General features: G+C 35.9%; 7 protein-coding genes and 2 long non-coding RNA genes across 12 annotated transcripts; 4 read left to right on the top strand and 5 right to left on the bottom strand.

Moving 5' to 3' along the window:
- The first annotated feature begins 1,643 nt into the window (after positions 1 to 1,643).
- Positions 1,644 to 18,024, top strand: LOC123552184 (neuroligin-4, X-linked-like). Of its 2 annotated transcripts, none has more exons than XM_045341635.2 (3): positions 1,644 to 1,923; positions 2,866 to 4,827; positions 17,055 to 18,024. In XM_045341635.2, exons 2-3 carry the CDS (start codon positions 3,251 to 3,253, stop codon positions 17,362 to 17,364), a joined length of 1,887 nt encoding a protein of 628 aa, XP_045197570.2. In that variant the 5' UTR covers positions 1,644 to 1,923; positions 2,866 to 3,250; the 3' UTR covers positions 17,365 to 18,024. The 2 variants fall into 2 exon arrangements, with proteins under 2 accessions (XP_045197570.2, XP_053397692.1); XM_053541717.1 differs by lacking the exon at positions 1,644 to 1,923 and adding an exon at positions 2,198 to 2,339.
- On the bottom strand, positions 5,008 to 8,904 carry LOC128556468 (uncharacterized). The gene is made up of 2 exons (XR_008370696.1): positions 8,020 to 8,904; positions 5,008 to 5,624 (listed from the first exon to the last, which is right to left on the bottom strand). It is a non-coding gene; the product is annotated as an uncharacterized LOC128556468 (long non-coding RNA).
- A 3,174-nt stretch (positions 18,025 to 21,198) lies between the features above and the next one.
- LOC123552182 (bifunctional 3'-5' exonuclease/ATP-dependent helicase WRN-like) lies at positions 21,199 to 27,170 on the top strand. Its single transcript, XM_053541718.1, has 3 exons — positions 21,199 to 21,218; positions 24,627 to 24,750; positions 25,592 to 27,170. Exons 1-3 carry the CDS (start codon positions 21,216 to 21,218, stop codon positions 26,377 to 26,379), a joined length of 915 nt encoding a protein of 304 aa, XP_053397693.1. The 5' UTR covers positions 21,199 to 21,215; the 3' UTR covers positions 26,380 to 27,170.
- An 8,665-nt stretch (positions 27,171 to 35,835) lies between these two features.
- LOC123552180 (probable methyltransferase-like protein 25) lies at positions 35,836 to 50,333 on the bottom strand. Its single transcript, XM_045341631.2, has 7 exons — positions 50,253 to 50,333; positions 48,014 to 48,700; positions 45,184 to 46,126; positions 42,330 to 42,454; positions 40,585 to 40,749; positions 39,126 to 39,272; positions 35,836 to 37,993 (listed from the first exon to the last, which is right to left on the bottom strand). Exons 2-7 carry the CDS (start codon positions 48,683 to 48,685, stop codon positions 37,883 to 37,885), a joined length of 2,163 nt encoding a protein of 720 aa, XP_045197566.2. The 5' UTR covers positions 48,686 to 48,700; positions 50,253 to 50,333; the 3' UTR covers positions 35,836 to 37,882.
- On the top strand, positions 50,332 to 73,735 carry LOC123552181 (exostosin-2-like). The gene is made up of 12 exons (XM_045341632.2): positions 50,332 to 50,525; positions 56,549 to 56,885; positions 57,421 to 57,617; positions 59,325 to 59,531; positions 61,505 to 61,691; positions 64,112 to 64,251; positions 64,684 to 64,909; positions 65,231 to 65,414; positions 65,622 to 65,691; positions 66,253 to 66,349; positions 66,703 to 66,846; positions 67,557 to 73,735. The coding sequence occupies exons 2-12, from the start codon at positions 56,580 to 56,582 to the stop codon at positions 67,905 to 67,907; spliced, it is 2,109 nt and encodes a 702-aa protein (XP_045197567.2). The 5' UTR covers positions 50,332 to 50,525; positions 56,549 to 56,579; the 3' UTR covers positions 67,908 to 73,735.
- Positions 73,736 to 75,916: 2,181 nt separating this feature from the next.
- On the bottom strand, positions 75,917 to 76,625 carry LOC128556467 (uncharacterized). Its single transcript, XR_008370695.1, has 2 exons — positions 76,527 to 76,625; positions 75,917 to 76,021 (listed from the first exon to the last, which is right to left on the bottom strand). It is a non-coding gene; the product is annotated as an uncharacterized LOC128556467 (long non-coding RNA).
- Positions 76,626 to 78,946: 2,321 nt separating this feature from the next.
- LOC123553505 (deoxyribonuclease-1-like) lies at positions 78,947 to 84,231 on the bottom strand. Its single transcript, XM_053541716.1, has 5 exons — positions 84,084 to 84,231; positions 83,598 to 83,834; positions 80,257 to 80,345; positions 79,465 to 79,539; positions 78,947 to 79,133 (listed from the first exon to the last, which is right to left on the bottom strand). The coding sequence occupies exons 2-5, from the start codon at positions 83,823 to 83,825 to the stop codon at positions 78,962 to 78,964; spliced, it is 564 nt and encodes a 187-aa protein (XP_053397691.1). The 5' UTR covers positions 83,826 to 83,834; positions 84,084 to 84,231; the 3' UTR covers positions 78,947 to 78,961.
- A 2,481-nt stretch (positions 84,232 to 86,712) lies between these two features.
- On the bottom strand, positions 86,713 to 128,730 carry LOC123552179 (protein CIP2A homolog). Of its 3 annotated transcripts, none has more exons than XM_045341628.2 (22): positions 128,604 to 128,730; positions 122,699 to 122,835; positions 120,089 to 120,248; positions 118,466 to 118,578; positions 117,969 to 118,063; positions 117,123 to 117,219; positions 116,518 to 116,640; positions 114,158 to 114,303; positions 112,498 to 112,573; positions 110,919 to 111,312; positions 108,655 to 108,796; positions 107,362 to 107,455; positions 101,994 to 102,112; positions 100,872 to 101,106; positions 100,439 to 100,501; positions 98,902 to 99,012; positions 97,892 to 98,025; positions 97,351 to 97,413; positions 94,241 to 94,354; positions 93,623 to 93,705; positions 90,809 to 90,948; positions 86,713 to 90,403 (listed from the first exon to the last, which is right to left on the bottom strand). In XM_045341628.2, exons 2-22 carry the CDS (start codon positions 122,801 to 122,803, stop codon positions 90,230 to 90,232), a joined length of 2,781 nt encoding a protein of 926 aa, XP_045197563.2. In that variant the 5' UTR covers positions 122,804 to 122,835; positions 128,604 to 128,730; the 3' UTR covers positions 86,713 to 90,229. The 3 variants fall into 3 exon arrangements, with proteins under 3 accessions (XP_045197563.2, XP_045197564.2, XP_045197565.2); XM_045341629.2 differs by having other exon boundaries at positions 128,530 to 128,660; XM_045341630.2 differs by lacking the exon at positions 128,604 to 128,730 and adding an exon at positions 124,472 to 124,587.
- Positions 128,731 to 136,818: 8,088 nt separating this feature from the next.
- LOC123552178 (integumentary mucin C.1-like) lies at positions 136,819 to 139,485 on the top strand. The gene is made up of 2 exons (XM_045341627.2): positions 136,819 to 136,975; positions 137,174 to 139,485. Exon 2 carries the CDS (start codon positions 137,200 to 137,202, stop codon positions 137,959 to 137,961), a length of 762 nt encoding a protein of 253 aa, XP_045197562.2. The 5' UTR covers positions 136,819 to 136,975; positions 137,174 to 137,199; the 3' UTR covers positions 137,962 to 139,485.
- Positions 139,486 to 144,179: the final 4,694 nt, after the last annotated feature.

Genomic DNA, 144,179 nt, shown 5'->3' with positions numbered 1-144,179 from the left:
TCAAGGCACTAACGAGACCAAGGATGGAGGAAGATGCTTTTCATCTCCTTGATCGGTCTGAACAAGTGAGGATGGTCAGGCTCCGCTCAGGGCACAACAAGCTTAATGCTCACATGTACATGAAATACAGACTGACATCATCGCCAACTTGTCCATGCGGTGAAGAAGATCAGACTGCGGAGCATATACTTCAGAGATGTAAAAGGCATGACCAGGAGCGAGTTGCGACTTGGCCGATAGATACCTCAATCCACCAGAAACTGTATGGAGGCATTGAGGATCTTCGGCAAACCACAAGTTTCATCGAGGCTACTGGTCTGACAGTGTAGATGCGAACGACAAGAAGAAGAAGATGAACAGGCGTTGTAATACATGACAAGCAGGATTAGTAATTGCTTAGTATTACCTATACCTAAATGTATGATATATTTTAACCATTGCTCTGCTAAATTTCTAAAATGCACTGGTCCGTCTTTCAGTTTGGGAAAACAAGTCAGTAACTGAATGTGTCCACTCGAGGCTAGACTTACAAAGTCTGTTGAGATCAAATAGTCTGTAATAATATTAATTTCTTCACACTGACACTAAATTATTTTCTCAGAAAAACATTTTCTCTCTAGAGACAGAGGCAAGAGATATTGTAAATTTTTTTAGAAAGTGGTATCAGAGAGGATTGAATGAGGATTGATTTTATGGCCAGGTGCTTTACATTCAATGAACGACTGATGCCAGTCTAACTCGAGGCCATAACAATTAAATTCAGGCGTTACACTACAGGGTGCAACACATAAGCTGTTTAGTGTTGCACTTGAAGCCATTTTATATAAATTCAGGCGTTGCTAGGCCGCAACACATAAATATAGACGTTTCACAAGAATTTTTACCGTATTTTTGTTGTACATAAAAATGCTACTTTAAAAACCTGTCGAGTACATCATTTTACGGTCTGCTGAAAAAATGACGTTAGTGGTCATGTTTGAAGATTTATTCTGCAAAATGGAGAAAAACAGAGAATTGGAAAAAATACTAGTCGGTCGGAAATATCGTCAACTTTAATTTGGGAAAATTTCATATCAGTCCGTTGAAAATCAGTAGGTGGCGCATATTACCTTAAGCTTACACATTGCACTAGAGGCCGCATCACGTAAGTTTAGGCGTTGCACCCGAGGCTACAATACGTAAGTTTAGGCGTAACACTCGAGGCCGCAACACTCGAATTTGTACCGACACAAGCTGCTAAAGTTTAGATCATGTTGTTGTTGTTTTTTTTGCCTATTAACAATGCTTTTCACAATTGAGCTAGCTTCATCTAATTAAATTCACCTCCTAAAAACTTCATCCTTATCGCCAATGCTTGAGTAGGTTTTGTTTATATGTCATGGATCATCAAAACAGATATAGAAAAGAACGAAACATAATCGTCGTATTTTGAGGTTGCCTCACGGTTTCTCAGGATAATCTGAATATTGAGAAGAAGCACGAGCGATCTGAATGTTTTCCTGAAATTTAAAATTACGTCAATAAGAGCAAGCGATTAGTCCTGTACTGAATTCCCAGCCTCGTGATGTTTTGGTATCAGCCAATATTATTATTCACGTGCACGATACTTTCCGCCAAAGCATCGCCTTCCTAATAGATTACTGTCAGAATAATCTATCAAAAGTGCAACTTTAGACCAATTTGTGTATAAATGACGAAATATCATATTGTGGTATAACACGAATGTAACATCCGTATTGTTTTGATCAATTTGACTTTACATTCTCTGATGCATGACGTGACTTAGATGATAATACGCGAAGGATACCGAAAAAAAGTTTAGAAAAATGTGCCCTGTTTTCATGACTGTATAAGTGAATTGACCGTAAATTAGATATAGCGGAAATTTTTCTTTACAAGGAGATTTATAATTTGTTCAGTAAGGTAAGAAAAATATCGATACAATTTATTGTTCTAATTTGATAAATATTAATACGATTGTGATTTAATCGTGTACACCAAAGTTATGATTTTCATATCCGTATCAAAATTTAACAAATCAGTATACGCAGCGGAAAGATAACTGTATGGGAAACACAAACACTTCAGATTGGTAAATGGCTTTATATGACAACAAAGCAGAAAATAAGTGATTTATTTCTAAATGAATGTGTTCGAATCAGTTGTAAAAAATTATAAAATATTTAAAACGAAATTTGGTTTTGAAAAATATTTGATCAGTACACAAGCAAAATATCTTAAGTATATAATTAAATTCAGAACGGGAAATCACAGACTGCCTATAAAAACCGGTTGTTGGAATAGAATCCCTTTCGAGTTAAGAAAAATGTACATTACCGGTATGTAATCAAAATATTGGTGATGAGTTTCATTATCTCTTAGAATGTTCAACATTTAATATTGCAAGAAAAAAATCATTAAACCACAACATATAAGTAACCCTAATATTATTTCATTTGAAAAAAATTAATGACAACCAATTTTAATTATCACGTTCAACATAGAAAGCTATATATGTTCATTAAGGAAATTATTAAAATATTTGAATGGTGTTATTAATACAGTGATTTACGAAAGCGGTGATATATAAATACTTTTTGTCAGGCATTATTATCATTATTATGGATGTATTTTTATGGCTATATATACTATATTGCAAGGAACATCTCCCTTTGTATAACAATGTTAAATGTATAATATTTAGCCTCACTGACATGTCCGTATTCTTTTTGCCTTGTATTATTATGTGTATCATGAAATGAGAGTAATAAAGAATCGATTGATTGATTGATTGATTGAATTGTAATAAGAAAGTGTTTCCAACTTACCTTACATTCCTAACTGCGTAACTTTATTTATTTTTAGGGAGGTTTTCAGACTGAATGTAATCTATTCTTGCTACAAACTACAACAAAAACACAGAAAAACTGAAGTGTGCCCTTTTAAAGAAGTATTCCAAAGTTCTAAATTGCAAGAAAAGATAAACTATAAGACCAGAACTTAGATTTGCACCTTTAACCGTTTCTGCTTCAGAAAGAACTCCCACTGTGATGATTCGCAATTTTTTTCATACGGATGAGCAAAGGAAACAACACACCATAGGTTAATTACACCCACAAGTGATATTCTGACTCAGTGCCAAGTTCATTACAAACAGAACAAACTATATGCTAGTACTACACGTGGATGCTACTAATTATAGATCATTTTTCATAAGCTTCAAAGCAGGAAAAAGTACGATACGCATGCTATGCTAAATGAATGTAAATTGAAGCCTTCAAAATTTCATATTAAAATGGAATGGCTCGAGTTCTTGTATTTTCTCGTAGCAACGGTGATATTGATACCGGGAGTTGAATGTTCAGAAATTAACTTAACTTTCAAACTGGGTAGCATTACTGGAATAAGTGAAACTGTGGAATTTAATGGTGGAATGAAGAATGTGACACGTTTTCTTGGAATTCCGTATGCGAAACCGCCTACCGGAGAGAAGAGGTTCCAGAGACCGGAGCCGTACGGCGATTATTCGCTGCCTTACAACGCAACATTTTTCAGACCACACTGCATGCAAAGTGAGACTGCAAACCCGTCGGTAAAATACTTTAAAATGAGCGAAGATTGCCTGCATCTGAACGTTTTCATTCCTGGTAATATATTGCCTACTGAAAAGAAATATGCAGTGATGATTTTTCTTCACGGCGGAGCGTTTTTTTACAGCGGTGCGGAAGCGTTTTCTGGAGACCAACTTAGTGCTTTTAACGAAGTCGTGTTAGTTACAGTGAACTATCGTCTAAATACATTTGGATTTTTAAGCAATGGGACTATAGCTTCTGGAAATATGGGTCTATGGGATCAGAAACTTGCAATTAATTGGGTTCATGAAAATATTGCAGAATTTGCCGGTGACCCTGGAAATGTGACATTATTTGGTAATTCTGCAGGGGCGGCAAGTGTCTTGTATCAAACCTTAAATCCTACCAACAAAGGACTGTTTCAACGTATAATCACCCAAAGCGGAAACGTGCTTGCCCAGTGGGCACAGCAGTATAACCCAAAAGAAATGTTTGCAGAATTTGTATCCGAAGTAAAATGTAACACGCAACAGTATGACGACATTCTTAAGTGCCTTCAGTCAAAGACCGCGGAAGAATTGGTTACAACCCGTTTCAGTCCTGTTGTAGACGGCGACTTCATCACGGAAGATCCTTCTGTCACATTTTCCAAAGTTAGTGTTGACAGTTCATCTTCTTTGAGTTTGTTAACCGAAGTTGACTTTTTATCCGGTGTACAGAGTAAAGAAGGCGCCACCACTGTGGATAGGCTGGCGGAATCTTTTAAAGCTTTCGGCGTGGATATTGCTAATGGTGTGTCGAGAAATATCTTTGAAAACCAGTTTCTTTCGTCAATGTTGCTTCAAATGTACGGTGGAGTAGTTCCACGTGCATTAGTTCAGTCAGTTATCCAGCAATACATTGACTGGTCAAGACCTGAGGATACTAAAATGATCAGAGATAACATGATAGATTTTTGGTCAGATGTTGCATTCTTCGTACCAGCTATAAACACTATCAAGAAACACCAAGCTTTGGGAAAACCTGGAAAAACATCGTATTTTTACGTGTTTGACCATAAGCCGCCTTTTGATCGGACCCCACTTTGGTTAGAAGGCGCAAAGCATGCCATGGAGCTTCCGTATGTGTTTGGGATGCCAGATTCACTGAAGATTGCTGCAGGGTTTCCCCCGAATTTTCCACTGGCAATCCCTCCATTTGACTTGACGCTCTCAAGCAACATAATGAAAATGTGGACGAACTTTGCCAAGACAGGGTAATGTATACTTAATAATTCAGTATATTAACATCCCGAAATCGAGAAAAAATTACTTTTGACAAAATCAAAGAAAAAATATTTTCATAGCCATATTGCCACCTCATAGTGTTTTTAAAGACTGCACAAAGTTCTTTTTCAAGAATAGGTAGTATATTAATAATAATAGGCCATCAAACAGCGGGTACAAAACCTTTATTGTATTTACTTGAGTAGAATTTGGCATCCATTTGTTTCTCAGTAAATATATAGTCAGAGTCAACGCGTGCTCAAAGATGCAATGAGTGCAAAGTTTTATTATTTACTTTAAGCTTGCGCTAAGATTGAAACCGTTATCTGCATGGCAACAGCGCCTGGCAACGAAAAATCCAACCATTTTCCTTGTTGCTCTACAGCCACAAACCTTCAATACAGACTGTCGTACACATTTCACACATTTTGATTTAATATACTGGATCACACGTGATAAAATATTCAAGTCATGGCCCTTTGAATGATTTGACTTATAATGAATTTTCTCCATCTAGGACATTGTTACGATATACGAGTAAGTTGAAACATTAATGTTGTAATGAAACCTTTATTACATAATTTCAGGAATTATGTCTTCCCCGTAGATGGGAGACATATTGTTTTTGCCTTCGCCGTCCGTCTGTCCGTCCGCAATAAGCTTGTCGCTTTCGCAGGTCAAACTGCTGGCTGCATTTCGACGAAACTTTACAGGAGTGATCAGTACCAGGTCTAGTTGTGCATATCGCCGGCACGTTCCGCTTCGCTTCACAAAGTGGCCGCCAGAGCTAAAAATGGAAAAAAATTCAAACTGCTGGCTGCATTTCGGCGAAACTTTACACAGTATGTTCTTTTTGCCCAGTTTTCCTAGTAGAAACTACTAGGCCCTCCCTGCTTACTTGTGAAGCAATTAACCTTATCATTATATAGCAGTAAAATTCTGGTCCCTATAGAGTTATGGGACAACAGGTCATCACAATAGTGATTTATTGTGGTGTATTTGTATCTGGATCATTTTGATCTGTACATGTATTGTTATAGCTTGAATCTATTACAAAAGGAGCTCTGTGTTATTTATAATTCAATATTGTGAAATTTATTTCAAAAAGATGTGTTTGTTTACAATTGTGGCAAATGAAAACGTCAAGTAAAATTATTATATACCTTAAGTATTTTGTATTTTCTAATTAAGCCCCGAGTTTGATATTCTATATCATCTAAAAATAATATTATAAAGACACGGCTACTAAACGCTAGCGCCACCACCAAATTGTGGTGATAAGGAAATGAGCTATCGACATTTCCGTGGTGCAGCTATCGCCCGTTTCTATTTGTAAACAGGTGAGTAAAATTTATATTTTATCTTATGTTTTTATTGATAGAACTTTTTTCGAAAATCGGAGAATGTAGTTCCGTGTAACAACACTTTTACTGCAGGTTGGCTGTTATTTCATTAAAATATTATGCAAATTGTGGTGTCAGGAGCTTTTCTCCCGAATCTGACTGTGGCACATTTTCATATCGGTCAGTATTCGAACACCATTCCGATGAATAGACACACTGTAAGAACATACCTGCGCATGCAAATGGTGCAGAAATGATAAATAATCATATACGCACACACCATGAATAATAGAATCTCGGGTTAGAAGAAATATACCAGGATTTTTAAAAGTGGTGGCGCTATAACTCTAGTGATGGCGCTGTTACGACATTCAATAATACGAACTGCTGACGCGTCCGGAACAAAACAAACACAATATTTTTTCTAACTGATAATTTTCCTGCAAATAATTATGTTATTAAAGAAAGAAAAACACGATCATAGTTTATTTACCTTTATGAAACATTCTCTATCCAAGAAAAAAAAAAAACAAAATACTCACAGACCCTTGGGACTCGTGTAGTCAAAGTAAATATTTTCCTTTGTTTAAAATGTTAATGTAGAATTATTTCTAACCTTTAAATATTGTACTTAAATACAAACGTAAGTGTACTTTAAATTCGGGTAAAGAAAAATAGTAGCAATACCTTTATTTCAAACGAAGATTTGTGTCCAGGCAATAATTTGAAGATAGTGTAGAATTTATTTTTATATTAATATTCTGAAAGTTACTTTCCTTTGTTTTTATACGTCTTTTGCATGTCATTGTAAACAAAAGACCTTACTTTCACAATTCTTTCTGAAAAGTAAATACAGTACATTTTCAATTCCAATCGGTTAAATATGATTAATCAATAGAGCTTAGTTGTACAATCTGAATCCATATATATGTTGATTATTTTATGTATGTATTTTGTTGAGTAACGTAATTTTATTGTAGTGTGGGATAGGTTGATATCATCGATTATTGTAGAAATTTCCGTGGCTTGCAGACAGACATTTTCATATATTAAAATTGAATATATTAGCCACTAATCATATACAACATCGCCACCACTACAGTATAGCGCCACCACTTGAGTGATAACGCCACCACTTTCGAAAATAGTCGTGTTTTAACTTTTTACAGTGTTTTTCGTAATTCTTTGATGTATGGGAATACGTGTAATTCATTTCTACACCATTTGCATGCGCAGGTATGTTCTTACAGTGTGTCTAGTCATCTGAATGGTGTTCGAATACTGACCGATATGAAAATATGCCACTGTCAGATTCAGGAGAAAAGTTCCTGGCACCACAATTTGCATAATATTTTAATGAAATAACAGCCAACCTGTAGTAAAAGTGTTGTTACACGGAACTACATTCTCCGATTTTCGAAAAAAGTTCTATCAATAAAAATATAAGATAAAATATAAGTTTTACTCACGTGTTTACAAATAGAAACGGGCGATAGCTGCACCACGGAAATGTCGATAGCTCATTTCCTTATCACCACAATTTGGTGGTGGCGCTAGCGTTTAGTAGCCGTGAAAGAGTACTATTTACATGAATTTCCATATTCTATTTCCTAATTAAACTGCATGACCAAGATCAAATGCATAGAGCATCATGTGGATGTTTAAAAAAATGGAAATAAACATTCATGTTATATATAAAAGTCGTAATATGACTAAACCTTCAGTTTTAAAAGAAAATCATTTTTTAGCTAAAATCTGGAGTCCAGTCCCTTTGAGAAAGCGATTAAGTTTTAACTGTGTTTCAGGCTCATTTATTGTAAAAGTATTAAAGGCACTAACCTGCAGATCTAACCATTTATGATCTAACGTGTCATACAGAATTTAGGTGAAACAGTCAAAGTCAGATGAGCGAACTCTGTTAAAAATAAGAAAAAATACCCTTATGATTCACATCATTTACGTAGTTTACATGATTTTGAAGAAAAAACATGTATCTTTAATTTAGATGTTGCTGTTTTGAAAGTTTTGATACTGAAATGTACCAATAAATATTTATATATAACTTAATGGTTGTTCAGCGAAATATAGTACAGTCCAACTTTGTTCAAGTGCTCCAACTTGCTCGGCCATGTACCAGGCTGGACACGATTAATTCTGCCTTTGCGACCAGTGTAGATCATGCTCAGCCTGCATATTCGTGCTGTCTAATCATGATCTGCACTGTTCGCCATTCAGCCAGTATATTTTTGGTAAACATCCCTTTTAACAGTTAATGGTACTGTTCTAATTGAAAGATGGACATGCAAGTTCATTATAGAAATATAGCAGTGTAAGGGTTAAAAGATTTGCTTTGATAGATGATGTAATAATGTCTTATAAGTGCTTCAAAACAGTTCTATTAGCTTGAACATGCTTGGCATCCGCGTAAAATATGACGGTATATCCTGCTGTGTCAAAAGTGTAAATGCGTCACAAACCAGCACTAAATGATATTCGTGTTAAAAAATTATTTATCTTTTTTATATATATTGTAGACTTTTATTTAAACTCATTAAACATTTTATACTTGTTGGATTTTTGAAGCAACCTATCTGTAATATTTTTTCCGTAACAGTTTCTATATGTTGTGGGCTTACTTTGCAAATGCGTGGCTTTGAGGCTGTGTTTGTGGTGCTGTGCTTCCAAGAAATCTACCCTTACCTATTATCTTTTATAATTCATTGCTAAAAACATGTTGAACAATTCTCCTCTTTGGCGATCTTATCAGTACATCTACGGCACATATTCTGATAAGCCACCAGACAGCGCAACTGATAAATCCTATTCCTAAACTTACATTGATTTATATAGGAAAATGATACATTTACCATAGAAAATGTCATAAATTACACATTTCTTTTTATTCTATTATACCATCCCTGATATTTCCTTAAAAAAACAATTCAATACCTTTACGATGGTATATTTTTCTTCAAAATAAGTCAATATTTGGTTGCTTCTAAATTCGTTTGAAAAAAAAGTCTCTCAAATTCAATATACTCCCTATATATATTTGGCAGAATTACACGATAACCCTGTTTTTACTGATAATTTTTGATGGAAATATTAAAGTTAAATTTCCATCCCTGATATATTTGGAAAGTTCCTGCCATGCACATTCTAGACATATATTTTATTATAAAATAAGTTATTTCTTTCTTGCTTCTAAATTAGTTTAAAAACAGAGTTTCAACGCCTTCTGGATATTGACAACAACGTGCTAAGTTTTACGGTAAGATAGAGCCGTATCGGAATAGGAATACATGATTGTATAATTATTTAACAGAGTTTAGCATGATTTTTAGGTGCCTTCCGTCTGACAAATGTTCATTTAAAAGTTGTTGTTTCTTTTTAAAGTTTTCGTGGCATTTTCCTTTGAAAATACTGAGATTTGTTTTTAAAAAATTCGAAAATAAAAGTGAAAGCAGCTTTGTAGTTGCATTACTGTAATAACCAAAATAATAATACAATATTTTTATTATGACTTAGTTTTACAAAATGACTGGGTGTTTCAGTAAATTAGTTTTTTTAAACTTTATTTAATTAACTTATTTATTAAATTATAAATTTAAAGTGTCATTTTGGTCAGGTTGCATTCTGTTTCTTGTATACATGTATATCATCGTGGCACGGGACAGCGTATTGTATTGACAAAATATTAGCATTATAAATTTTATGGTCATATGCCTTAAATCAGTGTACGCAGAAATTAAATTATGTTAATTATATTCTAAAGGGACACGTATGTTGCCATCCGAATCACGGCATGTATGAATGAAAGGTAACATCGTGACACGTGCCGATGTATGACATAAGTATTTGAATTTAAATGCGTGATTTGTGTCAAAGTAGCGGATTGTATCAGTGAATTAGAACTAAAAGAAAATTGACAAGATAGTGGCTATGATTTGTAGGTTTTTTTATACGCACCTTATAAAATGTTCCAATAATTAAATGGGATAACCAATTGTAAAAAAATCTCGCAAAGAAAGAATTGAAATGTTCCTACATTTTTCGAAATCTAAATGGCTATAATTTTTGACAATGTAGTACTAAACTTAAATGCCTTTCAAAAAATTAATATGAGATTACAAAATTGATAGCAGTTTTCTAGTGCGTGCCGTTTTACGCCAAAAAGATGTTTATCTCTTAATTAGATGTAATTAACAGTGGACAGATGCACATGTGTTTCATAATGAATGGGGAATCGACAACTAATAATTACCACCTGTGTTCATTTGGGCCAACATTTTAGGTTTTTTTTTATGCCCCCGAAGGGAGGCATATAGTTTTTGAACCGTCTGTCCGTCTGTCGGTCTGTCCGCAATTTTCGTGTCCGGTCCATATCTTTGTCATCCATGGATGGATTTTCAAATAACTTGGCATGAATGTGTACCACAGTAAGACGACGTGTCGCGCGCAAGACCCAGGTCCGTAGCTCAAAAGTCAAGGTCACACTTAGACGTTAAAGTTCATATTTCATGATAGTGCAATGATGGGCATGTCCGGTCCATATCTTTGTCATTCATGCATGGATTTTAAAATAACTACGCGTGAATGTGTGGCACAGTAAGACGACGTGGCGCGCGCAAGACCCAGGTCCGTAGGTCAAAGGCCAAGGACCCACTTGGACTTTAAAGGTCATATTTCATGAAAGTGCATTGATGGGCGTGACCTGTCCATATGTTTGTCATTCATTCACAATCACTCTAACATCGGCCATAACTATTCATTCAAAGTGTCATCGGGGGCATGTGTCATCATGTGGAGACAGCTCTTGTTTTTTCATGTTTTACCCTTTATTAAAAATAATAAGTAACAAGGAAAGAAAATAATTCTCAAATTAAACTATATAATATAATTACGTATTGTCCGTAAGTATTGACCTGACACTCATGAATATTCCGTATGTTTTCGTAAATAAATTTTCGGTGTCCGAACCTAAACAACGATATAACTATTGAAATGCTAATTATATACCACCATGTATCATGCGGACAAAGCGTTTTGCCACTAACCGCAGGGTAGTGTGTTCGAGTCATCTGTCTGACAATTTTTTAATATATATATTTTTTTTCTGTAAAAGACGGAAAACGTGTCACACTTATCATGATTTATCAACGAAAAACTCTACTATGGTGACCATTCTTCTACGTACTTAAAACCGTTCTACGAAATGTCGTTTAAAATCTTCAGGACCGGGTAAACATTCATAAAATAATTTAACTATAGATACAAAAATACAAGCACAAGGAATTATATTTTATATTTCATCGTAAAAAGCATTAAAACAGCAAATTCTAATGTGTGTCCATAACATAAAGTTTGTAAGTATTTAAGTTTTAAAGCAATTTGAAAAAGAAAATGAAAAACCCGCCAGTGAAATGACCACGAAAGAACTTAAAACAAGACTGAAATCACTAGGAATCACTACAAAAGTTACTCCGCAAAGCTACTGATGCTTATTGATAAGTGTGTGTTAAGATGATGCAAAGATAAGGACTCTGAAAATAAGGGGAATGGTGTTGGAGATGATATATTATAAACAGATGTGCAGATATTGTATATAATGTACCTAATTCAATATCATCAAATTTCATAAGAACTCTATGTTTTATCATAGCTGCATGCGTACATTTAAAACAGGGTATAGCCATTCATCCATACATCATACACATGTATATTTTCTTAAATACCAATACATGATAGTATTAAAAGATGTGCAATGAAATTATTGAATAGATTTGGTAAACTTGATAGATCTATCCGCTTGTCATTCAGTCTGAAGAATACATCAATTATTCAAAAAAAAATCTGATTTCTGATCTGATAATAAATACTATCACAAAACATATCACTATCTTGTATTGAAATGTTTTCCTCTCGTACAGTTTAAATACTTTTGTTGGATTAAAATTTCAGATCAGAAATCTATAAATCTATAAAACGAATAAATTTCTAATGAAACACTTGCGTATTAGGTGCGAAAAAGTATCCACTGTTTCGTTGCAAAGCACAGAAAATAAATTGCTAAAATATTTTGTTTAAAGAAAAACATCAGCCACAACATTCACATTCCGAATAAAGAATGCTATTATTTATATTAATTGAATGTATATAGACAATCAAGCATGTAAGAGATGATGTCGTGTTACTTGATCACTGTTTGAGATAAGAGTTATCAAAGCGCTAAGGGGAGAAAACGCTAACAGCGAAACTGACTTAATCGTAGTATTTGCACACTTCCTTCCCCTGATAAGTGAGGAAAATTTCTCAGTATGGTATTATAAATGAACATGGCGTATCTGTCGTGTTCTAACCAACATACAAAATATCCACAAATACACAAATGCAACAGAACATAAAAAAGAGAGAAATAACAGAAAAATCTGAGGTCTAACTGGATTTAGAACGCATACCACGTCAAACTATGTATTTCAGGCCGTACCATTTCATTTCAAACCACAGTTTGTGGTTCCCATATTCCCTTAACTCACTTTTTTAACTCGAAACTCACTTTTTTGACTCGAAACTCACTTTTTAAAATTTAACTCGAAATTCACTTTTTTTAAACTCGAAACTCACTTTTTTAACTCGAAACTCACTTTTTTAACTCGAAACTCACTACTCGAAAAACAGAAATCCTCAATAGCGATATAGCGTCATCATTACCCTCTTGTTTACAAAAGGATGTCCCTCTTTTAACACTGCAATTTTTGGTTAAGTTGGCTTATCAGTACTTGCTAATGGGAATGGATTGAAACTTCACACACTTGTTCACTGTGATGATCTGACATGCAATTCATAGATTTCATACTTCTACTTTGCATTTTTATATAAATTAAGCCCCTTTTTCGACTTTTATATTTATTCAATTGACAAGGCTGTAGAATGAAGCGTTGATCAATGTCCTCTGGCGGCTCTTGTTATTGATACATAGTTAACAGAATGATCGTAACACTAAGTAAATGCCATCCAAATTAATTGCCTTATTTTTTCAGTTCACTTAAGGATAATCATCTTTAAGATACGTAAGTGCTTTTTTGCATTGTTTTAATTCATCACTGAACTTAACGCAGTATCTGTTAAAAACCAATAATTACCGGTATGTTGTTAGTACCAGGTAGATAAATGGTTTATAGCAGTGGAAGAACAATTCATCAGATAATAGTTTGTACTGTTTTTCAATGTTTGTTTTTAAGAGTTTTACTTCAATTTTGACCACAATTACTGTATGTGCTTGTGAACATGTAGAAAATATTCTAAGTATTCTTATAAAACAATGCATTAGATAAGGGGTTTGACATTCTTAGTACATTTTCATATGTTTTTATTGAAAAAGGGAAAATATGGGTGAATTCGTCAATTTCACAATAGATACACTACTTATTTGGCAGATGTGAAATAAGTACATGCGCACTTGTCAAAGGACGCGGCTTGAAGAAGCTGCATAAAAGTTTTTGGTATTTGATCTTTTCAAGGAAAAATAAGTTTTCTAATACCACTTGCATTTGGTCTCCATTAAATGTTCATTAACATTAAGTCACTGTTAAATTTTCATTGTTAGGTAGGTGCATTTTCTTACGGGTGGTGATCAAATATTCATGCATCAAGGTTTTCATTGGACAGTTACATATTTTGTGTGTGTTTTGTTTAACATAACACTGACACGAAAATGTGTCATTTGATGATTTTCCAGCCTTTCTGGTACTAGAGGAAGAATCCAGGTGCCCCTCCATGCATGGTACAAGAGGAAAACACCAGGTGCCCATCCATGCATGGTACTAGAGAAAGACCTCAGGTGCCCCTCCATTCATGGTACCAGAGGAAGACCCCAGGTGCCCCTCCATGCATGGTACTGAAGGAAGACACCAGGTGCCCCACCATGCATGGTACTAAAGGAAGACCCCAAGTGCCCCTCCATGCATGGTACTAAAGGAAGACCCAAGGTGTCCCTCCATGCATGGTATTTCCATGCATGGTATTAGAGGAAGACCCCAGGTGCCCTTCCATGCATGGTACTAGAGGAAGACCCTAGGTGCCTCTCCATGCATGGTACTAAAGGAAGAACCCAGGTGCCCCTCCATGCATGGTACTAAAGGAAGACCCCAGGTGCCGCTCCATGCATGGTACTAAAGGAAGACTCTAGGTGCCCCTCCATGCATGGTACTAATGGAAGACCCTAGGTGCTCCTCCATGCATGGTACCAGAGGAAGACCCCAGGTGCCCCTCCATGCATGTTACTAAAGGAAGAATCCAGGTGCGCCTCCATGCATGGTACTAAAGGAAGATCCTAGGTGCCCCTCCATGCATGGTACCAGAGGAAGACCCCAGGTGCCCCTCCATGCATGGTACCAGAGGAAGACCCCAGGTGTCCCTCCATGTATGGTACTAAAGGAAGACTCCAGGTGCCCCAACATGCATGGTACTAAAGGAAGACCCCAGGTACCCCTCCATGCATGGTACTAAAGGAAGAATCCAGGTGCGCCTCCATGCATGGTACTAAAGGAAGATCCTAGGTGCCCCTCCATGCATGGTACCAGAGGAAGACCCCAGGTGTCCCTCCATGTATGGTACTAAAGGAAGACTCCAGGTGCCCCAACATGCATGGTACTAAAGGAAGATCCCAGGTACCCCTCCATGCATGGTACTAAAGGAAGACCCTAGGTGCCCCTCCATACATGTTACTAAAGGAAGACCCTAGGTTCCCCTCCATGCATGGTACCAGAGAAAGACCTTAGGTGCCCCTCCATTCATGGTACCAGAGGAAGACCCCAGGTGCCCCTCCATGCATGGTAATAAAGGAAGACTCCAGGTGCGCCTCCATGCATGGTACTAAAGGAAGACCCTAGGTGCGTCTCCATGCATGGTACCAGAGGAAGACCCCAGGTGCCCCTCCATGCATTGTTTCTAAAGGAAGACCCCAGGTGTCCCGCCATGTATGGTACTAAAGAAAGATTCCAGGTGCCCAAACATACATGGTACTAAAGGAAGACCCCAGATGCCCCTCCATGCATGGTACTAAAGGAAGACCCTAGGTACCTCTCCATACATTGTTCTAAAGGAAGATCCTAGGTGCCCCTCCATACATGGTTCTAAAGGAAGATCCCAGGTGCCGCTCCATGCATTGTTTCAAGCACAACCATCCAGCTAGATGGCTTCCTCACCCGAGAGTTCTGCACCACAACCAAGGTTTCCAACCCACAGGAGTGAGTTTAAAATTTAACTCGAAACTCACTTTTACAACTCGAAACTCACTTTTCTAACTCGAAACTCACTTTTTTAACTCGAAACTCACTACTCGAAAAAAAAAAAGAAATCCTCAAATTTATTCGAGCCATAGGTAGTTCGAACCAACTGAATTTCAAATATAATTAGGTGAGAGGTTGGAGGGGCACCTAGATTTGCCCTTGCCCGTATGGCTGTTTGTCTGTACGTACGTACATCCGAAATTGTGTCGTGCATATCTAAAAGAGTATTTTGATTTAGGATCACCTAAACTTACAGGATTACTATTCAGTATCAGCATGTGAAGTTGGGTACTTGGGTTTCGTTTTAGGTTTCACTTAGACAGACCAGCAATTGCCCATGAATTAGTCAAAATATGCTACGTGTATAAAATTTGGTGTAGCACGCACCTCAAAATATATTTGATCTAAAGACATTAAACCTTACAGAAATCATTATTCAGTATGTGAAGTTGTGCACCTAGTGTTATGTAGAGGATTTCACTCAACCAGACTAGTGTTAAGACCTTTATCTTATTCAGAAATATTAATACAATTTAAGGACCAAGAAAATTGTGTCGCACCTACCTCGGAAAGATCTAGAGTCACGACGTTAGTGGATATATACTCAACATGCAAAGTTGTGCACCTGGTTTTGTGTTTGGGATTTCTCAACCAGACTAAAATTATGGAGTCATGAAGCTATGCAGGAATGTTGTGCACCTGGGGTTTATTTTAGAAATAATGCCTCCTACATTCATCCCTCACCCCCTCTCCATCACACGCACACTCCATGCTTCCAAAACATGAAGATTTTACTCTTTCTTTCTTTTATCTTGCGTTTCTTTATGAAGCTTTTGGTATCTATAAATCCGCCCCTTCCCTCCCCCCGCCATTCCGTCATCCCCGGATGACTCGTTACCCCTACCAACTTGAATATAAAAATTTACTTGATCTTGCATTTCCAACAAGTAACATATAACCGTATAGTGACAGGATTTGCGGGCACCTGTGTCTTGCGGGCACACATGAGTTTAAAATGGCACCAGTACGTACCGTGCGCGAACATTAATTATTTTCCTCAAAATTAGTAAGCTTTCAATTTGCATAGTGCGTACAAGATTGCTAACTAGACAATATTTTAGAGATGACATTTGTTTTTCTAAGGTTTCAATTAATGTAATAGAAATGATGCTGTGCGAGGGAAACAAACAGAACATGCGTTATACGTTATGTTCCTTTCGCCTTAACACTTTAAAGGAGGATGTGCTAACGAAAAGATCCATTCATATGAATATCGCACTCCGTTTTGTTAAAAATAATTACTAATGATGTACGATCGAAGCGAGCAGAAAATTCTCATGAATTAAGCTTTTACTGCATAGAATTAGATGTTAGGAGGTGCTTGACGTGGCTCTCCCCTACCACTGTGAATCCGATAGAGTGTACTATTCGTTTCAGATATCGAGGGTTCAATGCAATAAGGGCGTATCTACATATGATTATTATATGTAGATACGCCCTTATTGCGTTGAACCCTCGATATGATAGATTTGTATTCTTAACCCCGTTTTTATTAAGTTTTACATAATGTTTGTGTATTTTTAGGAACCCAAACTCACCAGTTCAGATAGATGCAGGTGTTCCTCAATGGCCACAGTATGATATCGATTCTCAGACATATCTGGAATTTTCTTCAAATACGACGTCTGTAAAGAACCACTTCGCGGCGTCGAAAGTGGAATTCTGGACAAACCTTGTCCCTTTGCTAGAGAAATGCGAGACATGCGTGGACCAGAACTGCACTGAAAACCAAAAGACGTCACTGGCACATTCCATATCAAAGAACATCTCTTTGAATTTTATATACTTATTGTTTATTGAACTAATGTTAACACATGTGCGAATTTTCGTGTAAGCCTTGTGTCAAATTACCGTACCAGTACAGACATTGATTAGCGGCAACATCACTAACAAGAACATTTATAAGGTAAAAATAGAAAAAGCTAGCGAACAGAAAAATCATACGTTTAGAAATAATAGTAGTGATACATAACACATGATCTAATTTAGTCACAACTTGTGTCATGTTATTAGTGGACCTTAAACAGAATATGTATTATTAGTCAAGGACTGTCAAAATTAACTTTCCTATCCTCTACTTTATAGTTTCTAATACGTCTCCAGTTATTTGCAAAACGCAGGAATAACTTTTTCTTTTCTTTTCTTTTTGTTTTTTGTTTCTTTTCTTATCGCCTATTGTTTGAATATAGCTTCCTCAGAACTACTATTAGAATAAACTTTAAACAACTACTTCTTATTGAGGTTTTTATTATATCGTTCACGATACAGCGGTTTTCGACATGTAGTCAAGAATAAGTGAGCGACTTAGAACCACCATTGCTCTCTTATTTTATTGGGATTCTATAAGATTCGTTGCTAACTGAAATTTTCGTGGTTAGACACATCTGTTTGCAGACTCCAAAATCGCAGATCCATTATATAGTTTGTAGTACCACATTTGTGCTATGTGACTGATATAATTTTCAAGTAATAAAAATAAAACTGTGAAACTGAATGTCTGGTGTCGAGTAATAAAACATCCGGACCTTGAGCAATAGTTTTAACTATTGATTGGCAAGCCATTCTGTACGTCTGTGCGGTATGATCGGCCTATACATTTGTCGTAGGACTGCAGTTAACACTTCAAAACATATCTGTTAAACTTTATATCTGACATTTAATAAAAGACATATCGAATGACTGTTTTCGGTCAATAAGTGTACTGGTATCAAATGAAACGAACAATCTGATCAATGTTTATGGTTGTTTCTTTTTTCTTTTATAACAGTCAAGATGTTGTTTTCCTTTATCATGGCCGCCATACGGCTGCACGGTTATATTGCGGTACTCGGCGCTAATTCCTCACAGCCAGGTAGTCCGAATAACTCGGTCGGCTTACCTTTGATATGTACATAGACACACCAGCTAGTCCAGCGCACCAAGGACTTCTTCAGTCTATATAAAAAAATATGAGGTTGCACACTTGTGATTAACTCTTTCCTATTTTTACATACCGCAAATAGATGTAGATAGTCATACAATTTAGATTTAAACTGCGCAGTTCATAAAGAAGGAAGATTATAAACACTTTTGAAAAAAAGAACACAATGACAAACTTTGTAAACGTATTATGATCTACCACTGCTGCAAAAGAATTTCGTGAGCTGTCAACTTGAACTTAGTGAATCTTCCGGGTTTTCATTTTATCTGTAAACAAGAATTTAAACTGAATCCAGTAGGTATCGTCTAATTAGATTCAAACAGGTTCAATTGAATTGAATTGTATGTAAGGGTTTAGGCACTATTTAAACATCCTCTTTTAACTTGCATAATACTGACATTGAAATTCTAATAATAGTTGCTGGATGAAACCGTTTTTTTTTCCAGTAAAAATATCGTACATGTAGATCTAAAGAAATGGATAGGTTCGATTCTGTCTAACTGACAATCGACGCGACAAGAACGTCCCGAAGATACAAGATGATCGATTAACAGAACAGGACAGACATTTTTAAAGACTTGAACATTATGCTCCTCAGCCACATAACATGATACAATCAAATACAAGGTTCTGAATATCAATAACAAAAATAGTATGTGCACAATCTATATCATAATAAAGAAGGTATAGGTATGTAAAAGTAGTTCAAATATAAGGGTGGTAACATAACTCGTATTATATCCGAGGTTTGTTTATATAAGTCATATTTGACATATACATGTACATTGACATTTCGCACAAAACTGGTACATATTGCGTTGCGTCAAAACGACGCTGATTTCGACACTTTCTTGACATGATATTTACAAAAACGGATTGTGGTCTTTATAACCTTAATTGATTACATGTACTTCATAAATTTATGAAGCTGATTTTAGACATCTTTTAATGCCTGTACATTTAGCGATATTGAGATTTCCTTTTCCTAATGCAACCCGCAATTTTATTCTCTTATCATTATACGGTCTGGCCCAGTTTGGTAGATAATTTAAGAAGTTACATGCGTTTCCAACATATATTTTTAAAACATATGTTGGGTATACTGAATCCAAAAATATATGTTGGCCATCTGGCAAATGCCTCTGAAAGGGGAAAATGTGGGCAAATATGGCCACTAGATTTTCTTTTATATATTTTTTCCTTTTATATATCTTTATAATAAAATGTTTAACTTTACAAATGTTTTCAAATTCTGTTCATATTTAGAGCATAACTGAGCAAATAACAGTCTATAAATTATATTAGTGTACCCTCTATTGTTCAAAAAGGAAAATTTTAAGACACTGTAAAAATGAAAGAAGATGTTGAATGAAGTCATTCATAATAGAGAAGTGACACTGAAGAATTAGATTGAAAATTTATGTTGCATTATTTTCTCGGGTTTTTATGAAATTATTATTATTACAGTCTTAAAATAATCTTTTTTTGTCGACAAAAACAACGGATTATGTCTATATGAAAGCGTCGTGCTGCCAGGACAGTGCGTACGACTTACTAGACTACAGTCAAAACTTCAAAACAAATTTGTGAAAAATTTTATCTGAAGCCATGCAATAAACATACTGAATGCATCTTCGGTCAATAAGTGTGTACTGGAATCAAATGAACGAATTATCTGGGCAATATATGTTGTGTTCCTTCATGAAGGCCGCACGGTTAGCTACTCGCGCTTTTGTATATCTTTGTAGTGATCAGCAGTACACAGGTCATCTAGCAGACTTTCCAGACCTGGCCCCGGGCTAGCTTCTAGACAATGATTAATTTTCAGATATAGGCCCTATCTTCTTTTATATTTTGAGTTTTTGTGACTGGGCCAGTACGGGGAGACTTTTTACAGACACCACACGGCAACTTAATTAATAAAGACTGCTGCTGTGGTAAAACTTCAGAATATACCATGAAAATTTGGCAAATAAAAAAGATAGGGTCGTGTGTATGATATTTTGCTAGAGGTTAATTTGAAAAATTTGGACCTCGTTCAAATGTTTTCATAATGGGCGTCCATAGGAAAATTTCCCTAAACCAAGTCCAAAGATATCCTGAAAGAAGCCATTACGAAATAGATAAACAGCTAAAATTCAAAATTAATTAAGGTATTATAAAAACTGAAAAAAATCCTGACCTATACTAAATGAAAGAAATATAACAACAACAGATGCGACTCACCTATTGCATGGTTGTCTCCCTTTATACGAGAAACGTCATTTGCTGTGGCGAAATGTTGATAAACAGGTAAGTTTATTTTTAGTGAATAATAATAAATATATTTCACTTTGTAGTTTATAAATTGCTTAGAAAAATTTGGTTTTGTACCTCACATACATGTGCCAGTATTAAATTCTTTAGGGGAGATGTCTCCATGAGTTCTACCCGAATATGAGTCATGTCCTAGAAGGCTAGATTTTGACACGTTCATGGTTAATAAAAAAGTAATTCATGTATATACAGTATGGGTTAGTCAAAATAATTCGACGGTCAGATTGTTTTATATTTGTGACGGGCAATCTATATCTTTGAGATATTGCCCATTGATCAGGTCGGCGTGACGTCACATCCGGAGCAATCGATTATGCAAATTACCTTGGAGGTGAAAGCAGGACCTCGCAATTCGTAGCGAATTAACTAGCGGTGTGGGTTGTGATGTTTTAATTCTCAAATGAAACAAATCAAGAGTCATCTTTTATATCATCTGCAGTCCTTACGCTATGGTACAATCTATATATTTTTCAAAAAAAGTAGGGTTTTTGTGATAATTGATTTTGTGGCATTTTAAAACGGTCTGGAAAAAGTGACAGATTACGTATTGTCTGCTCTTCGGCGCTACGGATCAGATATAATTAAAACAAGTTCCCAAGCTTATTCAACATTTTCTCAGTTTGCTATATATATATTAATCTAAACTAAATATCTGAGAACAAAACATTTTTTTATTCAACTTCTTTGCTTGAAATCGTAGCAGTTGTTTCTTTCATCTCTTTCAAGTGTCTTGAATTTTTTTTTCTTTTTAAGAAAGAACAGATCAAATAAATAGTAAATTAATTTTCTGATATTTTTATGTCTTTTTTAAATAAGCTGATTTTCTAAATGTTTTAATGCTCTGCAATAATTATATTGTTGCCATTTTCTGAAATGTACTTTGTGCGATATATTTTATTTAGTTAATGTAAAATGCTATAATGTCGAAGTACATTAAGTATGAAAGTCATTTAAATAAAGTTGAAAACTTATACATTATTCTATATGTAATCTTATTGCAGACATTTTTTTTTTTTTTTTTTTTTTGAAGAAATGTCCTTCCAGCCAAAAAATAGTTTGGTGAATTAATTTTAAAGTTTCAAATGAACTAAAAGTTCGGGCATGTGTATTGGTTAAAGTTTTTTTATGTAGTAGCTCTATTAATCCCTTTGTTAATTGACACGCAAATAACAATAATGTGCATCTTCCAAATATCATAAGACCCTGAAGGCATACATCAAACGGATAAGACAGGAAATTACCATAAGGCCACGAAGGGGTACATCAGAGGGATAAAACAAACAGGAAATCAATCTATTAAAAAGTGATAGTCATTAGGAACTGGTCAAAACTGATTTTCATCAATATACCACATACTGATTGGTTTCCATAGTGATTTATGACTGGAATGAATGCTTTAATTTTGTGGTATGTGGAAGCAGTCAATTGTGACAGTCTAACAATTAACAAACAAAAAAATGGATATTGAAAACTACAAGATATGACTAACATTATTCTAGACAAAGCGTGCAAATTATCGTTCTCAGTTTTAAATAATTGACAAAACAGAGATCAGTATTTTTTTTAGTATTTTCGTAATTGGAAGTCATCAATTTATTGATACGTCCTGGCTTTTAGTAAAAAAGAAACTAGCATGCAGTTATTATACTATATCATTTTATCTCCGCGTGTAACACAGTAGCTCTAGATATCATATTACATTTAAAACAAATTGTAACATATAAAAAACCGCTTTGTGTTATAAATGCTTTTGTGATCCTGATACCCTTCGAGCTGGAACAACTGATACGTATTAGACCTTCCTGCTTCGAGGGAGAAAAAAATCCCTTCTCCAGTATTTACGCATAATGTGCTATTAAGCTTTAAATTATGACACCTCTCATTAAATTTCATACGAATGAGAATTTAGGTAAGAGGTGTTGATTTGATTAAATTTGGAGTGACTGAATCACTTTTGACACCACATTATAAGCTATCTGGCTTTCAGAACTATTTTAATGGCAGGCTACTAAATAGAACGAGAAAAGTGAAACGAATGGAGAAACCTAATTAGATGAAATAGATTTTCTGTTTTATTTACTTTAAAAAGACCTCCGATTTTTTAAATTATAATTTTCATCCAGTCCGTCACAAATATGAGACCTTGCAGCTTACACGGATCAATGATGAATATCACGTCTGAAACCTAAAAAAGAAAGGTTTCTTTCTCGGGAGTGATTTCTGGAACATCATGCTACATTATAAATTCACTAACTTATTAATATTGCCCAAAATTTTACTTTAAGCAAAGAAAAACAACCAGCACTAGTGAAACATGAAACGCTTTTCAATTACAGTTTAGCGTTTGCTGTCACCTCCGCTTGTTGCTACGCAACGCGATACGCTGAAGTGCCCGGATATCCGACCTGATCAATTAGAAAAATAACTAATACTTCCTAAGATCAGATAAAATTAGTTGGGCTACAGTACTCCTACAGTCTACTGTATGGGTATGGTTATGATATGACATCTTATCAGAAGAAAAAGTTTGCCAAAGTTCTTTAAAGAGATATAACACTAAAGATGTAAGTGCATTCACTTAATTGTTTTTCAAAAGTTTGTACACCACCATTTTATTATATTTTGAAGTTTAAAAACCTCTACCTGTACCATACTGGTACTGATGATAAACCCGGACAGATGATAAAGTCGACCACCTTGGCAATATTTTATTGCAATCGGTTATTTAAAAAATTGAACACACCATCTAATAGTTTCCATTTACAACACCAACTGGTGTAAATAAAAACAAAATTGGTAATTATTCTGTATAAATAAATGACTTACATTTATCTTTATAAAAATATTTATCCAAAATTACTGGGGAAGAGGGTGTTTTTTTGCACATGCTGTCGCCACATGAAGGCCTGACATTTGGTAACTTTTCATTACTTGATCAGGAATGACTGTTGCAGCTTTTTGGGGAAAGTTTCAATATAATACTACAAAGAAAATTTTGTAAATGACAAAGTGTTCGAATTTATCATCAGTCAACCTGCTTTCAGTCCCCATTTTACTAACCCCTTTCAGGGCCTCACTTTGTGTGAGTTTGCTAACTAAATATAAATTTAAATTATGCAAAGTTTTCAGCAAATGTTAAGCTTTATTTTGATATCAACAATTGATTACAAATTGCAGAAATAAAAAAGTTACAGGTAAAAAACCTCATTTTCTGTTCGGGTTTATCATCAGTACCAGTAGCCTTACTTATTTGGCTTATCGGGATGACTTATTTCAAAACTCCTGAAAAAGTGGTGTAAGTTTAATCTATGTGTCTGTTCAGGAGAGGTAATAAAATGTGCAACACCTCTCATGCATAATAGCACCCAATTAAGTGAAAATCTGTTGTACAGAATATTGAAAAGAGTCCCGTGTTCCCAGAGAACCAGAAAATAAAACAACACTCAGTGTCCAAGTCAGGGGAGAGACTTTACAGCTGCTCCACAACACTTCAAAATTATTTCAAACTAAAACATTAAATCTCCGAGCTTATTGACTAAAAATGACAGGCACTTTATATATTAGCCCTTACCATGCTGGACACGACTGAATGCCTTTGCAACCAGTGTAGATTATGATCAGCCTGCACATCCATGCAGTCTGATGAAGATCTGCACTGTTTGCCATTCAGTCAGTATCTTTTTGGTAAGCACCCTTTTTAACAGTTAATGGTACTGTCCAAATTGAAAGATGGACAGGTTCATTATTATATAGAAATTTAGCAGGGTAAGGGTTAAAGGATCAATAACTTCATTTGTTATTTTGAATAAGTTTTTCTTGATGTGCCTGCAAAGAATTATGCTGTTTGATTTTTCTTGTAGGTGACCATGTCGTCAAGAAGGAAGAGAGCATTACCTCCATGGCTACAAGGTGTCACAGTGAAGAAAGGTGTTCCTGTGAAAAAGTCTTCATTAGCCACAGCTGCAGAATCTACTGATCAAAAAGGTGAAACAAAACTTACCATTTTATAAGTGAAGGTGTATGGTCAAGGGCCCATGTCAGTCATCCGGCATCCCATCTCCATAGTCCTGCGTCAACATTCTCTATTTAAAACTTCTCCTCTTAAACAGCTGGTCAGAATTACTTCAGACTGTCTGCAACGTGATGGCATTGACCTCTAAATTTTATTCAAAAGAATACACCTCATTAAATTTTAGGGATTGCCAGAGATAATTATAGAAAAAACGTAAAAAAACTTCTTCTCATGAACTACCAGATGAACCTCCACCAGACTTGGTCTTTAGCATCCTTTTATATACTTCTGTCAGATGTTTTCAAATGATTCTGCTTGGCCTCTTTTAAGGGCCCCAGAGTTGAAAATAGAAAAAAAACAACCTTTTAACAACTTCTTTTGATGACTCACTTGATGGACTGTCGCCAAAGTAGGTATGTATTATTTTTGTATAGTAGTTCTGTCAATTTATTTCAGATGGTTCTGCATGAAGCAGGAGCTATAAACATTTAAATGGGCATTGCATTTATATTAGAGTTGTTCCGATAATCTACACAGTTTATAAAAAGTAATGTTTTTATATTTGAGCCGTGCCATGAGAAAACCAACATAGTGGGTTTGCGACCAGCATGGATCCAGACCAGCCTGCACATCCGCACAGTCTGGTCAGGATCCATGCTGTTCGCTAACAGTTTCTCCAATTTCATTAGGCTTTAAAAGCGAACAGCATGGATTCTGACCAGACTGCGCGGATGCGCAGGCTGGTCTGGATCCATGCTGGTCGCAAACCCACTATGTTGGTTTTCCCATGGCACGGCTCATTTCATCAAACAGATGCTGCTGAAACAAAGGGTACAGAAAGCCATCTGCCGATAGATGCTAAAGGAAAGCCATATGAGCAATTTACAGTTAGACGGGAAGAAAAAAGACAGGAATTTAAGAAGAATCAGCCAAATCCATTGGAAAAAGAAGATATAAAACAGCAGACAGACCATGTGGAAGAAAAATGGTCTGTAGAAAAAGCTGTAGAAATGTCTTACAAAGAGTTTATATTCCAAGGAACTATCATATACTCCCACAATATAGATGACTGTAACCTGTTATGTGATGATATTATATCTAACTTAGATTCAAGCTCAGACACAGTTATAGGATTTGATACAGAATGGCCAGTAACATATGAAAAAGGAAAACAAGGAAAGACATCATTAATTCAGATTTGTCTTTCTACCTCAAAATGCTACCTCTTCCATGTGTCATGTATGCCCAAATTCCCCATTATGCTCAGGAAACTGCTAGAAAACCATGCTGTTAAAAAAGTAGGGCTTAACATCGAAAATGACTTTTGGAAGCTTGACGTGGATTATGACCTCAAAGCAAAAGATATCGTACAAAAGAGTGCAATGGAATTACGAACACTGGGGAACAAAAAGTTGAGGTCAGCGGAAAACTGGAGTTTAGAGGGACTGGCAAAGAATGTACTTCGGGTCAGGATTAGCAAAGATCCAAGTGTGAGGAAGTGTGATTGGAGGCAGTTTCCACTTCCAGAAGCTCAGCAGAGATATACAGCTACTGATGCAATTGTATCACTCTTACTTTATCAGGAATTAATCGCCAAATGAAATAAGTTATGATATTTGTATACCATTTATTTATTTATTGGTAGTTAAAACTTAGCTTATTATTTTCTGAGGTAAAAAATATGTAGTTTTATCTAATCTGTTTTTTTAGATACAGTAAAATGTAATAATACTGTTAGTTGTGACTGGAATGGAATATATTAAGTTAGTGAAATCTGTATTATGTCAGATTGAAGCTCCTGGACCTGTATTCATCTACGTTTAAGTCTGAAGCAAGACTTTTAGACTTCAAGATGTTAAATTTTCATTTTTATTTGTCACCACTAGATTAGGACATAATGTAATTAAACTTTGTGTGAGTGTGTCGTCTTCAGTAACAAACAGCTAAGCAAAGTTTGTGGTATAAGTAAATGAAAAACAAAGTTATGACAAATTGAATATTTGCCATTCTTAAATCCATGTTTCAGACTTTAACATTGATGAATACTTGCCCTTTTTACTGATTTTCCAGACAGTATATCCCATAGCTGGTTGACAAACCATGTAACTATTTAATCTTGCCAAATCAGGTCGTCATTGGCACTTGTAGAAATGCTGGAAAATTGTAGAAGAATAGATAAATCATAACTCTGCTCAGCTCAGAAAGAAGAAATTATATATGTATTTGCCTTCAAATAGCTGAAACAGTGCTGAATCCCTTAGTTTAAATAATTTAAATTTCATTCTTAGAAGTTTGATTAACTTCGTTCAAATTCTTTTAGTGTTAACTGTTAACAATATTATTTATTGAATGAATGGATTTCTTATACAAATTAAATTTATAGTAAAGTGAATTTTTCTATCGTATTTTATATTTTATGTACAAACTTGCCTTTCTAGCCTCCTACATTATTTTATTATACCAGAGTTACAAAGCATCCTTTCCAAGATGAACATGCACAAAGGGGCTTTAGAAACACAACCGCAGCTACTCTGGGTGTCAATTCATTCTCTACAAGTACAGATCTGACGAGAGGGAAAACACAAACCTAGCTCTTTTTGAAGGGACAACCCGGTCCTCAGGCATGTCTGTTGTATAGCACTAATGCATGTGTAGCCCTTTTGCTTGGGCTCAAAGTTGGGTGGGAAACACTCCAGAGTATCTCAAAAATTTCTAATGCCAGTATCTGCATTAAACTAGTTCCTTGTGTTTGAAAAACAGGATGTGCTGGTGTAATGTCATTCATGTATAAAATATAGAATTGTATAATTCTGTTGCATTCATTTCTCTGGTTGCAAACATTGTTGAATAGTTGAGTATGTTATCCTTTCGACAGCTTCTGTAACAATCATGGCCTCACATCTAAAGTGGGAAGAATGATATACATGCATTTTCAATTTTTAGCTCACCTGAGCCAAAGGCTCAAGGTGAGCTTTTGTGACCGTGCAATGTCCGTCGTCCATCTTGAGTCAACAATTTCTAAAAAAAATCTTCTTCTTCAAAACCACTAGGCAGATTTACACCAAACTTCACAGGAATGATCCTTGGGTGGCCCCCTTTCAAAATTACCCGAAGAATGGAAATCCATGCAGAACTCCAACCGAAAGGAAAAACTTTAAAAATCTTCTTGTCCAAAACTGCAAGGCGTAGAGCCTTGATCTTTGGCATGTGACATCATCTAATTGTCCTCTATAAAAAATTGCTCAGATTATGCCCCTGGGGTGAAGAGGCCCCGCGCCAGGGGTCCCAAGTTTTACATACTTATATAGGAAAAAACTTTTAAAATCTTCTTGCCTGAAACTGCAAGGCCTAGGCTTTTGATATTTGGTATGTAGCATTGCCTAGTGGTCTTCTACCGAAATTGTTCAAATTATGCCCCTGTGGTGAAAAGAGGACCTGCCCTGGGGGTCCCAAGTTTTACATAGACTTTTATAGGAAAAATCATTAAAAATCTTCTTGACTGAAAGTTCAAAGCCTAGGCATTTGATATTTGGTATGTAGCATTGTGTAGTGGACCTCTAACAAGATTTTCAAATTATGCCTCTGGGGTGAAAAGAGGCCCCCCCCCAGGGGTCACTTGTTATGTAATATGAGTTATACAGGAAAAAATACTTCAAAAATTATCAGATCATATTTCCTAGACTGTTTAATTATAATTACCTGATGACCCAAAGTGATTAGGGGTTACCTAACTGTGACCTTAACCTACTGACCTACTTTCTTGTTAGCTCACCTGTCACAAAGTGACAAGGTGAGCTTTTGTGATCGCGCAGTGTCCGTCGTCCGTCCGTCCGTCCGTCCGTCCGTAAACTTTTTGCTTGTGACCACTCTAGAGGTCACATTTTTCATGGGATCTTTATGAAAATTGGTCAGAATGTTCATCTTGATGATATCTAGGTCAAGTTCGAAACTGGGTCATGTGCGGTCAAAAACTAGGTCAGTAGGTCTAAAAATAGAAAAACCTTGTGACCACTCTAGAGGTCACATTTTTCATGGATCTTCATGAAAGTTGGTCAGAATGTTCATCTTGATGATATCTAGGTCAAGTTCGAAACTGGTCACGTGCGGTCAAAAACTAGGTCAGTAGGTCTAAAAATAGAAAAACCTTGTGACCACTCTAGAGGTCACATTTTTCATGGGATCTTCATGAAAATTGGTCAGAATGTTCATCTTGATGATATCGAGGTCAAGTTCGAAACTGGGTCACGTGGGGTCAAAAACTAGGTCAGTAGGTCTAAAAATAGAAAAACCTTGTGACCACTCTAGAGGTCACATTTTTCATGGGATCTTCATGAAAGTTGGTCAGAATGTTCATCTTGATAATATCTAGGTCAAGTTCGAAACTGGGTCACGTGCGGTCAAAAACTAGGTCAGTAGGTCTAAAAATAGAAAAACCTTGTGACCACTCTAGAGGTCACATTTTTCATGGGATCTTCATGAAAGTTGGTCAGAATGTTCATCTTGATGATATCTAGGTCAAGTTCGAAACTGGGTCATGTGCGGTCAAAAACTAGGTCAGTAGGTCTAACAAGAGGACCATGATGGTCCTGAATCGCTCACCTATCCCCACATGACCCAGTGTTGAACTGAGTATGACGTCATTATTTCTATTATTTGACATAGTGACCTAGTTTTTGAGCACATGTGACCTAGATATCATCAAGATAAAAAATTCTGACCAATTTTCATGAAGATCCATTGAAAAATATGGCCTCTAGAGAGGTCACAAGGTTTTTCTATTATTTGACCTAATGGCCTAGTTTTTGAAGGCACGTGACCCACTTTTAAACTTGATCTAGATATCATCAAGGTGAACATTCTCACCAATTTTCATGAAGATCTCGTGAAAAATATGGCCTCTAGAGAGGTCACAAGGTTTTTCTATTTTTAGAACTACTGACCTAGTTTTTAACCCCACATGACCCAGTTTCGAACTTGATCTAGATATCATCAAGGTGAACATTCTGACCAATATTCATGAAGATCTCATGAAAAATATGGCCTCTAGAGAGGTCACAAGGTTTTTCTATTTTTAGATCTACTGACCTAGTTTTTAACCCCACGTGACCCAGTTTCGAACTTGACCTAGATATCATCAAGGTGAACATTCTGACCAATTTTTCATGAAGATCCATTGAGAAATATGGCCTCTAGAGAGGTCACAAGGTTTTTCTATTTTAGACCTAATGACCTAGTTTTTGACCCTACGTGACCCAGTTTCGAACTTGACCTAGATATCATCAAGGTAAACATTCTGACCAATATTCATGAAGATCTCATGAAAAATATGGCCTCTAGAGAGGTCACAAGGTTTTTCATTTTTAGACCTACTGACCTAGTTTTTGAACCCACGTGACCCAGTTTCGAACTTGACCTAGATATCATCAAGGTGAACATTCTGACCAATTTCATGAAGATCTTATGAAATATATGGCCTCTAGAGAGGTCACAAGGTTTTTCTATTTTTAGATCTACTGACCTAGTTTTAACCCCACGTGACCCAGTTCGAACTTGACCTAGATATCTTCAAGGTAAACACTCTGACCAATTTTCATGAAGATCCATTGAAAAATATCGCCTCTAGAGAGGTCACAAGGTTTTCCTATTTTAGATCTACTGACCTATTTTTTTGACCGCACGTGACCCAGTTTTCAAACTTGACCTAGATATCATCAAGGTGAACATTCTCACCAATTTTCATGAAGATCCATTGATAAATATGGCCTCTAGAGAGGTCACAAGGTTTTTCTATTTTAGACCTACTGACCTAGTTTTGACCCCACATGACCCAGTTTCGAACTTGACCTAGATATCATCAAGGTGAACTTTCTGACCAATATTCATGAAGATCTCATGAAAAATATGGCCTCTAGAGAGGTCACAAGGTTTTTCTATTTTTAGATCTACTGACCTAGTTTTTAACCCCATGTGACCCAGTTTCGAACTTGACCTAGATATCATCAAGGTGAACATTCTGACCAATTTTCATGAAGATCCATTGAGAAATATGGCCTCTAGAGAGGTCAAAAGGGTTTTTCTATTTTAGACCTAATGACCTAGTTTTTGACCCTACGTGACCCAGTTTCGAACTTGACCTAGATATCATCAAGGTAAACATTCTGACCAATATTCATGAAGATCTCATGAAAAATATGGCCTCTAGAGAGGTCACAAGGTTTTTCTATTTTTAGACCTACTGACCTAGTTTTTGAACCCACGTGACCCAGTTTTCGAACTTGACCTAGATATCATCAAGGTGAACATTCTGACCAATTTTCATGAAGATCTATGAAATATATGGCCTCTAGAGAGGTCACAAGGTTTTCTATTTTTAGACCTACTGACCTAGTTTTTGATGGCACGTGACCCAGTTTCGAACTTGACCTAGATATCATCAAGATGAACATTCTGACCAACTTTCATAAAGATCCCATGAAAAATGTGACCTCTAGAGTGGTCACAAGCAAAAGTTTACGGACGCACGGACGCACGGACGGACGACGGACACCGCGCGATCACAAAAGCTCACCTTGTCACTTTGTGACAGGTGAGCTAAAAATAGAAAAACCTTGTGACCACTCTAGAGGTCACATTTTTCATGGGATCTTCATGAAAGTTGGTCAGAATGTTCATCTTGATGATATCTAGGTCAAGTTCGGAACTGGGTCACGTGCAGTCAAAAACTAGGTCAGTAGGTCTAAAAATAGAAAAACCTTGTGACCACTTTAGAGGTCACATTTTTCATGGGATCTTTATGAAAGTTGGTCAGAATGTTCATCTTGATGATATCTAGGTCAGGTTCGAAACTGGGTCACGTGCGGTCAAAAACTAGGTCAGTAGGTCTAAAAATAGAAAAACCTTGTGACCGCTCTAGAGGTCACATTTTTCATGGGATCTTCATGAAAGTTGGTCAGAAATGTTCATCTTGAGATATCTAGGTCAAGTTTGAAACTGGTCACGTGCAGTCAAAAACTAGTCAGTAGGTCAAAAATAGAAAAACCTTGTGACCGCTCTAGAGGTCACATTTTTCATGGGATCTTTATGAAAGTTGGTCAGAATGTTCATCTTGATGATATCTAGGTCAAGTTCGAAACTGGGTCACGTGCCTTCAAAAACTAGTCAGTAGGTCTAAAAATAGAAAAACCTTGTGACCACTCTAGAGGTCACATTTTTCATGGATCTTCATGAAAGTTGGTCAGAATGTTCATCTTGATGATATCTAGGTCAAGTTCGAAACTGGGTCACGTGCCTTCAAAAACTAGGTCAGTAGGTCTAAAAATAGAAAAACCTTGTGACCACTCTAGAGGTCACATTTTTCATGGATCTTCATGAAAGTTGGTCAGAATGTTCATCTTGATGATTTCTAGGTCAAGTTCGAAACGGGGTTACGTGCGGTCAAAAACTAGGTCAGAGGTCTAAAAATAGAAAAACCTTGTGACCACTCTAGAGGTCACATTTTTCATGGGATCTTTATGAAAGTTGGTCAGAATGTTCATCTTGATAATATCTAGGTCAAGTTCGAAACTGGGTCACGTGCCTTCAAAAACTAGGTCAGTAGGTCTAAAAATAGAAAAACCTTGTGACCTCTCTAGAGGCCATATATTTCAAAAGATCTTCATGAAAATTGGTCAGAACATTCACCTTGATGATATCTAGGTCAAGTTCGAAACTCGGTCATGTGCCATCAAAAACTAGGTCAGTAGGTCAAATAATAGAAAAACCTTGTGACCTCTCTAAAGGCCATATTTTTCATGGGATCTGTATGAAAGTTGGTCTGAATGTTCATCTTGATGATATCTAGGTCAAGTTCGAAACTGGGTCACGTGCTGTCAAAAACTAGGTCAGTAGGTCTAAAAATAGAAAAAAAAACGATGTCATACTTAAAACTGGGTCATGTGGAAAGAGGTGAGCGATTCAGGATCATCATGGTCCTCTTGTTTTTAAGATACAGCCTTGAAATTTGGATGACATGTACAGTTTTGCACACCGATCTTAAAACTGACTTTCAGTGACCATACTTTCTTAATATTTTATCATCAGTTTGACATTTGAAACATGTTCACACCATGGGACTTGATGCCATCACTTAGTTTTATAACCCCGAAGACAAATAAAGTATCAATTTAGTATCTGCATTAGTTCTGGAGATAGTAACTTGCATGCAAAACTTTAACCAGGATTGTCTATGTCCAAAAGGGGGCATAATTTGGCTAAAATACATGTCAGAGTTATAGGACTTGCTCCAATGAGGTTTGTAATTGACCAAAAAAAGAAAAAATAAGTTTCAAAGCTATATGCCTTTAAATGACAGCTATACATACTTGCATACAAAACTTTAACCAAGGTGCAATGCGGACGCTAGGGTGAGTACAACAGCTCAGACTATTCTTTGAATAGTCAAGCTAAAAATGAATCATACTAAATGCTCTGCTCAAAAGCGAATATCGGGAAAATATCTTTAAATTTTTATACTAAGTATGATAGTTGTTGATACTATATAAATATATGTAGAAAGGGAAGCAAGAAAATATCACGGTATATGTACATCGCAGCAAATTACTTCTTTTAAAACAAGAGGACCATGATGGTCCTGAATCGCTCACCTATCCCCACATGACTCAGTGTTGAACTGAGTATGACGTCGTTATTTCTATTATTTGACATAATGACCTAGTTTTTGAGCACGTGACCTAGATATCATCAAGATAAAAAATTCTGACCAATTTTCATGAAAATCCATTGAAAAATATGGCCTCTAGAGAGGTCACAAGGTTTTTCTATTATTTGACCTAATGACCTAGTTTTTGAAGGCACGTGACCCACTTTTAAACTTGACCTAGATATCATCAAGATGCACATTCTCACAAATTTTCATGAAGATCTTGTAAAAATATGGCCTCTAGAGAGGTCACAAGGTTTTTCTATTTTTCGATCTACTGACCTAGTTTTTGACCGCACATGACCCAGTTATGAACCTGACCTAGATATCATCAAACTGAACATTCTCAACAATTTTCATGAAGATCCATTGAGAAATATGGCCTCTAGAGAGGTCACAAGGTTTTTTCTATTTTTTGACCTACTGACCTAGTTTTTGACCCCACGTGACCCAGTTTCGAACCTGACCTAGATATCATCAAGGTGAACATTCTGACCAACATTCATGAAGACCTCATGAAAAATATGGCCTCTAGAGAGGTCACAAGGTTTTTCTATTTTTAGATCTACTGACCTAGTTTTTGACCCCACGTGACTCAGTTTCGAACCTGACCTAGATATCATCAAGATGAACATTCTGACCAACATTCATGTAAATCTCATGAAAAATATGGCCTCTAGAGAGGTCACAAGGTTTTTCTATTTTCAGATCTACTGACCTAGTTTTTAACCCCACGTGACCCAGTTTCGAAATTAACCTAGATATCATCAAGGTAAACATTCTGACCAATTTTCATGAAGATCCATTGAAAAATATGATCTCTATAGAGGTCACAAGGTTTTTCTATTTTTAGACCTACTGACCTAGTTTTTGACCCCACGTGACCCAGTTTCGAACTTGACCTAGATATCATCAAGGTGAACATTCTGACCAATTTTCATGTAGATCCATTGAGAAATATGGCCTCTAGAGAGGTCACAAAGTTTTTCTATTTTTAGACCTACTGACCTAGTTTTTAATCCCACATGACCCAGTTTCAAACTTGACCTAGATATCATCAAGGTGAACATTCTGACCAATATTCATGAAGATCACATGAAAAATATGGCCTCTAGAGAGGGCACAAGGTTTTTCTATTTTTAGACCTACTGACCTAGTTTTTGACCCCACGTGACCCAGTTTCGAACTTGACCTAGATATCATCAAGGTGAACATTCTGACCAATATATATGAAGATCTCATGAAAAATATGGCCTTTAGAGAGGTCACAAGGTTTTTCTATTTTTAGATCTACTGACCTAGTTTTTAACCCCACGTGACCCAGTTTCGAACTTGACCTAGATATCATCGATGTGAACATTCTGAACAATTTTCATGAAGATCCATTGAGAAATATGGCCTCTAGAGAGGTCACAAGGTTTTACTATCTTTAGACCTAATGACCTAGTTTTTGACCCCACGTGACCCAGTTTCGAACTTGACCTAGATATCATCAAGGTGAACATTCTGACCGATATTCATGAAGATCTCATGAAAAATTTGGCCTCTAGAGAGGTCACAAGGTTTTTCTATTTTTAGATCTACTGACCTAGTTTTTGATCCCACGTGACCCAGTTTCGAACTTGACCTAGATATCATCAAGGTGAACATTCTGACCAATTTTCATGAAGATCTTGTGATATATATGGCCTCTAGAGAGGTCACAAGGTTTTTCTATTTTTAGACCTACTGACCTAGTTTTTGAAGGCACGTGACCCAGTTTCGAACTTGACCTAGATATCATCAAGATGAACATTCTGACCAACTTTCATAAAGATCCCATGAAAAATGTGACCTCTAGAGTGGTCACAAGCAAAAGTTTACGGACGGACGCACGGACGGACGACGGACACAGCGCGATCACAAAAGCTCACCTTGTCACTTTGTGACAGGTGAGCTAATAACACTTCTTACTGAGCAGACAAGTTGACATTTTCTCAATTTAGACTAATTCAAAGGCCAAAAACCCGGAGACTTAAGTGACTGGTTATTAAACTTGGCCAAGGTAATCTGCCCAAAAACAGTCCAAGTCTGGTGAACGTTGGATAAGAATTGCTTTACTAATTAAGCAGACACCATTGGCTTTAGCCATTTTAAGTCAATCAAGGGTCATAACTCAAAAGTGGGACTATCTGACTGGTTATTGAACTTGCCAGAGATATCATACCCATAAACATTTTGACCAAGTTAGGTGAATATGGGATAAGGACTACTCAAGTTAGTGAGTGAACAACTTTAGTAGACGCCACCTGCTGGCTGCTGCAGGTGATCCCACACAACGTCCCATTTCATGGGCATATAAAAATAAATATGCATACAATAAATGTAAACAATTTTATTAAAGACAATTTATGTGTTACAATTCAACTGAATCGGTCAACCGTAAAGACAGTTCATGTCTCCTGTCTTCATTATTGCTTGTACTATAATGCAATGTTCAGCTCTCTGCACACCAAAACAAAACTTTTATTAAAATAATCTGGTTACATTCATGTATCTTTTTAACAACAGGCAGTAATAAGAGCTGTCACAGGAGACAGCACGCTCGACTATTTCGATGCTGGATAGTGAAACTGGGCACATCTGAGGAAGCTGGAGCTATCACTGGAGTGTTTAATGACTCCAATGGTGGATGAAGATATTGCACAACAGCTTGAGTCTGTGTCAAAAATATTAAGTTTCAAGAGAGATAAAGGTTAAGTGTATCAAAACACTAAATAAGTATAATTCTAAGCCAAAAGGGGGCATAATTCATAAAATATTGGTGCAAGAGTTATGCACCCTGTGTCATATGATGTGGGTGATGACGTGGAACAACTATTTTAAGTTTGAATCAAATCCATTTAGTAATAACTGAGATAGAGTGCAAGTGCACCAAAACTTTAACCTGAAATTCTAAGTAAAAAGGGGTGATAATTCATGAAATATTGGCTCAAGCGTTCTCAAGTTATCGTCCAGAAATTGTTTAACTGTTCCTGGCCAATCTGACCTTGAACCAAATGACCTCAAAATCAATAGGGGTAATCTGCTGGTCATGATCAATCTCCCTATCAATTTTCCTGATCCTAGGCCCAAGCGTTCTTGAGTTATCGCCCGGAAACCATTTAACTGTTCCTGGTCATTGTGACCTTGGCCTTTGACCTACTGACCTCAAAATCAATAGGGGTCATTTGCTGGTCATGACCAACCTCCCTATCAACTTTCACGAACTTAGACACAAGCAATCTTGAGTTATCATCCGGAAACCGTTTAACTGTTCCGGGTCACTGTGACCTTGAACTTTGACATACTGACCTCAAAATAAATAGGGGTCATCTGCTGGTCATGACCAACCTCCTTATCAACTTTCATGATCCTAGGCCCAAGCGTTCTTGAGTTATCATCCGGAAACCGTTTAACTGTTCAGGGTCACTGTGACCTTGACCTTTGACATACAGATCTCAAAATCAACAGGGGTTATCTGCAGGTGATGACCAACCTTCCTATCAACTTTGATGATCCTAGGCCCAAGCTTTCTTGAGTTATCATCCGTAAACGGATTGGTCTACATACAGATCGACCCATAGACCGACCGACATCTGCAAAATAATATACCCCTCCTTCTTCGAAGGGGGGCATAATAACTGAGATAGAGTGAAAGTGCATTAAAACTTTAACTTGAAATTCTAAGTAAAAGTGGGGGATAATTCATTAAATATTGGTATCAGAGTTATGGACCTTGTGTCATATGATGTGGGAGATGATGTGGAACAACTACTTTCAGTTTGAATCAAATCCATTTAGTAATAATTAAGATAGAGTGAAAGTGCATCAAAACTTTAACCTGAAATTCTAAGTAAAAAGGGGGGATAATTCATGAAATAGTGGTGTGAGAGTTATGGCCCTTGTGCCATATGATGTGGGTGATGATGAGGAATAACTATTTTAAGTTTGAAACAAATCCATCAAGTAATTACAGAGACAAGGAGAAAAAAGAGAAAGTGTAAAAAAACTAACCAAGGTGGGGACGCAGAAGGACGCCGACACCTGGTTGAGTAGGATAGCTCTCCATATACTTCGTATAGTCAAGCTAAAAAAATGAAAGGCATCAGCTCATTTCATTCTGCCCTTGTGTCTGCATATCACAGGAAGTGAGTTATCACAGTAGTTGAAAAACCTCTAGTAGGTAAGGCATCAAAATGTATTGATCTAAAACAAATTGTTATCAATGTCAAATGAATGTGTAAATCACATCACAAATTTTTTTTCTACACACGTTACTTTTGCTTCAGATAAAAACATTTAGGATGACATAATGGTCAGTTAATACTGTAAGGTTGATGCATATCACTTTAAATGTAACAAAACAGTGCCTCCTAAAGTTTCAATCAGTTTGAAGCATCTCGAAGAGTAGTTTTCTTCATGGCCACTATTCCATAGCATCTTGGAGATTTTACTGGATCAAACATCTTTACAAGGAATACATCCTTCACTTGGTCCTAGAAAATTACAAAGTGGGCATTACTCAAATATTAGAAAAGCACTAGTTGAAAATCAGTTCCTCATCATTGCTCTTATAAAAGAAAAGTACTTACTAGTAATACCAATTTTCACATATTTCTATATTTTAACATATTTGAATATTTCACCCTACCAAAGGATGAGCAGCAGTAATACATTTTTGACTTTTAATACAACTTAACAAAGCTGTGAACAAATACATCATAAAAGAGACTTTATAAACACAGCTCTTTGGCGATGTATTTTTTACAGCTACTTGGTCTCTTCACAACATTACAGGATCTTGCATTATTCAGCATGATATCTGCACACAGTGAGTATTGAAATTAAAATACTTGATCTACAGACTGGACAATGTGTGTTGATTTTAGTTTTCCTGATACAGTCAAAACATTGTTCGCTAAAACATGACAAAACTGAGTTATCAGTAGTTTGAGCCATCAAACAATTTACATTATGTAAGAATTTTGCCAGGGCCTGACGATGAGTTCGAGCGAAGGGCGGTGTTCAAATTATCCGAATTTGAGCAAACCAAGTTTGACTGTATTTGTGAATAATGCCGCTCGAAAATTTAAAAACCTCCAAGAATATTAACCTCCATTATGTCCAAATATACAAACCCTCACATTTTTCTGAAATTCTTAAGGTATCACTTCAAGTAAGGTTGCTAACCATGAAATCACTGAATGAAATAACTGAATAAAGCCTATATAAGCCATTGGACGACAGCAGCGCTTGACTATTCAACAGCCTTGTCAATTGAATGAAAATAAAAGTCAAATAAAGGGGCACAATTTTGTAAAACTGCAAAACCGAGTTATGGAACTTGTACAATGCAAGTCTGCTCATCACAGTGGAAGTGTGTGAAGTTTCAATCCATTCCCATCAGTTGGTACAAAGATATCAGCTTACATACAAAAATTTAAATAAATCAGGACGTGGATGCCGATGAAGGGTCATGTCCAATAGTTCTGCTTACTCTTCAAATAGTTGAGCTAAAAACTCTCCAATCTGCAGTAGTTACCTTGCCTTATATTTACAATTTTCAGTTTTCATGTTAAAGACACCAGAGCTCAAAATATAGTTATAAGACAGACAAGCCAATCTTACCTGCTCAAGGAGGAAGCAGACTCTATCTAGAATAATTAGGGCTTCTATACATGGAGCAAGGACAGCCTTGAGTTGAAAGAAAGCTGCAAGTCTGTGCTCATCATCGCTGTATTTCCTTATGTAACTCTCTATCATCTCATCAGATACCTGTACACACATTTAGAAAATAGCACTAAAGAAAATGTGAACACTGAAACAACAACTCTAACAGTTATACTGAATAGATGCAGCAGAGATATTCATGTCCAAACTTAAGTAAATAACATTGTAAAACCTCTTTGAAGCTAACAACATTATTCAAATCCTGATTTATTGAAGGTCTTTTATGTTCAACAAGAAAACAAGTTACAAAACATGTAAGACTTTGACCTAATGACCCCTAAAACATTACAGGTCATCTGCTGAGCAGAGAAAATTATCCTATAAAGTTTGAACATTATGAGACCAACCATCTCTAGTTTTTGAAAAATATATACCCAAGAGTCAGGCAAGTGTTAGTATGAATGTGACTAAGAATTTCAAAGTTAGTGAGTTAGAGCAATTTAAGACAAGAGCTGTCGGAGGACAGCAACGCTCGACTATTTAACAGCCTTGTCGCTTGAATGAATAAGAAAGTCGAAAAAGGGGCATAATTTAGTAAAAGAGTAAAATAGGGTTATGGAACCTGCATAGTGCTTATCAGCTCATGACAGTGAACTAGTGTGTGAAGTTTCAATCCTTTCCCATTAGTGGATACTGAGATACCAGCTTACATACAAAAACTTAACCAAAAATTTCTATGTTGAAAAAGGGGCATTATTTTGTAAAAAAGCAAAATAAAGTTATGGGACCTGCTTTGGGCATGTCAGATCATGACAGTGAACAAGTGTGTGAAGTTTCAATCCATTCCCATTAGTGAGTACTGAGATACCAGCTTACATACAAAACCTTAACCAAAAAATTCTAAGTCGAAAAAGGGGCATAATTTTGTAAAAAAGCAAAATAGAGTTATGGAACCTGTGCAATGTAAGTCAGTTTATCACAGTAAATAAGTGTGTGAAGTTTCAATCCATTCCCACAAGTGGTTACTGAGATACCAGCTTACATACAAAACCTTAACCAAAAATTTCTAAGTCAAAAAAGGGGCATAATTTTGTAAAAAAGCAAAACAGAGTTATGGAACCTGTGCAATGTAAGTCAGTTTATCACAGTGAATAAGTGTGTGAAGTTTCAATCCATTCCCACAAGTGGTTGCTGAGATACCAGCTTACATACAAAAACTTAACCAAATCGGGACGCGGACGCGGACGCCGACGCATGGGCGAGTCCAATAGCTCTACTATTCTATGAATAGTCGAGCTAAAAATGCTTTTTTGCCAGAAAGTCTAAAGTTCCAACAGGAGAAACTGTTTTCAGTTATTTATTCATTCCCAAGTAGTCTCCTGAGCAGAAAAGAAAAGATAAGAGAAGAAAAACATACCTTGTCAGATATAGCAAGTTTATCACATGCTCTCCCTAGGTATTCACGAGTAGATTTACACTTCTGCTCAATCCTTCTCAGACCCTTCACTTCAACATTTTCTCCACAAACAGTGTGTATTAGTACCTCTAACAAAGCTCTAGGGTAAAATCGCTCTCCTTGCAGCTAAAACATAATCATTCCAGATTTCACAAAATTTAAATTATAAGGACATATTGTAGAAAGGATCTATATGTGATTACCAATACTGCAGTTTTACTCCCATAGTGATGTCAAACTCTTTTGGGTCAAGAAGCTGGAAATCATGAAGTACTTAACAAGTGGTTATGTTTCAATTATTACTATCAACAAACTGATATATGTACATTAGTATATGTATTAAGCTTTACTTCAACTTCTGATAAACTGATAGGCACTACTCAAATATCTTGTACAAATACAATCACTTTTTAGGTCAGCAGTGCAATTGCCAACAGGTGTCTTCAAATGTTTGTTACAACAATTACACAGCATATCAATTCTCTGTGTGTGTGTGTGTGTGTGTTCGGGTTTAACGTCTTTCTCAACAATTTTTCAGTCATATGAACGACGGTGTCTACTTGTAGCAGTGAGCACAATGCCCAACTTTATAGTGCTGCCTCACTGGAATATCACGCCGTAGACACATGACATGATACCCCACCCAGTCACATTATACTGACACCGGGCTGACCAGTCCTAGTACTATTCTCTTAATGCTGAGCGCCAAGCGAGGAAGCTACTAGTACCATTTTTTATGTCTTTGGTATGACGCGGCCAGGGATCGAACCCACGACCTCCCGCACTCGAAGCGGACGCTCTACCACTAGGCTACCGAGGCGGTATTATATCTGTCAGAGTTTACCCATTTATAGGTTTGGTCTAGTATTTGAACTTGACTGCTAACACAACAGACATTAGACTTTAGTTCAACATCAGTATAATGGCATGTATAATGTTAAGTAATAAGAGCTATTGGAAGGTAAACCTGCTAAACTATCTGAAAGTGATTGTTATTTACCTATATGTGTTGTGTGGGGGTTGCATGATGCTGAGGAGGAGGTGTACTAGTAACAGTATGGAAAAACACAAGCATGTGAGTAAAATGGCTTAGTATTCTCATTGTATCCAGAAACTGATCTCTACTAGGTGGAGAGTAAAAAGCTGGTGGAGCTTAAGTATTCCCTGTTGCGTCTTATGTCTGTGTATTTTTTAATGAAATCAAACTATGGTAGGAGATATACAGTCAAGAAACAGTAGGAAAAAATTACTTTTCTGGGGAGGAGGGAGAGGATTCGTAATGGGGGAGATGTAGAAGTAAGCGATCGAGTGCCAGGAGGTATGCTAAGAAACAATATAAGATACAGAAATGGACAAGAATGCCGCAAACTTTAATGATGCAAAATCCTTGTACGAGGTTGAACAATTATAGAACAAATAGTGAAATTGAGAATTTTGTCGTAAAACAAACACAATTACAACATCTGACCTTTGTAACCTTGACCTTTAGAGTACCCTGACATCTGTCCCTTACCTAGACTATTCCTAAAGTGATTTCTGATGATAATAGTGGCAGAAGTTAAGAAGATATAGTAAAAACTGAAAAGCTTGCCATAAAACTTTAACCTGAAAACAATGTGACTGACGACAACCCTGGGGCAAGTTCAACAGCCCTCCTTATTATTCATATAGTCAAGCTAAAATTCTATTAAAATATTGTTGCTAACCTTGTCAAAGTCAGAAATTCTGTGTAGTGACTGTGAAGCAAGGTTTCTTGCTGTATTTCCAAGTTTAAACTGTTTCTGATTCAGAAATCTACTCAGTGGAAAGCCATTTAGACAAGCATCAGTACCTGAAATGTAAACACACAACAGAATGTTTAGACAGTCCAATATCACACTGGATGATGAATGGGGGAATGAATTTGATAACAAAAGGCAATGTAGGACAGCAACCCTCGACTATTCAAAATATTTATTTCTAAGAGATTGAATATGGTACAAAAGGGATCAACAACTTTGCTTAAACATAAGTACCAGTCAAAGAATTTTCTCCTCCTATGATGCTAAATGTGACACCAGCTTAGACACAAAGTTTTTAAGGAAAATTTGCTAATTTGAAAAAAAAGGATAACTTTGTGAAAAAAAACCATACTTATGGAACCTGCACAATGCAAGACAGACCACCAAAGTGAAAATGTGTTTGAAGTTTCAAATAATTCCCACAGAGATACCACCATAAAGAAAAACAAGAAACGCGGCAATGCCACGAAACCAGGTTTTCAACACTTTTCATAAGAATAAACAAGAGTGCCAGAATGTCACAATATACGCCCGTCACAGCAAATTTCTTTACTCTAGCACCTGTATTTGCAGATGTAATTTTAATTTTGTGGTTGTTTAGTAATCATTGTAATTCTTTTGTTTTTCTAAGTCCACAAAAAAACTCCTTACCAGGTAGAGATACCTTAAAATACACCTAAAGTTAGAAAGTAACAACTATGTTGTACCACAGAAAAGTGGTCTTGGTTTTTCCCTACGGTCAATTATAAAAAAAGTTACAATATAAGTTATTTATAGTAACAACTAAGGGAAGTTAATCTTAAAAAAAAAAAAAAAAAAAAAAAAAAAAAATACAATTTTTTTTTTTTTAAGTCCACACAGAAGTCCTTACCAGGTAGAGATTGGTCAAAATACACCTCAAAATTGGATGTAACATGCATGTTGTACTACAGAAAAGTGGTCTCAATTTTTCCCTACGTCTAGTAATGAAAAAGTTACAATATAAGCTATTTATAGTAACAACAAAGGGAAGTAATTCTAAAGAAGGGAACTGCGCAAGACACTTCGTCTCATGATGGTGTATAATTGTGCCAAGTTACATCAAAATCCCTCTATGCATGAAGAAGATATGCTCCGGACAAAGTTTTCATGCTTGTATCCTTTGACCTCTAAGTGTGACCTTGACCTTAGACCTAGGGACCTGGTTCTTGCACATGACACTCCGTCTCATGATGGTGAACAATTGTGCTAACTTTCATCAAAATCCCTCCATGCATGTAGAAGATATGCTAACCCTAACCCTAACCCTATTTTTAGTAACAATGACCTTGACCTTGATCCCAGAAACCCCAAAATCAATCCCAAGCTACAACTTTATATAAGTTTTCTATACACCAAGTTTCATCATGATAGCTCATTCCTAAGTTAAGTTATTGACCGGAAACCCTTTTTCTATTTTAAGTAACAGTGACCTTGACCTCGACCCCAGAAACCCCAAAATCAATCCAAGCCTTTGTCTTGATATAAGCTACATACATACCAAGTTTTATTCAAATATCTTTACCGAAACAAAAGTTATTGACCGGAAACCCTTTTTCTATTTAAAGTAACAGTGACCTTGACCTTGACCCCAGAAACCCCAAAATCAATCCCAGCCTTTGTCTTGATATAAGCTACATACATACCAAGTTTTATTCAAATATCTTAACCGAAACAAAAGTTATTGACCGGAAACACCAGTTTGACGCCGCCGCCGCCGCCGCCACCGCCACCCGCCCGCCCGCCCGACCGACATCTACCCCAGTCTAATAACTCAGGTTTTCGTTGAAAACCTGGTTAAAAACTAGAAATTGTGTCCATAGGTCAATGGGCCACAACTGCAGCAAAATATCTACAGAAAAAAATCATTCCTTTATGGTCATCTGCACATCAAGGTTGTTCATCTGTGAAAGTCTGAAGCAAATCAAGCTGATAGGGCGGGAGGAGTTGCACACACAAGGTTTTGGAATACAGACAGCAGCAACGCTATATACCCTCCACATAAATATATGGGGGCATAACAACAAAGAATTGTCCACTCCAAAAATGGGGAATAACTTTGTTTAAAGGCAAAACAGAGTTATGGCTTTTTTGCAATGCATGTAAATTTACCACAGAGAGTAAGTGTGTAAAGTTTCAATCCATTACAACAAGTGATGACTAAGACATCAGATTAACCAATCCAGACACCAGTGCTGCTGGCTGAGTGCAATAGCTCCAACTATTCTGCAAATCATCAAGCTAACATGCGCTACTCAAGGAGACAGCACTTGATTATTTTAATACAAAGTGGTGAAAAAGGCCAGAATTATAAGCCTTGTGTCAAAGGATATGGGTGATTATGAGTAACAAGTGTTTTAAGTTTGGATCGCATCTATTTAGTTATCACACAGATAGAATGAAAGTGATAGAGTGGAAGTGCATCAAAACTTTCACCAAAAAGCTTAAGTGCAAAGGGCGCATAATTCTTGAAAATTCATGTCCGAGTTCTGGCACTTGTGTCATAAGATATGTGTGCTAATAAGGAACACTTTTAAAGCAAATTCATTGATTAATTACTGAGATAGAGTGAAAGTAAATCAAAATATTAACCAAATTTGGATGTGGACAATGTTGCAACAGTGAGTATGATAGCTCTCCATGTATTTTCTACAGTAAAGCTAAAACCGAAAGAAACTGTAGATGTCATGAACCAAATGTCACACTCTTGCTTTTGAAATGGGAAACTTAAAATGAATATCAAAGGACCATGTTTTCTTACCATCAGTTTGTGTCTTATCAAGGTACTTTTCGTCAATCAAATGGTAGCAACAACCAATATTACAAAGAACTTTCAACTGATCACTGTGAACAAACACCTCCATTGATGTACTAGCTAGATTACCACATGTATGTAGACCAGCCAACATCATGCTGAACTGTTTACTGACATCAGCACATACTGTTCTTTTAGATTTACAACTGTTATCAATATCAAAACTATCTGTAGCTTTGTTGAAACATGAACAAACACTTGCATTATTAGTGTCTGCACAAGTTACCTGGCCTTTTCCTACTAAAGATGATACATTACTACATTGATTCTTCACAACTGAAAAGTCCTCTCCAAAATCCAGTTCTAACATTTTTGCTGAGTCACATTTTTCCTTAATAGATAAACTTTGTTTATGGTCGTTTACATACTTATGTTCTAGAAAGAGTCCTGGAAAATGAAGTTTGGCAAGGTGTAGAAAGTTAGTCTTTTTATCAATAAATGTAGTACATGGAACAAATTTTGTTTCATTTAAAACTGTTTTGCTTAGTTTAATACTTGCTGTATAAATTGCTACATTTATTTCAAAAGTTTCATCAGATTTAGTTTTAATCATAGATTCTATTTCTGAACCATTTTCTACTACTTTGTTTGTTTTAACAACGTTTGAATATTCACTAGTTTCCTCATAATCAGCTTCTATATCACCAGCTTGTCTGCTTGTCACCTCTTTTTGTTTTAGTTTCTTTTTCTCTTTCTTTGTCAATTTTCTCCCTTCTGATTCAAGAAGCTTATTTCTGGCTAGACTGTGCCACTGTTTATCTATGACTGTGTTCCGTTTCTCAGCAGACTGAGTGTTTGTAGAAGCTGCATCTATACCAAGAACAGGAAGCTCGTATTGTAAACTAAGATGGTTTCCTAGGTAACCCTTTCCACTTCCAAAATCAACAACCTGTAATTATACCATTTAGAGAAAATGTGTTAACAAGAGCTGTCCGTAAGACAGCCAAGCTCGACTATTCGAAATATTGTCCCAGAAGCAGGAAAATATTACCCAAAAAGGTTAAATATCAAAAGAGTTTTAAGTTCAAAAGGGGGAATAATTTGACCAAAATGCATATCAGTTATGGGACTTGCTGCTATCAACTAGTTTTATAACCCCGAAGGCACATGTGAAGTTTCAATTCAATATCTGTATTAGTTTTGGAGATAGAAACTTGCATGTAAAACTTTAACCAGAATTTTCTAAGTCTAAAAGGGGGCATAATTTGCTCAAAATACATGTCAGAGTTATGGGTCTTGACCCAGTGAGGTTGGTAATTGATCTAGAAAAAGAAAAAATAAGTTTCAAATCTATATGCCTTTTAGTAATAGCTGTATGTACTTGCATGCAAAACTTTAACCAGAATTTGCAAAGTCCAAAAGGGGACATAATTTGGCCAAAATGAAGGTCAGAGTTATGGGACTTGCTGCTATCAACTAGTTTTATAACCCCGAAGGCACATGTGAAGTTTCAAATCAATATCTGCATTAGTTTGGAGATAATAACTTGCATGTAAAACTTTAACCAAAATTTTCTAAGTCTAAAAGGGGGCATAATTTGCTCAAAAAACATGTCAGAGTTATGGGACTTGACCCAGTGAGGTTGGTAATTGATCTAGAAAAAGAAAAAATAAGTTTCAAATCTATATGCCTTTTAGAAATAGCTGTATGTACTTGCACGCAAAACCTTAACAAGAATTTTCTAAGTCCAAAAGGGGGCATAATTTGGCCAAAATGAAGGTCAGAGTTACGGGACTTGCTGCTATCAACTAGATTTATAACCCCGAAGACACATGTGAAGTTTCAAATCAATATCTGCATTAGTTTTGGAGATAGTAACTTGCATGTAAAACTTTAACCAAAATTTTCTAAGTCTAAAAGGGTGCATAATTTGCTCAAAATACATGTCAGAGTTATGGGCCTTGACCCAGTGAGGTTGGTAATTGATCTAGAAAAAGAAAAAATAAGTTTCAAATCTATATGCCTTTTAGAAATAGCTGTATGTACTTGCACGCAAAACTTTAACCAGAATTTTCTAAGTCCAAAAGGGGGCGTAATTTGGCCAAAATGAAAGTCAGAGTTATGGGACTTGCTGCTATCAACTAGTTTTATAACCCCGAAGACACATGTGAAGTTTCAAATCAATATCTGCATTAGTTTTGGAGATAGTAACTTGCATGTAAAACTTTAACCAAAATTTTCTAAGTCCAAAAGGGGGCATAATTTGCTCAAAATACATGTCAGAGTTATGGGACTTGACCCAGAGAGGTTGGTAATTGACCTAGAAAAAGAAAAAATAAGTTTCAAAGCTATATGCCTTTAATTGATGGCTGTATGTACTTGCATGCAAAAACTTAACCAAGGTGTGACGCTGACGCCGACGCCGACGCCAGGGTGAGTAGAATAGCTAGACTATTCTTCGAATAGTCGAGCTAAAAATGCAAGTTATTATAGTTTAATTTATACAGATCTATAAATACACATCCAGTGCTATATTAGGATAGAAAAAGTATTTTGAGCTCTCAACCAGTGATCAAAGAAAAATATAACAATCATTACATCACAGAAAAAATCTGCAACAGACCCCATGTAACTCACAAACGGTAAGATACCAAGTTCCAAACAGACAGTTTGAACAAATGTGTTGACATTTACAACTGAGCTTTAACAATACTGTGTAAAGAAGAATTTCAACAGTAAACAAACTACATTTACAAAATTCTTTATAATTATCAACAATTATCTCTGAAAAGTCAAACAGCCAAATCAACTTTCAGTTTCAAGAAAAACATCTTACCAATTTACAATCCAAACATTCAGCCAGTGCTGCACAAACCTTTGACATAACCTCTATTTCGTGACTCTTCTTCTGATTCATGTATGTACCAACAAATACCTCATCCCTGTCAGCACCCAAACCACACAGCAGATCATGTGGTGATACAGCCATGCCTATACCTTCTATAGTATAAGATCTTGCTTCACTCAAGAAATCATCTATACACCTGTATGGAAACCGGAATTCTTTGTGTTGGTCATTTATTGTCTTACACTTGCCAGTACACCGGTCCTCATCCTGTTTGTTTGAATCATTATTTGAATCATTGTTGCTGTGACAATTAATTTCATATTCGTCAGTTTGGTTTAAATTATCACCATAATTTGCATTGTTCTCAGTGTCTTCAGTACTTTCCTCCTTTTCTTTGGCTGAATCAGTATCATGTCTACCTTGTGTACATGTTCTGTTCACATGCGTGGATGCAGCACACGGTAGGTTTCTCAATTGTTCCTGTGACAAAGCCAGCAGTTCTTTTCTGACTCCCACTGGTATGAGTGTGTCCCAATAATTTTCAGTGATGAAATCTGTGGCATGAGCATTTGCTAAGGGTAGACAGGGAATCAAAAACTGAGCAATTTGCTCCAAACTGTTCTCTATGTGCTGCAACTTAAGCCCCTGTACACCTGCCATATTGTGATCCAATACCTGAAAAAATATATACTGTTAAACCACTTTTGCTGCATATACAAATGTACAACCAGCAAACAAATTGCTAGGAATGTTTTTTTAACACATCCACCTAGCAATATGAAGTTAATTGACAAAATGTCTAAGAATTTCAAGATATTTGATCAATGCCCATTCCTATATATATTCTAGAAATTTCCCAATTTATATTTAAATAAATGCACTATGTTGTAATATATAAAAACACATGTTTTACAGAAAAAATGTAATTTTCATGAAGCAAATTTATAGTAATCAATAAATCAGATTTTTTTTTAAAACAAACGCAAATTTTCCTTCTTTATCTTACATTCGTGAAATAAATATCTGTTTTCATGATATTTTTAGTTTTCAAGAAAACCTTCATTATTTTTGTGAAAGTTTCCATGAAAACTAATACTTAAGTGGTAGCAGTTTTATGCCACGTACCATAGTTTCGATAATCCAAATAACAGAACGTTTTGGGACCTGTAATAACTTTTTAACTCTCACTGTCCTATTACCATGATTACCTGAGACAGCAACTAAAATCTATAGGTATCACATCAACTTGTCCCTAAGTAAATTAACTCATCCCCAAGTCAACTCGTCTCAGAGTCAACTTGTCCCAGTTTGGTCAACTCATTACACAAGGGTACTTGGAAAAGTGTTAATTATGATCAATCACCTGAAAAGTCATTGATTTGGCTGATTCAGGGAATGACAGGTTAAATTTAACATAAAATTGGTTCTTTTATACTAAAAGTATTTTAAAGTAAAATTTTCATATTTTCAGGCATAAAATAAATACATATAACATATTATAATTATTTCAATCACACTCTAGCAAAATTTATGAGAAAAAAGTAAAAAAGGCCCCAGGCCGAAAAAGGGAGACAAATGACCATGGTGAATTGAATTTGAAATTGTCAAGCGTGGGGGTGAAATGACCCAAATAAGGACAAGCTGACTGCATGCGGTACGAGTTGGATAGAGGAAGAGCTGAATGGAAATCAAAATATCACATCATAAAATATGCCATCCAGATAAGCCAAACGAGTAAGGCCAATTGCATGATTCATTTGTCAAATTTTATGTACAGTGTAAGTTAATATGTAAGGTAACAAAATATGACAGATGATAAAAAGAACAAAGCTCAGTTTGTTTTAGTCCAAATAATAGGATGCTTCAGGACATCGTGATAACTTTTGAGTGGAATGACAACTATAAAATATCAGATCATAAAATAAATCATCCCGATAAGCCAAATGAGTAAGGCTAAGTTTTTTTAAAAGGCTGAAAGATATTGGCCGACAGTTGACGTGGGCAGAGGAAGGGAGATGGGCACTGACCCCTAAGTATCTGTTCCTAGCGTCCTGAACTTTAACGTTTCATATCTATGTTCTAGCTGGTCAAAAATCTTTATATCCGAATAATAGGTTTCTTAATCTGTTAATGAAAAGTGTTTAAGAGGTGGCATCTACTCATGCGATACTCATAACATAACTCTAAATAATTTCAATATCTTTGCATAAAAGAAGTGAAATATTACCTATGACAACCTCTAAACATACTAAATTTGGTGGGATCTTTGAACCAAGTAGACTTTTACGTTGGCACCGACAAAATGGAGGAAGTCTGTTGTCAAATTCGATAATTAGTTTTTAATGGGAATTCCTGACTTTCATTCATTACATAATAGGTTTTCCTTCATGATTCCTTTGTTATATGAGTATCATCTTCCTTAATAAACGTTGAGTTTAACTAATTTTTTTCATTTTTTGGAACTTTTACGCTTGTCAGAAGGGAAGAGCTCACTCGTCAGGTAATTGAATGCCTAGCCTGTTTTCTATCCATCAAGTATCTTTTGTATTATGTATAATAGTAAAATCCCATTAGGTTCATATGCAAACCTGAGTGCTTTTTTTTCACTAGATCAATTATCCATACTGGTAACTGAGGCCATTATTTGAGTATTTCACATACATTTTTAGAATGGATACTTAAGATATCAACAATTGAAAAATGACATAAATTGGCCCTTTTCATATATTCCATTCTGGATTCCGCATACCAGCCAGGCTGTAGCTATCTTCATGCAGATACAATACTATAAGCGCTTTGTCCAACTAATTTGACGCGATCCTAGGAAATATTGAATTATTTTTCTTATAGGTAATATTAATATCAACACTCGATCAAACACTCGAAACATTAAAATAGTAGAGGAAATTTCTGATCAAATTGTCATTGCTGTCGATTTGGGTTTAAATGCTGATTTTGTTGCATAAATTCAAATAAAACTTATATATATCAAAAGGGGATTCAATTCATCTGTCATTGATTTATGTAAAAATAATTAAATGATTTGGACCAAAACAAATAATTTCCAAAATTACGAATTTTCTGGTGATTTAAACCTGTGTATATACTGTACATGATTCAATAATGTTTACCGCGTCTACACGGCAATATGTCACATAATGTGTAAGTGATAAAACCAATAACTTTACATGACTGTGTAAGTACTGTGAGTTCTCCTCCATTATTTTGGTCCTTCGAAGTTTTGACGGTTAGATTGGCTGTCACAAATATAAAACAATCTGACCATCAAATTATTTTGACTATATTAGCTAGTGTTATTTCTAGAGCTCAAAAAGGGCAGGGTGCTGTCTAAAAGGGGCAGGGTGCTGCCAAAATAGGGCAGAGTGCCATTTTAAATGGAAAAGTTACCACAACAGTAGTTATACATTTCAAGATGTTTATACTATAGTTATGTATTCATAACATTTATAATTATTGCATACTTATATATATCACAGAATAAAATGGTAATTTAGATATGTTCCTAAGACCATGCAGTAATAGAGTTTACAAATGGTTTTACATTACTTTATATTTTTGGTCAGACTATTCATTGAAGCCTTTTTCTTAAAAAATGTCACCAAGGATGTCAACTTATTTATATGAATATGATACATGTTTATATAAGCTTAAAACCAAGATCATGATAATAAGGTCAGTTTCAGGTTACATTGTAAACTTACATGTATGAAATTCATGTCATATTAATCAAGTCTTTCATCAATATTTCACTAACAGAAAAGTGCTAAAAAAAGTCTGTAAAAAATATATATCCAAAATGTACTATCCGGATACTGGTACACTTTTGGAATGTTGTGTAAAAGTTGTTTTTTTTTCTCAATTTACTTGACTCACTAAGGTAAACCAGAGATAATTCCTCAAATTATGATGATACTTATTATAAACAAGAGGACCATGATGGTCCTGAATCGTTCACCTGTCCCCACATGACCCAGTTTTAAACAGAGTATGATGTCGTTTTTTTCTATTATTTGACATTGTGACCTAGTTTTTGAGCTCATGTGACCCAGTGTTGAATCTGACCTAGATATCAAAATATGGCCTCTAGAGAGGTCACAAGATTTTTTATTATTTGACCTACTGACCTAGTTATTGACCGCACGTGACCCAGTTTCAAAATTGACCTAGATATCATCAAGGTGAACATACTGACCAATTTTCATGAAGATCCATTCAAAAGTATGGCCTCTAGAGAGGTCACAAGGTTTTTCTATTTTTAGACCTACTGACCTAATTTTTGATTGCAGTTGACCCAGTTTCAAACCTGACCTAGATATCATCAAGATGAACATTTAGACCAATTTTCATATAGATCCCATGAAAAATATGGCCTCTAGAGAGGTCACAAGGCTTTTTTGTTATTTGACCTACTGACCTAGTTATTAAAAACACGTGACCAAGTTTCGAACAAGACATAGATATCATCAAGATGAACATTCTGACTTACTTTCATGAAGATCCATTGAAAAGTATGGCCTCTAGAGAGGTCACAAGGCTTTTCTATTTTTAGACCTACTGACCTAGTTTTTGACCGCAGTTGACCCAGTTTCGAACTTGACCTAGATATCTTCAAGATAAAAATTCTGACCAATTTTCATACAGATCCCATGAAAAATATGGCCTCTAGAGAGGTCACAAGGTTTTTTTGTTGTTTGACCTACTGACCTAGTTTTTGATGGCATGTGACCCAGTTTCGAACTTGACCTAGATATCATCAAGGTGAACATTCTGACCAGGTCACAAGGTTTTTTTATTATTTGACCTACTGACCTAGTTTTTGATGGCACGTGACCCAGTTTTGAACTTGACCTAGATATCATCAAGATGAGCATTTTGAATAACTTTCATGAAGATCCGTTGAAAAGTATGGCCACGAGAGAGGTCACAAGGTTTTTCTATTTCTAGACCTACTGACCTAGTTTTTGATCGCAGTTGACCCAGTTTCGAACTTGATCTAGATATCATCAAGATAAACATTCTGACCAACTTTCATAAAGATCCCATGAAAAATGTGACCTCTAGAGTGGTCACAAGCAAAAATGTACGCACGCACGGATGCACGTACGCAGGCGCGGACGACAGACGCTGCGTGATCACAAAAGCTCACATTGTCACTTTGTGACATGTGAGCTAAAAATAACACTTATATTCAGCTTTTTTGAACAAATTGTGGAAAATTTGTAGTTGTTGTTCTAGTTCACTATCGTGTAGCTGTTAACTCTAGTGCGAAAGTGTTGCCACATCATTGTCATCCTTGGTACTTTTTTTAATTTTTTTGAGTCGGCTAAAGGCTGAAAGCATTTTGACGTGTCCTTGCTATCCAACGATTCTCAAAATGGACCAAATAACACAGTGAAGGGATATAGTGCCATTAGATTTCTCAAACTTCAAACAGTTCACTGCATGAATGAAGTTAAGTTGTGTCAATTCCCTTTGCTATGACCAATATACAATGTAATCTGTCATATTTATGACTTGTAATTGTGCAATACTCGAATGTAACTCATTAAGCATAAATGTGCATTTTAAGAATTGCGCAGGCTTACAAAGCTTGGGTAACATCCAGTGAAAGACAAAAAATAGTTTCACAGGGCTCCAGATAAGATGCGTATTAGCGTAAATTACGTATAGAAATAATGCAAATACGCATGTCTAATAATTTCTAAGCGTATAAAAACGTATATAAAATTACAGAAACGCACACAATGCTTTTTTAAAAACAAAATCTGAATCGTCTGAATGCATTAGGTAACATAGCAGATCAGCCTTCATTCTCCCACATTGAACGTATACACGCATCGTATGATTTCTATAAACTTTGTGTGGGTTGAATTTTGCAGTCAGTAAACGGATAAATTATCGGAAAAAGAAGCTCTTACTGGTTTGTTTAGTTACTACTGATATTAAAAATGATTTTAATTCTTATTTTTTGAGAAATAAACAAATCGGCGAAACATTAAATTGTATTTTCTTGTAGTTTTTGAAATCGAAAGTAGATCGTCTGTTTGGCTGCTTTCACGAAACGAAACAACTTTTTTATGAAAAGATTTAAATAAGAGGTAATTTAACCGTAAACTTCAATGTCAGATACTGCCAATTGCTGCTAAATGTCTTCGTATCATCACAATTTGTAAAATATATTGTTCAAACTGGAGAAAAGTGTAATCGTATCCGGATATAATATTTTGGGTAAATATCGAGCTGTGTTATTAAATTTTAAGAATAAAACTAAAAACAAACTGAAACTGGTAGACTATACTGTCATTTCATCAATCATTAGCCGACTCAGGCCATTCAGGCCTTTGATTAAATTTTAAATTTGCATACGACATCGGATGTAATTAGAATCGTGAACGGATATTTTAAACTTATTTTTGCTTTCGAAATTCAATAAAATTTGTGGATTTTCTAGTTGAAATTAAGGTAGGATCAGACTGCAAAGATATATACTTATTATCTAAATGATGTTTGAACTAAAGTTGATGAAGAAATTTTATCAGGGCACTTTTCGCTGTGCTCGGTTAATCAGTAGGTGCTTTAACGTATAATATTATTAATTGATGCTTTTCAATTGTGACATGTACACATATATCATACTTTTCAATACTTTTTCAATTAAGAAAATTCATGATTCTCATGGACTAGTTTTGTGGTCAACTGCTGTGACTTAATTTGCTGATTAAATAAATTTTCCTAAAGTGCCTGTCTCAAAACATAACTCATCTGCTTTTTGCAAGTTTATGCCTTTTGACTTAGAAAATCAGTTTTTTGGTTAAGTTTGTTTAGGTCAGTTTAATCCTAACATCAGTATTGCTTTAAAACTTGCAATGTCCCTCATAAGTTGACCTGTACAGCAGAACATATCGTCCTGCTTTTGCAGATTTATGGCCCCTTTTGGATTAGAAAATCAGATTTCTTGGTAGTTTTATGTTTAGGTCAACTTTTTCCTTAACTATCAAAGCTATGCTTGAATTGAACACTTGTTCACCATCTAAGACTGACAGCAAGAAATAACTCATCGCTTTTGCAATATTATTGCCCTTTTGATTAGAAAATCTTTTCTTGGTTGGTATTGTTTAAGTCAACTTTTTCTAAACTATCAAGCTATTGCTTTAACTTCAACAGTTTTCACACTAAATGGTGACTTAATTCAAGATACATAATTATCCCTTTTTGCAAGAATGAGGCCCTTTTTAGACTTAGCAAACACTGGGAGAACTAAATTTCTTTAAAGTATTAAAAACTATTTGCTCAGCACCCGTCAAGTGTGGCTTTTTATAACAATGGTCTACTAAGCTGCTGAAGAAATTTTACAGGGCTAACATGGTTAACTTAAAGCTGCTGCAAGAATTTTAGGGCACTTTACGTTCGATAGCTGGCTGCTTAGGATAATTTATTAATTGATGCTTTTTTACAGTACACATAATCAATACTTTATCAGTACTTTTTCAATTAATTGTAACACTTCATTGATTCTCATGACCTGTGTGCACTCGCTGTGACTTAATTTGCTGATAAAAAAAATCGGCGAGGCATGTCCACAGGATAAAGAGCGGGATTTAGCAGAAAATCAAAGGCAGGAGGGCACATTATAAGGGCAGCGTGACAGCAGTTAAAAAGGGCAGGGTGGGGCGCCCCGCTGTGTCGCTCTAGAAATAACACTATTAGCGCTGTACTTGAATGACAGCTGAAGCTATAGTATCAAGACTATAGTCATGATCAGTTTAAAGGCATACGATAATATTATATACTTACATCAGTATAATATTTTGTTACCGAATAAATCAATTCATCATAGTACATTGTTACATCTCACTGTCTGTTTATGTGTGATTAACGGTCAGTAATGAAGTTAAATTGCAACATAACATTTCTTTTGAATTAACCTTTAGCCTGCTGGCGGCAAGTGATTTTGCCTTTGCAACCAGTGCAGACCAAGATCAGCCTGCATGCTGATCTTGATCTGCACTGTTTGCTGTTCGGTCAGTAAATTTTCATTGAAGATCCCTTCAAATAATAAATGATACTGCCCAAATTGAATGATAGACCAGTCCATTTTAGAAATTTAGCAGGGTAAAGGTTAAACTAATGGTTATATTACTGATATTTCAGAGCTTTACCTAGTATAAAATTGTGATCATCTTTTTCTGCGTGTATAATATATATCTTGCAATTTGTACTTTTGATTTATAAAAGAAAGCATGGTCAGTTTAGCCTTGTTTAACCTTTAGCCTGCCGGCAGCGAGTGATTCTGTCTTTGCGACCAGTGCAGACCAAGATCAGCCTGCACTACTGTGCAGGCTGATTTTGGTCTGCACTGTTCGCAATTCAGTCAGTAAATTTTCAGTGACCATCCCTTCGAATAATAAATGAAACTGCCTTAATTGAATGATGGACCAGTCCATTTTAGAAATTTAGCAGAGTAAATGTTGAAACTATATTTCTTTTCTTACTGCATTTCAGAATTGATTTTTTTATTGAACACACTGGAAGTATGGGCAAGAAGCTGAGTCGTTCCATCTACACAAAATTTTTCATCTGTCTGTTTGCCTCAGTGCTGGCACTGATTATACTGGCTGTGATAGTTCTGGTATGGCCTGAGAAGACACTGCAGGAGGTGGGCGCAGACAAGTTCAAGTCTGTGAGGCTTCCTACAGGTCCACCAATAGATATCCGCAATGACAGTCCATTGGCTGATGAGAGGGATGAATTGTGTACTTTTCACAAATGTTTCAATGTGTATGAGTGTGGATACAATGATCAGACAAAAATAAGTGTCTATGTTTACCCCATACAGCAGGTAAAAAAAAAATATGCTAAAGTACACATTGATATAAGTATGTAAAGAACTGCATTGTAAGTTCTAACATAAGATTAAAGACCTTTAACTCATAGGCATATAACCATTATGATGGATTTTGAATGGAAAATTATGTTGAACTATTTGTTTTGCTAGTAATACCTAAAGTTTTGCACTGCTTACTGATTATTTCTATTTTGTAAGTTTTTTTTATGCTGAGAAGTACGTTTATTTTCAAAATGCTTTTGGACATCATGCTTATCAATATAATACTTAAGCACAAAAATACATGGATGCCATGTTTATCAATATAATACTTAAGCTCAAAAATACATGGATACCATGTTTATCAATATAATACTTAAGCTCAAAAATACATGGATACCATGTTTATCAATATAATACTTAAGCTGAAAAATATGTGTTGGTCAAATTTTAAGTATGATATTTAAGCTCGAAAGCTCATTCAACAACATTTATATAGAAATAAGTGAATGTCCTCATTCTGCAGCTGAAAGATTGATCTCTGTTTCAGTTCCTTGATGAGTCTGGAGCATCAATGTTGTTGTCTATATCCAAGGAATTCTATGAGGTACTGTCAGCCATCATGGAGAGTCCATTCTACACCAGTGACCCCACCAAATGTTGTCTGTATGTACCATCTATAGACCTACTCAACCAGAACAAACTCCGGTTGAAGGAGACCAGTCAAGCTCTTGCCGCATTGAAATGGTAACTAAGGAAACATCTTTCAGACATTTACTGTTTGTTAAATTAAAGTTAGTAAAAATAAAATTAGATTTTTTGTGTACGCCTTCAAATCTGGTTAGTCTTACTCATCAGTAATACTACAACAGAACTGGTTTACTCCAGTACAGAACTGTATGGTTGCTGTGAATATATGAGCATGAAGAAAGGAATTCTTGGCAAGGTAGTTCTGCACCTGTTTAGTATATTTTTAGCTCACCTGAGTGCTCAGGGTGAGGTATTGTGATCACTCACCGTCCGGCGTCCGTCCGTCCGTCCGTCCGTCGTCCGTCCGTCCGTCCACACTTTCCTTTAAACAACATCTCCTCCTAAACCAACAGGCCAATTTTGATGAAACTTCACAGGGTTGTTCCTTGGATGGTCTTCTTTAAAAATTGTTCAAAGAATTGAATTCCATACAGAATTCTGGTTGCCATGGCAACCAAAAGTAAAAACTTTAAAAATCTTCTTCTCAAAAACCAGAAGCCCTAGAGCTTAGATATTTGGTGTGAAGCATTGCCTAGTGGACCTCTACCAAGTTTGTTCAAATCATGACCCCAGGGTCAAAATTGACCCCGCCCCGGGGGTCACTTGATTTTACATAGGAAAATCTTAAAAAATCTTCTTCTCAAAAACCAGAAGCCCTAGAGCTTAGATATTTGACTTGTAGCATTACCTAGTGGACATCTACTAAAATTGTTCAAATCATGACCCCAGGGTCAAAATTGACCTCCCCCCAGGGGTCACTTGATTTTACATAGGAAAATCTTCAAAAAATTTCTAAAAATAAACCAGAAGGCTTAGAGCTTAGATATTTGACATGTAGCATTGCCTAGTGGACCTCTACAAAATTTGTTCAAATCATGACCCCCGGGTCAAAATTGACCCCACCCCAGGGGTCACTTGATTTTACATAGGAAAATCTTCAAAAATTTTCTAAAAATAAACCAGAAGGCTTAGAGCTTAGATATTTGACATGTAGCATTGCCTAGTGGACCTCTACAAAATTTGTTCAAATCATGACCCCCGGGTCAAAATTGACCCCACCCCAGGGGTCACTTGATTTTACATAGGAAAATCTTCAAAAATTTTCTAAAAATGAACCAGAAGGCCTTGGTCTTAGATATTTGACATGTAGCATTGCCTAGTAGACTTCTACAAAATTTATTCAAATCATGACCCCCGGGGTCAAATTGACCCCGCCCCATGGGATTACTTGATTGTACATAGAAAAATCTTCAAAATAAACCAGAAGGCCTAGAGCTTAGATATTTCATATGTAGCATTGCCTAGTGGACCTCTACAAAATTTGTTCAAATCATGACCCCCGGGGTTAAAATTGACCCCACCCCAGGGGTCACTTGATTTTACATAGGAAAATCTTCAAAAAATTTCTAAAAATAAACCAGAAGGCTTAGATCTTAGATATTTGACATGTAGCATTGCCTAGTAGACTTCTACAAAATTTGTTCAAATCATTACCTCCGGGGTCAAATTGACCCCACCCCATGGGGTTATTTGTTTAGCTTTAGCAAAGAATTTTTTCAAGAAAGCAATTAAACTAAGGTGAGCGATATAGGGCCATCATGGCCCTCTTGTTTAAAAATCACACTGAATTTGAAATACAGTCTTCTCATTTTATGAGTTAGGTATGCCTAGGTACATTTAACATGTGATTTGCATATATTTTAGGTGGGGAGATGGTGCCAACCATTTACTAATGAACATGTTGCCAGGCAGTGTGCCAGAATATAACAATGTGATAGATATCAATGTTGGTAAAGCAGTAATTGCTGGTGGTGGGTTTTCATCGTGGACATACAGACGAACATATGATGTCTCTATACCAGTCTACAACCCTCTAACTGCCAACATCTATTTACCAGAGAAATCTTACTTGTAAGTACCATCATGATTGTTGTTTTGTCTAAACCGATTACAAAATATCTCTATCAGTCTCAGCTCATCTTGATGTTACCGCTTACACGATTGAACCAGCCTTTGCGACCAGTGTAGATCATGATCAGCCTGCACATCCAAGCAGTCTGATCAAGATCTACAATGTTTGCCATTCAGTCAGTATCTTTTTGGTAAGCACCCCTTTTAACGGTTAATGGTATTGTCCAAATTGAAAGACGGACAAGTTCATTATGGAAATTTAGCAAGGTAAGGGTTAAAATATTAAATATATCAAATACCTATCTTTTGCAAAATATTTTGTCTTTAGATATTTACTTCAGTGTTGAAAGTCCTCATCAGATATATTCGATTTTATTAATCTCCCGCCACGTGTGGTGGGGGGGGGGGTTATAGGAATGGTCTCCGTCTGTCCTTCTGTCTTCTGTCATTCCGTAACATTTTGTGTCCACTCTGTATCTCCTAAACCCCTTGAAGAATAATCATGAAACTTGGATCAAATGATCACCTCATCAAGACGATGTGCAGAACCCATGAGTCAGCCATGTCGGCTCAAGGTCAAAGGTTTGAGCCTTTCATTTCGTGTCCGCTCTGTATCTCCTTAACCCCTTGAAGGATAATCATGAAACTTGGATCAAATGATCACCTCATCAAGACGATGTACAGAACCCATGAATCAGCCATGTCGGCTCAAGGTCAAGGTCACAACTCGAGGTCAAAGGTTTGAGCCTTCCATTTTGTGTCCGCTCTGTATCTTCTAAACCCTTTGAAGGATAATCATAAAACTTGGATCTAATGATTACCTCATCAAGACGATGTACAGAACCCATGAGTCAGTCATGTCGGCTCAAGGTCAAGGTCACAACTCAAGGTCAAAGGTTTGAGCCTTCCATTTCCTGTCCACTCTGTTTCTCCTAAACCCCTTGAAGGATAATCATGAAACTTGGGTCAGATGATCACCTCATCAATACGATGCGCAGAACCCATGAGTCAGCCATGTCGGCTCAAGGTCAAGGTCACGACTCAAGGTCAAAGGTTTGAGCCTTCCATTTTGTGTCTGCACTGTATCTCCTAAACCCCTTGAAAGATAATCATGAAACTTGGATCAAATGGTCACCTCATCAAGACGATGTGCAGAACCCATGAGTCAGCCATGTCGGCTCAAGGTCAAGGCCACAACTCAAGGTCAAATGTTTGAGCCTTCCATATCGTGTCTGCTCTGTATCTACTAAACCGCTTTAAGGATAATCATGAAACTTAGATCAAATGATCACCTCATCAAGACAATTTGCAGAACCCATGAGTCAGCCATGGTGGCTCAATGTCAAGGTCACAACTCAAGGTCCAAGGTTTTAGCCACTATCCATAACAGCGGCGGGGGATATAGCTGTCTTTTAGACTGCCTTGTTTTGTATATAAATTAAATGAGCATGCAGAGCTACATTTATAGTTAAATGTCATGCAGTATCAGTTCAGTATTAAAAAGCTTCCATTTTTTTTTGGTGAAAGTACACATTTATACTGTGTTTAGCTATACATGTATTAAGTGTGTACTATTCTAAACCTAATGATAGTACTGATAATACACATAAACTTGTTAATTTTATGTCAACTTAGCCTGTACGGTATGTTCTAATTTTTGTTATTTTCAAATATGAAATTTGGGTCTTGTATACCTTTAACAGTTTAATATTACATATAGTTTATGTAAACATAGAATTAACAGGTTTAAGAGTACCAACAGTATTATGAAGAAGGTTTAAAATTTTAAACACTTGTTACATGTATTGCTAAACACAGTACAAGTGTGTACAACTAAAACACTGAAAGTTTCCTTAAGAAATAACTTTTATTGTATGGCATTTAATAATATGCATGTAGCTGTATGTGCACAGTTAATTTACATAGTAAAGTTGAGGGTTTTGATACATATGAAGTAAAAATATACATTACAGAGAAGTGCGGCAGTGGTTGTTGGTGTCCACACAGACAGGTTTACATCAGGAGTATAAAGAGGTTCTGGTAGGATTGGACAAGTCTCAGTTTTTGCTTGTAGATAAGTGTCCTACCTCAGACAGTAACTGGGACTTTACAAAGAGGTGCCAGGACACTTTGACATTCCAGTATCCACAAGTTCTCCAGGTAGGATTGTAATAGTAGAATGAGTCCTTTGATTGTTGGCAATACTTATCAACTGCATGTTTGTAATCCTTTACACTGTTATCATTTACTGCATGCTTCATGTTCACTGCTAGGTTGATAGCTGATGGAAAGAATATGAATTGAAATAAAGAGTTTTTTTGAGTGATTGAGGTTGTAAATTTATGATAACAGGAGTTCCAGCCTTAGTAATAAGCAGTACTCCACTTCTCCTGTTATAGAAAAGGTCTTGAATGAATGGAAAGAATCACATAGCCAAATACACCAGTTTCATTTTGTTTTGTTGGTTTGAAAAAAAAGCATCACATTAAATTTTTTTTTGTTTTTTTAGCTCACCTGTCACAAAGTGACAAGGTGAGCTTTTGTGATCGTGCGGTGTCCGTCGTCCGTCATCCATCCGTGCGTGCGTCCGTCCGTGCGTCCGTAAACTTTTGCTTGTGACCACTCTAGAGGTCACATTTTTCATGGGATCTTTATGAAAGTTGGTCAGAATGTTTATCTTGATGATATCTAGGTCAAGTACGAAACTGGGTCACGTGCCATCAAAAACTAGGTCAGTAGGTCTAAAAATAGAAAAACCTTGTGACCTCTCTAGAGGCCATATATTTCACAAGATCTTCATGAAAATTGGTCAGAATGTTCACCTTGATAATATCTAGGTAAAGTTCGAAACTGGGTCACGTGCCTTCAAAAACTAGGTCAGTAGGTCTAAAAATAGAAAAACCTTGTGACCTCTCTAGAGGCCATATATTTCAAAAGATCTTCATGGAAATTCATCAGAATGTTCACCTTGATGATATCTAGGTCAAGTTCGAAACTGGGTCACGTGCCTTCAAAAACTAGGTCAGTAGGTCTAAAAATACAAAAACCTTGTGACCTCTCTAGAGGCCATATATTTCACAAGATCTTCATGAAAATTGGTCAGAACGTTCACCTTGATGATATCTAGGTCAAGTTTGAAACTGGGTCACGTGCCATCAAAAACTAGGTCAGTAGGTCAAATAATAGAAAAACCTTGTGACCTCTCTAAAGGCCATATTTTTCATGGGATCTGTATGAAAGTTGGTCTGAATGTTCATCTTGATGATATCTAGGTTAGGTTCGAAACTGGGTCACGTGCGGTCAAAAACTAGGTCAGTAGGTCTAAAAATAGAAAAAAATCGTCACCTCTCTAGAGGCCATATATTTCATGAGATCTTCATGAAAATTGGTCAGAATGTTCACCTTGATGATATCTAGGTCAAGTTCGAAAGTGGGTCACCTGCTACCAAAAACTAGGTCAGTAGGTCAAATAATAGAAAAACCTTGTGACCTCTCTAGAGGCCATATTTTTCATGGGATCTGTATGAAAGTTGGTCTGAATGTTCATCTTGATGATATTTAGGTCAAGTTCGAAACTGGGTCACGTGCCTTCAAAAACTAGGTCAGTAGGTCAAATAATAGAAAAACATTGTGACCTCTCTAAAGGCCATATTTTTCATGGGATCTGTATGAAAATTGGTCTGAACGTTCATCTTGATGATATCTAGGTCAAGTTTGAAACAGGGTCATGTGCGGTCAAAAACTAGGTCAGTAGGTCTAAAAATAGAAAAACCTTGTGACCTCTCTAGAGGCCATACTTGTGAATGGATCTCCATAAAAATTGGTCAGAATGTTCACCTTGATGATATCTAGAACAAGTTTGAAACTGGGTCACATGCCTTAAAAAACTAGGTTAGTAGGTCAAATAATAAAAAAAACCTTGTGACCTCCCTAGAGGCCATACTTTTTATGGGATCTGTATGAAAGTTGGTCTGAATGTTCATCATGATGATATCTAGGTCAAGTTTGAAACTAGGTCAACTGCGGTCAAAAACTAGGTCAGTAGGTCTAAAATTATTAAAATCTTTTGACCTCTCTAGAGGCCATATTTTTCAATGGATCTTCATGAAAATTAATCTGAATGTTCTGCTTGATGATATCTAGGTCAGTTTCGAAACTGGGTCACGTGCAATCAAAAACCTGGCCAGTAGATATAAAAATAGAAAAACCTTGTGACCTCTCTAGAGGCCATATTTTTCATGAGATCTTCATGAAAATTAGTGAGAATGTTCACCTTGATGATATCTAGGTAAAATTCAAAACAGGGTCACGTACCTTCGAAAACTAGGTCAATAGGTCAAATAATAGAAAAACCTTGTGACCTCTCTAGAGACCATATTTTTCAATGGATCTTCATGAAAATTGGTCAGAATTTTTTTCTTGATAATATCTAGGTCAAGTTCAAAACTGGGTCACATGAGCTCAAAAACTAGGTCACTATGTCAAATAATAGAAAAAACGACGTCATACTCAAAACTGGGTCATGTGGGAAGAGGTGAGCGATTCAGGACCATCATGGTCCTCTTGTTTCAATTTTGAAGGAATCAACCTTTTGCCTAGTTCTACGTGGTTCCAGACTGGGTCAGACAGCGCTGTATGATGCCATGAAGGCGGGCTGTATCCCAGTTGTAGTTGCTGACAGTTATGTGATGCCATTCTCTGAAGTCCTGGACTGGAAAAGGTATGACACTAGTTTGGACACTTCTGTATTGTATGTGCTTGCCTCGGGTGGTTGGGGGTTTGCACCCTAGCTGCATCATACCAAAGACATGGAAAATGGTACTTGCAACTCCCTCAGCACTCGGCATTAGGGATATAGTTCTAGGACTGGTCAGCCGAGCGTCAGTAAAATGTGACTGGGTGAAGTGTCATGTCACATTTCTGCGGCCTGATATTCTATTGAGGTGACACTATAAAGGACATTGTGCTTACTGCTACAAAAAGGCACCATATTTTATATTTTATGACATAAAATTATTTAGAAAAAAATGCTTAAGCAGAAAACTCGCACAAACTGTAAATAGTAGCAAAAATAGGTATCTTGCTGTTTATGAAAGAGCAAACAGTACAAATAAATAGAATAGATTGTTACGAAGAACATATTTGTTTATAGGGCAGCTGTAACAGTAAGAGAAGATGACCTTGGAGATGTTGTTAAAATTCTGCAGTCATTTAGCACAGAACGTATCTATGAAATGAGACAGCAGGTCCACTTCTTCTTCAACAAATATTTCCGCACCATGAAGGATATAACACTAACTACACTACAGATCATCAATGATAGGGTGTTCCCCTATGCTGGCAGAAAGTACGAGGAATGGAATGACTTCCCAAGAATGGTAAATATTATTTTTCGTCTTGATTCATGCATTTACAAATTATACACAGCTGATATTGAAATACAAGATTTTCTGAAAATTCAGTGATAGGCATTATCAAAATGCATCTGTTTATACAGCTGAAATACGATATCTCGAACTCACTGCTCTCAAAATTCTTTCTATCTCGAATATATTTTCAAGTCCAGTCCTGAAAACACATACACAAAATACCATTTTAACTCAAATTTTGGCAATGTCGTAAAATGCTTGATCCCTTGGAATTTGAGTTACCGAGTTTCAACTGTGTTTAAATTCACTGTTTTTATTGATGTATTTCAGGGAACATCTAGAAATCCACTGTTCCTTCCTCTAATGCCACCTAGCAGTCAAGGTTTTACAGCAGTGATACTAACATATGACAGACTGGAATCACTGTTTGATGTCATACTGCAGGTAGCAAAGGTGCCCAGTCTAGCCAAGATCATTGTAGTGTGGAACAACCAGGAAAAAACACCACCTCATGGTCAGTATTTGTTAGAAAAGTTATTCATGTTTAACAATTTAATGTGACAGTTCACTGTAATAAATTTTCATATACCATGTATAAAGGTTCAGTTTTAAAGAACATTGTGGTAGGTTAAATACTATATTATATTAAAGACAAGATAGTTATTACAAAAAATTTGAATTACCAGAAATCATAAAAACATTCCTGCTTTAAATCTTTCAGAGTCTGCCTGGCCAAATTCTGGAAAACCTCTGAAGGTGATTCAGACATCTGAGAATAAACTGAGTAATAGGTAGGTTTCCATTCCTGTTTATGCACAGTGCAGTGTACTGACATCTTACTTTGGGAAGAATTGGCTAGCAGATATCATCAAAATTCTTATTTAGTTTTACACATATACAATGTAAACTGAATATATCTATTAAAAAAACTTCTGTTCCAAATTTGCAAGAGAGAATTAGCAATATTGTTAAATGGTGTGTTTGTTTTGGTAATCTTTTAAATTAGAAATTATGTGTGACAAGTTACTAATATAGCTCACTTGATTTTCTTGCCCCTTCCTTGTTCGGGTTCAGGCGTCCCTTGTGTCATGTAAGTAAACAATCTTGATGGCTTGCAGAAGGTTAGTGGATCCGTCCAGGTGTCTGCTGTGCCTAAACCATGTCCAGAGGGACTTTTGGGGTCATCCTCCATCATTAAAAGCTGAAATGTGTTCTTGTAATTTGAACTGTGTAAAACCCAACAGAAACATTACTAATGAAAGACTAAGAATTTTTTATCCCTTTCTGTTTAAAATGCCAGTTAGTAAACTGTTTTCAGTTTTAACAGTATTTCTTCTTTTGTTCATACATAGATTTAAGGCATACAAGGAGATAGAGACAGAATGTATCCTAGCGCTAGATGATGATATTGTTATGCTGACAGCTGATGAATTACAGTTTGGATTTGAGGTAGGTTTGGTGTCTCCATGGAGATGAAATCTTAATGAAAACAGTATGCGATATTTTGAAGTAAGACAAATATATCATATAAATGATAACATATCTTGCATCTAAAATATTCGCTGTTGGACTTTGAAATAAAGCAATAGAGTTTGTGTTACAAACAGAAATTCTCCCTGGTATTGAATTACAGGAAATATTTACAGTAGAATGCTTTGTCAAACTGTTATTCTAACTGGCTGTACAAATTTGAATCATGTCTAATTTAACAATAATTTAAAACCAGTAAGTAAATGCATTTTTCTAAATTTTGCAATTGTAGTTGCCACAATACTACTGAATTTTAATGTTTAAAATTTCAGGTATGGCGTGAGTTCCCGGATCGTTTAGTTGGATTTCCATCTAGAGTTCACCTGTGGGATAATACCACAGGAAAATGGAGATACGAATCTGAATGGACAAATTCTATATCCATGGTTCTCACTGGAGCTGCTTTCTATCACAAGGTATATACTGTACTAGATCATGTATTTTCGTATATTACATGTTTTTCAGTGAATTATCAAAATGTTAGGGTGATATATATCTGTATTTTCACAGTGAAAAATATCAGATATATTTTTCATTGATAAGAAACCATAAAATGGGTAAATTTAGTCAAAACATGAAATAAAAAGAAAATTTATTTGTTTTACACATAAGATCAAAATATCTTTCACTCATGAACACCATAGGTTACATTTTCATTAGTGGCTATGCCACTTGTGAAAATATTGTATCTGGTTTTCTTTTGAGAAAGATAATTTAATCTTATACTGAAACAAACAAATATCCTCTATATCACTTTGTTCACCTTGCTGAACTGACCTCATGAGTTGCAGTATTGAACATAATGCTGCTGAATATTCACACCCATTTAGATTGAAAATTCTCACTGAATATTAGTGAAAATAAAATCAAAATGGAAATTGTATAATATAGATCTACATTGTTTATGGCATGTTTGGTTGTCAGTGGAATAGTACTCTCCAGGTTATCGGTGGAGTTGTATTCCACCATAGATAAATATGCGTAGTATTTATTGGAACTACTTTCACACTTTAAAGCCTCTTTTAACATAAATATATGGTTGATTTTATTAATGTTTTTCTTAAGTCTTACTTTAAAATGGTGATTCATATGATATATTAACGTATTTTTTTTTTTATTTTACCAGTATTTCAGCTATCTGTATACATCCAACATGCCTGGCAATATAAAGTCCTGGGTAGATGAACACATGAACTGTGAAGACATTGCAATGAACTTCCTTATCTCAAACGTTACCGGCAAAGCACCTATTAAAGTTACGCCAAGAAAGAAGTTCAAATGTCCTGAATGTATCAATACAGAGATGTTGTCAGCAGATATCACACACATGGTAGAGAGATCAGAATGTATAAACCAGTTTACAAGTGTTTATCAGTCCATGCCATTAAAATCTGTGGAATTTCGTGCTGATCCAGTGCTATACAAAGATAATTTTAATATTGAATTAAAGAAATTTAATGATATAGGAAGTTTATAGATCTGAGAAATTAGAATATTGAATATCAGTGAACATGTGATTGCAATTCTGATAACCTTGTTTCTCTGAAAAAGTCATTGATAACTTAACGCTTTTTCTGGATGTTACATACTACATGTGAGTGCAATTAAATAATGTGCAAATGAGTATTATGTGACCGTGACAGGCTGTCTTGTATTATTAATTTGTTATAAAAAAGGGTAAAAATTGACAGAATTATAACTTTCTGGCTGCAGTTCGTTCGCATTTTATTAAATTTTTAGTTTTATGATTATTTAAAAAAAAAAAAAAGATCATATTATATTTCTACCATATTCTCAGAGAGTCAAACATGTTATCAGAAATGCATTTTACTTGTTACACAGTCCAGTATTCATGAATGATTTAAGCCGGAAATTTAGACTAAAGAATTGTTTGTTGCAATTTCATAGGGATGACACTTAGCTGAGCTGTCTATATCTATAAAGTTTTATCACAATATGTCAAGGGCTGAGCACGGAACTACAGTATCATGTTCTTTATTTCTATACATTTACAATACTTTGCACACAGCCCTCAGTGTGTTTTAATGTTTAAAACTACTTGCCCACAGTTTTGGAGAAACTGTTCAACATGTTCATTTCCAGCAAGTTTGGCTTGGAATGTATATAAGACACTGAAAAATGATGAAGTGGGTGAAAATGATAGTTAGATATGGGTAAAATGCAAGAAGAATGTAAATTTTCTACATTATTTCAAAAACGTTGCAATGGTTTACTACCTTCTGCACAATATTTTAGTTATTTATAAGAATATCTTGCAAAAATCTTATGTTAATAAGTTTGTGTTACTAGTCACTTTCAGAGCACTCACCTTTTCTGGATTTTTGAGAGAAATTATATAATGACAGACCAAAAAAAAAAAAATTGAAGTCTAAGCCTCAGGTTTTAAACATTGATGAATATGGACCACGTTGCCATAGAAACCATGGGATACAAAGCAAATTGTGATACATGGACTTTAAAAGACTTTGTTTTACACAGTTCATTTTCAGATTTACCAATCATCCATTTGTTTGTGTTATTTGTACAAAGGCCAGTATTATATTTTGTACTTCGCTTTAATTTTATTATTTATCTGCTGTGTTATAGCCTAACTTGTGATCTGTATGAAACTGTTTTGAAAGGCTAGTACCTTGTATTTTAGGCTATGTGTGTATTAGTTTATACATGTATACAAGTGATTAAGAAGATCTTTTGTTTGCTTGACAGCTTTTGTGATAAGTTCATTGTGTGACCAGATATAATCGCAGGGTATTTCTTTGAATATTTTAAGGGCACTGACTTCCAGATTGTACGATAACAAAAAGGAAAATTTTTAGATATCAGAAAGTTATTGCTATATTTCTTAAGAAGGTTTTGAAAGTTAGTATTTGACAGATTATGTATTATGAAAACACATAAGAATTAGTTGTTTTTACTAATTTTTCAAAACTGAAAAGCATTTGTAACGGGGCACTGGAGGTAAACTGCTTTAATTATAAAGTTTTATGTTTGATGACAGGTAAATACATATTCCTCTGTGGTGTACTGGAAAAATTTTATTGCTACAGTGGTCGGAGTTTGATTCCCAACGTAGGCATGTTTTTGTTTCTTGATTCGGTATTTTTTTAGATAGTTTAGGAGCAAAAACTCATGTTCTAATGTTCATAATATGACCAAACTTCAATTTTTAAGAAAGGTCATTATTGGCCAAAATCTGGAGGTCAGTGTCTTTAAGATGCTCACCTGCACAAAATCTGGAGGTCAGTGTCTTTAAGATGCTCACCTGCACAAACTATGTGTTTATAATGCCTATATGTAATATTGCATCTCTGCTGTAAACTTACTGACAGCAATGAATGTTTCTAAAATGTCCATTTAGGATAGTTAAGACATGTCATTTCATGCTAGATTTGAAATTGAACATTGAAAATTCCTATGATATCCTTTCAGTAGCCGTATCATATTGAAATGTATTAGTGTCTGATGGCTCTTTCATGCTTAGTAAACGAAATTCATTTTGAAAATATTTCTGAAATGTCTAGGTCTACAGCTCTCAAATATGGAAATATCTGTTATCCAATGCTGACACATTCTGACAACATCAAAAAGGACCTTTTCAACAATTTCCAAGTTCCAAAAATCTGCATATACCCTTTCTCCATTACGGACCCCTGTGGGATTTGTGTTTTTCCCAAGTGCAAATATTTTTTCGTAGTTGAAAAGCTGACCGAAGGTATTTTCATATCGTAAGAAAGTACTGAAAATTGACTCCCCATTAAAAAAAAATGTACACATGCATACATTTAGAAGGGATGACACCTGCACTTGAACCCTGACTATAGACCAATGCAAATGCGGCTTGTTTTCAAATTTAGCCTGTGTACTTTCATTTTCTTTACTCTTGGGAAAAGCTGAAGGTCGTCTGTTGTCATTTTCTGTGTTGTCAGAAACATGTTGTATGCCTGGTGAGATTGTATAAAAAAACGTGCCGGCCCTCCTAAGGATATATTGTAACTGCAGACTTAGCATTATTTGTAAAACTGCACAACGTCAGCCCTTGCTAGCTTCAAAATGGACACTCATACATTTATGGACATGAAAATCTTAATTTACTAAACTTTTTTGAAGCCAGGGAGTTTTCTTTGCAGTAATTGAGCTATTAATGGTGTTTGTATTGTTACCTAAATCACAATGCCAATGTCAACGCAATAAGGGCGTATCTACATATAATAATCACATGTAGATATGCCCTTATTGCGTTGAACCCTCGAACAGCTTTAAATGCCAAGTGGGGACTGTAAAAATTCTCCCCATTCTTAGTCACAGTGTTGTTACATTTTGTTGTCCATTGGAATCTAGAAGTCCATTCAGTTTTACTATAAAAAAGTTCTATTTATGGCCTGGCATCTGTGAAGTTTTGTCAGTAGCAGTGAAGTTTGAACCAGCAAGCTTAGCCCTTACCATGCTGGACACGATTGATTTTGCCTTTGCGACCAGTGTAGATCATGGTCAGCCTAACCATCTGTGCAGTCTGATCAAGATCTGCACTGTTCGCCATTCAGTCAATATGTTTTTGTTAAGCACCCCTTTTAACAGTTATTGGTACTGTCCAAATTGAAAGGTGAACAAGTTCATTATAGAAATTTAGCAGGGTAAGGGTTACTGAATACTGCAAGCCTCCAGATTTATGTCATATTTGTTTCAAAATTTCCTTGTGTTTGTAATTTGAGAAAAAAATCTTGTAAAGAGATTCCGTCTATTCCGTCTATGGTAACATTATGTCAATAAAAATGTAGAAATTCTCAATAGTGGCAGTCAAGCTATTGAAATTTGTTACGAGAAAGAAAAGTTAAACTGCATTTTACCAATCTTTGTATTTACTATTAAATTATATATTTTAACAATGCTGTATATCATTTTAAATTCTAATATCATTTGTTTTGAATTTCTTTATGTCCATTTGTGTTCAGAATTTAAGATTTTTATCACTACATAAATAATTTATCCACGAGTGAAATTTTGCTAAGCTGTTAATATGGCCACTTCACTGACAAACTCACAAATACATTTAGAGCGATGTTTTAAAGCATTTGGTTACCTTTGTAATGAATTTTGTGGCTTTGATTGGTATCTGATGAGCAGAATCAAGTTTAGCATTGAATTTTTTTTTTTCAAAACTGACATTTGCTTTGAAATGAATACCTTATTATTTGTATTAGTTGCATTATTAACAAAAAGTCAAAGAATAAGTCTTGTTTGACCAGTATATACAATCATGCCTGTTTTTCAAATTTTATATTTGTATCTTCCGTTTATAGGGCTTGTGTAAAGTAACTTTGATTTTCATCCCTGCCACAGCAGATTTGTGTCATCTTGTAGCTACATCAACCAACTGGTCATTGCATTCTGCTTCATTCTATGTTAAATCAAAGCTTTATTTCACAGTAGACTTGCCATTTTTAGCTCACCTGAGCAAAAGGCTCATGGTGAGCTTTTGTGACGGCTCAATGTCCGTCGTCCGTCGTGTGTCCGTCAACATTTTCTAAAATAATCTTCTTCCTGAAAACCACTTGGCAGAATTACACCAAACTTCACAGGAATGATCCTTGGGTGGCCCCCTTTCAACATTTTTCAAAGAATTGAATTCCATGCTGAACTCTGGCTGCCATGGCAACCGAAAGAAAAACTTTAAAAATCATCTTGTCCAAAACCACAGGGCCTAGGACTTTCATATCTGGTGTGTAGCATCATCTAGTGGTCCTCTACCAAAATTGTTCAAATTATCCCCCTAGGGTCAAATATGGCCCCGACAAGGGGGTCACATGGTTTATATAGACTTATATAGAGAGAACTTTGAAAATCTTCTTGTACAAAACCACATGGCCTAGGGATTTGATATATGGTATGTAGCATCATCTAGTGGTCCTCTACCAAGATTGTTCAAATTATCCCCCTAAGATCAAATATGGCCCCACCCCGGTCCCAAGTTTTACATAGACTTATATAGGAAAACAAGTTTAAAATCTTCTTGTCTGAAACCACAACACTTAGACCTTTGATATTCCGTTTGTAGCATTGTCTTATGGTCCTCAACCAAAATTGTTCAAATTGTACCCCTGGGGTGAAAAGAGGCCCTGGGGATCCCAAGTTTTATATAGACTTATATAGGAAAAAACTTTAAAAATCTTCTTGACTGAAACCGTACGACCTAGGCTTTTGGTATTTGGTATGATGCATTGTCTAGTAGTCCTCTGCCAAAATTGTTCAAATTATGCCCCTGGGGTTAAAAGAGGCTCCGCCCTGGGGTCACTTAGTTATTATGTGAGTTATATAGGAAAAAATACTTAAAAATTCACTTGATCCTATTTCCAAGACTGTTTAATTATAATTACCTGATTACCCAAAGCAATATGATGTCACTTGATTGACCTTGACCTACTGACCTACTATCTTGTTTTTAAAGGTACAGCCTTGAAATTTTAATGATATACACAGTTTTGCATACCAGTCGTAAAACTGAATTTCATTGACCATGAATGTGACCTTTTGGAACATGTAGCTCATATTACTCAGGTGAACAATCCAGGGTCATCATTACCCTCTTGTTATAGATATTTTTAGTGAACATGAGCTAAGCTCTTACATTCACCTTTTTATCAGTGAGTTGTATACATGTTTGATCAATTATTTACATGGATATAATCCAGTATTTGAAAGAAGTGTTCTGAGTAAGTGTGCTTTATATTTTACTTTTATGTTGATAAACACTTCATACTCTGTATAGAGTCTTTCCTTTTCATTGTTTCTAGATATGTTTCAACACCATTTACTAGGAGAAACACATCATATGTCTGTCAGTCTGTGTATCAATGTGTTTTAGTGTCTGTGACAATAATGGAATTCTTAGACTGAGAAATTATCTTAGAAAGACCCGAGTCCAAATCGCATAATTCCAAAGCAGGAGCACTTTTTTTAGAAAAAAAAAACAAACTGTAAAATACATTAAAAGCTGCTAAAGTTAAAAGTTGGTACCTTTGACTAATTAAAAATTATTTTTCGTTTTGCCTTTATGCAGGGAGGGGCCCTGTCTGAACTTTAAAAATTGCTTTTTATATTCTGAAAGACTCACAGGAGGTAATAATTGATTGTTATAAACTGGTTTCATCCAGAACTGTGTATCAGTTGTTAAATTTCGACATTGCATTTTCTGTCGATTGTTTTGTGCTATCTCTTTGTATATACATTAATATTTTGTTTCCAATTTTTGTACTTCAGAAATAATGATAATAAAACTTTTTCACAGAGCTTGTACTTGGACTTTTTATCATTCATACATTGCTGCCATTCATTCTGACTGCTACAATTTAGCCCTTGATACAAGATACACAAGATACAAGATACGAATTTTATTTAAAGTCAGTGTTACATATAATATAGACAACATTAGCTATGTATAGCTATTGACCGACATAAATAACAAAAGTATAGTTAATAACGTAATAAATTTTGCCTTTATGCAGGAAGGGGCCCTGTCTGAACTTTAAAAATTTCTAAATTTCTCTAATGAACTTGTCCCGCTTCCAATTTGGACAGTACCTTGGTGCTTACCAAAAAGATACATAGGAATACAATGCTTGTTCACCATCTCGAATAAATTTCAAGTGTAGGATGTACCATACCAGTGTCAGATGACAAACATTACAAAGACTATAAAAGGTATTGCAGTTCCGTTCTATAATCTTGTTATGGATGGAAACATTTTTCTACTTTCAATTTCTATTGAAATTCTTAAGTTATGTTGATACTGTACACTGCCCTAAAGAGTTTGAAATCCATTTGTTAACACTTTCGGAACATCTGAATTTGCATGAAAGCAACATATTTGTATTAAAATCATTCTGTACAAAAATGCATTTTTGATATTTTCCTGCAGTAGATATTTTTGACATTTTTAGCTCACCTGAGCCAAAGGCTCATGGTGAGCTTTTGTGACCGCTCAATGTCCGTTGTCCGTCCGTCAACAATTTAAAAAAAAATCTTCTTGAAAACCACTGGGCAGAATTACACCAAACTTTACAGGAATGATCCTTGGATGGCCCCCTTTCAAAATTTTTCAAAGAATTGAATTCCATGCAGAACTCTGGTTGCTATGGCAATCGAAAGCAAAAAGAAGAAAAAATCTTCTGTCCAAAACCGCAAGGCATAGAGCCTTGATATTTGGCATGTTACATCATCTAATGGTCCTCTATGAAGATTGTTCAAATTGTGCCCCTGGGGTGAAAAGAGGCCCCGCCCCAGGGGTCACAAGTTTTACATGGACATATAGCAAAAAACTTTAAAAATCTTCTTGTCTAAAACCATAAGACCTAGGCCTTTGATATTTGACATGTAGCATTGCCTTGTGGTCCTTTACCAAAATTGTTCAAATTATAACCCTGGGGTGAAAAGAAGCCCTGCCCCTGGGGGTCTCAAGTTTTACGTAGACTCATATAGGAAAAAACTTTAAAAATCTTCTCGCCTGAAACTGCAAGGCCTAGGCTTTTGATATTTGGTATGTTGCATTGCCTTGTGGTCCTTTACCAAAATTGTTCAAATTATGCCCCTGGGATGAGTAGAGGCCCTGCCCTGGGGGTCCCAAATTTAACAGAATTATATAGGGGAAAAATACGAATCTGCTTGTCTTTAAGTGCAAGGCCTTTGATATTTGGCATGTAGCATTGCCTAGTGGATCTGTAACAAAATTGTTCAAATTATGCCCCTTGAGTGGAAAGAGGCCCTACCCCGGGGGTCACTTGTTATATGAATTATATAGGAATATATACATCACAAATTATCAGATCATATTACCTACACTGTTTAATTATAATTACCTGATGACCCCAATCAATTAGGGGTCACTTGACTGTGACCTTGACCTACTGACCTACTTTCTTGTTTTTTAAGATACAGCCTTGAAATTTTGATGACCCGTACAGTTTTGCACACCGATCTTAAAACTGATTTTTCAGTGACCATGAATTTGACCTACTGACCTACTTTCTAATATTTTAGCATCAGAGTGCCATTTTAAACATGTGGCTAATATTACTCAGGTGAGCGATTCATGACCCTCTTGTTTGATACCTAAAACATTCCTTCTAACACTCATTGAGGCATTTGAAATAATGTATGAGCCATACCATGAGAAAACCAACATAGTGCATTTGCGACCAGCATGGATCCAGACCAGCCGGCGCATCCACGCAGTCTGGTCAGGATCCATGCTGTTCGCTAATGGTTTCTCTAATTGCAAAAGGGTTTGAAAGTGAACAGCATGGATCCTGACCAGACTGCATGGATGTGCAGTCTTACACCATCAATTTTTCTGAAATATTTTTTTTTGTCAGATATTACATATGAAGAGAATCAGTTATATTTTTGTGGATTTGCTGCAGGATCAAACTCAGCTGTAATGTTGTGGCAGATAGAAGTGAATAAACAATGATCGATACGCCATGTTCAAGGTTTATTTATCATACATACAAAGCTATTTTCATCCAGTTGTCAGTATATTTCAAGTTCTATGGGATAATGATCACTTACATCCATCATCTGTAAAAAGAATTAAGATCTGGTAGTTTTCAGTTATAACATGCATTAAATAGGAAATGTAAGCGAATATAGATATCCAATAGGTAAATCCTTACATGGATAATTAAGGAAATAGATATAGCTTCTTTTACTTAATAGCCACGATGCTTCTACGTTTATTTTTAGAAAACTTCATGTAGTCAAGAATATTTTTAAAATAGTTTAAGAAAGATGTTTGTCTCCAATTGCTTATAAGCGGAATTGAACCGCCTGCTTTCATGGAAGCGGTTTCTTCAAATGAGAAAGAATCATTTTGTTAATGATGCAGGCGTATTTTTATAAAATACTGCAGTAAATCTTAATTCACATGAAGTATGAATATATCTTTAACGCTAACATTTATTTTTTGTCGGCATAGCCATTACACTAATTTTGAAACGATGTCACGAGCAGCGAGCAGTTGCATAGCATCACTGAATAGATTGTATATACTAAACTTTCAAAAATATTAAATATTTCACCTTACCTGAGTATAATCCAATTTGTGTGTTTCCTCGAATCTGTAGATACCCTCACTGCCGGGGACAAAGGCTGACCGAATATTTGGACCAGAAATCACAAACCTTGAAAAAAAAAGACCAATGTTCACAAACAAAGTTATGCGTGCAAGTTTTCCTTGTGAACCGCCAACTTGAACCAATGTTGATAAATAGACATACAATGTCTGTTGTCTAAGTCATTTTATTATATATATTTTTATAGTCATAACCTTTTTCTCTGAAAATCTTATTTTATAGAAAGTAAGAAGGATGACAGATATCTGGTTGTAAAGGCGAGACCCAGTTTAAAGTTCTGTATACATGTTCCGTCAACACAGGCCAGACTGTTCAAACTCGGCAGGTTTAGTTTTGATCTGGACAACAGAACTTGTTTTTCACCGTTACTTTGGTCCATTCTTTAGTAATATTTTTATGATAATTATTGTGTACTATCAGGGTCCAGAAGTGGTCATTAGACCAGACATCATCTTTTCAGTTAAAAGAAACGGGAGCTTGTGAGCTATAACGATGCATGTTGTGTCAAATTATGGCAACTTAAGAGGGGTGTTCAGTGTTTATTGGTAGAGAATTTAAGGAAAGCTACAGAAAGTGTCATGTAGTCTCATAGTCTGTGCCTGGTTTGCAAACCCGGAAGTAAAATATACCAGTCTCCAGCCTATCCATGAAAACATTTTACAACTTCAAGTTTCAAGTTTATTGATAAAGTCTAGGCCCTTTAAGGGCATCTGATAACAACATATTTTCAGTAACAATATAATGAAAAATGGCAAACACGACAATGATGTCATGATATTCAATGAAGCATGAATATGTTGATCATGTACGAGACAATACTGTGTAGCACATCGGTTCACGCTGGTTGTTGTATGCATAACCCTAGAGCAAAACTGAGTTGTCTAATAAGCCCTTCAGTCACCGCCGCGTAGAGCATGCACATCAATGCCGATATGAATCAACAAAACACAACACAAAAAATAATTTACATTCGGTACTTACAGCTAGGCAGGGAATTGTGTTCTTTCTTCATGCAAACACCCATACTTATTCTTCCACATTTTTTTTCATTTGATTTTGAAATAATAAAATATACGATTGATCCACATTGATTAATGCTTTCGCACATGATCTACAGTATATCAGCAATGGTTGACTACAATTTCACACATATAATCACACTTCCTAGAAAAGAATCATTATCTTCAGTAGCTTACACATGAAACGACTAAAATACCAATTCTTGACGCGTCGCAGCTACGTATCCAATCAATGCATCAGCACACCGTCATAACAAAGAAACAAGCAGAATACTTTAGTGTCTTACAGAAAATGTACATGAATGACAGATCACTACATATTGTTAATCGAACAGACATAATTCGATGCATTTTATATACTATATATATGATTATTATAATATAATCAAATATATATTATACTCAAAAATATTATTATAATATAGTATATGCGGAAATGAATCCACTACAAAATTGTTAATCGAACACGCAAAGATCGTTTGCTAATATATATAATATCATTATAGAATCAAATATTAACTAAAAAAGAAAAGAATCAATGGTTTCCTCACTGTATTCGTCTACTACCGGTTCTTCTATCATCAGGTCAGGCTATAAATATCGTAAAAATGTGCCGATATTTGAATAACGTAGTAACGAAATACAGAATATATTTCTTTAGCACTCGAGCAGGCCGAGGCCTGCTCGAGAATCGAGCTTACGGTAACGAAGTATACTTCACACATGTGATGATGAAAGTTCCGTCGAAGTTTAAAAGCGCACCCTAGCGACTGTCTACACAAAGTACTCTTCCGGATGAATACAGAACTTTTAAACTGTAAAATTATCATTACTCAACAAAATGAAAGAATGATTCCAGTGTTTGAAAAAAACATATTGCATTTAAAAGCAGCATCGCAGAACGGAAAAAAATGTCTTATTCCAGAAAAACGGAACGCAGTAATGACGTCATTGACGCGGTTCCAAATTTGCATATATATTCATGTTAGCTGTGAACTAAATTAGATTTTCAATGAATGTCTCCTGATATTAGTGACTATGAATATTCTTTGTGACAATAAATATGCAATATTTAGAAAATCCGTTCATTGGCTCGCTTAGAGCTTTGCCTTATTTTCATATTATTCTTGTCCAGGAGTAACTTTTAATATTTTCTATTATATATATATATATATGTAAACTGATTTTCCAGTTAAATACATGGTAAGAGGGAGGAGGGGGGAGGGGTCTGGAAAGATGAACAGCTGACGTTTCTTTTCAAAGGTCCGAAATGTGAGCGTTACCAATGTGTACAGTATGGTAGCGCTTTCATACTGACGCACTGACGGAAAGTAGTATGACGTCACGTTCTACGTTGCTTAACAAACCTAGATAGACTGGTCCCCTGCGAACTTCGGAAACGTTTGTAGGGAACCATAATGCTGCTTACCTCCAACTGGTTTTAGTCTCACTGAGAATGGTTCTCTTTCGAACGGGTCACTGTAGTCATCCAGGCCATCATCATACTGGTGCACGTCGACAACCTGAACTGTTGACAGTCTGCAAGTATACTTGTTCAGCTGCTTCAATGTCCTTTACACATGTGTCAAAATTACAGCTGTGTTATGTGTTTCAATATTCGGATTATTTAAAACCTTCATCAATTAAATATTTATTTTGTTGGGTTTAACGTCGCACCGACACAATTATAGGTCTTATGGCGACTTTACAGCTTTGATGGTGGAGGAAGAACCCAGGTGCCCATCCGTGCATTATTTAATCACGTACGGGCACCTGGGTAGAACCACCGACCATCTGTAATTCATCAATTTCACAAAACGTTCGAAAGAAGAAACGATATGAAGCGAAATTAAGGCATTTGACAACTTACTTATAGAAGTAGGCGTATTGTTCTTTATACGAACTTCGTCCAAGTCTTTCGCTGTACACAAGACTGTATTGTGATCTAAAGAGGAAATATGTTACACATATTATGCTTAAATACGCATGAAATATTAAAAAACGTGTAGAATATGCAAACACATATTGACTGAAGCAGGAATCTTCATGTGAAAGACTGAGTTTGTTCTTCATACATTCTATATTACATACGTATAATCGGCACAGTCTTTTTTATACATGTTCACATTTCTCGTTCTGTGTCGTGTAATAATTCCGCAATAGCCTACATCGTTTTTTGTATGCAACATGTACGTGCTTTCTCATACTAATTTCTCTTTCTGTAGCGTAAAAAGTTTGGTTCTTGAAAATCATAGCAAGAAATTCTGTTTCTTAACTTAAATCACCCCCTAAAAACGACTATACTCTATTCTTCCTGTTGCAACCAATCAAAACAATAAGCTGACCGCTAAAAGTTGGGAACAAACTATTTTAAAGTGATAAATGTGCTTTGTTGATGTGTATATTTGTATTTTATTTGAATATGAACATGATTTCTTTCAGTATTTAATGTGTTAGTCTGATTACATGTAAAATTACAGCAAAATACTCGATTGATCACTGATTTTGTCCAGAAATTCCACATTTCCGGCGTCAAAAGTTCATAATGTGTCTTTGCTTGAAGAATGATCTTCATATAAATCCCACTGTGTCGTGGATAAAGAAATCCTACGTACGAATTTTAAAGTTTATGAAACTGAAATAGTCACGACGCTGGTCCTACCTTCCAACCATGTCCCATAGCTGCTGTATAGCCTCTCCACTGGAGTCGCGAATTTCTTGAATCAAAATAACATCGTAGCGTTTCACAATCTATAATATACAAATACTTTATTAGTTGTGACAAAGCTTTGACATCATCTGGGTCGGTGTTGTACGAGGGTTGATCTAGAAATAATGTCGCTGCGTCCATGGCACATTTATTCACTATTGTATTATTATAAAGTTATACCAGGATCGCCAACCGAGGCCAGAACCAGAGCTGCCATTAAAGCGATGAAGAACGGAAAAGCAGCTGGTAACAACTCCATACATACAGAAATGCTGAAAGCCGAAAGCAGCACCTCCAGTAAGTTGCTGACTGACCTCTTCCAGAAGATCCGGGAAGAGGAAACTGTCCCCGATGATTGGACCAAAAGCCTGATTGTCAAGCTCCACAAGAAAGGTGAGCTTCAAAGCTGTGACAAATGGCGTGGCATAACGCTCCTATCAGTTCCATTCAAGGTCTTTTGTAGAGTTCTTCTTTCCAGAATCAACAGAGGAACTCTACAGGACAACAAGCCATAGACGAAATACTTAGAAAGGAACAGGCTGGCTTCAGAAGAGGTACAGGGTGCATTGACCAGATATTCGCACTGAGGAACATCATAGAGCAATGCATAGAGTGGAACACCCCGGTGCACATCAACTTCATTGATTTTCAGAAGGCATTTGACAGTGTACATCGAGAGACCCTATGGAAGATTCTAGCGAACTACGGAATCCGTCACAAAATGGTCACATTGATACGTCTCTTCTACCAGAAGTTCGAATGCAGTGTCAAAGTCGATGGACAACTGTCAGAATGGTTCCTTGTGAAGTCTGGCGTGCGACAGTGATGTATCATCTCAGCAAACCTCTTTTTAGTCACCATCGATTGGGTGATGAAGAAGACCTGTGACAGGCCCGGAGGTATCCAGTGGACCCCACTCTCCCAGCTTGTAGACCATGACTTCGCTCACGACCTGGCGGTGCTGTCTTCCAAGGCAACCAACTTTCAACAGAAAACCAACAGGCTGAACAATTATGCCAACAAGGTGGGTCTGACCATCGGCTCTTCCAAAAACCAAAGTCCTGAGCGTCAACAGTACTGATGAAACTCTCATCACTGTAAACGACACCCCTCTTGAACAGGTCAGTGATTTCACGTACCTTGGAAGTGTCATTAGCAGCGACAACGCAGCACAAAAGGACATACAAGCCAGGCTCAGCCAGAGGTTCCTTCGCCAGACTCTAGCCAATTTGGAAGTCAAGGCAATACAGCAACACCGCAAAGTTCAGGCTCTATTCCAGTTTTGTGAAGCCAGTCCTGCTGTATGGTTCAGAGTGCTGGAGAGTAACCAAGAGCGACATGAAGACAATCAGTGTCTTCCACAATGGTTGTCTCAGAAGAATCTGTCGCATCTACTGGCCAAAGAAGATCTCCAACGAAGAACTCTACAGGACAATAAACAGCCAGGACACTGCCATTGAAATTAAGCAACGCAAAATGTGTTGGCTAGTCGCGTCCTCAGAATGGATCAGTCCCGACCACCCATAATAGCATTGAAATGGCCACCACCTGGAAGAAGGAAACAAGGGCGCCCCAAAACAACATGGAGTCCCACCATCACACAAGAATTGAAAGAGATGGGACTCTCGTGGGGCGAGGGACACCAGGGTGCCAACGACAGAGACAGGTGGAGATGTACTGTTGACGCCTTATGTCCCGTTCGGGACGAAAATGATTAATTAAATACTTTTTATTTGAAATACACAGAAATTCACCGACGGCATGTAGCCTACCGCTAAAATAACGCCAGTATCATCAACAGAAAAATAATCAAACAAAGCCAAATACCAGTTGATATAAGAATAATGTGCCAAATATCATATGAAATTATTAAAATGATGTGACGTTGCATATTTCTGCCGTCTGCCATAAAAATGTTGGCGACTTCATTGCACGGTAAAATTCGTAACATAGTATGTACAAAATATTCAGTGCCTTCAGAATTCAGGTACGTAGGAATTGCACCAGGACAACGTTAGTCTGGAAGGATTTTTTTTCTGTAAAAATGTGCAGATGACCATAAAGGAAGGAATTTTTTCTGCAAATATTTGTACTGCAGTTATGGCCCTTTGATAGTTTTTACTAGAAAGAGGATGTCACAGTATGTGGCGGTGGACACAATTCTAGTTGTAAGATTATGATGCATTAATCTGGACTTCGTGTATTTGAGGGGTAATGAACCCGGCGACTTTTGGCAGATGACGTCATAATGTTCTCAATGGTCAAGACGTCAATCATTGTTTGTCGCAGAACACATGTATACAACACTTGACATTCCATTTTATTTGACAAAAATGTCGAGCCACGTTCGAATAACCGTAAAAAGGTCTGAAGTTCTGACATCAATTTAATATCGGTGACGTGCGGCTTTCGAACATAACGGATAACTGAACATGAAATGACATCAAAATGATTAAACAATGCCGACATTACTGCGCATTTCATGGACAATCAATGATGTTGATGGGCAATATACGTGGGATGGGGATGATGCTAAAATAGCGTGTTAAGCATGTTCGTTTCTTGTTTATTACATGTACAGATTCCCCCGGATACGTTTGGGTACCCTAGCGATACAGCAGATGTTATAACACGAAAGAACTTTGCATTAACCTATTATTAATGTCAAACCCATTTTGTAAATAAAGCTGTATCGGGGAAAGGCAAAGGCAAATGTTATACGGCCGTTAGTTTGTATCGGCGGACGGACACTTACATTGCTGCTTTGTATATCAGCGAAAGCGAAAGGCAAATGTTATACGGCCGTTAGTTTGTATCGGCGGACGGACACTGTTACATTGCTGCTATGTATATCAGCGAAAGCGAAAGGCAAATGTTATACGGCCGTTTGTATCGGCGGACGGACACTGTTACATCGCCGCTATGTATATCAGCGAAAGCGAAAGGCAACTGTAATACTTGCATAGCCGTTATTTGTATCGGCGGACGGCTGGCGAATGGCATTTGCTACAAAGCCTTTTATGACGCCAGCTGTTACAAGACAAAGGCTAATTGCCTGTATTGGCGAACGCAAAAAAAGTTATTAAAGTTACATTTAAAAGTTACAATTGCTCTAGATATAGATAGAATATAGAATAAAGTGTGTAACCTTCGCTTGTATACACAGTAAGGCTGTAACAGTTTACCGTTCGCTGATACAATTTAGACAAAAAGAGTAACTGTTACCATCTAATTACGTTAATACTGAGACATTGTCACTTATGAAACCATGTAACAGAAGTGTCTTTACTTACATCTCGAATGATTCCAGCTTTAAATGGATCGCTCATTTTAGCACGACCAAAGGTTTTAATATTGAACGCACATATACGTAAAACTTTCGGTAGAAAAGCGTATGAAGATATTGGAGAGTCGTATTTTGCTGCTTTGGTTGTATTCGTCGCGAATTGATCTGTAGGTAAGCTAGAAGATTGCCCTAGAATAGCCACACACAGCACGATCAGTTTCTGCAACAGCGGCATTATGGGTCCCTGAAATTACAAGTAATTTAGTTATTTCTTTTTCATTTTGATACTTTCCTATATTATTCATTTATGTATCACTATTCCTTTCTGAATGGAATGACAATCAATCAACGTTTATTACACAATCTCAGTTGAGACCAACATGATTAATTGTTTGTCAACAAATCTCATGTATCTATGCTTTCTACAGGTTTGTAAATTTAAGGTTTTAGTCAGAAATTTTCATAGGTGTAAGCGAAACTATTGAAAACATACCTTTCTGAAATGTTCAGCTAATCCTCTACAAATGTCCGAAGAAATCTAAAGTCATACGTGAAGCAATCTAGATAAGGAACTGCTTACATGCCTTAACATGCTGACCGGTCACGATTGTAATCTAGACGGTCATTTTATACAAATATTGTGAACTGTTTGCATTACTTTTTTTTCTGAAATCGCATGGACTCAACGTCAACCAAAGAGTATTTGAATGATTACATTCTGCAAAATCTAAACTTCTGTAGGTCGTGATAGATTATAGTCTACAAAAGTTCTTTATTTTTATTTATGTATGTGAAAAATCTTGTCATGCATGGTTAGAAGATCACCTAAACCCCACAAAAAGGATCTTTCAACACGGTGGATTACTGGCTATTTTTCTGATGTACCCCTCCGTATGTCGTTGTGGCTAACTTGTAGTATAATATGGTTCTTCAACATGACCCACTAGTTTACTTTTTGACAGAAGTAAGTCATTGCTTATCATCGTTATACACAAGAACGTAGATTACCTTGATATGGGAATCTATTGCGACCTTCAAAAAGTAGTACATTACTTTTTGCTATATATGCTTATAAATTTTGTATGGATATGAATATGGCATATACTACATGATGAACTTTTGTATTAAGTATTTCCTGACTGAGACCATGGTGAACTTTTGTATCAAGTTGATTGAGACCATGGTGAACTGTATCAAGTATTTTCTGATTGAGGTCATGGCGAGCTTCTGTATTAAATATATCCTGTTTCAGATCATGGGGAACCTTTGTATCAAGTATTTTCTGATTGAGACCACGGTGAACTTTTGTATCAAATATTTCTTTAAGGAGACCATGGTGAACTTTTGTATCAAATATTTTTGCAACCATGGTGAACTTTTGTACTAAGTATTTCCTGACTGAGACCATGGAGAACATTTGTATAGATCTAAGTATTTCCTGACTGAGATCGTGGTGAACTTTTGTATCAAGTATTTCTTGATAGCGGACATTGTGAACTTTTGTACAAAGTATTTCCTGATGGAGCCACAGCGAACTTTAGTGATTTAGACCATAGTCAACATTTTACCACGTATTTCCTGATTAAGGTCATGGTGAATTTTTGTATCAAGAATTTTTGATTGAGGCCAAGGTGAAATTTCCTACCAACTAGAGCTGCTTTTGAGAAAAGCGCATGTCTCCCCCAACTGCAAGGGCCACCCGGTTCAGTAATTCAAGGGCCATAATTCCAAAGTGCCTGGGCCAATTTGGCTAGTTATCGAACTTGACCGAGGACTTATGGTTAAACACATTTTGTTCAAGTTCGGTGAGGATCGGATGAGAAATGTTGGACTTAGAGCGCAGACAAGATTTGTGACAGACGGACAGACAGGAGTAAATCAATGTCTCCCACCACACAGTCGTGTGGGAGACATAATTATGTCTTGATAGAGGTCATGGTGAACATAAAGTATTTCCTTATAGAGGGCATTGTGATTTTTTCTAAATAAATAACAGAATAATATGTTCAAAGAGGATCTTGTTGCTGCTCTTGTAAACATTTATACTATTTGTTGTAATAGATCCTGGTGTGGTCTACTAATAACGATTTGAAAGCAATGTGTGACCACAATCATACATCTATGGAACTAGGACTTGTGCCTGGCATGTCATGATACACTTAATGTTTACTATAAGTATTTTCAAAATCACTTTATGATCTGGGATTTACCCTGAAGTGGTTTTATATAATACCATCAGGCTTTGGCGTTGTATTGTTCAAATCGATCAATGGCAAAGTTACATTCCAGACAGAAAGTCAGCCCCACCCCAACACCAAGACATCTGAACCTGGGTCTTGTATGAAAGTGATCAGGTTAAAGTGAACGTTTATGCAAGGTTATTTTACAATCTGTCCACGGACAGTGACTGATTTAGTTATGACCAATGATTGCAATCACAAAAAGACCCAATAAACCTTTACAATCAAGTAACACACTGGAGCTTTGGACTTGCATTAACTGGGACACAAAGTTGTGTTAATGTAAACATTTATTCACCTTTGACTGGCAACATAGTTTTGGACGCTAGACATAAAATGGATGCTATAAACCTTTGATCCTATAGTGTGATTTTGATCCTGGGATAAAAAAAAATGTTTAGTCTTATTAATAAATAAGTGCAATAAAAATGGTCATAATTATGATCCAATATTTATACCAAATTATTTTGATGCTTTTGAAATATTTTGGATGCTATAGACAAGGAATCTTTAATAGAGACACAAATACCCTACAATTCTATGTGCGTGCGCGTGTGTGTGTGTTCGGGTTTAACGTCTTTTTCAATAATTTTTCAGTCATTTAAACGATGGTGTCTACTTGTAGCAGTGAGCACAATGCCCAACTTTATAGTACTGCCTCACTGGAATAACACGCTGTTGACATGTAGCATGATACCCCACCCAGTCACATTATACCGACACTGGGCTGACCAATCCTAGCACTATCCTCTTAATGCTGAGCGCCAAGCGAGGAAGCTGCCATTACCATTTTTTACGTCTTTGGTATGACGCGGCCGGGGATCAAACTCCTACAATTCTATATTCCACTATTTAGAGGCAATAAAAAGAACAACGCAGACATTGATTAAAAACACAAGTTTGATTACTAAGAGCAGTGTTATATGACAATAAGTTAACATTTATATATAATCAAAATAAGATTGCAAATCCTAACAGTAAATAAGCTAACAAAAAATATGGAACTGGATCAGTCCTTCAACATATCTTTTTGGCAAGGATATTCATTAACCCTTACCCTGCTAAATTTCTAAAATGGACTCGTCCATCATTCCATTTGGGCAATATCATTTATTATTCGAAGGCGAGTTTACTGAAAATTTACTGACTGAATAACGAATATGGACAATCCAGCAATAGAACGACTTTCATTTTTGTTTCAGCAGTTTCATTTCTGAAAAGAAATGACTGCCCTTAAAAGACTGTTTGGACACGATATGTCTGCAATCTTTTGAGTATTGTATGCTTAAACATGTCAAAAAGATCACTCTCTCCAGATGCAGAAGCATCAACACATAAAGCAAAAACAAAGTTCCTGGTTCAATCTTTTATGAAATTCTGAATTTCCTTTGATTAATTAAAGTGCTGTAAGTAATAATCATGCATTCTTTACACAACTGTTGGCTCCCCTCATCAATTAAATATAGAAAACTTGATATTTTTTCATGAAAATGGCTATTTAGCGCGTAAAAATGAGCGAATAAAAGTCTCCCTTATTTTTACCCAAATCTCCCTTAAAAAAAGCCCTGTTGAGGCAAATCTCCCTTACTGACCGTCTGAAAATATGGCATGTATGAGGCTGCATGATCTTGGTCTACACTGGTTGCAAAGGCAGAATCACTTGCTGCTAGCAGGCTAATGGTAATTCTTTTAAACACAGCATCAAACATGTTCTGTTGTGAATGTATATTTTATGATTACTGTGTCATTTCACACCACAGGGTCACAGAAGATCTTGTACAGCTATTTGTGTTTTTATGAAAAGATATTTCATTTCAAAAGCTTTTTTTTACATGTATTTCCAAACAAGATTGTTCCACTTCTAAACATAGATAATATAAAAATAAATGTATTAATTCCCAACAAATTATGAAGTGTGCATGAAGATAAATGAAGACAAAAGTAAGATCTGAGAGAAAGTTGAGAGAAGGAAGAAAGGTTAGTAAGTTTTTTGTTGAGAATAACATCTAGATTAAATGAACTGTTCTACACACTATCTATACATTTTATATGAAATGCAACAGGTAAGAAAGTTTAAAGCTCAAAATAAATAAGTCAGTTTCAGTATCCATATACATCAGTGTTCTTTGTCTGAAATTATAGACATAGACTTTTGACGGGAGACAATCAAAATCCCCTTGATCAAAATCCCCAACACTGAAAAACGACAGGGTGTTACAAAATCCCCTTCATACTTTTGCAGGGGGTATCATAATCCCCTCTGTGAATTTTACTTATTTCATTAAGTTCAAATACAACTATATTGCATTAAGCACGTAAATACAATGCCTTTAGCAAACATAATATAATTTGGAGCACTGATATCTATATATCTATAATGTTAATCACAGAGGGGATTATGATACCCCCTGCGAAAGTAAGAAGGGGATTTTGTAACACCCAGTCACTTTTCAGTGGAGGGGATTTTGATCAAGGGGATTTTGATATACACTCACTTTAGACTGCTTGACACCGAATTTCACATACAGTTGAACTTCTTTAACTCGAACTTGACGGGACCAGCAAATTTGTTCGAGTGATCGAAAAAATTCATTTTTCAGGGATTTTTCCGGGAACTGACAACGAGTCTGAGAGAAGGGTGGTGTATGAATTATCCGAGTTTGAGTTAACGAAGTTTGACTGTAACTTGTTAGTTTCTTAGTAACATATACTACTGACAAATTAGTCTTTTCTTGTAAAACATCTACACTTAAGCAAATTTTCATTAAAATACAAGTAGTCTACAGTATACATGCAGCAAACATGAAAAATACAGTTCTAATATCAAAGTCTAACTTCAGAATAAACAATAATCTCACAGGGCTCGACAAATTCTTTGTAAGCAAGTCTTCCTGCAGGACAAGTTGTCTAGAATTGTCACTTGTCCTGTTGCAATTTGTACTTCTTTATTTTGTATTTTATTTGTACTTGCAGGGTTCACTGAGGAAGAATGATTTTTATCAAGTATCTTAAAGTCTGGTCTTCTTACATTTTTGGTTGGGTTTAACATCCCACCGACACAATTATGGGTCACATGGCAACATTCCAGCTTTTCGTAGTGGAGAAAGACGCCAGGTACCCCTCTGTGCATTATTTCATCACGAGCGGGCACCTGGGTAGAACCAAAGACCTTCTGTAAGTCAGCTGAATGACTCCCTCACATGCAGAATTCAATGCCCTGAGTGAGGCTCGAACCAACATCGGTGAGAAGCAAGTGATTCAAAGTCAGTGACCTCAACCACTTGGCCATGGAGGTCCCTTATCTGGTTTCTAGCTTATCTGATAATAATGCAGTACAGTCATGAACAGGACATATTTAAGATCTGTGAACATTAAATCATCCTTCATTTTCAATTGATCAGAATTATTGGATTTTAAGTCAAAAATCACACTGTTCTTTAGGATGCACACTATAGCAGGTCCCGCTCACTTGTAGTTCTGGCTACCATAACTAAACTGACACTGTTTTTATTTTCGGATGGTCGCGTCCATTAAGTTATGGCGAAACCCCATTTGGTTATCTAACCAGTATCAAACCGAAACATCTCGCACAGTCTCTCTTGAGAAACTGATGACGTCATGCAACAGTTCAGAGCACGTGGTTATTTTTGAAGATCAAGATCAAACTTTTACCTACTTACGAATTTAATTTAATCTTAAACATAACCATTTTTTATAAAATTCATAAAAATATACCTTAGAAGGTTTAATTTCTCAGAAAAGGTCAATAAATAACGATTCTATTCCGCCTATTGGTTTTCAAAATGAAGAGTACCCTGATCAGGTGACAACTGCCATGGCAGACAAAATATTGCAGACAGGGGTACCCATTTGAAACTTGTGTGTATAACTTTTGTTCAAATTATGTTGCATTGATTATTTTATGCCAGATCAAAAGAAAAATGGATTAGAAATATTTTAAAGTAAAAGGTGAGTCCATTGCATTTCATTTGATGAAATTATAGCGTGACAGACTTCTGGCACGATTCCTGGTTAGGTTTCAGTATGGGATTCGTTTCAGCTCAGAGATCCGTAACAGCATATAAACATCTCTGAGCTGAAATTTTTTAGCTAGCTCACTTGGAGCTAATTTTTACTTGCATTTACAAGCAGCTGAGTGGGTTTGTCAAGCCCTGTTTCAGTCAGGATTATATTTTCAGTTAGTTATCACAGGTGATACAGTGCACAAAGATGCCAATCTTGTCAGTGATGCAGGTTTTCTGTGTATGTTTGTGACCTTGGTGAAATCTTGTTCAATCACTAGGGCTGACAGAATAAACAGAATTTTCAGCACTTGCAGTCAAAATTTAAATGCTTTGATAATGTCATTAGTAAAAACACACTATCCAGTCCTGTATATTTAAGGCGCATTAGGCGCACCACTAGTGTCTGATGCATTGCCACTACTGAGACTGTTAATCAGGGCCGTGATTTGTCGATGTTTTGCAATTTCACTTTTCAGATCGTTGATTTCTGTCTCATAATTAGCAATTGTTTGTTCATGTTGATTACAAGCAAACTCAAGCTGTGATACCTGTAAAAGATATAAGACATGTGAGGTAAGACCAGATGTAAACAATATTGTGTATAATCTTAACCAGTGGCTCAATACATCTAAATATACTGTCTGTATGGCAAAATTTTGCTATACAAGTACAGTAGAAAACTGCTAGTTTAATCATGGATATCTCAAGCACCCTGACTCACTAAAGCAAACTCTCAACCTTTTTTTGTTTAACTTAATAACCAGAACACTTTCTTTCTGAAGCCTGAAATATTCTTTTTCAAAAGAGTTATTTAATGAAATTTTGGCAGCTAAAAGCTAGACATCAGGACCAGTGTTGAAAAATCTCAGGCATGGTAAGTAAGTTCAGTTCCACCCTGTGCGACACATAACATTCTACTTAATAATCAGTGAAAATGTGTTAATATAGCAAACCTGGTCTTGCAGCTGTTTCTTCTTGGCTTCAGATTTTGCCATGGAGCTCCGCAGTGTTTCTATGGAGGTCTCCATAACCTCCCTTTCCTCTTCCGACTTCTTGTAATCATATTCCCATTTCAGTGATGCTTTCTTTGTATCTAAACAGAAAGTGGATGTCAGAAATATTTTTCGAACCCATATGACGGAAGTATTCTGAATAAACTAGATGCCCACAGGCAACATGTCAAGCCCTCCAGCTGTCAAAAGGACTTGGAGTTGCACGCGACTTTGAATTCTTTTGTTTTTCTAAGTCCACAAGAAACTCCTTACCAGGTAGAGATACCTTAAAATACACCTAAAATTTGAAAGTAACATCTATGTTGTACCACAGAAAAGTGGTCTTGGTTTTTCCCTATGGTCAATTCTTTTTGGTTTAACGCTGGTTTTTAGCAGTATTTCAGTCATGTAACGGCGGGCAGTTAACCTTAACAGTGTTCCTGCATTCAATAACAGTACAAACCAGTTCTCCGCAAGTAACTGCCAACTTCCCCACATGAATTATCAGAGGTGGAGGACGAATGATTTCAGACACAATGTCTTTTATCAAATCGTCACAGAGAACATAACCCCGCCTGGGCGATTATAAACAAAAGTTACAATAAAAGTTATTTATACCGGTAGTAACAACAAAGGGAAGTAAATCTTAAAAAAAAATATTCCAAGTCCACACAAAAATTCTTGCCGGGTCGAGACGAGTCAAAATACACCTCAAAACTGGATGTAACATTTAAAGTGGTCTTGATTTTTCCCTATGACCAGTAATAAACAAGAGGACCATGATGGTCCTGAATCACTCACCTCTTCCCACATGACCCAGTTTTGAGTATGACGTCGTTTTTTCATGGCCTCTAGAGAGGTCACAAGGTTTTTCTATTTTTATACCTACTGGCCTAGTTTTTGACCGCACGTGACCCAGTTTCGAAACTGACCTAGATATCATCAAGGTAAACATTCAGATCAATTTTCATGAAGATCCATTGAAAATATTGCCTCTAGAGAGGTCAAAAGATTTTAATAATTTTAGACCTATTGACCTAGTTTTTGACCACGATTGACCCAGTTTCAAACTTGACCTAGATATCATCAAGATGAACATTCAGACCAACTTTCATACAGATCCCATGAAAAGTATGGCCTCTAGAGAGGTCACAAGGTTTTTTTATTATTTGACCTACTGACCTAGTTTTTTAAGGCACGTGACCCAGTTTCAAACTTGACCTAGATATCATCAAGGTGAACATTCTGACCAATTTTTATGGAGATCCATTCACAAGTATGGCCTCTAGAGAGGTCACAAGGTTTTTCTATTTTTAGACCTACTGACCTAGTTTTTGACCGCACATGACCCTGTTTCGAACTTGACCTAGATATCATCAAGATGAACATTCAGACCAACTTTCATACAGATCCCATGAAAATTATGGCCTTTAGAGAGGTCACAAGGTTTTTCTATTATTTGACCTACTGACCTAGTTTTTGAAGGCACATGACCCACTTTTGAAACTGATCTAGATATCATCAAGATGAACATTCAGACCAACTTTCATACAGATCCCATGAAAAATATGGCCTCTAGAGAGGTCACAAGGTTTTTCTATTATTTGACCTACTGACCTAGTTTTTGAAGGCACGTGACCCACTTTCGAACTTGACCTAGATATCATCAAGGTGAACATTCTGACCAATTTTCATGAAGATCTCATGAAATATATGGCCTCTAGAGAGGTCACAAGGTTTTTCTATTTTTAGACCTACTGACCTAGTTTTTGACCGCACCTGACCCAGTTTCGAACGTGACCTAGATATCATCAAGATGAACATTCAGACCAACTTTCATACAGATCCCATGAAAATTATGGCCTTTAGAGAGGTCACAAGGTTTTTCTATTATTTGACCTACTGACCTAGTTTTTGACGGCACGTGACCCAGTTTCGAACCTGACCTAGATATCATCAAGATGAACGTTCTGACCAATTTTCATGAAGATCTTGTGAAATATATGGCCTCTAGAGAAGTCACAAAGTTTTTCTATTTTTAGACCTACTGACCTAGTTTTTGACGGCACGTGACCCAGTTTCGAACTTGACCTAGATATCATCAAGGTGAACATTCTGACCAATTTTCATGAAGATCTTGTGAAATATATGGCCTCTAGAGAGGTCACAAGGTTTTTCTATTTTTAGACCTACTGACCTAGTTTTTGAAGGCACATGACCCAGTTTCGAACTTGACCTAGATATCATCAAGATGAACATTCTGACCAATTTTCATAAAGATCCCATGAAAAATGTGACCTCTAGAAAGGTCACAAGCAAAAGTTTACAGATGCACGGACGGACGCATGCACGGATGGACACCACGCGATCACAAAAGCTCACCTTGTCACTTTGTGACAGGTGAGCTAAAAAGTTACAATACAAGCTATTTATAGTAACAACAAAGGGAAGTAATTCTAAACCAGGGACCTGGTTCTTGCGCATGACACTCCGTCTCATGATGTTGAACAATTGTGCCAAGAAACATCAATATCCCTCATGCATGAAGAAGAAACGCTCCAGACAAAGTCATTCTTGTATCTGACTCATGGTGGTGAGCATTTGTGCCATGTTACATCAACATCCTTCCATGCATGAAGAAGAAATGCTCCGGACAAAGTTCTCATTCTTGTATCATTTGACCTCTAATTGTGAGCTTGACTTTAGACCCAAGGACCAAGTTCTTGCGCACGCCACTCTGTCTTATTTGACAGTGTACTTGAATCAATTTCTTACCTTCCAGTTTGGTCTCAGCAGTTTTGAGTTGTGTCATAACTTTTCTTCTCTCGTCTTGCAAGGTTGTCAACTGTTCCATTGTACTAAAAGAAAATTATGCAATATTCATTTTTATATCTTTTCAGGAGACAATATATTTCTTATATTTCATTGACATACTTCTTTAAAATAGATCCGATATTTCTTACATTGATTATCCAAGTTAGCAATTTTCATTATTTTGCTTACATGACCCGCTTCTGCCAGGTCACTAAAACACATGAAAATTGCAATAAATAGGATATTTCACTTTTCATATTATTAAATGTTATTCATTTTTACTATGGGTAATGTAAGATAATTGAAGTTTCATGTAAAGATTATCATTGAAGACATTTTTGTCACATATTTTTGCAATTTCACATACAGTCATATAACAGCTATCAAAGATATATATAATTCTATTAAAAAGCCTCTTTCTAGTATAGATAAATCTTGGATCAATGTCTTTAAAAAGTTCTTGAGTATCTCTTTAAACAGTTTTTCTGTATTTTTAACACCCAACTTACTTTTTATTTGCACTTCATAATTAAACTTGGGACTGTGTCAGTGTTACACACTCTAATTTGTGTCACTTACTTGTCAAATTGGTGTTTAAGATTTGTGTTATGTTTCTGTAACATTTCATGCATCTCAGAGAGAGACTGGTGTTCCTGTCTTAATGTAAGCAGTGCCTTCTGTCCACTCTCATACCTGTATCAAAAGTTAACACATTGGTTAATTTGGCACAAAACTCTGTACTATTACTCCGGCAGAAATTAAAGAAAATTAATACTACATAATGGTACTGCAAACATCTAGATACCAGTAATAGAGACAAAGTGGAAGTGCATCAAAAATTAAACCTGAAAATCTAAGTAAACAAGAGGACTATGATAGCCCTTGATCACTCACTTGAGTTTCAGAGCTTGAACAGGCTTAAGGGTGTGCAACTTTGGAAGTGAGTTGGGTTTTACAGCCAATCAACATAAAATGGTGATATATCGCCAAGGGAACCTTATTAGGCCCAAGGACTTAGGTGTTGAAAGTTCCAGAGGCAATAGTAGTTGATTACACACATTTGTGTGATAGATGACAAAAAGACTATATGCTTCTTAGGTCTTTAAAATTGGGTGGAAAAAAATTACACAGACCAACTGAGCAGGCTGAGGGTGTTTTGTGAGGTCTCTTTATACCAGTTATATGCATCCCTTGGTTCAAAAGAAGTTGTTTAAAGGTATTTCTATACTTAGCTCTAGTGGCCCCTAAAAGGGGGCCAATTATCCTCATCTGAACAAGTTTGGAAAAGGACCTTACAATGATGCTACAATTTGGACAACATCCATCAAGTCTTTAACGAGAATAAATCGTTTAAAGGTATTTCTATATTTATATCTAGCGGCAAGTTTAGCAGACTTTACAATGATGTTATAGACTAATCTGAACTAGAGCTATCACTAAAGGTGATGAATGTACCCCCCGCATGCACTGACACAGTACATTGCAATCTGACACACACAAGACTGCATAATTATGTGGACTGTATGTATATAGACTGTATGTATACAGTGTAGTAACAAAAAACAAAGTCCCATAACTATGCAGAATATTTATCTAAAAGAATGTAACATGCACCATGCACAACTAGGGTTGGTACTGATCACTTGTGTGAAGTTTCATTAAATTGTGTGCAAGGGTTTGGTAGATTAGGCTCGCACAAGATTGCATATGCAGACTGTATGTACATAGTATGTTAACAAGAAACAAAGTTCCATAACTCTGCAATTTTTGTCGCTGAAAGAACCTAACATGCCCCATGCACAACTACTGTTGTTACTGATAACTTGTGTGAAGTTTCATTAAATTGTGTCAAGGGGATGAGGAGAGATGGTGCGCACAAGATTGTATCTATGTATATAGTATAGTAACAAAAAAACAAAGTCCCATAACTCTGCAAATTTTTTTTCTGAAAGAACCTAACATGCCCCATGCACAACTACTGTTGTTACTGATCACTTGTGTGAAGTTTCATTAAACTGTGTCAAGGGAATGAGGAGAGATGGTGCGCACAAGATTGTGTCTATGTATATAGTATAGTAACAAAAAAACAAAGTCCCATAACTCTGCAAATTTTTTTTCTAAAAGAACCTAACATGCCCCATGCACAACTACTGTTGGTACTGATCACTTGTGTGAAGTTTCATTAAATTGTGTCAAGGGGATTAGGAGAGATGGTGCGCACAAGACTGTCTATGTATATAGTATAGTAACAAAAAAACAAAGTCCCATAACTCTGCAAATTTTTCTTCTAAAAGAACCTAACATGCCCCATGCACAACTACTGTTGGTACTGATCACTTGTGTGAAGTTTCATTAAATTCTGTCAAGGGGATAAGGAGAGATGGTGCGCACAAGACTGCGTCTACGGACAGACGACCAGACGGACGGACAGACAGACAGACAACCTGAAACCAGTATAACCCCCCTTACAACTTTGTTGTCGGGGGGTACAATAAAGATCCATCAAGCAGCTCATCAGAAAAAGTTGTTACAAGGTATTTCTGTTCTTAGCTCTAGTGAGCGGCCCAAAAAAGGAGGCAAAGTTGCCCCATTAGAACAGATTTGGGAGAGGACTTTAAAATGATGCTACAGATCAAGTTTGATGAAGATCAATCATGTAAAGAAATTGTTTAAAAGTAATTCTATTTCTATCTCTAGCACCCCCTAAAAGGGTCCAAGTGCCCTCATTTCGAAAAAAAAAAAAAAAGAAAATTGGAGAGGACCTTGCTACAGACAAAGTTAACTGAAGATCCACGAAGCAGTTCATGAGAGAAAGTCACCTAAAGATATTTCTATATTTAGCTCTAGTGCCCCTAAAAGGGGCCAAGCACCTTTTTGAGAAAAACTTGGAGAGGATCATTCAATGATGTTACAGACCAAGTTTGATGAAGATCCACCAAGCAGTTCATGAGAAGGAACTGTTAACAGGTTTGTCTATATTTAGCTCTAGGGGCCATGAACCCTCACTTGAACAAAAAAGATGCTCTGACCAAATTTGACGATGACCTGTCCAGTGATTCATGAGAAGAAATCATTTAAACCTTTTCTCTAATTTTAGCTCTGGCAGCCTCTAAAAGGACAAAGCTGAAATATTTTAATAAACTTCATAGAGGACCTTGCAAGAATGCTACTGACCAAGTGTGGATGGTGCAAGGCTGACCAGTAGTTTCAGAGGAGATATCATCTGAAGAAAAGTGAAGAAAAGAGAAATGAGACAGATGACAGATGGTGAGAGATCAAAATGGCTCACCTGAAGCATTTTGTGCTCAGGTGAGTTAAAACAAGAGACATAATACAAAAGAATTGGAGTAATAGTTATTGCCATTTTGTCGTATGCTGCAAGGAACAACTATTTTATGTCTGAAGCAAATCCAACAATCAAATAATAACTGAGATAAGTGGAAGAACATCAAAACTTCAACAAAGTTGCTGACAAGGATGCTCAGGTAAGACATCTCTCCACATAATTCATATTGTCAAACTAAAAGTGCAAAGCTTACTTCCACAAAGTCAGAAGAAAGTGTCTTAAAGGTAAGTTTCAGTTAAAACTTGATCTTGAAGGATAAAAACACATTTCTTAATTATTACAACTCCATACTTCAAAATACAAATGTATCTGAAATAGGGAGAATGAAGGACTAAAGTCTTACTTTTCAGTGAGTTCTGTATGGGCTGTTGTAAGCTGCTGATGCATCTGTGCTACCTGACGTAATCTAAAATACAGGAAAACATTGATAAAACATCTTGTCAGGTACTTGTTGTAATTTGACATACCAGGATGTTAAAACAGTCTGAATTGTCAGCTACCTGTAGTAACCTGAAATACAGTAAGACATTGTTAAAACATTCTCAATTCTCCTGTATTCCAGTATTTTCCATAGAACATTACCAATGCATAAATCAATACATTCTAATTAACTGGCCTTTCACGGCATAAGTAAGTTCAGGAACTGAAAATCTGTCTTGTATGTCTATATTACCAGCATCACTGTGTAGTGTGTAAGGCATATTGGTAAACTATATATGTGATAGCATATGTAAGTTTTCCCTGTCTTGTTCAGAACATTCTGTGATATGTAAAACTGAAGCTTATTACTCAAAATTTATCAAGCACTCTTGAATTTTTTTGTGACCACATGCATGATTTTAATGACTATTTACAGGTGAGTATAAATGTATAAAGTATATTACTTTTGATTTTCAGTGTGTAAATCCTCTATCTCCTTTGAACATCTTTCCAGTTTGCTTCTCATGTCTGAGGTGTCGCCCTCCAAACTTTTACATTTCTTCTCCGCTTGGATGAGCAGACTCCGAAACCGATTACACTGTAACACAAGGTCATGTATTTGTAAAGAGTAAATATCTAACTCACAAATTTCAAATGTATAATATAAAATTACTGCTTTACAACTGCTGGCAATGAGAGATGTCTTTACATGTTTTTGTCAATGTACAAAAGGAAATGAGCAAGTCAAATCTGCTTTTGAGCCTTAAAATGTAATAATGTCTTTCACAAAACATTTCTATTCATTCTGTTGCTTATATTTCTGCAAAGAGGGATTCAAATGAATAAGCAAGTTTTATTATTCAGTAAAACTTTGGCTGATGAGTTACTCGTGCAAGCAAATTTCCTTTAAACAAACATGAAACATGACAATGCTATGAAATGAGGTTACAACATTTGACCTTTACCTTAGCGGCCTTAATTTCTTTTTACAATCTCAAGGCAAGTGTTCAAGTCAGCTTGCTATTCACAAAGTATGCCTGGTGAAAATGTATGTCAGTCTGAACAAATGTTACTGGCCGGAAACTGTTTTTATATAAGCTTGCTAAGTATATATCAAACTTTAGTAATGTTGACCTTGACCGTTCTGGCCAAACCTTGATTCTTCTATAAACTACCTTTAGGGGAAATGTCGTTTCAATATTTTCATCTAAACTAAAGTAACTGTTATGGAATAGAAACTGTTTCTTTTTTTTGTAACAGTGACCTTGACTATGACCCTTTTGTAACAGTGACCTTGACTATGACCCTTTTGTAACAGTGACCTTGACTATGACCCTAACGTAACATACCAAGCTAGGTCTCCACAAAAGCTTGCAATATATCAAGTCTGGTGACAACATGTCCCAAAACTAAATGCCATACCCAAATCATATAACCAGTGTTTTTAACAAAGTCTATTGAACAGTTTTCTTACCTCAGCTTCATCCTGTCCTTTCCTGGCCCTATACTGAGACAGCATTCTATCAGCTTGGGTTAGCGACAATGTTTTTGCATCTAGTAAATCTTGCAAGTGTTGTTCTTTTGTCTGGATTTGCAGAAATATATTATAGGGTTTAAGATATGTCTATCTATTCTTTACTCATTTAGGAAACTTCATATATACTAGCAAATTATTTGTCTTAAAATTATACTACCAGGAAACTGAAAATAAAATACAATCAAAGAGCTGAATTTGTTAGTCCATCTAATATCATCTAAGCCATTAATATGGGCTACTGATAGACTTGTAATATGGTTGCAATGATGCTGGTGTTGAAAGTAAGTGCAAACTAAGCTTAGCATGTAAGTGATACTTTCACACAGCTGCAGAACAAAACCTCATTCACCTATACAAACTAAGCTTAGCATGTAAGTGATACTTTCACACAGCTGCAGAGCAAAACCTCATTCACCTATACAAACTAAGCTTAGCATGTAAGTGATACTTTCACACAGCTGCAGAGCAAAACCTCATTCACCTATACAAACTAAGCTTAGCATGTAAGTGATACTTTCACACAGCTGCAGAGCAAAACCTCATTCTGTGATTCACCTATGCAAACAAAGCAGCTAAATTCCCAGGGCAATAACCACTGAAAGTTTTATCAATCACCGAAAGACACATACAAGAACTTTTATCTGAAAACTGAACTAATCTAACCTTCAGAAGGCATGCATTTAACATCATACTGGTCATTTTCAACCAAGCATTCACATATCAATGGTCACCTACTGCTACTTTGATAATTGTACACAACAACATGTAATACTACCATACATATATATGTCACATTTCTGCTTTGATACTGACATATGTATCATTTATTTTTCATTTGTATCTGTAACATATCGAAACAATATGATGAGGTTGTATACCTGCGGAATTTCATGAGGGTGGTAGATCAAATGTAGTAGCACTCTTTCAAGGTGCCTGTATGGCACCAAATAATACATCAATGTGACGTCAGATTTCAGCGTTTTAATGGAAATGTGCATGGACTTTCCACATAAATATTTGTTTTACTGAACAATCAAAAACATTAAAAGCACTTTCTTGGGTTTAATAAAATATAACTGTTACAAGGCTACCATCTTCTGACATAACTACAAGTTATCTAAACTTTATAAAGCATGCTATAGCATACTTCAACAGCTGAAACAGTCATTAAATTTACATACCACACATAGTTGCATCATTTATGAGCCATACTACCAGTAAATTAAACAATAAGCGAGGAAGCAGAGTCATGTAGTTACAGACTTGTTTCCAAATAAGTTTCAACTTAATCTGCTTAAAAGGAACCATAAAGTTTTTGTTCCTATTATAAATGTTACCGGTAACTTTATTTTTCCAAAACAATTATATGTAGATTCTTTATCAAACTCCAAAGTTTCAAAGGCACCATATTACCAACCACAGGGCTAATATATTTACATTAAGACAATGAAGATCAACTTAACAATGTACACACTTGCATTGCTTGTAACGACCTCTCATAAACTGCAACAATCTCCGACTCTTTACAATCCTTCAACTGTAATAGACACATATAATAAACAATTAACAGCATAAATAAGACAGATAAAAATTTCAAATAAAAGTTATCTCTACATAGTCCCTACCCTCTTCCCAAAACTAGTTTTCATAAAGTATAAAGAGAGAGAAAACTTATTGCTGGTTTCATAAAGGCAAAAATATGCCACTATGGAGATGTTCGATAAACATCAATGGTTGAGGGAACTACTGGATATAGTCAAAATACATTTAATCCGTTATGCATTCTAAGTGGACAGAAAAATTTGATATCCATTGACAGTTTTGTATATATCATTACCCCGCTAATAAATAATATATAACTTCTAAGAAAAAATCAAAACATTTGATAATCTTATTTAAACACTTACACCAAGTCCAGTATTCATTTTTTCAATCAGAGAGTGGATGGACTCTGCATCCGAGTTATCTGAGACACTAGTATTTTTACAAGACACATTTTCTTTCATGTACATCACAGGTATGTTTTCTTTATCTTCTAAATGTATCCGCTTATTTGGGTATCTGTGTGGAGAGTCATACGTTAATGGGACCTTTTGTTTTTTCATTCTTGCAGTATTCTGACTGGCTAGTACATCACCAAGTCTGAAATAAATTTCTTTTGAGTATAAAGAAAGGTTGACATATTTCAATCATTTAACTAAATGTATAGGCAAGACACTATTCTTTACCTGGCATGGGCAATATTTTATTCAGTGTGGATACTCTACTGACTACCTGCAAATCACTGGAATGGCCTCTCGTGAATTTCTAGATAAAAGCAAATAATTCAATGTCGACAAAGGTACCAAGCAAAGGTATTAAACAAGAGCTGTTTGCACAACACAACACATGCTCCTCAAGATGGCTTGTCCCGTTTTCAGTCCCATGATCACTTGACCTACTAACTCCAAAAATAATAGGAGTCATCTCTTAAATAAGCCCAATAATGCAATCAAGTTTGAAGATACTGGGTCCAGTTTTTCTCCAGTTATCGAATGGACACTTTTTTCAAGGTTCAGGCCACTGTGACCTTGATCTTAGACCTACTAATCCAAAAATCTGAAGGGTTCATCTTCTTTATATTAGCCCAATCATGCTACCAAGTTTGAAGGTTCTGGGTTAAGAGATTCTCAAGTTATTAGGTGGAAACTGTTCACTCTACTACTAACTGGCAGATGTGACCGACAGGTGCAGAGCAATATACTCACTCTTCTTCGGGGGGGGGGGGGGGGGGGGGTAAATATCTAAAACTTCATTCACAAAATTCATATCAGTAAAACATTTTCATTGCTAACTGAATGACTAAAATATCATTTTCATGACTTTATTTCTTCAAAATTAATTGATGTATCTCTATGCAATGCTACTCTGAAGAAATAATATAATGCAGAATTGTAATTAAATCAGTTTATGCAGGTCACAGAGGCTATACCTACAGTACGATAATTCTGTCTCAAATAATGAATGTCAAACACAGCCTAATAACTTACATCATTACTGGAAAGCCCTCAAGTTTGCTGCACATTTGTATCAAATTCAATGTATCCTGTACTCTTTCACGGTTGGTGCTACATAATCCACAGGCAAGGAAAGGCACTACTTTTGTCTCCTATTATAAACAGAGTTCAGATTAAGTTCATATCAATAAAACTCAGAATTATAAATAAGTCTAGCTCAAAAACAAAATGAACAAAAAACAATGAAGACAGATATTTTTTAAGTGTGTAACTTGCTGAAAATAAGATCTATCAAATGGGACAAAAATTACAAGCTGCAGCACAATTTTTTGTATGGCATATATCAAAACCATATTATCTCCCTTTAACAAAAACATTCAAGAATTTTCCAACAGTATATATCTGAAGGTTCAAAACAAATTATAACTAAAAGGGCATTTGTTCTATATATTGCAGAAGTCATTGCAACATACTGTATGGATTTTAAGAAATATTATGTTTGTAGAAAGAAACAAAAGAAACTCGGAGAGAGAGATAGACATGTCTTACATGTAGTAGTGCAGAAAAAACAAACAAACTGTCAATGATTATTTTCAACTCAGGGTTCTAGCCAGGCTATTATCGCCTGTCGCGTGCGACATGCCTTCAGACTTTGAGTTGTATATTCGACATCCCTTATTTCCTCCGTCATCCCTTAATTGCCAAAGCGACATGTCATAAACGTGTCCCATTTAAACACCCTGATTAATCCGATAGTGTATTCGAAAGGCTGCCACGTGCTCACCCGATAGTTTATGTAAAGCGATGTCGGTTAAGATAACCAATTAACCAATGACAGCTCTATGCTGAACGTGTGACATTAATTTCATCGTAGCTCCACCTTTAAATCCTTTGACAAGCGGTATCTTGTGATGTGTACATGAAAGTGAATGTTTTCGTAAGTTTTAAGATTATTTATGTCATTAGAATATAATGACAGATGATTCAACAATTATCGTCCGAAAGTTTTTCGCAATCAAGGAAAGACAATGGAAGGTACTAAGTCAAAAATTGTGCAACTTTTGAACAATTATCGGCGCAATCTTAATGTTTTTCACATGTATGAAATGTGTTTTCTGGGATGGAATATCGAAAAGACAATGTCAGAATTAATGTTTTCTGCCGTCACTTTCAAAATAGAACTTGTAGAGAAAACTTTGAAATATTGTGGATCTATTACTTAATTATTGATGATGCCTGGAAATAAACGTAAATCAGAGGGTGGGACATTGTTAAACATGAACTATTTCAAGAAGCTCCGGAAGGAGAACAATGTAAGTGATTAGCCATTCAAGTTCCATCCCCCCACAGACAGAGAGACTGAGCATTTCATGAAGAATGTAAGTTGATAGTGATGAAATATATTGTGCTTTTTTCAGGGTGTTGAGGGACCTATGCTGGACTTTTGTTGGGGCGTAAAATCTGCCCTTTTAAGGCAACATTGCAACATTTTTAAAGCAAACAGTTTTAGGTAAATGTTAAATAAATTTGTTATACAGTGGCTGTTGTACTGAAGAGGTTCACTGATGGGATAAAAAAGGTGTAATTTAATATTGCTTTACTCTGTTTTAGGTGTACAACCCTTTCTTCGACTCTATTGTACAAAATCTTGAGAAGAGGTTTCCAAATATCGCGGAGTTAGAGGCATTCTCTGTATTCAGTCCACAGCTATGGCCAGAAGACAGTGAAGAGTTTGCTGAGTATGGGAAAGGTGAGATTCAGGTAATGTTCATTTCACATTAACAAGTCTTTCAGTGTTGTATCATAGCAGGAAGTAAGATATGCACTTCCAAGAAATAAAAAAAAAAAAAAAAAAAAAAAAGGCACTTCCAGTCTATTTTAATGTCACTGTAAAGAGTGTTGTATAATAAATTGAATTTGTAGATACTAATGTGACAAGCCACAAAGCAGGTTTTTAAGAAGCACCAAAAAAAACAACTGTATTCTTTTATATTTCCATGATGGTAATTATGCACGATTTGCATGAAAAATATTAGATATACAAGAATTAAGTAAGAGCTTAAAATGTTCACCTTAAAACTTTTTGTATAGTGGTACATCATAAGAATGATTTTCATGAAGTTTTTGTGGACAAAAAAGTAGGTCACTAGGTCGTGGTGGGTCTTTAAGATACTAAAGAGAAAATAATTTATAAAACTAATGCGCAGAATGTAGTTATAATTTAAATGACTTTTTTTACAGATGCTGTCTGTCCGATTCCAGTCATCATTAAATTGCCAAGCTGATGTACAGTCCGAATTCCAGTTGTTGAAGAACACTGTCCGCAATGACCAGAAACTTGTGCAAGAACCAGCCAGCAAGATCATGGAGACAGTAGCAGGGCCTCTTTCAGAAACACTTCCCAACCTGGCCAAACTGGCATCTGTTGGTCTCATTATCCCAACCTCTACTGCTGGTAAAAACACATGACATTGACTACATTTCTAATCACTTTTTTAGGTAGTAGTTGGCAGATATTACATACATCTTCAAATATTAATAAGAGTCGACAGCTTTGAAATATAGGTTAAAATGAAATCATCATAACTTTTTTTGTCTAATTTATACACCAACGTGAGATTCCTTCATTACTAGCTTAATACATATTTGACATATGTAACACAGATTGCATCTTATTTCAGATTGTAAAAGGGGCTTCTCAGCACTGAAGAGAATCAAAACTGACATAAGGAATCGTATGAAGGACTGTACACTGAACTCTCTTCTGCAGATAGCAATCAAAGGCCCAGAGGTCATCAATTTTCCATACACCACTGCAGTGGACAAATGGGCTGGTAGAACAAGAGGACAATGATGGTCCTGAATCGCTCACCTCTTCCCACATGACCCAGTTTTGAGTATGACATCGTTTTTTCTATTATTTGACATAGTGACCTAGTTTTTGAGCTCATGTGACCCAGTTTTGAACTTGACCTAGATATTATCAAGATAAAAATTCTGACCAATTTTCAAGAAGATCCATTGAAAAATATGGTCTCTAGAGAGGTCACAAGGTTTTTCTATTATTTGACCTATTGACCTAGTTTTCGAAGGTACGTGACCCTGTTTTGAATTTTACCTAGATATCATCAAGGTGAACATTCTCACTAATTTTCATGAAGATCTCATGAAAAAATACGGCCTCTAGAGAGGTCACAAGGTTTTTCTATTTTTATACCTACTGGCCTAGTTTTTGACCGCACATGACCCAGTTTCAAAACTGACCTAGATATCATCAAGGTGAACACTCAGATCAATTTTCATGAAGATCCATTGAAAAATATGGCCTCTAGAGAGGTCAAAAGATTTTAATAATTTTAGACCTACTGACCTAGTTTTAGTTTGCAACTGACCCAGTTTCAAACTTGACCTAGATATCATCAAGATGAACATTCAGACCAACTTTCATACAGATCCCATGAAAAGTATGGCCTCTAGAGAGGTCACGTTTTTTTTATTATTTGACCTACTGACCTAGTTTTTTAAGGCACGTGACCCAGTTTCAAACTTGACCTAGATATCATCAAGGTGAACATTCTGACCAATTTTTATGGAGATCCATTCACAAGTATGGCCTCTAGAGAGGTCACAAGGTTTTTCTATTTTTAGACCTACTGACCTAGTTTTTGACAGCACGTAACCCTGTTTCGAACTTGACCTAGATATCATCAAGATGAACATTCAGAACAACTTTCATATAGATCCCATGAAAAATATGGCCTTTAGAGAGGTCACAAGGTTTTTCTATTATTTGACCTACTGACCTAGTTTTTGACGGCACTTGACCCACTTTCGAAATTGATCTGGATATCATCAAGATGAACATTCAGACCAACTTTCATACAGATCCCATGAAAAATATGGCCTCTAGAGAGGTCACAAGGTTTTTCTATTATTTGACCTACTGACCTAGTTTTTGAAGGCACGTGACCCACTTTCGAACTTGACCTAGATATCATCAAGGTGAACATTCTGACCAATTTTCATGAAGATCTCATGAAATATATGGCCTCTAGAGAGGTCACAAGGTTTTTCTATTTTTAGACCTACTGACCTAGTTTTTGACCGCACATGACCCAGTTTCGAGCTTGACCTAGATATCATCAAGATGAACATTCAGACCAACTTTCATACAGATCCCATGAAAAATGTGGCCTTTAGAGAGGTCACAAGGTTTTTCTATTATTTGACCTACTGACCTAGTTTTTGACGGCACGTGACCCAGTTTCGAACTTGATCTAGATATCATCAAGATGAAGGTTCTGACCAATTTTCATGAAGATCTTTTGAAATATATGGCCTCTAGAGAGGTCACAAGATTTTTCTATTTTTAGACCTACTGACCTAGTTTTTGAAGGCACGTAACCCAGTTTCGAACTTGACCTAGATATCATCAAGGTGAACATTCTGATCAATTTTCATGAAGATCTTGTGAAATATATGGCCTCTAGAGAGGTCACAAGGTTTTTCTATTTTTAGACCTACTGACCTAGTTTTTGAAGGCACGTGACCCAGTTTCGAACTTGACCTAGATATCATCAAGATGAACATTCTGACCAACTTTCATAAAGATCCCATGAAAAATGTGACCTCTAGAGTGGTCACAAGCAAAAGTTTACGGACGGACGCACGCACGGACGACGGACACCGCGCGATCACAAAAGCTCACCTTGTCACTTTGTGACAGGTGAGCTAAAAAACAGAAGACTAAAACTTTAAACAACAAATTTGTGCAGTGCTAAGATTGTGTTGTTTATCTACAATGAATATTGAGCAGTGAACATTTTCAGAAGCTTAAAATGGATAGGTTAACATTGTCATTACTAAGCAGATAAACTCCAAAGGAATAGAAGACTGTTGTTTCATGTAATATAAATAGTAAGCATTGTCAGAAACTTAAGTTTACATTGTCTTCAGCAATTAACTACAGAGGAATACTTTCTCTATTTGTTCTTGTTGTGCATGAAAATGATGCTTATTAAACACTGAAAAAATCTCTGTGTTTTTCACTCTCAAATGCACCAAAATTAGTTGTAATAACACAAAATTTCTGGGGGGTAGCCCCCCATAGCAGGAGGGTAGCCCCCCACAGCAGGAGGGGATACCCCTCCCGCACCCACCCCGTTGTCATCTGCGATCTTTCCAAAATATAGCCTTCTGCAACATGCCTTCAGAAAATCCTGGCTAGAACCCTGCTGAACTGTTTGCATTGTTCCAGGCTGAGGCATGGGTGGGTACCTATAAAGAACCATTCACCTTCTGTAAGCTAGCTGAATGGCTTACACACATAACGAACTCTACACCCAAGCAAAGTCTCACTATCACAAAGAAATAATATAGTGCACAGGGTAGCTTTCCATACCTGCATTGTGGTTATAAATAGATCCTCTAAGACTTCAATCTTGAGTTTAGCAATCAGATCTAAAAGGTAAAGCACCAACTCTACCCCTACATCACTGAAATAATATCAAACACACATAAACTTTCACTTTACACATGTAACACATCAATTATGTACAAAAATGTAGCTAGAAATAAGCAGGATTCAAACAAATTATTAATTGATACACACAAAGTCCCATTGTTTTTTCCACCTGAAACAGATCAGTAAAATTGCTTTTTCTTGCATGTTATTAAGTTGAAGAGAAAAAGGCAAAGTCATTCAGACAATTACTTAAGGAGACATGATTTTCCAGCTAATAATAATTAAACCCTTCAACAAACAATTAAAATGTTAACCAAGTCATTATTTTTCTGCAACAAACTGTTGGTGCAAAGTCAAAACATAAAAAAGTTTGCAAAAGCATTCAACAGTATGCATTTATAAGGACTAATTTCTGTATTTTCTGTGTTTTATGCATATTGGAACATTTGCTAAATAACATCAAATATCTTCAAATGTTTTGCACTTTTCTACAGTTTGCATGCAGTTTTGCAACTCCTATTAAACACAGGTCTACATAAAACCAAGAAATCAATCCTATATAGTAAAATCAGACATTTTCCACAAGGGTCTCATCTTTGCTCTACTCACTGTCTGTAAATGATGAAATAAAAATTTGGGAAAGTGCTATTACTGTTATAAATAGTCATATACATAAGATGGCCATATGTCTTCAAGCATTCCACCATACGCAACCATTCCAATTAAAACAGTAAATTTTCATCCTTGAGAAAATATCTCACTTTACAGGACTCAGCCATGAAGCCGTATTCCCAAAAGCCCTTTTAGCCTTGTCTAGTGACATGCTATTCTTGCATAAAAAACATGACACGATGTTTACTACTTTACAATTCCAGTACATTTTTTAAATACCATTCTGCTGTTCTTGGAAACAGTTAACATGTTTCAAATATCCATAACAGGGGGCCAGTAATGCGACATCACCCATAATTTTGCATATTACTTTTAACAACTGTGAAATATTTAATTCTATGGACATGAAATTTTTTAATTCTGGTAAAAATGAATATTTCATGGAGATATAAATTCCTAGATTTCAACTTTTGAAGATAAAATAAATTGGACATTTGTCTGTTTCTTTTTTAATTCTGTGGAGTGACAGATGAAATCCACAAACAAGAGTCCCCCACAAATATAAATGATTTCAAATTACATGTATCTGTAAACCACTGCCTAATGCACAGCTCATACCTCCAATCATCCAAGGGTGGGGTAACATCATATGTCATCACCTTAGTGTTATGATCAAACTGGAAGAAAAGCAGCTTTGACAACAAGTTAGCGTCCGTCTGTTTAGATATCAGTGTGAGAAGTGTGTCATCCGAACAAAATGCTGATCACAGTTAAGGTATAAAGACAGCTTTTCTTGAAAAATCTATGACAAGAACTCAATTCTTCTGTGTGGTGAGTTAAAAAAGAAAAATTCTTTTTGGTTTGGTTTTCTAGCATTTTATAGTGAAAGAAGACCCTAGGTGACGGTCCTAGCATTATTTCCAACAAAGGCAGGCACCTGGGTAGAACCACCAACCTTCCAATAAAGCCAGTTTAATCGTTGCTTGCATGAAATAATTCTACACCTTAAACAAGGTTTTCAATCTAGAATAGAGCAATGAGAGAAGTGTTTTGAAGCCACTGACCTTAACTGCTTGATGACTCTAAATATTCTTTCTAATGAACTGATATCTGTCAATGACGTATAAACAATATTGTACTATATATACAATATAATATAACAAAGCACTTGGATTAAAATTTGCATATATAAAATTGTACAGTTGTTTTCATTTGGAATTTTTTTGGCCAATTATAAAAAAGTTATCATAAAAGTTATTTATAGTAACAACAAAGTGAAATTAATCCTAAAAAAAATTCTTTATAATGCAAGTATACAAGAAACTCTTTACCAGGTAGAGATAGATCAAAATGCACCTAAAAATTGGATGTAACATGCATGTTGTACCACAGAAAAGTGGTCTCGATTTTTCCCTACGGCCAGAAATAAAGAAGTTACAATATAGTCTATTTATAGTAACAACAAAGGGACGTTATTCCAAAAAAAGGGTGCCTCATGGTGGTAAACATTTGTGCCAAGTAACATCAAAATCCCTCCATGCATGAAGAAGAAATGCTCCGGACAAAGTCATTCTTGAATTTGACCTTAGACCGAGGGACCTGGTTCTTGCGCATGACAATTCGTCTCATGGTGCCAAGTTTCATTAAAATCCCTCCATGCATAAAGAAGAAATGCTCTGGTCAAAGTCATTCTTGAATTTGATCTTTGACCTCTAAGTATGACCTTGACCTTAGACCTAGGGCCCGGGCTTTGCACACAACATGTTGCCTCATCTAGGAGAATGTTTGTGCCAACTTGATATTTAAATCCTGTTTTGCATGACAAAGTTATAGACCGGACAGGAAAAAAATCATATTGACCTTTGATCTCAGTGTGACCTTCACCTTTAAGTAGGGTTCTGGGTGTAGCGCACGACACATCGTCTCATGTTGGGGAACATTTATGCCAAGTAATATTGTAATCCCTTGATGGATGACAGAGTTCTGGACCAGACAGGAAAAAAAAAACCTACTGACCTTTGGCCTCCAATTGTGACCTTGACCTTTGAGCTAGGGGTCCGGGTTTTGCGCATGACACATTGTTTCATCATGGGGAACATTTGTGCCAAGTAATATCAAAATCTCTTCATGGATGGCAGAGTTATGGACCGGACAGGAAAAAAGCCCTATTGACCTTTGACCCCCCAATTGTGACCTTGACCTTTGAGCAAGGGGTCCGGGATTTGCGCATTACACGTTGTCTCATCATGGGGAACATCTGTGCCAAGTGATATTGAAATCCCTTTATGAATGTCAGAGTTATGGACCGGACACTAAACAGACCCTGTTCATGCCATGTTAACATTTGACTGCTAAGTGTGACCTTGACCTTTGAGCTAGGGGTCTTAAAGTTGTGCATGACACATCATCTTATTACAAGGTACAACTGTGCCAAGTGATATTAAAATCCCTTGGGAGAGTTATGGACCGGACAGGAAAAAAGCCCTGTTGACCTTTGACCTCCAATTTTGACCTTGACCTTTGAGCAAGGGGTCCAAGTTTTTGACACGTCGTCTCATCATGGGGAACACTTGTGCCAAGTAACATTAAAATCCCTTCATGGATGATAAAATTTATGGACTGGACACGAAATTGCGGACGGACGGAATGACAGAATGACAGAAAAGCGCATTCTTATAGTCCCCGAAACTGGTTTTCAACCAGTAGGGGACTAACAAGTTTTGCCTTTTTAGAAAAGTATTACCTGCAACAGAATACACCAAAATACAAATATATACAGCTTTTCCTACAAAGGTAAAAGAAACAAATTTCCTCTTTAGCTCCTCCATTTGAATATACAACAAGTACTGCTAAAAACTTTGTTTCATATATAGAAAGGATACTCAAAAGTAGTTTGACACATCTCACTAATGCTGTACATCTTCTTTCTATAGTCAGATTATCTCCCTCTAATGGAGTCTCCAGTGTGTGGAGAGCAGTCGGCAATATGGCTGCCACGTGTTTATCGTAGTGCATCTTACTGTGTGAGAAGATCTGTTCTTCATAAATCTCTATAAGGAGATCATAGGCACCCAGTGGGGCCAGCCCCTGGGTGTCTGTTGACTGACCTGCCCAATGAATAGTGGCAAGAAGTGGATCAGCTATTCTGCTCAAAGGTGTTTGGGCAAGACTAGCAAACAGGGACGGATCCTGTATGTGGAATGTAGCAAACATGGCCTTACATACAACCCTGCGAACACCTTTCACACCACATAATATCTGTAGAAACTCAAATACCTGCAATATACAGTAATCACTTTAAAAGGCTGTCAAGTGTAGATGGGTTTATGCTGTATCAATTAAAGATAAAACCAAGCTTGTATAAAAAAAATCATTGTTATCTAGGCTACTAATAGTTCTTTCCAAACAAGAATATTGTCAACATAGCATAACACCTGCCACCCCCTTGATAATGCTCGATAGAATAAAATTTTAACATACAGAAAAGCAAAGCCAAAATGAAAATATCAACAATATGTGCATGTCCACTCCATGCTGATGATGTTATTCAAAGATTTATCTGAAATGAATGGGAACTGTAGGAGCAGTAAAGCACACATATAATCGGGTAATTACTAAAGAAAAGTAACCCAATATAAACATCCCCAAAATGAGGACATGTTCAATCCAGCTGATGATGTCTACAAGTTTCAGTTGTTTTGTTTTTGCTGGGTTTAATGTTAAAGCGACACACTTATAGGCCATATGGTGACTTTCCAGCATTAATGGTGGCAGAAGACCCTGGGTGCCCCTCTGTGCATTATTTCATCATGGGCCAATACCTGGGTAGAACCACCAAATTTCCGTAAGCCAGCTTGATAGCTTCCTCACATGAAGAATTCAACACCCTGAGTGAGGCTAGTACCTTTATAGGTAAAGGGCTATTTGAAGTCAGCGACCTTAACCACTCGACCATGGAGACCCAAAGTTTCATTGGAACTGGATGGCAAAATGATGTACCGGGTACACAAGATACACATGCAGTTGTAATATAGTAAACTTCAAAATCCATGGCCATACCGATAACAACCAAACATGGTTACTTCATGAAATTTTTAGAGACACAATGAGTTCTAACCATTTCTTCTAAGCATCCTGACCCAAGGAATACTTAATTACAAGCACCAAAAGACTTTAAATGACAAAAAAATAATACAAGATAATCCAAATAATGTAAAAAGAAGAGTTTTAAACTTGGAAGTTTTATCATCTGCTCCATATAGAGCGAAATAAGAAAAGTGAGTCACTATGTATTCATTACTGTGGAAAATATACAAAAGCAATCTAGCACTAGGTGGGTACATTAAATGTTGCTGAGTCATACTCTTTACAGATAAATATTACCATAAATATAATGCAGCTAAAGCAACACCTGAATTACAGATAAAAAAAAACAATCTATAATGACAACCATTAACTCACCTTTATAACCGACTCATGGGAGCTTGTACAAAGTAGATTTAAAGTCTGCTCTATGCAGGTTCCCAGGTACTCGTAACTAGAAAACAAACTTATGTATCATTGACAAAATTACAATGAAGGTCCGTATTACCAGTTTATTTTTTTCCTTAAATTTCAATTACATATTTGTTTTTGGGAATGGAAATTGGTGCAATGGCTGATCTTAAGCACAAAATACACCAGACTGTCTAAAATAAAGTTATCTGTTTCTATTACATAAATAGAAAGAAAATACAGTTTACCATTTCTTAACTATTTCATGATAACTCATTTCCCAGATTTCCTTTTCCATAAATCCTTCACGATAGTCTAAATTTTACTAAAATACTAAATGCATTTCAAAAATAAAATCATGAATCTTTTGTGATAATCTAGTTTTCTAATGTACACTCGAAACCCGTTATAACGCTTCTCGATATACCGCGGTATTCGTTATAACGCTGTATCGTCTTGGCTCCCAAATTTTAGAGGGTAAAAAAAATCAAAAATCAAAAAAAAAAAAAAAAAAAAAAAATCCGCGGATGTTATTTAATTTGATCATAACCAGCGTTAAAACTACATGTACATGTACATTAACACCTTTCCATGACAACTGTGACGATTATTATCAATAATCGTCTGCTAGCTTACTTGTTTGCGTATCGCCTTTGTTAAAGTTTCAATACATGTAGACCTGTGACAATTAGGCAATCAGTACCGTGTCAAAATTAGATTGTTTGCATTAACAAGCGTGGAAGATCGGTCAGTCAACTATCAAACCGTTTAAGTTTGCACCAATTAAGTGGATGACATTAACACTCGAGTGAATAAAAACCGAACAACAGGCCCAGTTTTGTAATAAAATGCAGCCGTTTTTCATAATGATCATTCTCGGTTCGTCGGAATTTGCGAAGATTCGATGCACTGAAAGCCATATTGAGAATGTTCTCCCTTTTTAATATCGTATATTAACGACAGCGATTTAACAATTTTCTATCTTATTTATCGATTTTCTTCATGTATTCAAAATTATTTTTTTTAAGACTGTCCGCGTTTTTTCTCTTTTAGTTACATAAACCCCCACTGCAATTGCAGTGCGTATGTAATTCTCATGACAGCGCATTCCTCACACAGCGTTATACATGTTTACTTCCGGGATAAACAATTTCAACTTTCTTTTAGAATCACGACAAAATGAGAAGATGACACAGCGTTATAATTCTTTTAATGTATTTTTCAGTAGCATCTAAGGTAAATAAATGTCCCGTTTATACGATTCTTATTTCTTATTAACATAAAACAGCGTCCAAAATACGTCTAATACATTACCGATGGGTGGGGTATTGCATTTACCGCTGATACGATCAACCCGCGTTATAAATTTAACCCCGCTAGATCCGCGGGTCTCGAACCTTGTACCCCGATGACAGCGTTATAACGGGGTCCCAGTGTATATAATTTAGAAATTCATATTTACCTAAAGGTAAAAGTAGGAAATACATAAATTTTATGCATAAATCTTTATTTTCAATATATACATGTATGTTAATTATGTCCTTTGTTTGTAACTAGGGCGTTTTAAATGTTTAGATGAAATTATTAGCTAGCGCAGCCATCAAAATGTACTTAATTATGAACTTACTTTGCTAAACTCTTCTGAAGTCGTTCAAGTTTGAGGATATCCTTGAACAGATCAACAGCATATCTCCTTGTATCCCCTGATTGTCCATCAATTAACACGTTAAAAACCATCTGGAATGTCTGTGGTACATTTGTATCATTGTAAAACTGAAATATAACAATGAAAACATCCAAAATAGAGGACAGTTACGTATATCAAATTCATTGTTAAAGATATATACTACCAGTATGCTGGAAGAAAACCTGGTCCTGGGCCTGTAAAGTTTTGTTTGAAATTAGACTTTAACAAGAGCACCGCCTTGCGGGTGCTGACGCTCATCTGATTTTTTTTGTATAATAGAAATATTGTCCTACCCATGATTTTCTAAGTCTAAAAAGGGCCATCACTCTTGCAAAAAGCAGGATAGAGTTATGTTTCTTGATGTACAGTGTCCACTTATGATGGTGAAAAACTGTTGCAAGTTTTAAAGCAAAAGCTTTGATAGTTTATGAGAAAAGTTGACTTAAACATAATATTCAACCAAGAAAGTGATTTTTCTAAGTCCAAAAGGGGCAATAATTATTGCAAAAAGCAGGATGGAGTTATGTTGCTTGCTGTACAGGGTCAGCTTATGATGGTGAACAAGAGTTGCAAGTTTTAAAGCAATAGCTTTGATAGTTTAAGAGAAAAAGTTGACCTAAACATAAAACTTAACCAAGAAATCTGATATTTTCTAAGTCCAAAAGGGGCCATAAATCTTGCAAAAAGCAGGATGGAGTTATGTTTCTTGCTGTACAGGGTCAGCTTATGATGGTGAACAAGTGTTGCAAGTTTTAAAGGAATAGCTTTGATAGTTTAGGATAAAAGCTGACCTAAACATAAAACTTAACCAAGAAAACTGATTTTCTAAGTCCAAAAGGGGCAATAATTCTTGCAAAAAGCAAGATGGAGTTATGTTTCTTGATGTACAGGGTCTGCTTATGATGGTGAACAAGTATTCCAAGTTTCAAAGCAAAAGCTTTGATAGTTTAGGAGAAAAGTTGACCTAAACATAAAACTTAACCAAGAAATCTGATATTTTCTAAGTACAAAAGGGGCCATAAATCTTGCAAAAAGCAAGATGGAGTTATGTTTCTTGCTATACAGGGTCAGCTTATGATGGTGAACAAGTATTCCAAGTTTCAAAGCAATAGCTTTGATAGTTTAGGAGAAAAGCTGACCTAAACATAAAACTTAACCAGGCAACGCCGACAACCGCTCAAGTGATGACAATAACTCATCATTTTTTTTCAAAAAATCAGATGAGCTAAAAAGGCTAGATTTTCTTTTAACTCTGTTTTTCTTTAATTCGCACATAATGCATTTAGTATTTTGCATGGGATGTGCCTTTAAATGTCCATGTATTCATTCATTATAAATAAAATGGAATTGAAAACTGAAATATTTGGCATTCTTAAGTCTAAATTTCTGAAAATTTTGATGACCTGTGGCCAAGATCACAGCATGGATTTCAGATAAATTACTACCAATTCCTGCTAATAGAAAGACCGGTCTAGATCACAGCATGGATTTCAGATAAATTACTACCAATTCCTGCTAATAGAAAGACCCGTCTAGATCACAGCATGGATTTCTGAACCATCAGTTACAGGTAATGGAAAAGGCCACCAAGATCACATGGGTTTTATCAGTAAAGTACTATCACTGTAAGTTAATGGTAACAGAAAGGGAAAACATAATGCAAGACTTTGTGTAGTTTCCCTTCTCTTCCAATACATCTAATGTGAATGGAGTTTTGCAGTTAAAATTCCACTGTTTCAGACAAAATCAATGCCTTAAATGCAGTTAACAACAAGAATTTGTAACAGTAACTGTCGAAACCTTTTTTCTTCTTCGAAAAAGGCAGGGGACAATTACAAAAGGATGTAAGAAACTGAAAGTTGATATGCCTTTGTGTCCATATCTGGTCTTAAAAACTTTAGTACTTCCAGACAAAAAGATGCAAGACATGAAAAAAGTGACTGAGCACTATAAAGCCTACTTAACCTCCCTGTTACAGTATGAAAAGGAAGTTTGTTTCTTTTGTTGGGTTTAACATTGCACCATTACAATTATAGGTCATAAGGAAACTTTTCCAGCTTATATGGTGGAAGAAGACCCCTGGTGCCCCTCCGTGCAACATTTCATCAGGGGCAAGCATCTGGGTAGAACCATAGACCTTCTGTAAGCCAACCTCACATGAAGAATCCAACGCCCTGAGTGAGGCTTAAGCCCATAATGGTGAGAGGCAAGAGATTCATAGTTAGCGACCTTCACCACTCGGCCACCTAAGCCCCTTTGAAAAGGAAGATAATACACAGAAGTATCAATACTAATTGTACCTTTGCAGCCATTTTCTCTAGTGGACAGACATTCAGAAGAAGTGTGAGAGAAAACAGTAATGCATTTTGTGCCTGGTCACCCAGCAGCTTGATCAAAGTTCTTGCAAACTCCTTCATGTTTTCCTGTAACAAACAAAATCACTGTTTTCACATACAAATGTTAGCAGCTTATCATTTTCTTAAGGCAGTGGACCCATAATGACACTTGGCAATTTCCGTATAAATAAATACTCTTATAATGCAATTCAACATTCTTTGGACGTAATATTTTTATGTGCCAAAAAATAAGTCCACCAGCAATTTGTATAATTTCACAGTATTTCTGTTTAGCAGTCCTGACATGAAAACCATATCAAATCCTTTTCTAAATATCATTCATATCTTTTTAAATAAAAAATTTCTCCTGTTCTGTATCAATTGAAGCATTTTATCTTTAAAGTTTGATTTATTCCATTGCTTTTTTTTTTTCAGAAAGTGAAAAAACAAACGCAACCCCAACCCCCACATTGCTGAACAATGGAATTTGGAAGGTTAGACAGCCTAGCTGAAATAACAGATTGCAAACATTCTCTGTATAACAGACCTTGAATGGAAATGAAACTTACATTATTTTTGATGTACGATTGTACAGAGAAGTTATCTCTTGTCAGGTTCACCAATATTCCCATAGCAGGCAGTGTCAGACCTGTTGCTGGTGATACACTGAAATCAGATACAACATTGTCTGATATTAACCTTTAGTCTGCTAAATTTCTATAATGGACTGGTCTATCATTCAATTTGGGCAGTACCATTTATCATTTGAAGGGGTGTTTACTAAAAATTTACTAACTGAATTAGAATAGCGAACACTGCAGACCATGATCAGACTGAACAAATGATCTTGGTCTGCACTGGTCGCAAAGGCAGAATCACTTGCCATCAGCAGGCTAAAGGTTAAAAACATTAGCGATGGTATAATTCTAAAATATGATAAAAGCTGGGAATGTACAGGACAAACAGATAAAAGGATCTTATATGATAATGAACTTATTAAACAAGTTCAATAAAATAATAAAATTCAAGGCTCTGCCAAGCATTTTATCATTTTTATTCAAAGTGTTTAATTAATTCAACATGGAAAAACACAAACGTCAGATTCTTTTTTTACCCACATATTAGCTTTTTCTGCTGAAACATGGAGATTTCATCTTTCTTTTCCTATTAGTATTCATCAAGGGCAATTAGACAAACATCTTCTATACTTGAAATAGAGACATCAAAATTTTAGAGACACTAATATGATATAAAAAAAAAACATGAAATTGCCTTATTTCATTACCGTGTCAAACATGCAATAAACATATATTTAGATGGAAGTACTGATTTGATTCTTAAGTCTTTCAACTCTCCTTGTCCTTTCTTTTATACTAGAAATAAAACAACAGAGCAAAGAGACAACAATGACTTACACATTCCTCAATAAAAACCTAACTAGATCTTCCATGTAAGGCTCCTGAAAACTGATCCTATGTCCATATGTCACCTTCTGTAGTAACTGCATACCCTGAAACAATCACAATAATAATACTATTTTAACAACCTGACACACAAATTATGATAAAGTGTGCACATATTAGAAGAAGAATTATATCCCGAAATATAATCAATTATGAAGTATAATTCTAAATGGTGAACTGAAAGCAGTACAAGAGAAAAAAATAATCTGATGTAATTACAATATGGTGAAATTATTGCTGTACATGTGTGGGCAATACTGTGGATTTAGTGGTTGTGTCAATTAAAGAAGCATTTTCTTTTAATGTATTGCTGGAAATTTTAATTCAACAAACTCAGGTCCCCACAAAACTGCCATGTCAGCTGAAATTGTATGACAATGTAACACAGTTTTAAAGTCTTGCCAAAATAAACATTTAAAATATTTAAAGATACAGGAGAAGATATATACCTCTGCAGTAAGTGTATCACTAGTTGATACACCATGATTCACAACCACACCTACCAGGGCCGGAGTCAACTGGAACTTCTCATGTAAACATTCACGTATGTGGTTGTCAGTCACTGAAACAAATTGTTAATAGGAAATAAGAAAATCATAGCTTTGCATGTATGTAGATAAAACAAAATCTTACATAAGTTCTTTAGATTAAGTACTGCAAGTTGCAAAACTGAGACAAAACAGTTATAAATCAAAATCTCAGAACCTTTTTATACAATAATCCATCACAAAGCTCAATACTGATTGTTGATAATAACTTCTTTTTAAGAAATATGACTTCATTTCCAATGAATCATATCAGGGCTTGACAAACTGTTTGAAAGCACACTGTTCTGCAAAATAAGATGCTTAGAATTTTCACTTGTCCTGCTGTAATATGAACTTGTGTTGTAATTCATTAAGGAAAATAATATTTAAATACAGTGTCTTTTTTAAAATCATACAGAAGATATTTGTTTGTTTCAGTGTAAGATTGAAATATCTTCCATGAGTGAAGACCAGATGCAAATTTTCACAAGTGAAAATGTAAGCTATGGTGTTGAGGACTGAAAAATATTTTGATCTTACATTTATATTAAACAAACAAATTTTCTTTTTATTTCATGTTTTGACTAAATTTTAAAGATTTCTTACCAGAGTAAAATATATCTGATATTTTTCACTGTGAAAATACCAGATGTTTGTTTCATTCTAATTTTTTAATAATTCACTGAAAAACACGTAATTAAATGTGGTACTGTAACTGAACAGGATGGTTTTAGAGTTGCAATCAATACATTGACTTCCATTTTTAAATGTTGACTGAAATAAAACAAGAGGGTCATGATGACCCTGAATCGCTCACCTGAGTATATTGAACCACAAGTTTCAAATGGCAAACTGATGCTAAAATATTAGAAAGTAAATCAGTAGGTCACATTTATGGTCACTGAAAGACAGTTTAAAGATTGGTGTGCAAAACTGTACATGTCATCCAAATTTCAAGGCTGGATCTTAAACTAGAGCGGTCACAAGCAAAAGTTTACGCACGGACACACAGACGACGTAGACCTACTGACCTAGTTTTTGACTGCAGTTGACCCAGTTTCGAACTTGACCTAGATATCATCAAGATGAATATTCAGACCAACTCTCATACAGACCCAATGAAAAATATCGCCTCTAGAGAGGTCACAAGGTTTTTCTATTATTTGACCTAATGACCTAGTTTTGAAGGCACTTGACCCAGTTTCGAACTTGACCTAGATATCATCAAGGTGAACATTCTGACCAATTTTCACGAAGATCCATTGAAAAATATGGCCTCTAAGATGTCACAACGTTTTCTCTCTCTATTTTTAGACCTACTGACCTAGTTTTGGACCGCACATGACCCAGTTTCGAACTTGATCTAGATATCATCAAGATGAACATTCTGACCAACTTTCATAAAGATCTAATGAAAAATGTGACCTCTAGAGTGGTCACAAGCAAAAGTTTAAGCACGGACGCACACATGCACGATCACAAAAGCTTACCTTGTCACTTTGTGACAGGTTAGCTGAAAAAAAAAACACATTTCCCGATACATACCAAGGTTGTTAAAGAGAAGAATACACTTGAGAATAAGTGAAGGCTTGGTAGCGGAGTCTGACATCAGATTCACAAGACATGCTATACAATCTGCTGCTAGTACCTCAGACGGATTAAAAAACTTTAAAGAACATCCACGACTTGTCTTGCTGATAAGAACCTGAAATATGAAATAAATTATCTCAGATAAAAGACTACCAGTATTTATCCAGAAGGAGATTTTTAATGTTTAGCCTGCTGAATTTCTAAAATGGACAGGTCTATCATTCTATTTGGGCAGTACCATTAATGATTTATCATTCGAAGGGGTGTTCACTAAAAATTTACCAACTGAATAGCGAACAGTGCCAGGGTTTTTTTTTATTCTATAGCAGAGGCCGAATATCGGCCTCGTCCCCCAGCCGAGGATTTCCCCCACAGCCAAGGATTTCCCCTACCGCAGTCGAAATTCCCCTACGTCTGAAATTCCCCCCTCCAAAATCGTAAACAAAGCAATGGAGATTACTCCCAGCGATTTTCCTGACCGAATATCGGACCCGTTCACAATTGCAGACGGTCTTTCACAATTTTCAATGGGTGTGAAAACCTTTAGAAATAGTAGAAAAATGTTAGAAGAGCGTTCAGTGGACCCGAGGTTCCGGTTTTGACCAGCGAAAATCAATAAAAACTCGTATCTGACCCGCACATAATATGCCGTGGGCGTCTGCTTGTCTCGCGGTAATACTCTTTGATGCGTAACGAGTTCGAAAGCTCTGCCCCTTGTCAATCAAAATCCCAGTGAACTTCATACTGTTTGTCGACACCAGCGTAAGTCTGACAGTAGGCGGAGCGTCGTATGTTAATTAGCTACTGACAGATGTCAATCACGCCACGTGCCGACTGACACGTGGTTATCATCAGTATGTAATATAGATGATTGATTAACAATGCAGAGTCAGATTATCGTGTTTGTACCTCTTGTTAATTAGCGGTAACAGCTTATGCTGTTTTGTGTAATATGTGTTGTTAATCTAAAGTAATTATTTTATGTGCTTGATTCGATTAAATAAGCCGGTCGGCCGTTACGCAAATTTATTATCTTTGCCGAGGTATTTTGCTAGAGCAAAATAAAATATAACTGTTTTAAGTAATCAGATATTATAAGTATGGAATAGTTCTGGTGAAAAGATGAAATTTAAAACGAGTATTTTATCAAGAATTTTTAATGTTTGCTTTCGTTTTTTCATATTTGTCACACGTTTTCGCGATCGTGATTTTCGGACTTTTTTATCCTTTCTTACAAGATTTTCTAGTACAATTGAAATAAAAAGCCAACAAAAGTATGCATTTAATAATAATATGATGACTCTTGCAAAAGCAACTCTTATTTTAAAGCATTTTTTGTGAATAAAAGCATGTGACCTTTAAATATTCAATGATTTGAGCATTTCAACTCTCCCCACCCACCTTGTTACAATGATAAGTGAACATTTGTGCAAGTCCATCTATTGCTAAGTGACAGTGTGTATAGTTGCTAAAAGTTGCAAGAATATGTAATAAAAACATAGTTTAAAGTGTTTATTATGCATAATTGTAAATTCCCCCCTGAGTGAAAAAATCCCCCAAAACTGCTTGTCGCGCACTATTTTCTTCACGCAATGACAGGCTGGGGCCTCTTCCCCCAGTCGTAAAAAAAAAACCCTGAGTGCCGACCATCATGATCAGCCTGCACACACATGCAGGCTGATGCAGACTGATCTTGGTCTGCACTGGTCACAAAGGCAGAATCATTTGCCACCAGCAGGCCAAAGGTTAAATTGTTTACTGCTTTCTCCTCAATCCTACAAATGTCAAATACTGGAATTATGATAATACATGTGTAAATGTATAGTGTAGATATCATACTATGATCATGTTTATGATTTGTCTGCAAAACTCTTTGCTGAATTTTGACGTCATCGTCATTGACATCATTTGACGTTGACATCATTTTCTCTATTATGTTTATTCTGCATCCCAAGGAAGGCTGATCTAGCCCTAACGTCGGGAAAAATAAAGTGACTTGTAAAATTTATTTTTTCAGTTTTGACTACTTTTAAAACCTACATGAATATGTCGTGTAGATAGAAAAATATATATGAGCCGCGCCATGAGAAAACCAACATAGTGGCTTTGTGACCAGCATGGATCCAGAATAGCCTTCGCATCCGCGCAGTCTGGTCAGGATCCATGCTGTTCGCTTTCAAAGTCTATTGCAATTTGAGGAACTGTTAGCGGACAGCAGCGATCCTGAACAGACTGCGCGGATGCGCAGGCTGGTCTGGATCCATGCTGGTCGCAAAGCCACTTTGTTGGTTTTCTCATGGCGCGGCTCAAATTATGAAACACCTATACTTAATGCAGCTATGCTATGTTTCTTTACATTTTTTATGGACTAATATTTCTGCCACATGCATGTATGTGTTATATATATGGCTTCTTGTTTGATTTGTAAAAACATTAACATTATATTATTATATCATAATTTATGCTTGAAATTCTGATTCAAACCCAGATCTCAGGTTTACTAAAATATCTCTAAGGTATCTGCTCCTCTGAGGTGTCTGCCCTACAGAGGTTCAATGTACTTACATCAATCTGTCTTTGTAAGAAGACCAAGTTGCGTTCAATCTTACTGGAACAATATTGTGTCTCCGCTGCTATAACACTCTTCAGTAACGAATCAGTCGTCTCCATCTTGATTAGCAAGGGTCAGTCCACAGCATTATCTGTCAAAACAACACGATCTGTATTAGCATGAAATTCTGTGACAGGAAAGCAGTATAACAAATTATTAAACTATAATATTATATACTTTTGAGTACTAACACGAAATGAACTTTTAAAGTCACAGTGATTTGTTTTTGATTTTTCAAAATAACCTCTGGCTTTCGGTAGAGGAAAATATAGCACTGTATGCCAAAAAAGGGAAAAATCCAAATTTGAAACCTAGACATTAGAATGAACATTCCCAGTTTGCAAGAACTGGTGCCAGTTTACTTCTGAAGTTTGGCACTTGATCAGAAGTAAACACAGTTAGCGTAACATAATTACCAGACCCCTAGCCACTTCCTAAAATTATTCACTATGTATATTATGGTACATTTTCTTTAAATTCCAAGAGTATCAGAAAAGCTTTACTAAATTTCACATCTGTATTATGTATACATTATTCTTAATCACAAGAATAACATAAATGATCAACATGACTATCCAGGTATATTGTTGTGCAAAATTTAATAATGAAAGTAATCAGAACTGATCGGCACGACCATCGTACGATTAATGAAAATAATCGGCATGACGGTCATGCGGAAAAGGAAAATTATCAGCACAACTGGCATGCAGATAGTCTAGGCCAAAAATAGCCATGTGCTATGAACTTTGTCTTAGCATGATGTTACAGTAAACCCAGGGAAAGAAATACAAAGGTCCCTACTGGGGCTGGAACCCTGGACCTCGTGATTCTTAGGCGGACACTCTAACCACGTCGCTAAAGGGTTAACCCAACAGCAGGGCTGATGGAAGTGGCCTATAAACCTACAATCACTACACTTCTCCCCCTTCACTTTTCAGAGCTTACCAGCTCTCCAGAATGACACTTCATGCCCACCACACGAGTCCGTCAAAACATTTCTGACACCATTAAAGTAAGGAAGTGGCTAGGGGTCCGGTAACTGGACCTCTAGACCAGGAGTCTAGAGGTCCGGTAAACAATATATATGTACTGCTTTCCTAGTGTATAAGGTAAGTGCTGGTAAAAGTTATGATTAGTTGTATTAAATTAGCCGCTATTATGTTTTTTTTTTGTAAATATTTTAGGCTTAGGCAAACACTGCAATAGACTGCTAACATTTGGTAACAGAACAACTGTGCAATGGCCAATGTTTGTTGATGCTTTTGACTGGGACCAACAGAACTGTCTGTCGCTCCATCGAAAACTGTCACATGAACATTTACATCCGAACTCACAAGAAAAAATGCGTAATCATCTCGCAGAGGAAGTGTTAAAACAGGATATGCTTAATTTGATGACTGAATACAAAGATTCTTTGGGGCAGAAAGGTGAAATTTTCAATGGGGTTTTAGAATTTTTAGAAAAAACATCAAAATTAATCCTGATTTTCAGGGATAAACGTAGGGATTTTTCTAGAGCGGAATAGCAGGGCACAGCGCCCTGCCCATTTTTAGCACCGCCCTTCTGCTCGAAATCGCCGCCCTTTTCCCTTTCTTCAGCACCCCTTTGCCTTTTTAGCACCGCCCCTTTGACCATTAAATAAGTATTTCTAAACGAACTGCCCATCAATCATCTGTCAAAATACCATCCCAAATAATTGTCATTCGATACGAAGTTATGATACGCACCGACTATACGCAGGTGCTGTGTATTTGCCCGAGGCATGTATGCAGTATCGGTATGCAGACAACGACCGACCAAATCGAAACAAACAACAATTAGATAGGTCAGCAATAAAAGCAAACTGCAAAACAGAATAAAAAAAACATTTTAAAACAAAGTCTGCTGCTTATTAAATGACGATTAATGGCCAGTAATTATCAGCAATTAGCGTGGCACCTTGTGTCAATTTTGTTGTTCAGTTTGATCTCGGTTGAAGATAACAGTCGATCTTTAATTAGTATCACTGCCTATCAGAATATCTATGATTTTGTTATATTTATTTCATCAAAATACTATTAAATTTCTATGATTTTAATTTTGTTTAAAAGAAAATAAACCACTCGATCTTTTACAGAACGTAACGGCAATCTCAGAATTTAACGTAGACAGTCAGCGCGTAGAGTAGTTTCCCTTTACCAAAATGGCGAAAATCGTAAACAAAGTTATTTTGTAGTTGGAAAACTGTCTACACCTTTGTATAATATGCACCCCCAATTTGGGGGCAGGGGGGTCCGGGGTAAAAAAATTGTGCATTTATACACGAGTATCAACAGTATGTTCAGTAATATAAGGAATGTATAATGACAGATTTGCACCAGAATTATTAAATTATTCAATAGTATCTTTATGGTATATTTCTAATCAAGAAAACTTTCAAGACAAAAATAATGTATGCAAACATAAAACAAACTGCATGTATTTATAAATGATATTAAGCATGTTATATAGACAAACAGGCATTAATGTTTTTCCTGACATTCAGATTCATTGCAAATCTTTCTGTAGTACCTTACAATGTAGACATTACAACAAAAAACCATGGAAATCTACCTTATGATTTTCGTAGACAAAAGTACACAACGCGCAAAATGCACCCTGCCCCTTTTTAGCAGCACCCTGCCCTTTTTAGAGGTCTAGAAAAATCCCTAAAACGACCATAGTCGACCAATATGTTTTGGATGACAGCAGACTCACTGAATTGAAATTGATATGTGACTGGTTCAACAGTTGGAAATTAAGTGCTAATAAGTCTTTATCAAAAGACCAGTACAAAAATATTATGTCACTGCAGTATCATGAAGATATACAGACATGTGGAATTGGTTTTATTGAACTCTGTAAAGAAGTGCTATCAAAAGAAAACAATGCACAGCTATTACCCCAGCACTAGTAGCTCTGAAAACAAATGGCATATATATCCTCGCATGACCAGTTTTGACACCCTTAAGGAATTATTTGTCACCTTACAATGCTAATACCTAATTTCAATTAATAAATGTCTTATTGAGATTTAACAAACCTTGAACTAAAGAAAGATATTACAATCTAGCCAAATTATCCATTTATTTTTCATTGAGCTGACATATTCAGCCATGCAAGAAAGCAGCCATATCTGTTGAGAGGGACCTGAAACGACGCCTCTGATTGGTTGCCTTATTATATCTTTATAACACAGTGTTGGATCAAGTACAAGATAAATGTGATACTTGCGTCATCTACCAGTATGGGCAACCTTCCTCTGCAATATGTAAACACATAAATAAATGGGTTTTCTAAATTTTATTTCTATGTTTACCTCATAGTCACAACATAGTTATACAAACATGTACATGATTTAACTATATTAACTTGTTTTACTGTTCATTTACTCTTCAATAGTACAGTGTTTACATAAAAATTCATTCAGGTTGGGGAGTAACATCTGTACTTCCTCTGTGGAACCTGAAATAAATAAATCATTTTTAAACTAACTCATCCCCAACCATTCATGCAACTACCAGCTATATACATCCAATTAAATTTCAATTAATAGTATTATAACGCACTTAACAGACATAGCGCGTACCATATGCTTAAGGGTGAAAAAAAATACAACAAGAGCACCGCCTTGCGGGTGCTGACGCTCATCTGATTTTTTTTGTATAATAGAAATATTGTCCTACCCATGATTTTCTAAGTCTAAAAAGGGCCATAATTCTTGCAAAAAGCAGGATAGAGTTATGTTTCTTGATGTACAGTGTCCACTTATGATGGTGAAAAACTGTTGCAAGTTTTAAAGCAATAGCTTTGATAGTTTATGAGAAAAGTTGACTTAAACATAATATTCAACCAAGAAAATGATTTTTCTAAGTCCAAAAAGGGCAATAATTATTGCAAAAAGCAGGATGGAGTTATGTTGCTTGCTGTACAGGGTCAGCTTATGATGGTGAACAAGAGTTACAAGTTTTAAAGCAATAGCTTCGATAGTTTAAGAGAAAAAGTTGACCTAAACATAAAACTTAACCAAGAAATCTGATATTTTCTAAGTCCAAAAGGGGCCATAAATCTTGCAAAAAGCAGGATGGAGTTATGTTTCTTGCTGTACAGGGTCAGCTTATGATGGTGAACAAGTGTTGCAAGTTTTAAAGGAATAGCTTTGATAGTTTAGGATAAAAGCTGACCTAAACATAAAACTTAACCAAGAAAACTGATTTTCTAAGTCCAAAAGGGGCAATAATTCTTGCAAAAAGCAAGATGGAGTTATGTTTCTTGATGTACAGGGTCTGCTTATGATGGTGAACAAGTATTCCAAGTTTCAAAGCAATAGCTTTGATAGTTTAGGAGAAAAGTTGACCTAAACATAAAACTTAACCAAGAAATCTGATATTTTCTAAGTACAAAAGGGGCCATAAATCTTGCAAAAAGCAAGATGGAGTTATGTTTCTTGCTATACAGGGTCAGCTTATGATGGTGAACAAGTATTCCAAGTTTCAAAGCAATAGCTTTGATAGTTTAGGAGAAAAGCTGACCTAAACATAAAACTTAACCAGGCAACGCCGACGCAGACGCCGACGCCGACGCCGACAACCGCTCAAGTGATGACAATAACTCATCATTTTTTTTCAAAAAATCAGATGAGCTAAAAATAGACTAGTTTGTCACATGACTGTCATGTGAAAATAGCTTTAAAAGTTTAAGAAATTTTTGCATTAGCTAAAACAGGTAAAAATCTAATGGATTAGATCAAATTTGATAATTCTTACCTTTGCATCCCTCACTTTCCACATAATTTTCGGAAGCGATAGATATACATGTGTACTATAGTAGTTTGTATAGTAAGTGATGTCATCGATGTCGCTTGTGCGATCAGGAAAGAAAACATGGCGTCAAAATAGGTCATCATCAAAACAGGACCCGCGACGAATTTTAGAAAATATTTATTTAGAAAAAATACAGCAAGCAAATAACCGAAGGGCCATAAAACTTTGCTCTAGGTGAAATGATTGCAGTAGGGTAGAGTATAAGGGTGCACTTATACTTCCTTGCTATTGAGCTAGCTTTTATAGCGACGTGGTAGAGTGTTCGCCGTGTGAGAGGTCTCAGGTTCGATTCCCAGTCAGGCCTGAAGTATTTTCAGCCTGTTACATTTGGCGCCCGACGTAAATAACTCAAGAGTAGATATGAATGGAGTCGTGATTATGGACACCTTGGAACGTCCCACAGAGGTTCAAACTCCTGGAATTCGAGGAGGACGAATTCTAAAATGGAGGGGGTGTATGTAGTAGGGTAGAGTATTAGGGTGCACTTATACTTCCTTGCTATTGAGCTAGCTTTTATAGCGACGTGGTAGAGTGTTCGTCTTAGGTGTGAGAGGTCCCGGGTCTGACTCCCTGTCAGGCCTGAAGTATTTTCAGCCTGTTACATGATTTCCCTTGTGTTTCTCTTATAGGGTAGGGCCTGGACCTGGGCATGAGCCAGACCCCTGTGGAGTCAGCGTGCAGCTGTTTTGACATTTGGTTAGGTAACCAAATGGCGTCCCGGTTACACCATAAATTAATTGAAGCACCATCAGAAAATAAAAAATAGATCAGATACGATACTTCAGAGTTCAGACGTTTATGTTAACAACTGAAATTCTTTAGCTGAAAAACATAATTTCCTATCTGCTGTGAAAATGTTCAATGCAAAATTTAAAAAATCAAGGGATATTCTGGAATATTCAAACAAATTTTTATCTTAAATCATACATTAAAAGATGCATTACCAGTTATACTTAGAGTCAAAATAATTCAACAGCTCGACATTCTATTATTTTGATTTCTATTTATATTTTGTTACCGCTCGTCGAATTCAAACTTGCTTTTTCTTCCTAATCAACCAGACGCTTGGTTATTGCGGAAGTCTTGTATGGAAGGCCATTCGGACCGTTCACTCGGACACAAATGCTTAGGGTTGCACAATAGTAAATAAATTTTATTTCGCTCTATATTATGTCCCTGGGCTTTTTGGATTCGCTATCTACATGTATAAAGGATGGCCTGGTGATATCTCATCTGCGCAAACAGTCATTATTTACATCATTGCTGTGTCAATCTTGTTGAGCGGTCGTTTTGAACTGCTGATTTGATCTGGCGGATGAAGCTGAACGAGCGAGTTGTATTGCAGATTCAGAGCCAATGGAGAATTCTGAAAGTGTTGTTCCTGACTAAGAGCACGGGTTAAGAAAAAGAGTTTCCATATTTGGTTTGTTATTCCATAAGTATTTCTTGTAAATATCAGCGTTACCGGCGTATAGGCTATGTATCTTGTATCTTTTATGTATTCTTCCCGCCAGAAAAGGTGAACCCCGGATCGCCGGGTGCAGTTGAAACGGTAATCCTCCACCAGTAGTAATTCCAAGAAAATATATGCATATAAGGAACAGTTTCCAACAATTGTGACAATTCGCCGGTCAAGTGATGCGACAAATTTGCGACTCCAGTAATCGTCCAGAAGACAATTTCGAACTCCCCCAAATAAATTTTCAGCTTCAGGCCGATCTGCAAATATTCCCTGTGTTCATCAGCAATCAGATAACCTACAAAATAATAATCAAAGCACTAAAAGTGCTGAATGCGGCGGGATTAAATAGAAGACAAGCTAGTGGAGAACTGAAATATAACGGAAGCTTATATCTTAAAATCTCTCTTTCTCAAAACAGTGAGATTTTGAATTTTAATTATAATTTGCATCTAGAATATACACATATCATTCAATACATATTTTCTCAGCGAATCACATTTGTACCACGTGCCTGTCCAATATATCCACGGTGTATACCCATATCGGATCCCTCTCTGTGGAAAATGAGAAAACGGATCCCTCTCTGTTCGCCCACAGGACACTCTCTGTGCTAAACAATCCAACGTCAGATAAGATAGGATCAACGGCTTCACATCTAAGGTACTAGATATTTGCTATATTCAAGGAAAGTCGTATATAAGTTTCATAAACATCGCACGATTTTCGTCCAAGCCAGTACCTCCGGCTACATTTCATCTTCGTTCGGACTTGTGTCAACTGATAAAACAAATGTAACAATAAAAATGCAATGGTATATAGCTACGCCATTCCATGTGCAATATGTTTTTATGTGCAAAATGTGTTTAGGACGAAAAATTTGATTTTCCGAGCTGAATGACGTTGGAGTTCATTGTTGAGCACAGAAAGTGTCCTGTGCGCGAACAGAGAGGGATCCGTTTTCTCATTTTCTACAGAGAGGGATCCGATATGGGTATACACCGTGATATCCATTATATATTCCGTATTTGACTAGACAAAATTTTATTTCTAATCTGCATGTTAGCAAAACGATAAAAGCCATTGACCGATGAAAGTATCCGCATGAATATCAACTTGATGCAATGTTACATACGTCTAAAAGATGAGTTCATGTCCGTTTGATCGTTTTTTCCCTTTTTTACCGAGAATAAAAGGCATAGAGTAAAAAGAAAATAATGGCCAATGGATGCTCACCAAAATAAAATTATTGCATATTAAAAGAAACAAGAGGACCATGATGGCCCTATATCATTCACCAGAGTTGATCTGACCTACTGACCTAGTTTTTGACCTCACATGATCACACATGACCCAGATTCAAACTTGACCTAGAGATTATCAAGACAAACATTCTGACCAAGTTTCAAGAGGATCGGGTTACAACTTTGGCCTCAAGAGTTGTAACAAGCTTTTCTTTTGATTTGACCGGGTGACCTAGTTTTTGACCCCACATGACCCATATTAGAACTTGACCTAGAAGTCACCAAGACAAACATGCTGACCAATTCGTATGAGTTTCAAACTTAAACTGTTGAGGTTAACAAGATTTTCCTTTGATCTGGCCTAATGACCTAGTTTTTTATTCTAACTGACCCAGTTTCTACAAGATTTTCCTTTGATCTGGCCTACTGCCCTAGTTTTTGACCGTACATGATCCAGTTTCAAAGTTGACCAAGAGATCTTCAAGACAAACATTCTGACAAAGTTTCACAAAGATTGGTTCACAAATGTGGCCCCTGGAGTGCTAAAAAGGCTAATGTTGACGGATGATGCACGTCGCACGACGGACGCCGCCGGACAATGACTGGTCACAATAGCTTACCTTGAGCACTTAGTGCTCTGGTGAGTTAAAAAGTGGAATTCACAGACTGGGCACATATAGTTTTAAAAAAATACTCATGTTGAATAATAAAATATTAAAACCTCATTGGAAGATCATCCCACCATAACATGAAGATAAAATGCGCACCACCTCTTGTTGCCAAGAAATATCCTGACTAGAATGTAGCTATAGTTCATTAAAGAAGAACAATCAAAGGGCAGTAACTCATGTGCAGTGATAATCATCAGACCGGAACATGAAGATAATATGCAACTTCTGATGAAGTTTCTATGGTATCCAGCCACTCAGGACAAAACAAAATGATACTATAGTGTACTAAAGTTGAATAATAAAAGGGCAATAACTCAGTGAATCATCTGACTGGAACGCACATTTCCTCTTGGCAGTGAAGCTTCCTAAATGAATTTAGCCTACTATAAATTCCAGCCAGTGGTTGCTGAGGAATACTCTGGACAAGAAATGGTACTAAACTAAATTGAATAACCAAATCATGGCAATAAGTCAGTGAAAAATCATCTGACTGGAACATGAAGAAATATGCACATTTCCTCTTGGGAGAAAATCTTCTGATAAAATATTGATGAATTTCAGGAAATGGAATTTTTGTAAACTATGTTATGTAATCAGAGGACAATAACTTTGAAAATCGTCCAACCGGAATATGAAGATAATATGCACAACTGATATAGCGATAATATCATTTAACAAGAGATTTAAGGAAACAAAACTTTTTAGTTGATGAAACATGACTGTATTTTACTGGCACATATACTGTACCAATGCGCATAACCATCGGGAGGCGATGGTACGATGGTGAAAATGCGATGGTACGATGGTGATAACGCGATGGCATCATCTTAGCACCCACTTATCAATAAGCATCAGTAGCTTTGCGGAATAATGCTTTTAGCTTTACGTGTTTTCTATTTTTTGTAGTGATTCCTAGTGAATGCTTTAAAACTTAATAGCACTCTCCCGTATGTAAGGATCTGTGACGTCACCGATAAAGTCTGCTATCTAAAAATAGCACGGGACTCGATTTGCGGACAAACAATCAGTGCATACACTGTGCAATAGCATAAGTAAACCATAGATTTTGCATTTATTTCGTTATAATTGTTCAAGTTCTAGCCTGCACATCGCAAATAAATGTTTTTTCTTTAATTTTTATTTCAATTACAGGGTCTGAAACTTTTTATTTTATATCCATGTTAGAAATAACATACCGATTTTTTTTAAATATATATGTATGAATGGATGATGTTATTATATCATTCTGTCCATTTTGTGACATCCAGTTTTTAAAAAAAATATTGAGGAAAAATATAATCACTCGGAAAAAATTGTTAATACCAAATTGAAAGCGTTAATAAAAACAAAAATGTATTCACAGAACTGTGAAAAAAATCAAAATGTTCTTCTTAGTTAGGCTACCGTCAAATAGAAATCTATGTCAACATTATATTTTTTTTGTAATTTTTATAAAGTGTTTATAAATTTAATACTTGTGAATGTAAAACTATCTTATGATCGCATAACTTAAATTTATTAAAATTTCGAAATGTGATGAACAACATATGTGCCATATGTTAAAGTACACAGTCATACACATTATTATTTTCGGCCACATATTCAGTTCTTCGTTGAAACAATTAACAACTCTGTGATATACATATGTTGTGTTTTATAACAAATGACCCCTTAGTGTGACATATGTAGATGTTTGATTTTGGTAGTAATATTAAGATGTTATCTGATAAAACAAGTTGCTAATCTAAAGCAAATCCATTTTTATTTCTACCAAATCATGCATAAATATGTATTTTCACTATAAGGAAATGTTTGAAGTTGTTCTCTAAAATATGTCAGTTTAAACTTAAATTTGCGTCATAGCTGTCAAGATATTATATCAATTCAGACCTAGTAATCTACGAAATTTGGAAACTCCTTCAGATTTCCCGTTGATAATATCAGAAACTCAATGAATGCCAATTAACACTATTTAGCGCAGATTAAGTGGCATCTTTAGGTATTAGCTAGGGTTTCCTCTGATAAAGCATAAATATTATCAATGGCTTCCCAGGCTAACTTAGACTGGCATCAATCGTTAGAGTCATTGAATGTAAAGCACCTAGCACCTGGCCATAAAATCAATCGTCTCTGATACCACTTTCTAAAAAAATTTACAATATCTCTTGCCTCTGTCTCGAACGACTGGACAAATGCGATTCTGAACTGGACAGATTTCATACTCGCTAGTAATCACCATCTCATTAAGATCATTGCAAGCGTGTTCATGATATAATGTAACCTTTGGCTGACTGCCCCAAGAGTTCAATAAGCAGTGCTTTGCTTTTATGACTTGGTGAGTAAGGTAGAGAGAGAAATCAATTTTCACTAATTGTAAAAGATCCCAGTCAGTATAAATAAATTACAATTTAAATTTGAAAATGTATAAATTACATCAAAATACTGTCAATTTAATTCTATTTATGAATTGTTTGAATCCTTGATAAGAAAAAACAGTGGGAAGAGATTTGAAATTGAAAAAAAAAAAACTATTTTTTTTTCAAGATACCTTCAAATCATTTTTGTGAATGAATTAAATACATTTTATTCAATACACCGCCAAAGTTTTTTTACTTATGTCAGAAGGTAGATTAATCTCTGCAATAAGTCACAAAATTATTTTCCTATCTACAGTCCCCATGCAGATTCATGTTAATTAGACTGTAGTGGTCCCTGTGAATGGCATGGTGCAATGTATTACATCAATTATGATTCTGATTAGATAGTGAGGACATGCTGTGCACTAGGGTGCTAAGTAATAACAATAACAAATGACTTGAAAACTGACCAACATAATTGAAGGTGACAACTTTAGAAAATCATATCAATCTGAAAGTTTATATGTCATATGTGTCGAGAAATTTTTCAATCATAGTTAAAATTAAGCCTGTTTAATCAATCAGGTTGTTTAAGGGAAAAACAATATAAATATGATTTCAACTTTCCATGACTTAAGAAAGCATTTTATGTTGTATGTATTATGGAATACATGTAACGTTATAAAGGGTGTAGGAAAGTTTGTTCCAACTGGAAAAGTAAATCAGCAAAAACACAGAAAAGTAAGACCTGCATAGTTTTCAGACATATTGAATGCTGATATGCTTACTCACTGCTGCTACAAAATGCGGTTAATTGCAGTCTTTAGCTCGACATTTCGAAGAACATGTAGAGCTATTGCACTCGCCCTGGTGTCGTCGCTGGCGTCGGTGTTGGTTAAAGGTATTGATAAAGTCAAATATCACTGTTACTATCAGAGCTATTGACTTGAAACTTAAAATAGTTATTTACTATCACAGTCTACACCAGGAGAAATAATCCACGTAACTCTGATTGAATTTTGACAGATTTATACCCCTTTTTAATTTAGAACTTTTTCGTTAAAGTTTTTGATAAAGTCAAATATCTCTGTTACTATCAAAGCTTTTGACTTGAAACTTAAAGTAGTTATTTATTTTCACAATCTACACCAGGAGAAACAATCCACGTAACTCTGATTTGAATTTTGTCAGATTTATGTCCCTTTTTGACTTAGAATTTTTTGGTTAAAGTTTTATATAACGTTCAATATCTCTGTTATTATTAAAGCTATTGACTTGAAACTTAAAATAGTTATTTACTATCAAAGGCTACACCATAAGGAACAATCCCCAAAACCAGCTGATAATTACCCGTTTGGTAATGCCGGAGGCAAATGTTTACTGGAAAAATATATATAGTCATGGGCAGTATCTTAGTGTCAGCTGTCAAATTGTAGTTTGTACTTTCAACATTTTTATTTTTGCGAACCACCCTTCAATTTTAGAGAAATATATTGGGTTTAAATACTTGTATAATGTCAATCAAAGTTTCACTAGGCATCGATTGAATGTCCATTTCATAGATATTTATTGTAACAAAATCTCTGTTCAGTTGGGAAAAAAAGAACAAAACTAAAAACAAACTGAAACTGGTAGAACTTGTTGAACATTTAATATTGTCTGTTCCATCTTCAGCAAGCAGGCAGATGGCTATTTCATTCAAAATAATTGCAAATCTTTAAAGATTAAAACCTGAGACTTCTGGCGAAAATCGGCCAACAAGAAACTATAAAGAGTATTTCAGACAGCACATGTATACTCAATACTCTTTGTCTTTTTGTACACAACTAAGGTATATCTAGAAATAAAATATCTTTCAAAATATACTAAAACCACTTATTTGGCAGCGGTTTTAAATTCACTGAATATAATGCTTGTTCTTTCCACTTTGCTGATATGCTTGTTATGGTCCCTAAAATTGGGAGAGCATAGTTATAGCCACATTGTCCATCACACTTTCTGTCCAGAGGATATCGAAAATACCAAGTTTTAACTTCTACATGAGATCCATTTCGGTTTACTTTATTTCTAGATTTCTAGATACTTCTCAGATCATTCCTAGGTGGGTTTGTTAGAACTTTGATACTATTGATGGAAATTGTATGAATCTTAAAAAATATTAGAATTGAAGCCTCACTTTAATCGATTTCATTGATTTATTACCATACATAATCTGAAGAAAAGAAATATTTGAAATACTAGTAAGTTGCATGGAAGCATATTATTTTTACCCAGAAAAACTAGTCATTTATGTGCATCCTGTATTCATTATTCCTGTTGTTTGATATTATAACCTTGCCATTTAGACTATACTACCGGTACATCAATCATTAGCCGACTCCCAGGCCTTGATTACACTTTGCTTAACCTCAACAAATGAACATTTTAAAGAATAAGTCTTTTAAAGACTTTTTGCTATTTTCAGCTCTGGTTTTCCAGTACACGGAACGAATTCCACAGACATAGTAACAACACTTCGTCCAAGTACGGGGCGACATTTACCGGTCGCTATCTAATCTGGTTGTTGTGTGATAAAGTAAATAAATCGTTAAGAAGAATGCAACCCAGCAAAATAATAGTAGACTTAGTTTCATTCATTATTTTCATGGCTGGGAGGTAATGTGCAAAACTCACTACACCATGCCTTTGATGTCGCCCGGTTTGAAGTACTTCATAGGAAGTAGTTCTTCGAATTTGGAATGGATGTCCCAAATTTGAAGATCCCTATTTTGGCTGGTTACACCTCAAATGTTTTGACTGACACTGTGAAAGTTTGTGACATTTGTGTCTGAAACAGTTGTTTTATCTCGCATAAATGCATTTCTGTGCAAAAGGATTTTTAAAAAGTACTCCAGACTGGTCAGTTACTACTGTCGTTGTCGTTGATGGTATTGATTGGCATGAATATTGTTAATCTTTACAAATACAGAACTGTAATTGCTGTTATTTTGTTGTGAAATTCACGATTCATATCCAAAAATGCTTGTGCTTTATACATGAAGAAAAGGAAAATATCTGGCCGAAACCATTAGTAGCAGGTTAGGTGTAAAAGTGCATTGAATATATTCCCTGATCCTAGCCAAATGATAACAAGACTGATGTCTCCCTTCACATGATATACATTTATGTGCAATATGATATCGCATAAGAGATTTTTTTCAAAGAAATGTGACGTAGATAGTCATGATCTATTCACATAAGCTAAATTAGTATTATAAGCAGAATTAACACTACAGTCTACTAGACTATTGACCAGTTTCTGCTGCACTACCTTTCATAAGACTTCAAATGATCTTCCTTAAAAGCTGATAAAACTGTAAGACCAAGATGTGCATATATGCAAACATTTAATTAATTCAATGACAAAAATATATAGAAGTATAAAAAAAACCTCTTCTATTATTATGATTATATCACGCGTACTTTTGATCATACATCCTCACGAGAAAGGTCCGGATTTTCCATAAGATAAATAGGATCCGGAAACCGATGGTATCTGTAAGTGACTTTATACGTTTAAGTTTATACAATTTTACATACATCCGAAATGAACACTTCAAACGTAAAGTTTTTAATTACTTCGACCAAATGTTTGGACCGAATGGGACTATAATTGAACAGTAAGTTATTTCTTGCTAACACAATATAAGTATTTTTAAGGATAGAACAAATAAATCAAACGATTATGATGGTAAAATATTTCAATAAGAATTCTTATATAAATGTACTGATGTAAACTTAATCAGGTATATATAACTAACAGTCATTACACGTAAAGTCATTAAAATATCACTGATGCTACATGACTGTGTTTTCAGACACATCACCGAAGAACCAGCTCGCAATGTTCTCCTATTTCAAATTCAGTCTCCTGGTAACCACAATAGCAGTTACACAGGTGGGACATCTGTCTTCTTACAGCGACTTCGTAAGCAGTAATGAAACAACTGAAGTTAGTGAACAAACGACAGAGATAAGTAAAATAACGACAGAACATCTTCAAAGTTCCACAGCAAATACTGAATCGTCAAAAACTACTGAACATGGCAAAACAACGTCAACCACTGCAGAAATAACGACTGAGCATGGTGGAGTAACGACTGAACAAAGTGAAACAACCACTGAACATGGTGAAACTACACCAGCAGAAATGACTACTGAACATGGCGAAACAACGACAGAACCAAGCAAAGTTACAACAATTTCCGGTGAAATAACGACAGCGTCCAGTAAAATAACAACAGAACCTAGTACAATTACAACAGTATCAAGTCCAATTACAACAGAGTCCAGTAAGGCAACAACTGAACCTAGTAAAATCACAACAGAACATAAAGTTACAACAACAGAAAAAAGCAACGGGACGACCACTTCAGTACCTATCACCACAAAACAAGGACCAATTACGACGACAGAACAAACAACGACATCAAGCAAGAAGCCAACCAGTAAACCACACACTGCCAAACCTCATCACACACACAGGAAATTTGATGGCTTGTCGTTTGTCGGTGGAATAATTCTCGGTTTCGGCGTAGCAGCATTAGTAATTCTGCTCCTATTCTGCTGCTGCAAGACCAAAAGAGGAGAATACATGTCAATTTAAAGATAAACCGATTACGGGAAGAACTATATATTCGTAGCTACATTTAGTGTGGATAATAAATTGGTTAACTGGTTAGTAGCAATGATCAAAGATATTGTTTAGGGAAAGTATCTTAAACATTACATATCTGGACCCATATTTTGCATTTTCTCTCTTATCTGTATATATAGTTAACAAGCGATCTTCTTTAATTGTACTATATATGTTCACAAGTTAAGGCACGTGTTTTTTTCTTGTGACATGATTTTATCTGTTTCAGTTTTCTTTAAAACAGTTATTAGTCAACTAGTAGAAGTTCTTATATACAATAAACACAACTAAAATGGTACCACCGTTGGTCACTGTTGTTTTTGTTGTCGCTTTGAAGGCAAACAAAACATGCGTATAGTGTTAAATGGTTTGAAAGGATGATAAGTTATGGACATACATAAAAATTTGAACGAATTCATTTATATTTTGATATCTATCATTTTCCTTGAAGCTTGGAGTCATATCAAAGTTTAAAACACAACTTGCTAACTAAATAAACATACTTCAACCATAAAACAGGTGTGTTTGGAGGACGTTACACCTGCTGCATACAGAGTAAATGGCAGTTTGTCTCACTAGATCAAACAAGAGCAATACGTTTTCAGCGGCCATTAAAACATGACACTAAAGAGCAATCAGTATTGAGTATTGAATAAGACACCTTCTGTGTCGGCTTTTTTGTGCTTCCTGTGTGTTTTTATTCTCTTTCGTGACTGAAAACAGAACGATTGTGGGTTAAAGAAAAACAAATGCAAAAATAAAAAACAAACAAAAAAGCACAGTGGCATTTGACCCTTTTACAGAAATACTTATACAAAAGCATACAACTGTTCGCAAAGGGAAGCATGACGACCTGATGATCATTTTACTAGTATATCAAAACACAATGTTCTTCTTATGATGATTACTACACGGAAAATTATCTCCATGGAAAAAAAGAGACGAAGAAAGATTCAGCTTGTAGCTGTGCCTGTGTTACTTAAAAATATTGAACAAGTTAAAATGATCAGACTTGTAAGTTTTTTTCTGTTTTTCGTTTTACAACAGTTAATATGGAAAATACTGCAGAAAATCCGGCTTTTAGCCATAAATTCAAAACCAATGAAAATATTTTGAAAATGTAAAAATGTTCCTTTTTAGCACCTTGTCAATTCATGATTTGACAACTATTGTTAATTTGGTAACTTCGGGGAAAATGAATGTACGACGTATTTTTATATGATGGCGTGACGTAAACAATCGAGCAATTAGAGTAAAAACTGACCTCTGAGAACTCCACCTTTATGGCTACAAGGTCTCTGTGCGAATTGGTATGTATCAGTTGTATATAGCTTCCTCTCTGAAAACGCGTTTGGACTGTAAATATATCATAGTAATAGTAATTATAATACCATGCTCTTTAAGCGCGTAATTACTAGGTTTTGAGAAAAAATCTGGGCATTTATTCACTCTAATAACTAGTTATATGTAAAAAATACATCTTCAAAATTTGGATTCAATGCTGTTATATTTTCTGGTCCTTTGAGATCATGTAGTCCATTTAATACATGTGTAATAGCGTTCCGCTTAAGCCGGTGCTAGGCCTAGGTGCGTGAGGGGTGTTGAACTTTCCGTTACCTCTCATGAACAGACTCGGTCAAACCGAGTCGGCTATTATTTTGTTTGGTTGCATTCTATGCTTCCAAAGGATCTTCCTTCAGATTGATTATATTAGTTACTAACTTAATAACTGCCCAGGTGACTGTAATTCGATACTAGTATGTCAGATTTTATACAAGATCTTCGAAACTTATTTACTAGCATAAGGCAAACATAAATGTCCATATTTTGTGTATCTGCCTGTGTTTCTTTGCGATGACAGGAGAAACCGATCTCTCGAGTGTCTGGATTTGTTCAAATAAAGTTCAAATGCGCCCTGCACAGAATTAGTTCAGAACTATAAGACGACATATCAAAACTGATCAAATGCAACAGCAACATTAGGAAAAGGCTGGCGATGAAAGCTCAATAAGTTTTGATTCAGTACAGTTTTAGTTAAATATAGCTTTTCAATCTTGTCACGTATCGACGTTTTTGTTTCGTGTGTTGACTAATGCTCGCTCTAATAATATGTTTTGTATTCCTTCATTTAAAGGGAAATAGAAAAAATGGAAACTCTACAGGTCGCTCAACACAACAAAAACGAAAATGTTGCAGGCTCGGTTTGATTGAGCCTGTTCATGGACGGTAGTGAAATAGCATGCTACCGTCCACGCCCTCTAGCTCCGAATGAAGCAGAATTCAACTTTACATATGTTAAAAGTACAAAAAACAATTTAGAGACATCCGCAGATGTGTTCATACGGCGATGCACATGGGACCTTCAATGCTACACTTGCGTGTAATTCCATGAAAAGCGGCGTATGGTCCCCAGTTAAAATAATAGGTTTGCCCTAACCATCATTGTTCATAGATAGTTCTGTCTTCTAGGTCTTCCTAAATTATATAAGACAATGAAATCGACTGAAAATGAGACAGTTGAGAATATTTCAATATTGGATCAAAATGAGATCCATGCTGTTTCCATGAAAACGTAAAACAAAATTGCATAAAAGCAAGGTGCCAAGAACACTAATTTGTACTGGTCATGTCTGTTATATGATTGCGTATTGTTGTACTTATTAATTTAATTATTTATAAGTTTCATTCTTTTTACTCTGAACCGGATAATGTCAAGATAAAATCCGTTTCACATCGCAGGAAACGAAAGAAAAGTGTATTAATTGTTGATGGCCCCTGTACTACTTGATAGATTGGCTATAGATAGCCAAGTTACTCACTAGTTAATTTACACTCAATTGACTGAACAATAATTGCACATGTAGATATAAAAAATGCAATATCAAAGTTGCTCTTTTCGTGGTCAGTATGTGCATCATAATGTTTAATACTAAAATACATTTTGTTGTCTAAATTTCAACTTAATTTCAGTCATTTTAAACAATCCGTTGAAGCTTTCGTCTTTGTTACCAAAAGTTAGGAAACTGTAACAGAGCTACCGGTGTTTTCATCTGAGAACATAATTATTTGATATTATTTATTAAAACGTGGAGCGGAAATAATTCTAATAGTAAACTTATTTTCAAAACGTCTCATACATTGAGATTACATGTTAGTTCTTTTTATAAAACAATTAATTAAACAATTTAAAAGCAGTGAAAGAACCATCCATAGCATAATATATTTGACCCCTAAGTGTGGCCTAGGCCTTTGGGCTAGGCCCCTAAGTCTAACTCACGCCACTTTCTCTAGTTACAGTGGATGCTTGTGTAAAGTTATTTGAATATCAATCTATATATGCTAAAGCTATAGTCATTATAAGCTAAAACGACAACCACCATTCAATGGTTTGGGTCTTGCGGGCGAAACATCGTCTTGTTATGAGGAGCATGTGTTCCAAGTAATGATAAAATATTTCGATCGGAAACAACAAACCCAGTGAACCTTAGACCTCCATATTTTACATTGAATTTAATGTGGGTCTCAGTTTTGCGCGTGACAGATCGTCTCATTACGGGGAACATTAAATATCCAAATCCTTTTATGAATGGAAAATCTAAGGAGCGGATACAATGCGTGATGGACGGAAAGAAAGAAGGACTGACTGACCTACGGACAAAGCCCATTTCTTGAGTAATGAAAAGGACAATACATATATATTTAATACAATATAATACATACGAATATTTTCTAAACTAAAAATTATATTCTATTAAAGATATCCAATGGTCATTTTTCACTAAAATATTTTCTCTTTAAATATTTACTTTAAATGTATAAAATCCTCGCCAAATGTATTTAAATTCACAAATTAAGATAAGTTTGCATATAGAGCTACATTCATAATAAGATGTTATGCAGTAACAGAACAGCCAGTTTCTAGTGGTAGTACACATTTATACTGTGTGTTTATCTACACATGTATACAATCTGTACTATTCTTTATATCATTACAGTATATATGGCGACACACGACATATGATAGCAAAAACAACATCAATACTGATGATTACATATACAAATTGTCATTATTTTTTCCGACAGCTGCTTTCTGAACATTTAGTACATGAAAGAAAAATCAGTTTTTAATAAAATCATGTATCGGTCATAATAATACAACTCCACGTTTGTGTAATGATAACCGTATTCACATTTCTAATTTCAAAGTATTTAAGCGAGTACTTGCATTGAGACATGCATCATGCGTGCAGCAGGAACCCACGATTTGGTCAAGCCGCCCCAAAATTTGGTCAAGCCAGACACAGGATCCCGGTACACCATTTACAGCATATTCAAGTTGCAGCCACTAAACAATACACTGCTAATCTCAACACAGTACTGGTGATATACAGAACAAAATAGGAACCGTGGTACATAGCAACGGGGTATTTTCTTGTCCTTGATAACGGATGTTTACTCAACAAAACATCACTTTAAACCAATTTATCCCTTTTTGAATTATACATATTTACAATGACTATATTTCAATACTATAAGTTATTATATTATATTACTAATATCGAAGAAAAAGTAGAATTCAGGGCTTACACAAAACCAGGTTTCTTTGCGAATATCTCCAAAAGAGATATTTTCTGAATTGTCCATAGTTCATAGTAGGTCTATCAGGACGTTAAGAACAGTTTTTCATTTTGTTAAAAACTTCAAAGTGTCAGAATAGTCTTAAAGACAGTAAACCCTCCAGGCAGGTCTGTTGTTGCAGGGACAAAGAAAAACGTTGATGTTGTTAGACGTATGGTAGAAGAAGATGGTCGATATATTATTTTCCAAATAGCTCACACTGCAGATGTTACAGAAAGGTATGAAAACGAAAAGGTTATTGAGGTTGAGCACCCACCCTATTCTCCTGATCTCAATTGCTGGGACTTTCTCTTATTTCCCTGGATCAGATTGAAAGATTTATTAAATCACATTCGTATATCAAGAATACACTCACAGAGTGGCCATCGCTGCAGAAAATTACATACCAAAGTAAACACTTAATAAAAATGGTATCAGAAGCACTTGCATAGAAAAAAAATGTAATAAATTTAAAATAATAGATGTTATAAAAAAGTATCTTTTGAAATGATACGAAATTTCAAGTGTTGAACACAATTTAAACACAAATGTAAAGAACACAACTTTATCAAAGTGTATTATACATATACAATTGAACTGCATCGATTACAGCAATAAGTTAGATATTCAAAGGACAGTGAATGTAACATTTTATCCTGTTTGAAACATCCATTTCATAAAAAAAATTGTAGGAATTGAAACACAACTAGACGTTCATAACGAAATTATTTTTTGCTCTACAATGTTTTCAGATATTTCTATGTGTGGTTACTACAGCCATACAGGGAGGACACTTGTTTGTGTCAGTGTTAGATCGAAATTCACCATATAACAGATGTACATTGCCAAAACCTCTATTTCCAGAGGGTTAAACAAGAATGCGTTCAATGGCTTAAAACAATATGTCTTTTTAGTTCATACACTACATGATTAATAGCTCCTCAACTTCAGATTTAATGCCTTAATATTTCAATAATAATCAGAAAACATGTAACATGTACAATATACTGCAGTTGCAGCTTCTTAACAACAAACAGCAATTCATAATGATAAAAAGAAACTGTATAATGCACAGTTCATAAGTATCGGAGTGACATGTCATGTGAGGATTGATTAACATCAACACACTCCAATAATGGGAACAAAAGTTAATTTGTAAAACAAGTAATCAATTCCTGGATCTGTTCCTTTCCGTGCGTATTATCACATAATTGCAAAGTCATATTAAAGTGATGACTACCAATTACAAAAAAACATCGATCGTTTTATCTAGTAAATATAAAACTACACTACATTGTTATTTCAAAAATAAAAAAAAACAAAAAAACTGCATTGTAAATGCCTGAGTGCATTATCCAGCGAATAAAGGAGCACAACATTGTAAATGCCAGAATGTATTATCCAGCGAATAAAGGAACACAACATTGTAAATGCCTGAGTGCATTATCCAGGGAAAATAGGAGCACAACATTGTAAATGCGTGAATGTATTATCCAGTGTATAAAGGAACACAACATTGTAAATGCGTGAATGTATTATCCAGCGAATAAAGGAACACAACATTGTAAATG

Source organism: Mercenaria mercenaria, chromosome 4, assembly GCF_021730395.1.
Source record: "Mercenaria mercenaria strain notata chromosome 4, MADL_Memer_1, whole genome shotgun sequence".
Taxonomy (NCBI): domain Eukaryota; kingdom Metazoa; phylum Mollusca; class Bivalvia; order Venerida; family Veneridae; genus Mercenaria; species Mercenaria mercenaria.
This window is presented reverse-complemented; position numbering and strand designations above follow the sequence as displayed.

Bases quoted from the DNA above. Each gene is read 5' to 3' on its own strand.
- LOC123552184 (XM_045341635.2), top strand. From the start codon at position 3,251: ATGCTAAATGAATGTAAATTGAAGCCTTCAAAATTTCATATTAAAATG. The intron at 4,828-17,054 runs GTAATGTATACT...GTGTATTTTTAG, and splicing joins ACGAACTTTGCCAAGACAGG to GAACCCAAACTCACCAGTTC.
- LOC123552182 (XM_053541718.1), top strand. The intron at 24,751-25,591 runs GTGAAACAAAAC...TTCATCAAACAG, and splicing joins AGAATCTACTGATCAAAAAG to ATGCTGCTGAAACAAAGGGT.
- LOC123552180 (XM_045341631.2), bottom strand. From the start codon at position 48,685: ATGGCAGGTGTACAGGGGCTTAAGTTGCAGCACATAGAGAACAGTTTG. The intron at 42,455-45,183 runs GTAAGAAAACAT...TTTACATTTCAG, and splicing joins TGATAAGACACAAACTGATG to GTACTGATGCTTGTCTAAAT. The intron at 39,273-40,584 runs GTATGTTTTTCT...ATGTGTGTACAG, and splicing joins AACTTGCTATATCTGACAAG to GTATCTGATGAGATGATAGA.
- LOC123552181 (XM_045341632.2), top strand. From the start codon at position 56,580: ATGGGCAAGAAGCTGAGTCGTTCCATCTACACAAAATTTTTCATCTGT. The intron at 64,910-65,230 runs GTAAATATTATT...GATGTATTTCAG, and splicing joins GGAATGACTTCCCAAGAATG to GGAACATCTAGAAATCCACT. The intron at 66,350-66,702 runs GTAGGTTTGGTG...TTAAAATTTCAG, and splicing joins AATTACAGTTTGGATTTGAG to GTATGGCGTGAGTTCCCGGA.
- LOC123553505 (XM_053541716.1), bottom strand. From the start codon at position 83,825: ATGCCGCTGTTGCAGAAACTGATCGTGCTGTGTGTGGCTATTCTAGGG. The intron at 80,346-83,597 runs GTAAGTAAAGAC...TGTATATTATAG, and splicing joins AAGCTGGAATCATTCGAGAT to ATTGTGAAACGCTACGATGT. The intron at 79,540-80,256 runs GTAGGACCAGCG...TTTCCTCTTTAG, and splicing joins CTATGGGACATGGTTGGAAG to ATCACAATACAGTCTTGTGT.
- LOC123552179 (XM_045341628.2), bottom strand. From the start codon at position 122,803: ATGGAGACGACTGATTCGTTACTGAAGAGTGTTATAGCAGCGGAGACA. The intron at 118,579-120,088 runs GTATGTATCGGG...AATTTGTTTCAG, and splicing joins TCTTCTCTTTAACAACCTTG to TGACTGACAACCACATACGT. The intron at 117,220-117,968 runs GTAAGTCATTGT...ATCTGATTTCAG, and splicing joins AGGTTTTTATTGAGGAATGT to TGTATCACCAGCAACAGGTC.
- LOC123552178 (XM_045341627.2), top strand. From the start codon at position 137,200: ATGTTCTCCTATTTCAAATTCAGTCTCCTGGTAACCACAATAGCAGTT.